At 37.1% G+C, this 130,000-nt stretch overlaps 2 protein-coding genes across 10 annotated transcripts in view; one reads left to right on the top strand and one right to left on the bottom strand.

The window, feature by feature from the left end:
- The window catches only part of LOC106871258 (uncharacterized), a 187,560-nt gene extending 182,560 nt beyond the window's left edge, over positions 1 to 5,000 (top strand). For all 4 annotated transcript variants that reach the window (XM_052976699.2, XM_089341108.1, XM_052976698.2 and 1 more), the window contains one exon: positions 3,286 to 5,000. In XM_052976699.2, coding sequence (XP_052832659.2) covers positions 3,286 to 4,904 — 1,619 coding nt within the window. In that variant the 3' untranslated portion in view covers positions 4,905 to 5,000. The remainder of the gene's footprint in view (positions 1 to 3,285) is intronic.
- A 17,046-nt stretch (positions 5,001 to 22,046) lies between these two features.
- On the bottom strand, positions 22,047 to 116,372 carry LOC106871259 (eukaryotic translation initiation factor 4 gamma 1). 6 transcript variants are annotated; one of them, XM_089341106.1, is made up of 21 exons: positions 114,058 to 114,561; positions 110,594 to 110,671; positions 71,449 to 71,550; positions 62,931 to 63,064; positions 59,119 to 59,259; positions 57,719 to 58,018; positions 51,997 to 52,056; positions 51,738 to 51,881; positions 50,462 to 50,541; positions 46,489 to 46,642; positions 44,716 to 45,102; positions 43,915 to 44,060; positions 43,542 to 43,781; positions 39,542 to 39,911; positions 36,990 to 37,162; positions 35,736 to 35,940; positions 34,437 to 34,532; positions 30,439 to 30,561; positions 28,908 to 28,986; positions 27,941 to 28,075; positions 22,047 to 23,468 (listed from the first exon to the last, which is right to left on the bottom strand). In XM_089341106.1, the coding sequence occupies exons 3-21, from the start codon at positions 71,474 to 71,476 to the stop codon at positions 23,302 to 23,304; spliced, it is 3,162 nt and encodes a 1,053-aa protein (XP_089197232.1). In that variant the 5' UTR covers positions 71,477 to 71,550; positions 110,594 to 110,671; positions 114,058 to 114,561; the 3' UTR covers positions 22,047 to 23,301. The 6 variants fall into 6 exon arrangements, with proteins under 6 accessions (XP_089197232.1, XP_052832680.1, XP_014773106.1 ...); XM_052976720.2 differs by lacking the exon at positions 114,058 to 114,561 and adding an exon at positions 111,374 to 112,214; XM_014917620.3 differs by lacking the exon at positions 71,449 to 71,550 and having other exon boundaries at positions 114,058 to 116,372.
- Positions 116,373 to 130,000: the final 13,628 nt, after the last annotated feature.

The raw sequence follows: 130,000 nt of genomic DNA, 5'->3' as shown, positions 1-130,000 counted from the left end.
CCTAAAAGGATACCACAAGAGAAGTGAAGATAAATATATGGATTAAATTAATGCATAATAAAAGGTAATGACCTTTTCTTCAGGAGAAAATTCTCACATTTTTGGCTGTCAAAACCAATATATATATATATATATATATATATATATATATATATATGACAGGATTCTTACCACACAGCCTTGCCTGCAAGGTTTGTATTCTAAGATACAAGGCTAGGAATCTTGGGAGAAGTGCGGAGTTGATCTGGTGGAATTTGAAGCCAGAGCATAAAGAGCTGGATGGAAAATGGCAATGCATATATTCCAATGCTCTAACGATTCTACCAGCTTTGCACCTTAGAAACGGCTTTCATTTACATTTTACTTGTTTCAGTCATTAGACTGTGGCTATGCATGGAGGCACATTGCTTAGTGGTTAAGGTGTTGGACTGGGCAATCTGTTGTGTTCTTGAGCAAAACACTTCTTGTAGCTCCAGTCCTCTCAGCTGTAGGAATGAGTTTATCTTGGAGACAGATGGGCTTCACCAGGCTTTCTCACCCTAGATACACTGCATGGCTGCAGCCCCCCAGCCCCCAAGGGGTTAAGGGACTTGTCAATCGCCAATGCTGGGGCATCGCCTTGATGAATTTTTAGTTGAATTAATTGATGCCAATATGTATTTTCATTTTTTAGGCCTCATACTTATTCTATCAGTTCTTTTGCTGAACTACTAAGTTATAGGGACATAAACACACCAACACTGGCTGTCAAGTGGTGGAAGGTGGACAGACACAAAGACACACACACACACACACATATATCGTCGTCATCATTTAACATCTGTTTTCCATGCTGGCATGGGTTGGATGATTTGACTGGAACTGGTAAGCCAGAGAGCTTGGAGCCAGGGTCTAGTCTGTTTTGGCATGATTTCTATGGCCGGATGCCCTTCCTAATGCCAACTACTCCAAGAGTGTAATGGGTGTCTTTTACATGTCATCAGCAAAGGTGCCTTTTATGTGTCACAGCCCTGCTCGCGTATCGCTGCTACTCCCACCACCCACACCCTATTTTTCTACCCAGGTTCTATACTCAGATCCTTGTTACTTGTGAGTATCCCCTAACCCTAACCATCTCTCTTCTGCTCTCTCTCTCTCTCTTCCACTTTTGCTGTTTCCTACTCTCTCTTTCCTTCTCTTGTTTTTCCTCTAACTTGGTAACCAAGTATCTCCTTTACATAAGCACACTTGTTTCTAGCCTCTTTCTTATACCTCTCTCTCCCTCTCTCTCACGGGGTAAACATGTACTTCCTCTATAACAAGACACCTATTTCTGCCTCTCTCTTTCTCTGTTACACTCTAACCTTTCATCATCTGATACTGGATCACCTCCTCTAATGCCCCTTCTGTTATAGCAAGACACCTATTTCTGTCTCTCTCTCCCTCCAGCTGTAAAAATCATGCCAAAATTAACCTTGCTTCTGCTGGTGCCATGTAAAAAGCACTGAGTCCACTCTGCTGAGTGGTTGGTATTAGGAAGGGCATCCAGCCGTAAAATCCCTGTCAACTGTCCTACGCAAGCATGCATGGAAGATGATGATACACACACACAGACATAATGAGTTTCTTTCAGTTTCTGTTTACCAAATCCACTCACAAAGCTTTGGTTGGCCTAAGGCTATAGTAGAAGACACTTGCCTAAGACTGAACCCAGAAATATGTGGTTGGGAAGCAAACTTTTTACCACACAGCCACACTATTTAAGATTTGAGGTTCATTTCTTTTCATTTGTGTATCACAAATTAAAATTTAGTCTCACAAAACTTGCCTCAAAAACTACAATCCTAAGGCAAAATATAAAAACTTTCTTGCCTTTTCAAATAGTTTTATACTGAAATGAGAAATGGATATTATTAGTGATACATCATAAAGACATTCCTTTGGGCTGACAAAAAGTGTCTGAAATGTCCTACAGTGGGCTTAGCCTAGAAAAGAATTCTGGGAATGGTGGGAAGTTGACTTAATAAGTCTAATGATCTCAGAGGTTAAAGTGATGCTAATTTCTTGGGAAAAATAACCCACAACACACTTGTTTGAGCTTGGGAAATTGTACAAATGTCACAACTCGTATTTTCTTCTATAACATTTCAAGTTTCAGCAGAATTCTGGTCTAAGCCTAACCCTTTATAACTTTTTTATTGTGGGAGATTTTCAGAAAATTTTTGCAAATTTCTGTTCTCTACATGGGAATTCATACAATTATATAAAAAAAAATTTTTTCAACCTTTAAAACCCCTCCTCCCCCCTTAGAAATCCTAAAAGTTCCACTCTTTTTCGACTTTTTTTTTTATACAGTCTGAATTTTTTTGCTTAAATCCCAGCAATGAAGCACTTTTGGGTATATCATCAATCCATTAAATGTGTTTATGGGGAGAAAAATATTGAAAAAGATCAATTCATGTCAGAGTAACAGCGAAATGAGATAAGTATCAGGTGTCATGAGATGTGCTAAAAACAACAGATTTTTTTTTCCATAATTGTATGAATTCCTGTGTTTAGGACAGAAATTCACAAAATTTTCCTGAAAATTTCAAAAAATGAAAAAGTTGTGAGGGGTTATATGGGATGCTTAAACCAGAATTCTGACTAAGTTTCACTCCTGTTAGAGGAAGACATTTACAAAATCATTCCAATTTACGAGGGGATGCTGAAAAGTTCCTGGTTTTAAGGGTATCATATGAGGCCTGGTTGGATGCCCAAACTTTCAAGTTTACAGGGCTTAGAAAAACTGAAGGACCACTGCAATAAGTGTGTGAATCTGAGAGGGGAATATGTTCAATAAAATCATAATTAAACTGATCCTCCTGTATTTTCTTTTACCCAAAGCCAGGAACTTTTCAGCATCGTCTCGTAGAATTTTAAAAACATTTGTCAATGTCATAGCACAGTCACTTTAGAACTTTCTGACATTGTCATAACATAGCTTCCCTATAACATTGACTATTTTAATACAACTTCCTTAGGACAATGTCTTGGTATGTCCTCCCTGGTACGCTGACAATGTCATGTGAAAACACATATCTGTGCATGAACTCTTGTTTTGAATAGATGTGATTACTGTAGCCTGGTTCATTGACTTTAATATTATCAGATATACATCTGGAGAAAGAAAGCCATGTATCTCCACTCTTATCTAGAGAATAAGGTTACAAAACTATAAATTATATCCTGGGTATATTATATTCTATTTTTAACACAACACAACACCCAGAAAATTTAAAATTCTTTTTTCTTTTTCTTTTCTAGACTTTGAGACTTTAGGCAAAGAAGATGATGACTTGCCATGCCAAGACAGGTTGCTGGTAGTTCCACAGAGAATAGACCAAACTGCAGATTCTCATGTAATTGGTACACAACAAGGAGTGACTGTTACAAATAGCAGTGTTCCATGCAGTGCCCCAGCTGTGAGAACTGAAACATTGAACTTGATAGGAAAGACTGCTTCAGTTGAAGACACTACTTACAATTCAGCCACCTCCTCAACTCCATCTGTCTCTGTAGCCCATTTGCAGTCCCTTTCTGGCAATAAAACTAAAGTGGAATCAGAGGAAGGCAAATCACCTTTATCTAAGCAGCATAAAGTATCTCCAAAAATTCTGATAAACAGAGAATCGCAAGAACTTCCAAAGAAACCGCAAACAAATGCCGAAAGTGTCGATACAGCATTACCTCATTCAACAAAAACCTCTTCACTTTTCACTGAATCCTTATCTAAATTTAGCAAAGAAACTGAGAAACAAACTGAGGAGCTTCAGCCCAAACACTCTGAAAATGATGCCTCTACTATTACAAGACAAGCTAGTTTTCCGTCCAGCAATTTGGATACCACACCTCTTCCCCAAACTTCGTCTGTAAAAACGCTAGCGACCGAACAACAGCAAATAAGTAGCAATGTTGCAGTATTTGCAAGAGAAGCTCAGCTGTCTGAAAACATCTGTACTTCAACATTAGATATTAATTTAACCATTCCGGAACGAACTGCTGAACTTGAAAAAAACCAGTTTTTAAAAACTAAAAGTTTAGACGAATCAACTTTATCCGATGTTACAGCAGACGGCTCAGGTAAAGGGAACAAGATCGTTCGTGATCTGATTGGGAAGTTTGATTCCAACTTAACCAGTGAACCTGCTGGTAGCACTGCTATACAGCATAAATCAGAAACAGATAAGGCTGCAGTGGAGCCTTTTGAGCCAGTAACAACAGCAATGAGTTCACATTGTACAGCTGGCAGAGGAAGTCAGTTCCAATCATCTCAAAGTGAAAGTGAATCCACTGTTAAATGTAACTCTTCAACACAGCCTGTAGGTCTTCCGTTGCCTCATAGTGCTACCGTTAGCACAAGGAACCAATTGCTTTCTTCTTCATCTTCTTCTGCTGCACCAACTGCCATTTCAGATTTATCTGCAGCTTCTGAGAAAAACTTGCCAATTGCCAATGTGCTAAGTGGTGCTAAGCCTGTTGATGCCAGCAGCTGTGGCAGTCAACCAAATCTGGGGGATCCTTCATCTTCATTAACACACATCGCTCCCTCTACATCACCATTGCAAACAACCATCACCACCACCACCACCACCACCACCACCACAGCAGCAGCAGCAGCGGCGGCAGCAACAATAACAACAACAACAGCAATATCATCACCTACATCCACTGTAACTTCCACTTCCTCCGTCTCTTGTGCATTTCCTTTGTCCTCCTCCTCCTCCTCTTCTTCCACTTCTGCTGGATGGAGAATTCCCACGTTGAGTCCGAGTGCCTTACAGGAAAGTCGTAAAGTCCGTAAGCTGCAAGGCAAGACACATCCATTATCTAAACTTGAAAGTCGTCAATATTCCCAAAATCCATCATTTTACAGCACCATGTAAAATGTGTCTGATGTAAAAGAGTTTTTGTATGAGGCTTTTGTCAATAAATAAATGTTGCTGTACATTATTGTCAGGGATGTCAGGCAGTTTTTAAAAGAATTTTTTAGTTTTTTTTTTAATCCATATATGTACATATTCACACACACACACACACACTCAGAGTACCATCATCATTATCAATTTTCGTCCTCTTTTCATTGCTGGTGTGGGCTGAATGAATAAAAACTGACCTGGGTCACAGTGACTCAAAGTTACTCCTTTCCTAGTCAGGTTGGCCATATCTCATTTATACATTCTATTTTTGCTGTGGTTTCTACAGCTTGATGCTCTTTTTAGCACCATCTGCTTTGCAGAATGTACTGGGTATGGAATGTACTAGAGGGGTTGTCTTCTACTGGGAAAGACTAGAAGCATGTGGTGAGGGTATTGGGCTTATGGTCATGAATTTGAATCCTGATGATGCATTGTTGTTCTTGATCAAGACACTTTATTTCATGTTGCTCCAGCTGGCAAACAATGAGTTGTACCTGTAATTCAAAGAGCCAGCCTTGTCACATTCAGTGTCACACTGAATCTGCCTGAGAACTACGTTAAGAGTATGTGTGTCTGTGGAGTGCTCAGCCACTTACATGTTAATTTCGCACGCAGGCTGTTTTATTGATCAGATCAACTGGAACTGTTGCTGTCATAGCTGATGGAGTTCCAGTTACGGCTAGAAAGTCCTCTCAATCTTATGATATTCCCATGCATTCATTCACTGCAATACAACTCAGGGTGAATGGAATGATAGAAGGAAGAGGGTGAGACAGTAGTATATAATGAGAGAAGTGGTGGTGGCAGCAGTAGTCATGGTGGATATAAAGCTACACGCCTGTTGTTGATGAGACTGAATTGAAGAGAAGATTAGCAGAGTGATGGAAGGAAAATGATGATAAACGAGTGATAAAAGAGGAAGTTGTGGTGAGAGAGAAGGAATGAGAATGTGATAGATAGCAATAACGAGAGAAAAGGATGGATGTTAATCACAATGTCTAATATGATTTTTGTCCTTGGGTAGCAACTGTTATTTCCTATTTGCTTAGCCCTAAGACAGTATGAAAAATGGCTAATATTTCCTTCAAACTTTGCATTTCTTACATTTATTCAAACCCCAAACAATTCCTCTTAACATATGGTTATGAAGCCGCCCCCCCCCCGATTAGTCCTGCTCATCATCAGAGATGCACATATTGTCAGCCACTAAGGGACATGCTCAAGTGGTTAAGATCCAACAACTGACAGGCAGATCTGTGGTATTGAGCAGAATATTTGTTATAATGATATTTCTGCTTCAGCAACTCAATGCTGAATCTGTCTGAAATGTAATGGAAAATTGGTCAGCTTCAAAACATTGATGTCCAGGACACAAAAGCAGAGTTTGAAGGGAATAGTAGTGATTTCCTTTCATTTCTAGACGGAAGCAAATAGGAAATAACACTTACTGAACAAAGATTTAAAAGATTTTTAATTTTGTTACACAGTGTAATGAGTGGCAGCAGTGGGGACAGAATGAGATGGATGGGTATGGCTGACTGGATAACTGTGTCCAATTGTTTTGTTGATGGTACTTTTTGGTGTTCGAGGCAATTGCACATACACAAACATGCACATACATACAGAAATAAACACATACAGATAGGAAGAGTGGGGGAGAGAGAAATTGCAATTTATTAACTGAACACAATTGACGTAAATGCTTTCTCCTGTCCTCATATACTTTGACAGAAATATGCTCACACACATAAAAAGAGAGGAAGGAGAAAGACCTAGAGAAACAAGAACATCTGACAGCTGAGCTGTTATAGTCCCCTAGACAAATCATTACTCTAGGTTCTATTGTATTTACTGACAGCAAACCACAAGATCCACAGATTGGGCAACTGCCCAGTGAGCCTGTGCCTTAAGATGGCACTGGTCAGCAGTATCAAAATGTCTCCTGCCCAGTGTTGATGGTGGGGTAATGGCAGAGAGAAAGACAGAGTAACTAGCAATAAAGAAGGGTGATGGCAGGGAGAATGTGAATACAGACAAATCTAATGCCATCCTCCCATCATTATAAAGGAGTTGTGATGGGAAAGAGACAAAACAATAATAACAGGAGAGAGGCTTATCACCTGCTGAGACACATCTGCGACTGTCAAATGCTCCTGAACCAGTTGTTAAGTGTCCCACCCATGAGGGATCAATGCTAGATGGATGTATCGAAACAGTTATTGTGATTAATAATAAATTCTTATATGCCATCTTTCATTTATCATATACATAACAAACACCATGAAAGTGACCGTGCTTTACCCGTAAGCTACCAAATGTAAACCATTCATTTTATTACATTTATATATGTACACACACACACACACACACACACACACACACACACACACAATAGACTTCCACACAGTTTCTGTCAACCAAATTCACTCACAAGACATTTGTTGGTCCACAGCTATAGTAGAAGGTACCATGCAGTGGGACTGAACTTGACACCACATGGTTGCAAAGTGAGCTTCTTAACCACACAGCCCATACCTGCTCCTATACTATTCATGCAATACTCACATAAGTGCATGTGGATGTACTTATGAACTTTTAGCTCGTTAGAGTGGTTAAGAGAGGTTGGTTCTGTTTGTAACAGAAAGAGCATCCAGCTTTCAGGTCCAAAAGCTTATTTTGTTTATTTCTATTTTTATATCCTTATTTGCTCATCGGTTTTGAATGCGCCAATCACCAATCCACTTAATGGGGATCAGTCCAACCAAGAGAGTGGCTAATCTGATATGCAGAACTAATATTACAAAGGCACTACATTTGTAAAGCACTGGTTTTCATGGTGATGTACATTATTTACATGTATATAGACATGCACATACACACAGTTCTGGAAGTTGATGCATATTTATACTTACACACACACACACACACATTCCATTCACCCCCTCAACACATGCATTGACATACATTTAGCGAATTACCCATATTTGGAAGTTGTATGTTAATTTCATCTTTCAATACCTCCTAGAATCTTGATGAATTCTTAAAAGATTTTATTTCTAAACAATAATTTCAAAAAGAAAAAAATATTTCCAACTGCAAAATTTTAAATAAAATGTAAATCAACCTCTAAAGAATGTAATTAACTATAGTTAATAATCAATTAATTAATTACATACAAAATAGTCATCTATGTATCATTGTATTGTATTGGACTGTCTTGGTTTGACAAATGAGTGTTTCACAGGACACAGCTGCTCAGTGTTCTTGGTTCAGTGTTTTGCCATGTTATATAATATAGGAATTCAGAATGATCTGTGGTTGCAGATATTGCAATGGTGGTCTCCATCATTCAGGGTTAGATTAGACCCTGCTCTATACTATGATGGACCAATTACTACAGTATTCATCCTAAGATAACACCCTTTAAGAATGTATCACATCCACAATGGATATTATCTCAGGACAAACACCGCAGTAACTGGCTTATCATTGGTGTATGTGCATTGAGTATGATACATAGATGGTTATTTTAATTTAATACTGCTTCTGGTGTCTATTGGATAATTAAATTATATTGTTTACATCAGTGAACACCAACTGGGGTTCATGTGGCTCATATAAGATTTTTGTGTTAAAATTGCTTATTCTACAATACACAAAATATGAAATTTTTTTTTATATATATAATTCCTAATAATAGCTACTTATAAAAATATAAAAGAATTTTGGGGATTTTTTAATCGTTCAATGGCTATGGGGGTTTGCCCAAGTGAAACAAATCAAAGGGGTTCTGTAGGCAAAAAAAAAGGTTGGGAATCACTGGTTTACATCAATCTGGTAATGAATTCAAAGAAATGACAAAAAAAAAAAAAGCAATTTCATAACCTTCCTTAACCCTTTAGCTCCTAGATTACTCTATCAAATGTAATGCTTATATATTTACATTATTTTGAATTAATCTTTTTGAATTAATCTCATAGCTTTCAGATTTCGTTGATGTGGTTGATTATTTTTAGAATGACATTGTAGAGTAGGTGTGAGAAGCCAGATCTGGCCACTATGCATTATCTCGTAGATTTGAAATGTCAATCATGTGATTGATTATTCTGAGAATGACATTGTAGGGTATGTGTGAGAAGCTGAATCTGGCCAGTTTAAATGCTAAAGGGTTAAAGACTCTCTAACTTATTTAACTTTTTTCCCCTAATTATATCTACAAGGATGGCAAAGGTGATACATGAAAATGTTTATATCTTTTCATATATGTTTTTAGGGAAGGTTAACGTGGGAAGGATCCTTCGGTTGAAGTTTCCCTTAATTATGCATTGTTACTTAACTATTTGTAGTTCTTTTCTGTTGAAGTTAGCATTGTATGAAAATGTTTTATTTTTTTAGCTGCTAAATCATTTTATTCCAGTTAAACCGGCTCTGAAGATACAACCATTACACTTCTCCACTATTACCACCATCTCCATTAAACTGACTTGAAAACAGTTCTAGATGACCAATTCAATTTTACTTTAATTTCACTAACACTAACTGATATGGTGACTATAAAATTATAAAAGAAGGTCTGATCTTATATTATAAAACGCAAGTTGATTTCCATCTGTCTGTCTTTCACAAGATATACATGAAGAAGAGGAGAAAAAGTTATTGTTGAGAGAGAAATACAGTGAGATAGTGTATGTGAAAGATAGATAAGTAGTGTTGTCACCCTAGTAACTAACAAATTTTGATTTAAAATGCAGGGATTTTTAAGTGCAAGTCTCTCAGCACAACACAACACACACTTCAAAACAACTTTTGCTATATAACAATATAGATATTCTTTTGGTTGCATGTGTGCATTTCTGTATGTCTTTCAACATAGAGACAATGCAACATTCTCTGTAATGACAGGTTGTTGTTGTTTAGAGAAACTCAGTGAGAGAGTGTGAAATATAAACTTAAAGTTTGTTTTAAAAAAAATAGGTTGCTGTTGTTGAGAAATGCAGTAAGAAAGAGAGAGAGAGAATGTGTGTGAAAGATAGGTAGAGTATTTACATTATTTACAATGGGTGGATAGGAGATTTCACCTTGTTTGTTGTTACCACGTTTCAGCTGATGTATTCTCCAGCCTTCATCAGGTGTTCTGGTAGAATTTCAAACCCACCCCATTATTTGACTAATAGGGTACTCTGTTCTCATTCCTAAGGTATTTTTTTCACTGATGTTATTTTTTGTTGATATTATTTCCCAAGTCCCTGCCTTGGATTGAACTCAGAATCCAAGGGTTAGTAGCCTATGCTCTTATCCACTATGCTATATGCCTGTAGACAATTATAGTGACTTTTTGGGCTTATAAACCTAATATTTTATCTTGTCTTAATAACAATTCCCCTATTACATTTGTATCTGCACTAAATCTGCTTAGGAGGTTGTGTCCTAGTATATGTGCTGCCTCTTAATTGTCATATTTTCCAGTGGTGTTCTGTCTATTTTAACTTCATCCCACAGGGGGAGCTGGTCTCCGTTTTTCCATACATGATCGGCTATACCCAATTTTTCAATATCCCCTCATGTCACAGCTTTACTGTGTTCCTCTACCCTTATTTTAAGGGGGCAGCATGTTTCGCCTTTGTATAACCTACCACAACTGCATGGGATGGAGTACATGCAGCTTTTGGTCATGTTCTCTTCTGTGGGTGGTTTTACTTGCGAAGTGTTGTATTACTTCTGAATACTGTCCTGATGTCATATGGACTGCATGTCTTTTCTATCTTTTTCAAAAGGCCTTTGACAAAGGGGAGACAGACTGCAGTCCGTTTATAAGTTTCATCCGCTCTCCTCTTCCGAATTGGAGTGAATAGTATGTTTTCTGGGTAGTTGTTGCATAGTAGATTGTTTCTTAGTCTGGTCATTTCTTTGTGATGTGTATCAGGATCGCTACTCATAGCCTTTGCTTGATGTTTTAGGCATGTTGGTGAGTGACTTGATGGCAGGGGAGTTGAAACATGTTGGTGAGTGACTTCATGCCATTAGTTAGGTGGCATTTCGGGGATTATGGTTCAAGGTGCCTTTACGTGTGACAAGCGTAATGTCCCAAACATAGGAGCAGTACTCCAAAGTGGATCTTACCTAGAGGCTTTCTAGAGGAATAGAAATTGTTGGGGTAGGCTAAAGTGCTTTCAGGCCCTCAAGATGTGCATATTTGATGACAGAGGACTGAGATATCTGGCATCTTGCTGTGCTCAAGAAGACCTGTCCTTCTTCACAGCAGAAGTGTTAACACTTTTCCCACTGCTGGAAAGGATCAGCTTGCAAGAGTCCTGTGCTAGTGCCACATAAACCCACTCATGCTGGCACTATGTAAAAAAAATACCCAGCACATTCTAAAGTGGCTGGTGTCAAGAAGGGCATCCAACAGTAGAAACCAAGCCAAATCAGACTGGAACCTGATGCAGCTCCCCTACTTGCTAGTTCCGGTCAAACCGTCCAACCCATACCAGCATGGAAAACAGACATTAAGCAATGATGATGAGAAGGAGAATATATGTGTGCATGTGAAATATAAACTTATATAATCATTTTCATATCTATTTTTCTATGCAAGGATCAAACAAGTCATCTCTAATACAACATTCCATTATTTCTTTGCCATCTTTCTTGTGAGGCTCAGCTTCCTGATATCGGCTTTCACCACTTCAGCTCTTCTCTCTTTCATTGGATCCTCATTCATAAATCTCCTGACATTTCTTAGTCTGTTGCCCTTCCATATGTTTTACATGTCCACACCAGCCATTGCTCTTCTTGCACATTACAAGTGATTCCTCTTTATCCAGTTTTTCTCTCACCTGAAGAACAGAACATCAACAATATTGCAATATCTTTGTTCTTATGTTCCTTTCAACACTGAATGTACTAATGTTTTTTTTTTAATGCAGTGTATATATGCATCATTTCATCAGGGAATGAGGTTTGTACAGAAATATGATGAATATATTAGTATCATCCCTATAAAGGAAAAAAAAAAGTGATGCAAGAAAAAAAAAAAAAAAACTGAGCCAAACAGCAGATGTTACATGAAGTTCTCATACTTTGTATATATATATATCAGGTTTCAGGGTTTTTTAACAGATTTTTAGAACATGTCAACCATATAGAAGAAAGCAGAAAAATAATAAAAAAAAAGGAAGATAAGACAGATGAAAGGTGAGATGATGATACTGGTAGGCTGTCACCCAATTGAAAGAAATAAGGAGATTATATATATATGTATGTATGTATATATACACACTTGTATACAAGTACAATAAAATATCAGATAAACAAATAGATGCACAGAGAAAAAGAATTTCATCATGCCTAAAAATGTACAGGGTGTGATGGGTAAATTGTTGCCATTTTATGTTTTTAATTTTGCTCATGCGCATTGTTTTTGTTGACTACACAGTATAGTAGGGTCAGTTGGGCACCGTCTGTTAGAAAAATCACACCATGATGCAATTCACTCTGCCAGAAATTTGGAAAAGACATGCTGTACTGCTTGGCATTCATACTGGATGTTCCAATATGAACATTTCAGAGTGTTTGGGAGTCAATCTGAGGACATGTAATGAGAGTGATAAAAATCAAACATCCAACCAACATCATGGTGTTTAGAGTGATCACTAGTGATGGCGACATGCCTCCATCTTTCCTCAGACTTAACATGAAGGCCTACATCAAGGAGGAGGTAATGCTGCCCTGGGTCAAGAGGGTGGCTGCTGGAAGACCCTATGTCTGTCTGGCAACAGGACTCTTCACCATGCCACACAAGCGGGAGAACCCAGTCATGACTGTCAGACAATTTCTGCAACCACATCACCCCTAACATCTGGCCACCTAACTCCCCAGATTATTATGTATGGGGTGCAGTTGAGCGAGACCAACAAAACTCCTTCTAACACCAAAGATGAACTGAAGGCAAGGATTATGGCAACATTCACCAACTTAAACAAGGAGACCATCCAGAAGAGTTGCAGAAGATTCTGAAGTTGCCTAGAGGCCGTGGTTGAAGCCAATGGCAATTTTATTGAATAAATTTACTCCTTAGTATTTCAAGATATATTTTTATGTAATTTTGATAAATATATTCACCATACCCTGTTAGGAATACATTATTCACTTCCATTGTAACTTCTGGACAAGGTGAAAAAATTTCAATATTACTATTGTTTCATCTGATTTGGCTCAACTTACCAATGCATCAGGCATTTTTTGTGTGTGTGTGTGTGAATTAAATCAGAATTTCCTCAGCTTACATGCTGGTGTAAACGAGGACTGTAGTCTTAACAGTAACAAATTATTCTACTTTTGATTTGGAAGCTCTTTGCAAGTCTCCATAAATTCTTCAAAACCTCTCGATCTTTTGGAAAGAATATTAAACTTATTGGATATTATACTTGACCTAAACTCAGGCTTGTATTACCAATTTCAAAAACTAAATTGAGAGCTTGCACTATATCCATAGGTTATCTAACCACCCCAAATCCATTGTCAACCAACTAATTAAAAACATGTTTCTTGGGATCTTTCAGAAAATGAGATTTTTGAGGATAATGTAACTTACTACAATGTGGCTCTGTGAAGATGTATGAACAAAATAAGGAAAATATCTAACAGCAGATTGACTTGTAATAGAGTGCCTGTTAATATGCATTAATTAGCTGCTTTTATGTAAACTAGAAAGGAGAAATACAATGAGGAAAGATACTTAGTATAATCGTCCATTTTCTATACAGGTGACAATATCTATGTCCAAGCTCTCTTTAAAAACAGAGGAAGAGAGATGTATACACATGCATGATATGATGCATTTTATAACTGACCCCAGGTATTTAATACCCTAGCATCAGCTCTGAGCATGGCTCTTATCTCTCACTACACAAAACTTATAAACCAACAAAAGAACCTCTCTCTCTCTCTCTATATATATATATATATATATATATAAATATATATGGTTACTAAATCTGCTAGAAATAAGTCAAATTCTTAATTAGACTACACATTACTAAAAGAATGTGTAGTCCGAAACCGGACGTGGTTCCTCCTGATGATGTCTTCAGCTAACTGGATCCTAATCCACCGAGGGAAGGTATGTCGGAAGAAAGTAATTCAACAACGCGGGTTGATGAACCGTAAGACGTGTGGCCAGAACCTCCTGGAAAATAACCATAGCGAGGGACATTCCACAGTTGAATTAGAACAGTCACAAACAGTGAAAGAAGACATGCACCCAACACCAGAGCTGAAGACACCTCCGAAATGAGGGTCCCCGCCACGTCAAAACGGTAGAGGAGTAGGGGCCGAAACCGGACGTGGTTCCTCCTGACGATGTCTTCAGCTAACTGGATCCTATAAAGGAGCTGTTGTGGTAGCAAACCACGAAACATGGTTGAAATTCCTCAGATGTAGTCTCAAAAACACTGTATAAAAATAAGACAAGATGGTCAAAGGTGGAACACTTTGATCAGAGCTGATCTTGGTGGTGGATGGCAAATAAATAGAAAACTTCGAATTACACTGTATAACACAACTTTTTGGGTAGCAACTATTATTTTCTATTTGCTTACCCCAAGAAAATATGGAAAATGACTATTTCCTTCAAACTTTGCTTTTGTTTCATTTATTCAAACCTCAAACAATCCCATTTAATACATGGCTATGATGCTCCCCAACTACTCATGCTCATCATCAGAGATGCACATATTGTCAATAAATTAAGGGCCATGCTCAAGTGATTAAGATCAAGCAACTGACAAGTAAATCTGTGGTATTGAGCAGAACATTTGCTATAAGGATATTTCTACTTCTACAACTCAGCACTGAATCTGTCTGAAATGTAATGGAAAACATTGATGGCCAAGTCAGAAAAGCAAAGTTTGAAGGAGGTTGTAGTCATTTCCTTTGATTTCTAGACAGAAGGACAAAAAAAAAAAAAAGAAGAATTACAAATTGTTACAGCTGTGAATATGTTTTGCTTGTTTCAGTCATACTGGAGCAGCATTTTGAAGGGTTTAATTAAACAAATCATCCCCAGTATTTGTTTTTTCTTAAGTCTTATACTTATTCTGTTTGGTCTTTTGCTGAACTATTTTATGGGGACATAGAAAAAAAACAATCCCAGTTGTCAAGCAGATGGGGACACAAAGATTTCAGTTTCCATCAACCACATTCACTTGCAAAGTATTGGTGAGGCCTAGGCTACAGAAGACAACACTTGCCCTAGGGTACTATGCATTGTGACTGAACCTGAAACCATGTAGTTGCAAAACAAGCTTCTTAACCACACAGCCATGTGTGCACCCTGTAAAGCTAGTTTCTGAAGTTAACCCACACACACAAACACAAAGGACTTCTTTCAGCTTTTGTTTACCAAATTCAGTCTTACGGCTTGGTTAGCCAAGGGCCATAGCAGAAGACACTTGCCCAAAGTGTCACATAATGGGATTAAACCCAAGATGACATGGTTACAAAGCAAATTCCTTAACCATACACCTATGCCAGTACCTATACATATGTGTATACATAAACACATTTTGAGCTTCTGTATATTAGAAATACAAAAAAAAAAAAAAAAGAAGCCCAGTGTGTGTACATACATATAAAAGAGAAGGAAAGAGAAAAAGAGACATATAGATCCATACGCATATATATGTGTATGTATAAGCATTGTTGTCATCATCATCATTTAATGTCTGTTGTCCATGCTGGCATGGGTTGGACAGTTTGAGCAGGGCTGGCCAGCTGCACCAGACTCCAGTCTGATTTGGCATGGTTTCTATGACTGGATGCCCTTCCTAATGCTAACCACTCCAATAGTGTAATGGGTGCTTTTATGTGCCATTTGTGTGACACCAGTATCTGCCATGACTGCTATTTTACTTGGCTTGATGGGTTTTCTTCTTAAGCATGACATAATGCCAAGGTTAATATTTGCTTCCATGAGGCCCAGCACTCAAAAGGAGTTTTTCCATGTGCCACCAGCATTGGCCACTTTGCCTGTGGTTGAAAAGTTCCTATATGCATGCACTTCTTTCTTACAAAGTCTTCACCTCAAAACAAGTTCAGTATATACATACATATATATATTTATATATATATGTAATTAAAAAATATGGCAAAAAATCATATATTAATTAATATCGATTAATTACCAAGACGCTAGCACATTTAAAGAATCAAAGAGATTCAGAAACAGTATCTGCAATCTCAGGGGATTAAAGTACATTTTTATATATGACGTTGACCACTAACGTGGACATTCAATGTGCTAGAAATAGATCACATCCTGTGTCTAATAAGACCTAAATTGTTCTCAACATGAAATATAGCGTGATACCAAAACGTAAGTGGGCAAGACATTTAAAATCACCGAAAAGGAACATTAAACAGGGACCGGTTTCAAAATTTAACAATCTTATCGACTGTTTATTTCTCTTCAGCCTGATTTGTAATGGAATCATAATCATCAGAACCTGTTTAATAATGTTCCTTTTCGGTGATTTTAAATGTCTTGCCCGCTTACGTTTTGGTATACTGCTATATTTCATGTTGAGAACAATTTAGGTCTTATTAGACACAAGATGTGATCTATTTCTAGCACACTGAATGTCCATGTTAGTGGTCAACGTCATATATAAAAATGTATTTATATATATATATATATATATATACTTACTCTCAGAGTGGTTGGTGTTAGGAAGGGCATCCAGCTGTAGAAACTTTGCCCGCCCTCAACCAAACCGTCCAACCCATGCCAGCATGGAAAGCAGATGTTAAACGATGATAATGATGATAGAGTAATAAATATTTTGTCTGTGGCAAACTGGAATTTGATATACCATTGCTTAACCTAAATGAAATAGAAAATCTTAACATTTCAGAATAATTTTGTGGGAAAGGTTAAATAATAGATTGTGAAAAATTGAAATTAACTGAAAATGTCAATCAAGTAAGCTGGGAAATCATTGCAAGTTGGTGTTTTGGTTGGAGCATCTAAACAATTGTTGGTATTGGAAATTAGAATTACTATCATTTTAACCTTTTAACATTTAAACCAGCTACGTTTAAACTGGCCAGATCTGGCCTCACACTTTCATGGTAAGGCCATTCAAAACAATCACATCATCAAAGTCTGAAATCTACAATATAATGCACAATTCAAAACAATGTGAATATATAAACATTGCCTTTGAGTCATCCAAGTGCTGGTAGCACTGTTGAGATTAATGTGAGGAAAGGCAACCAGTTAAAATATCCCCAACATAGAATGCCTTACTGTAGGAGAGAGAAACAAAAAGATTGCAATGCAAAGAACAAGAATGAAAAGACCCGATCTGTTACTTGCACTACTAAAAATACGTCTCCCACCCACACACACACACACAGTACTGTGCAAAAGTCTTCGGCCACTTTAAACTATTGTAAATTTCTACTAATTGCAAACTTATGAGTGAATGTTTTGCATTGCATTTTTTACAGATGAAATATTGGCCCCGCTGGAGTCATTTCCACGCCTTATTATATTTTGTAGTAGGGGTTGTGAATGAGGGGAAGATGTGACACAGCCACCAAAAATGGAACAGAAAAATGTCTATAATGAAAATTGATTACATAATGTTCATTTCAAGAAGTTTCTGTACATTGTTAATATTTTGTGTGGCTTCCCTTAGCTTGAATAATTGCTTCAATGTGCCTGGGATCCTTCACCATCTTAACATGTATGAGATGCCATTCTCTGGCTGAACTCCCACAACTCTTCAAGACTGCATGGATTCTTCTGAAAAAAACTCTCCTCCTTAGTTCTGTCCAATCTTTCAATACGGTAACACCTTCATCAGCCAATCTGTGGCATGGAGCTCTGTCATGCAGAAAAATCTCACTTCATCCAAGTCTGGTATCAAATTGTCCTGCAGCAACTGGATGTATTTGGCACTATTCAACTTACTGTCAATTTTAACCAACTTTCTTGAACCATCGACTTTTTATGGATCCCCAAAGCATCAGACTCTTAACTGCAAACTTCACTGTTTGCGTTGTGTAATGTGGGTTGTTTCACTTTCTAATAAGCAAGAATTTGACAGAGAGACTCCAGGAAAGTGAAACGACCCACATTACATGATGATAACAGTGAAATTTGGAGGTAAGAATCTGATGCTTTGGGGGATACATAAGTGATGGTTCAAGGAAGTTGGTTAAAAATTGACAGTAAGTTGAATAGTGCCAAATACATCCAGTTGCTGAAGGACAGTTTAACACCAGACTTGAATGAAGGTGAGGTTTTTCAGCATGATGGAACTCCATGCCACAGATTGCATGCAACACAACAGAGTCTGGCTGATAAAGGTGTTACTGTATTGAAAGATTGGCCAGCTCAGAGCCCCTATTTAAATATCATCAAGCAATGTGGACAGAACTAAGGGTTTTCTTCAGAAGAATCCATGCAATCTCATATGTGTTAAGATGGTGAAAGATTTGTACACATCTCTTCCCAGGTGCATTGAAGCAATTATTCAAGCTAAGGGAAACCACACAAAATATTAACAATGTACAGAAACGTCTTGACATATTTTTCATTTTAGATATTTTGTTTTAAAACATTTTATCTTGATTGGTTTATGTGAGATAGCCGAAAACTTTTGGGGGTTGTCTTGCTTCTTCCCCTCTCATTCAGAACCCCTACTACAAAATACGATTAGGTATGGAAAGGACTTCAACAGGGCCAATGTTTCATCTGTGAAAACTGCAATGTGAAACATCCACTTATAGTTGGTAGAAATTTACCATAAAGTGGCCAAAGACTTTTGCATGGTACTGTATACACACACACACACACACACAAAAGAAACTAATCTCAAGATAAATTGTGATAAAGAAAATGTCACATTCATTACAGCACCAAAAGATTAAATCAGTCAGACAACCTAGTTTCTCTCTTTCAACAGTCACTGAGATGCTGCAATAATGAAGTTTTATTGCTGCTCACACCCAACAACACATCCAGTTTGTGTGGCAATTCATTTATTGAAAACCCAAGAAGGGGTAAAAAAAAAAAAAAAAATGTTTTAGTTACTGGACCCTAAATACTTTGACACTACCAGTTCAAGATGGGAAGTTAATAGATATTGTTAAAACAACTAATTGAAAATTTGCAGATAAATCCTGTGGGCACAGCTTTGGAATGGGTCAACACTGCCTTTTCTAAGCCCTTAACCCATTAGCATTCAGGTTTCTTTGTGAAATGCATTGCTTATTTTATTCTTTTAGTTGTTTCAGTCATTTGAGTGCAGCCATGCTGGAGCACTGCCTTAAAGGCTTTTAGTCAAACAAATTGACCTCAGGACTTACTTTTTAAGCCTAGTACTTATTCTATCGGTTCTCTTTTGCTGAACCACTAAGTCACAGGGACCTAAATACACCAACACCAGTTGTCAAGCGGTGATGGGGGAAAGATATATACAACAGGCTTCTTTCAGTTTCCATCTACCAAATTCACTCAAGGCTTTGGCCAGCCCCAGGCTATAGGATGACATTGTAGGGTAGGTATGAGAGGTTTGGATCTGGTCAATTTCAACATAAAACAATGTTTGGGCAGGATATGGCCAGTTTAAATACTAAAAAGGTTAAGAGTTTTTGAACTCTGCCCCTATAAGCTAACAAAGCTTGTTGCTTTTTACAGTGATGAGTTTCACACATGATTATACATCTATTTGTTGCCTAGGTAGACTCAGCCAACAACAGGTGAAAAGAATCTACTACTATATGAAAGCAGGTATACTAACTGTAACTAACTTACAAGAGGAGTTGATAGAGATATCACAAGGTACCCTACTTCTAAAAGATTTGTAATTAAATATGTTTAGTCAGTAATCCACACAAAGTCATTAGAAGAAAAAATTAAGGATTATATGATTTTAATATGGATGTATTGTTCTTTCTCTTCCTACTAACTAGTATTCTACAGAAAACCAAACAGGACTGATAGAAATTTTTCAAAACTTTGGTCATTTTTATTTTTATTTTTCAATTAAAAATACAAAAATTATTTATATTAAAGTATTTAGAAATTTAAAATAAGTGAAGAAAAAAAAAAGAGGGAGAGGAAGGGCTAAAATAATTATAATTCAAACCATTGGACTCTTCTTTCTTTCTTTCTTTCTTCATCTCCAAGTTACAAAGCAACATGTTAGCTTGAAACTTGAAAGTATTCAAAGACAAAAGGGACATAAAGGAAAAATACAAAATTAAGAGGAGGCAAAGTGTGTTAAGAGTTGAATTAAAAGTGAATGCAAAACACAAGGAAAGGGAAAGAAATATTTTGCAAGCAACATTTGACTAGCTGTAGAAAAACACTTAAAAACACTGTACAGTAAAGACTGGGACAATTTTTTGAAAGGGCAATTTCAGTGCATTAAGAGAAATGTGTAATTACAATATATATATATATATATATACATATATATATAAACTAAAAAAAAAAATTAAAAAATTAAATATCTCCTTTTATTTCTTCACTAGTCTACATTCTATTGCCTCCTCTTCTAAATAATATTTTCTGTTGCTCGCTTTCCAAGTCTCAAATTTTATTTCAGATTATGTACACTGTGTGCTTGCATGTATGCACACACACACACACATATAGATATGTGCATATGCATGTGTGTACGTTTTCATGTGTGGACACAACAGAGATGTGACCATTAACTGAGAAGTATATCAGCAATATACACTGTAAAGTAATTGACTCTTTTATATACATACCAACACGCACAAACACGTGTGCATACATACATTCATATATATATATATATATATATATATATACACACACACACACACATATATATGTGTATATAAAACTGGAAAATAAAATTTAAACACTAAAGGATACAAGAATAGGAATTTCATGCACAATAGCTTTTGGTTTAAAAATTCCGTTTTAAAGCCATATTAACAAGAAGGGGTGGGGAATAAAGAATTAAGTCATGTGGAGTGAGGGAGGGGAAACACTCCAGAGAAAGACTTGTTGGGGTTAGTGTAATCTGATTGTTTGTTGACCGAAGTAAATTCTAATGATTGTATGTACGTATTGACAAGATAATTCATCTCTTGTAGTGGTGCTCCAGCATACCCCACAATCACAATGTCTTTTTTTTGTTTTCTTTTCCTTTTTTTTTTTTTTTGAAGAAAGGGGTGAAAAAACACTAAGTCTAGGAACTGGTTTAAACAAATATATAAAAATTAATAAAACAAAAATAAACCAGTCACCAGTGAGGAGGGAAGGGGAAGAAATAGTTTTCTTTTAAAATGTGTAAGTATGCATGTTATATGTGCTTATGTGTGCATGTGTGTGTGTGTGTGTGTGTGTAAATACATAGAGGTCATCATGAAAGTGCTTTAGCAAAATAAGTTAGATATACAGGGGGGGTTATTTATTGAAAATAATAATAAAAAAAAAAGAAGAAAGCTCCTGTGAAGTAGCCAAAATGTGGAATTTTTTTAAAGTGTAAATTGTGTTTGAACAACCAGATGTCTGCTGGCACAATTAATAATTTAAAACATTGGTCTATTTTTCAAACTTCCTATCAACAATTGAATAATTCCCGCTAATTAAACAAAAAACAAAAGGAAAAAAACACATTGTTTTTGTTGTTTCTTTTCTTCCAATCTCTAAAATTCAACTGTGCTTTTAAAAATGTTTTAGAATTGCCATTTAAAAATATAGCGATACATTTAATATCTAAATTTACAATACAAAATGTGCTCTGTCCACCAAAGGGTGTTTTACTTTAAACCTCCAAGTAGCTTTACATTGCAAGAGAACATGTTGGAGGGGGGGGGGACTAAGGTATCCGATTTCAACACTAAAAAATAGTATGAGAAAATACAAACAATAAAAATGTTAAACACTGTACAGTGAGTCAATTTATCACATTAAATATCTATTGGTGGGTTCGTGAACACCTGCATATTATATATATATATATATATATATATATATATATATATATATATATATATATATATTTAATGCAGTGGTTGCCATGTTTGCACACCTTAACACAAAACACATCACAAATATGAGCATGCATTTGTTTTTATTTTTCAATATTCTTTTGTCCCTTAACTTTCCAAATATTGGAAGAAAAGCCAAGTTTTAATTAATTTGACTATATATATATATATATTTCTTTTTTAAAAACTTTTGTTTTGTGTCCATCAGAAATAGCATGTGCAAATGTAATTTAGCACCAATAGATGCAGGAAGGTGCACATTTCAGATTCTTGAGAGAAAATACTAAAAATGTTATTCATTTACAGTCCTCGAAAAAAAAAAATTTTCAAATTGCATTTAATCTGAATAATACACAGGCTTCACAATCATTACTTTTTCTCAGTTTCAACTTAATTACTTTTACAATACAAGAAAGAAACAAATTAATTCCAATGTGTATGTGTGCATGTGTATGTCTGTGTTAAATCAACTTTTGTTTTCAGGAATAAAAATTAGAGACCACATTTAACTTTGGTTTTAATAATTTTTAAAAGGTGAAGAAATTTTGTAAATCCATGGCATACAAACTTTGATAATTTGCTTCAAAATTCAGATAGAATATCATTAGAGAAATCTATTTCATGAACACACACATACATATATATATATATATATACATACACACACAAACATATGTGTGTGAGGGTGTACATATATACATATAAAATGTGTGTGTATGTATCTGCAATGAAGGACTTCAATATCTGACATACTAAATTTCTGTTTCCATTTTTATATTTTGAAACTTTAGAAAACTGTTTTAATTGTCATAAAAAAAGGTAAATAAGAAAAATTCCATTAAAATTGGAGAGCAAATTTGATATTTCACGTGTATGCTTACATGTTTAAAAAGAACACACAAACACACACATGCACACATACACACACACACATACACTTGATGTGAAACAAGAGTCAAACACATTTCCCTTTTTTTTTCTTTTTCATTTTAATCCTTATTCTGTGACTGTTCTAAAATGGAAGGGTATAGGCTTGTAGTGATGCAATACAGCACAAATATTGAAGAAAAAAACCCCAAAAAAACCCTATTCCTGGAGAGTATAGCAGTAATAGCAGTATTAACAGTATTATCAGCAACTGGTAACAAAACAGGAACTGATCTGCTTGAAGAAATCAAAGAGGTATCAAGGTATGTGATCCAGTTTCAGCCTTATTCACTTCAGAAAAAGGCATAAGACTTTCCCTTTTTGTGTGTGTGTGCTGTTTTTCTTTGTTTATTTGTTTTCTGTTTGTTTTTTCTTTCTTTCTTTCTTTCATTTTTCAATCATCATCTTCTTCAGCTTCGTGCAACCATGTAAGGAACGCTGCAACCTGTTTCAAAGCAACACCTTTGCCAGGTGAATCTTCACTCTTCTCCCACTGGAAGTAGGCATCCTCCGCTATTACGTCTTCGTCATACAAGGTTTCAAACATCATTCTCAAAACACCTGCATTAGGAAAAATATTCAAGGAGAGAAAGAGAGAAAAAGGGAGAGATTAACAAAAACATCAACTTGAAATATATTTTAGTCTAATAAGGAGTTTAAAAAATTATTTAATTAATTTACAATCACCATCATCATTTAACGTCTGTTTTTGTTGCCGGCATAGGTTGGACGGTTTTATAGGAGCTGACCAGGCTCCATGTCTGTTGTGGGATGGTTTTTATGATGGGATGCCCTTCCTAACGCCAACCACTTTACAGAGGGTGATGGGTGCTGTGGCACCAGTACAGGTAAATAATATTCCCACTGTATTGATGTGGGAAATAGAAAAAGTTATTACAGCACCATTCATCAAGATGCCAGATGTAAATATCACATCCACAATGTCCACTTCTGGTTGTAGCATATAAAATATAAAATACCTTACATGCTTCCTCCCTGTTTTTTATGCAACTCATTCCAACATAGATGGTTCTCTAACACCCAGTTATGCACTGCTAAGCTAAGATTTTCTCTCGTTTTTCAATCTTTTCATTCACTCATTTGCTATTAATACTTTAATATGCATTATTTACTAATATCTCCTTTCATAAGCTAATTATTTAAATTGACTCTTCAATATATATCTTCCTAATCTCTCTCTCTCAGCCTTTATTTCTCCTTAATTCATGTAATTTTCTAAATGAAATCTCTGCTTCCCTCCTGCGTTCTCAAGTTAGCTACATATTTTTTGTACCATCTCTCTAAATTAACCCTTGCTTGTTTGCAGGACACCCACCCATTTCAACACCCAATACAGGATATCTCTCTTCTCCCACCACCAGTACCAGATCTCTCTCTTCTCTCACCCAGAAACCCCACCTAAATTTCCTCCTCCTCCTCTCAGGACAAATGCAACTAGTTTAGCTGCTCACCTACTTAATTGGCTGTCTTTCATTTTGACTCAAAATTTGTCAACAAATTACTCAGTAATTTCCATGGATGTATTGGAGTGGAAAGAGAAAGCTAATGGGCATGCTTGTTCCTGTGAGTCTGTGTGTGTGCGCGCGCTTGTTCTTGTCTGTATGCATGCTTGTCTTCTATGTGTGTGTCTGTGCACACATGCTTGTTGTTGTGTGTGGGAGCGTACTTGTTCCTCTCTTCTCTCACCAGAAACCCCCCTCCCTCACTGGTGGCATCCTCTATCATACGTGCAACTTCTCGCTCTCCACTTAATCTGACATTGGCATATTGATATTCATATTCTCCTTTATCTATCTTTACTTACTTATATCTGCAACACCAGTAATGCTTACATTTACAATTTTACTATGTCTATAATGCTTATACTTACAATGCCACTAACACCTACTCCTACCCCCCCCCCCCCAGTAGGGGCATCAATCTTAACATAATTGAATGTTTGAATGATGACCGGTGAAAAGTGAGAACAGGGGTAGCATGTCCATCAAACGAACATGAAACCTTCTTTTCAGGCACTGAATAACATCTCTCCTCCCACATTCCTTTCCCAGTTTTTAGAGTTGGCACTGTCAATGTAGGCACACTGAAAGGTAGGGCTAGTGAGATTGTAGAGATGCTTGAACGGAGACGTGTTGATGTATGCTGCATACAAGAGGTAAGGTGGAGAGGAGCTTCAGCCAGAGTCCTCACACGAAAGGCACATAGGTATAAAATCTTCTAGGAAGGTAACAGTGATGGAGTAGGGGGTGTAGGCATACTCCTTGTGGCGAAATGGGTGGATAAGATCATAGAGGTAGTCAGGGTATGCGATAGAGTGCTTAAGTTCAGGCTAGTCCAGCAGAATAGTATAGCAACAATTATCTCTGCCTACGCCCCACAAGCAGGCCTACCAAACGATCAGAAGGACCACTTTTATGATACCTTTCTACAGGCTACCTCAAAAATGAGTGGCAATGACCTCATTTTTGCAGCTAGAGATTTCAATGGGCATGTCGGACAGCAATCCGGTATCTTCCATGGTGTTCATGGGAACCATGGGATTGGCTCCCAAAACGAAGAGGGAACTAGGCTGGAGTTCCTATGATGCATGCAACCTATTAATCTGCAACACTAACTTCAGGAAGCCAGACAGCCACCTGATAACCTATCAATCAGGCAACTCTGCTAGCCAGATTGATTTCATCCTCACTAGACAGTGGGATGCAAGGTTGCTCTTAAAGAAGGATTTGGAAGTTAAAGAACCCTTCCCATGGTCAGAGATTTAGGGACATTCTCATTGAGAAATTTGATGAGAGGGAGGAGCTGGTGCAAAGTCCCTTCCAGACCTAGAGTAACATGGTGGTGGAATAATAGGGTAGAGCAAAGAAACAGGCCTGGAAAACCTGGAAGAGTGGAGGTAGCAGGGAACTGTACCAGATAGCCAGAAGGGAGGCTGGGCGGCAGGTGTATATAGCCAAGGGCGAAGCAGAAAAGAAGAAGTTTGCTAATGTCCAACAACATAAGGACCATAGAACTGAAGTATTTTGGATTGCAAGACAGTGTATGAGAGAAAATTGTGATGTCACAGGAGAGAAATGTGTCTGCATGGATGATGGAGCACTTGCTTTTAATGATTCGGAAAAAGAAAGAGGCTTGGAGAATGAATGAGAGGAGGAGAGCCTGCCAAATGTTGACCCAGTAGAGAGACCAGCTACCTGAATAGATAGCACCCTGGTAGATAAAGCAATTAAGGAGATGAAGCCAGGGAAAGCCCCTGACCCATCAGGAATCACTGCAGAGATGCTTGAAATATCTGGTGATGTGAGTTATGGTCTTGTCACCCGCATTGTAAATCAGGTAGTTCACAAAGGAGTCATACCCAATGACTTGTGTAGCAGCACCAACTGCTACAAAGGGAAAGGTGATGCTTTAGTTAGAAATAACTACAGGGGTATCAAACTGCTGCATCAGGTGATGAAGGTCATGGAGAGGGTCATAGCCCAACTAATTAGGGAGAGAGACTGTTCAGATGAGATGCAATTCGGTTTTGTGCCAGGTAGAAGTACCACTGATGCTATATTCCTGGTAAGGCGACTGCAGGAGAAATACCTAGTCAAAGATAAACCCCTATACTTGGCTTTTGTTGACTTGGAGAAAGCTTTTGACAGGGTCTCCTGATCCCTTATCTGGTAGGTGATGCGGAAACTGGAGATTGACAAGTGGTTAATAAGAGCTGTACAGGGATGCCGTTAGTAAGGTAAGGGCCAGCTATGAGTATAATGATGAATTCTGGGTAGAAGTAGGGGTTCACCAAGTATCATCCCTCAGCCCCCTCTTATTCATCATAGTCCTCCAGGCAATAACAGAGGAATTCAAGACAGGTTGCCCCTGGGAGCTCTTCTATGCTGATGACCTTGCTCTCATATCGGAATCACTACCAGAACTAGAGAAGAAATTTCAGATGTGGCAGCAAGGTTTGTATGATGCATGTGTGCAAACTGCCATGCTACACAGCAGTGAAACATGGGCCATGACTGCTGAAGACATGCATAGGCTTGAAAGAAATGAAGCTAGTATGATCCACTGGATGTGTAATGGCAGTGTGCACACGCAACAGAGTGTAGGTGCCCTGAGTGAAATGTTGGACATAAGAAGCAGCAGATGTGGGGTGCAAGAGAGACAACTACGTTGGTATGATCATGTGCTGCATATGGATGAGAAGAGCAGTGTGAAGAAGTGTCACTCCCTAACAGTGGAAGGAACCCATGGAAGAAGGAGACCCAGGTAGACATGGGATGAGGTGGTGAAGTATGACCTTCGAATGTTGGGCCTCACAGCGGAAATGACGAAAGACCAAGACCTCTGGAGATATGCTGTGATTGAGAAGACCTGGCAAGTAAAGTGAAATCACAGCCCTAGTCTATACCAGTGTCGCATAACCAGCCCATTTAAAAAGTACCTTTGAATCGCAAGGTGACACACCGTACTTGAGGAGACCTATTGAGTCAAGTAAAATCAAAAATCAAATCAAATGGAAATTGTAGTTGTGGCCGATGTCAGTGCTGCCTGACTGGCTCTCATGCTGGTGGCATGCAATAAGCACCATTCATGGGTGGGTTGTTGCCAGTGCCGCTTGACTGACTCCCCATGCCAGTGACACGTAAAAAACACTATCCAAACGTTTACTAGTTTCAGCTTGAGAACTATAGCCATGCCGGGGCACCACCATTAAGTCTTCCCTACACCTAAATTCGAAATCCAGACATACAGACCAACCAATAATCCAACTTGTCTTGGGAATTTTTTTTAAAAATTCAACACAGTCATAACTGACCAAAGTATTCTACTCGTTTAATGTTCAATCTAGCCAGATCTAGCCTCTCCCACCTACCCTACGTCATTCTAAAAATAATCACATCATCGAAATCTTGAAGCTACAGGATAATGCATGATTAATTCAAAACAATGTGAATAAATAAGCATTAGATTTGATAGAGTAGTCTGAATACCAGAGGGTTAAACATGAAACTTACTAGGTGGATGCACCAACTTGACGTCCAGAGCTTGCAATGAATAGAGAGCCTGTAACTGCAGGTTAGGCTTTTGGCAAAGATATTTCAGCAAGACTTCACATCTTGTTTTTATTTTACTCTTCGAAACTTTACTCTCTGAAAAATTGAAGAAAGATGAAAAAAAATCTTTAATTATTTTGCTAGTTAATAAGGAGCAAGTAGAGTAAGGTGTTAAGACTCAGACCCTAATGTCAAGGTTTCTACAGCTGGATGCCCTTCCTAATGTCAACCACTTTACAGTGTATATTAGTTTGTTTTCTCCAGTTCTAATATCCAAGATAAACACAGCAGCATGGTTGACAATTGTGAAAGTGACCAGCTTACAACCTCACAGAAGTTGCAGTGAAAAATGTTACCAAATGTAAAGAACAGAGGCAATAGAGATGAATGTTTGGTTGCACATCATGTTAGAAACCTCTCTTTTGCAAACCTGCTCAACCCATAACAATAAGAAAAGACATGTAGGTAACAAACAACTCAATATCCATACATATCACTGTCCTTATCATTTAGTGCCCACTTTTCCATTCTTGTATGGTGAGATGGAATTAATTTAAGCAAATTTTCTACAGCTCGATGCTTTGCCAGCTGATAATCTCACCTGTTTCCAAGTAAGATATTATTTACTTATACCTAGACATGTTTCTCATGAAAGACTGAAAACAAAAAACCTCACCTGCATTATGATGATATTCATTGATAACCATTACATGATGTCTAGGCAAGCATATACACAAACACAACACTTTTTCAGTTGTCAACTATTGAACCCACTAACAAGGCTTTGGTCGGCCCAGGGGCTATAATAGAAGACACTTGCCTGAAGTGCTGAGCCCAAGACCACACGGCTGGAGAGCAAAGTTCTTAACCTCACAGCCATACATATGCTCACAAATATTTCAGAAAATGGACATTAGTGTTTTCTTACCGACAATTGCACTTGAGCAAATTTCAGTCATAAGAATTCTGATGAATTCCTCCGTCTCTTTAAGAGGTTGCTGAAGTTCCTAGATACGAAATAAAATGCTAATTAGAGCTTTAAACAACAGAATCTAAATACAGTTGCATAAATCAGGCATTCTCAACCCTTTTTTATCTATAGACCTCTTTGAAATATTATTTTCTTCTGGTGACCCCCCACCCACCATAACCATTCACTATTTAAAAACAGGTTTTATAGAAACTTTAAAAATTCTTATTTTGCTTCTCCTACATTAACTTGTGTACACTGAACTATTTAATACATTAGAGAAAGAAATCTGCAATACATACCAATGGCATCCCATTGGCTACAACGACATTGAGGGCTCCAGCTGATCCAATCAACGGAACAGCCTGCTCATAAAACATGCAAGAAGTGGCTGAGCACTCCACAGACATGTGTACCTTTAATGTAGCTCACAGGGATATTCAACCTGACACAGAGTGTGACATGGCTGGCCCTTTGAAATACAGATACAACTCATTTTTCACAGCTCAGTGGACTGGAGCAACGTGAAATAAAGTGTCTTGCTGAAGGACACAATGCATTGCCGGCAATTGAACTTGCATCCTTTTGATTATGAGCTGAATACCCTAAAAACTAAGCCATGTGCCTTCACTATGCACACCAATGCATACATCTAAAGCAAGTTTTTTTAGGAGCCCTTAAAATACTATTGTGTATCTCCAATTCATTATTTTGTTGTACAGACCCTCAAAAGTCTTATATGGACCCTCAGGGGCTATATGGGCCAAGGTTGAGAACCACTACATTAAGTACTAAAATAAATAAACTATCAAATTCTAGAGTTTAAATAAACTGGACTAGCTTTCATTAATCTACACTACAATGTTACCACAGTTTGGTATTGTTACAAAGAATTTTTGTGGTTATTTTCATTTTTACCTACCATAAAAGCTGCACTCCAAGGGGACTTTTAAGTTAGCTCTTGCAGAGGGCTAATTGGGCCTGCAGCCCAAAACTAAAGAGTGCTAAATAGCATGACTCTATGCCCCAGTGGTGTTTGATCAGAAGTTGAGGATGGATGAGAATTAATTCTGTAATGCAATCATTCTATTGTTCCAGTGCCAATTTGAATTCCAACCGTTTGGCCAATTTGTCCCAGAGTTCTTATCTCAACATAAAATTAATGAAGTGAATGTCATTTATCTCCCCCCTTGATCTCTGACCGTCATCTGACAAATACCAACCAAGATGGCGTGAATCAGCCAAGTTTTGCCTGCTAAAAATAGCAACCGAAATGCATTTACATTAGATCCCAATGTTGGATATTCAAGGACCAAATGAAGGGCAGATTTTCAATCCCAGGATCATCCCGATTCCAAAAAGGTATAATATGTCTATGTAGAGCAAATGTAGGCTGAGAAACAGGGATCCCAGACAGACAGAATTTTGCGTTTATTATCATAAAGAGTGTAATTATTTTACTGGCATAAATATCTGCAAAAACACTTACCTCAATAAGATCAAAAATAGGTTTGTTATTTAAATCGCAGGTTTGAAGCAAATTATGTAACTTATTCTCAAAAGCATTTAACAAACAGTCAGGATTATCTTTGTCAAACATGAATTCCAATTTCTAAAAAGAGAAAGAAAAAAAAAAAATACAACATATCAGTACTGGGGTTGATTTGTTTGACTAAAATCCCGTCAAAGCAGTACCCCAGCAGTACCCACAATCCAATTGCAGAAACATGTAAAGGATAAAAGGTAACTATTTATGCCCTGATCACAATGTAACTCAAGACAAAATGTGATACAGGTACAGGCATGGTTGTGTGGTAAGTTGGCTTCCCAACCACATAATTCTGGGTTCAGTCCCACTGTGTGGAACTTTGAGCAAGTGTCTTCTTCTATACACTCAGTGTGTGTGTGTGTATGTGTGTGTGTTTGTCCCCCAACCATCACTTGACAACCAATGATGGTGTGTTTACATCCATGTAACATAGCGATTCAGCAAGAGACTAAACGAGTACTAGGCTTACAAAGTATAAGTTCTGGAGGTGATTTTTGTGACTAAGAATCCTTTAAGGTGGTGCTCCAGCATGGCCACAATCAAATGACTGAAACTAATAACAGAATATTGAGATTAATCCTAGTAAGAGGGCAATGCCAAGATGTAATGTGAATGTGTTGCTCCTATACAAGAAACTAGCAGTAAATGTTGGAGTTTAGCTCCAAAGAGGTTTCCGTTATATTTTGTATGATGCATTTTGCTCTTACTGACTATAGATTTATACAGTGTGTAAATTGTGGAGGGAATGTGAGGAAGGGATGGGTCCAGGAAGACATGGGACGATGTGGTGAAAAAGGATCTTCAGACATTGAGCGTCACAGAGGAGATAATTAGGGACTGAGACTTCAGACAGTTTGCTGTGTTTGGGAAGACACATCAAGCTAAGTGAGATCATGGTTGTCCATGCACACGGGCATATCTTCACTCAGCCAAATGACCCCACTCTTGTGGGGCCATCACTGCTGGTTGCCACATAAAAACACCTGTACCAGTGCCATGTAAAAGCACCCAGCACACTGTAAAGCAGTTGGCATTAGGAAGGGTGTTGAGTTGCAGAAACTAAGTTAAAGATATGTTCTTGCAGAATATTGGAAATGTATGGCACAGACACTCATTTACAACTATTTTGTTACAACACAAACTGGCTGCTTCCAACTTGTGTCTGCCAAATTCACTTGCAAGGCTTTGTTGACTCAGGACTACAAGTAAAAGACACTTGCCCAAGGTGCCAAGCAGTGGGACTGCTTTGATAACACCATACATTTACAAAAGCTAAGCACTCACAATCAACATCATTTAACATCCGTTGTCCATGGATTGGATGGTCTGACTGGGGCTGGCACGCTGGAAGGGTGCACAAGACTCCAGTCTCATTTGGCATGGATGCCCTTCCTAATGCCAACCACTCCAAGAGTGTAATGGGTGCTTCTACCTGTCACTGGTACAAGTGCCATTTGCATGACACCGGTATCTACCATGACTGCAATTTTGCTCGACTTGATGGATCTTCTTAAGTAAAACATAATGCCAAAGGTCTTGGTCATTGCTTCCAAGTCCAATGCTCGAAAGGAACTCAGCCACTTTGCCTCTGTGAGGCCCAGCGCACTTACATGCCACCAGCACAGGTGCCAATTACATGACACCAGCATCAGCCATGACTGATTTCACTTGGCTTGACAGGTCCTCTCAAACCTAGCATATTGCCAAAGGTCATTGCCTGTGCTTCACTACCTCATCCCATGTCTTCCTGGGTTACCTCTACCACAGGTTCCCTCCACAGAGAATAGCATTTCTTTACACAGCTGTCCTCGTCCATACATATCACATGATCATACCAGTGCAGTCATCTCTCTTGCACACCTCTTATGCCTAACTTGTCTCTCAAGATGCTTTACTGGCTTCATTACTTTCAAGCCTACGCATGTCCTTGGCTGTCACAGCCAAAGTTTCACTGCCATGTACTATTGCTGTTCGCACACAGACATCATACAATCTGCCTTTCACTCTGAGAGGAGGCTCTTTATTGCCAGCAGAAGTAGGAGCTCTCAGAACTTTGCCCAGCCTAATCTTATTCTCACAGTTGCATTCTCGGAGCATCCACTGCAACGACTAACTTGGTCACCTAGATAACAGAAGTTATTTACTACCTCTAGCGTGTTCCCCTGGCAGTTGATAGAGTCGATTTTCTGCACATTTTCAATGTTTATTGTACCTGTGCATCTTCTGCATACAAAAGCTAGTTTCCCTGTTAACCTTCCTCTGATATTGCTGTGTGTCCAAAGCTTACACCAGGTAATCTTATGGAGTTTCTACCTATGCCTTTTTTACAGATTGAGTAGGGCCATCAACCTGAAGGGATTTCTGATTTGTGTGCCTTCCTACTTACTAAGACTTCAGTTTTTGTTAGATTAACTCTAAGGTCCTTCAATTCTAAACCTTGCTTCCATACCTGGAACTTCTCTACTTCTGGTAGTGATTCGGTTATAAAACCAAGGAGCATAGAGGAGCTACCAGGGGCAGCCTGTATTGAATTACTCTGTTACTGGAGGACTATGATGAACAAGAGGTGGGGTGGGCACCGATCCTTGGTGAACCCCTACTTGTACCCTGAATTCTTCACTGTACTCATTACCAATCCTCACCTTACTGGTAGCATCCCTGTACATAGCTTGTACGGCTCTAACCAACCACTCATCTATCCCTAGTTTCCACATTGAACTCCAGATAAGGGATTGGGGGACCCTGTCAATGGTTTTTTCCAAATCAACAAAGGCCAAGTACAGAGGTTTATCTTTGGCTATGTATTTCTCCTGCAGCTGTCTTACCAGAAATATAGCATCAGTGGTGCTTCTCCCCGTCACAAAACCAAACTGCATCTCATCTAGACTAACTCTCTCCCTAATTAGTTGGCCAATGACCCTCTCAGTAATTTTCATCACCTGATCCAACAACTTGATACCTCTAGCTGGTCCTTCGATTGGGTCAACATTTAGCAAACTCTCCTCTTCCCATTCATTCTCCATGTTCAGCAGTCTTTCATAATGCCATTTCCAAGCCTCTTTCTTTGCAGAATCATCAAACGCAAGGCCACCATCATCCATGCGGACACATTTCCCTCCTATGACATCATGATTTCCTCTCACACACCGTCTTGTAATCTAAAACACTTCAGTTCAGTTCTTTGGTTTGCATGTTGCTGAACATAGGCAAACTTCTTTTCTGTTTCTCTCTTGGCTAGATTTACCTGTATCCTAGCTTACCTTCTGGTAATCTGATACAGTTCCCTGCTACCCCAACACTTCCAGGCCTGTTTCTTTGGTCTAATGGCCTTGTCTACAGCATCATTCCACCACCATATTACCCAAGGTCTGGAAGGGACTTTGCACCAGCCGCAGATTTGGTCTGTGGCACTCAGTAAGCTGTCCCACAATAATTCCCAGTTACTCTCTATGTCACAAGTTTGTAGCTCCTCCTCCCTCTCATAAAATTTCTCAGTTAGGATGTCCCTAAATCTGACCATATGAAGGATCTTTAAACTTCCAAATCCTTCTTTTCTAGATTGGTCTACTTCTTGGCATCCTTCTGGCCTGGAGTCTAAAGTCACTAATAACTAGTCTATGCTGGGGGGAACATTCTTCACCAGGGAGGGTCTTTGTATTTAAGAGCAACCATGCATCCCACTGTCTGGTGAGAGTGTAATCAATCTGGTTAGCACAGCCACCTGATTGGTTGGTTATCAGGTAGCTGGCTGCCTTCCTGAAGTTGGTGTTGCTGGCATTTCTAGCTGAGAAGATATTAATGATCTTAAGTATTTCCATTTCATCCCAGCTAAATCAAATATTAGTTATGTCGTATGGTCGAAACACTGAGATACACAGAAAGACAAAACAAAATATTAAAAATAAATACAACATGCAGGAAAATCATGTTTTACTTACATGGTCTGAAATAAACTTGGACATATCTTCAGCCTTGTAGAAATCAGAAAGTTTTAAATCAAATAATTTCCAGAGTTCTTGTACTTTTTGTTCACCCTAAACAGGAGGATACAAAATCATTATGTAGCAAGTAGTCAAATCTGAAAATACGGCAATATCATTTTGCAAGTAACTGACACTGGTCATTCAAGTTTGAACTCAAAATCTTGTTTCTAATTATTTTTCATGTATGCTTGTTATTAGTTGTTGGAATGCTGAGTCTCATACCTTTCACAGATCACAGGAGCTTGTGAATGATTCCTTAGGTAGATCAGTTAAACAACCACTACACTAGACATGCAAGTGGATATAGCATGCAAATGGAACACTAATTATACAGTACAGTTGTTACCTATGCTACCTATTTTCATCTTAGAGATCTTCACCATCCACTACTATCAACCTTTTAATATTCAGATTAATGTATCTAACGTAATGCTTATTTATCCACATTTAAAAAAAATTAATCATGTAATATCTTGTAGCTTCAAGATTTTGCAGATGTGATTGTTTTTATTTTTTGGGAATAATATTGTAAGGAGAGGCTGGATATGGTTGGTTTGTACATAAAACAAGAATATTTAGGCTGGATGCACCCAGTAACCCTGCCCAGCAACTTTTGCCACACACAATCAAAAGAAACTATGTTGATTTTAAAAATGTATTATTATTATTTTTATCTCAGCCCTCATCTATTTTCTTAAACGACCTAATGTTCAAGTCAATACTAACATTATTGTTTACTTGTAACCTAACCCTTGAAGCAATCTGATTTTTCTTAACAACATTATAGGGTAGGTGTGAGAGCCTGTATCTGGTCGGTTCAAACATAAAACAGATTGAATATAAAGGATTAATGATACAAAAAATAAAAAGACAAATTCCTAATGGTCAGTTCTGGCCTTTCGTACCAACTCTACAATAAATAAGGATTAATTTTGAATTCTAAAGGGTTCAACAGGACATAGACTTAAAAGCAAGCTAAGTACTTTGTTCATGGGTACAAACAAACAAGCAACTAGTCAGATTTCAACTTCTGATCAAGTGCCTGGCCCAATGGAAACAACAGAAATGTAAAAGAATTAGTAAACCTCAACAGGTCATTCAGTAAGACAATAGATTAAACATGTTTATTATAACATGAGAGTCTGTAATGATCAACAGCTGGGCAATGGAATGAAATCTTGACAGGGATTCTTGGTTCAAACCACACACGTGCGCTCTCACACACACACACACATAAATATGGTTGATGGTTACCATTCGAGTGACAAGTTCTTTGAGTATTTCAGCAATGAAAACGCCTCCTTTATTTGTAGTTTTTAAGGGCTCGACAATCTCTTTTAAAATTGTCCAAGGTAGTCTTCCCTCGCCCAGCAAGGAAGAAATTAATTGAGCAAAATATGTCCAAATTCTTGGTACATCAATCTCCAGATCTTCAGCATATTCCAAAACATTGTTCATGCTAAAATGAAAAAAAAAAACAACCACTGAAATATTGAGAGGTAGGCTTAACAACAACAAAAATAAAATTTAAAAAAAAAACCCATTTCAATATACTGGCAAGAGAAATCAAAGATGGCAGTCCTAGAAGTAGCATATTAGATAATATGTAGAAATTATTAATGATTCAAAACTTGTTGATTTTTGAGGTAGTAAGGACTCTGTTACGCTTCAAATTTTCTTTCCACTAGATACTTAGAAATTTTACAACTTCCTGTGCACCCGAAGGCTTCACTTACTTTTTCTAAAGCTGTAAAACCTTAATTGTCATATGCACAAAGGAGGGATCAGTCAAGATATTCTATCTAACACCAATTATTTTTTTTAAAGTCAACATCGTCAACATCATAGTTTTCATGTTCACTTTACCAAAGCTGCATGGGTCACATAGAATATGTTAAAGCAGATTTTCTATGCCCAGATACCCTTTCTGTTGCTGACCCGCACCCGTTTCCAAGCAAAGTAGTTTTCATTGTGGTTGAACAGGTTTCCAGGGAAAATTTTAAACAAACACTACCGTTTGAAGAGTGACACCCATTTACAATTAATACACGAGGTCAGGACAAGGAGAGACACACACACACACATACATAACAGACATCTTTCAGTTTCTCTCTATCAAATGTGCTCTCAAAGCTTTGGCCACCCACAGCTATAGTAGAAAACATTTGCCCATGTGGTTGGGAAACAAACTTGAACCACACAGTTGTACCAATGCCTATAGAAATATTCAATAATAGTGGTTATCTTATTTCTGATCTGATTTTATGTGACTGAGAACCACTATAACTACATCTCATGAAATTACTAGAATATAAACAAAACATACGGAATTGTATCCTCTATAGAGCCATTGTACCCTTAACCTATCAACCAGAAGGGAGGACAGGTGGTGATGAGGTTATGCTTAGTCTGTTAGAAGGACAGTTGGCGGTATGTATCTATACTTTAGCATAGGAATACAACAGTTACAAAATAATAAAAAAATAAATCAACACAACAGCTACTTACCCATTTAAGAAATCAGATTTAGAAATTGTTTTATTATCCATGAGGTGATAGATTAGGGAGCCAGTAAGTGTTCTAGCTGGTTGTGTTAAATCAAGCACATGACTGATAGCAGATGATATGAACACTTGGAGATTACTTGAGGATTTCAATTTAGAGAGAGATACCACCACTTCCTGGAATGGAAAAACCAAATAAATACAAGTCAATAGAATCAATAAAACAAGTATAAAAAAAGAACCAACACTCAATTCCTTAACCTTTTCACATTCAGATTACTCTATCAGATGTAATGCTTATTTATTCATTCACATTGTTTTCAACTAATTAATCATGTATTATTTAATTGCATTCAGATTTCAATGATGTGGTTGTTTATTTTTAGAATGACATCACAGGGTAGGTGCGAGAAGCTAGATCTGGCTGCTTTGAACAGGTTACATTAAACATTGCTATTTTCCTCCTATACTTGAGTCTCCAAATAACAAGTGCACACTAAAAACTTGATGATGATGATGATGATGATGACATTGTCAAAACATCATAACATCCACATTTCCGTGCATGCATGGGTCAGATGGAATCTGTTGAAACAGATTTATTATGTCCTTCATGTCACCAGCCCTCACCTGATTCCAAGCAAGGTTAATATTTTCCCCCTGACCATATATGGTTTTCACAGAATATTAGAAATGGATGACAGTGGCACACATTTACAACTACCACACAAAGTGAAGCCAGGGAGACACAAACAGGCTTCTCTCATCAGTTTCTGGCTATCAAATCCTCTCCAATCTGATTAATCTGGGCTACAATTGAAGATGCTTCCCCAAGGTGCCACACAGTGGAACTGAACTCAAAACCATGTAGTTGGGAAACAAACTTCTCAACAATGTAGCCTGCATCTATATTCAATTTTATTTTGGATACTGTTATTACAGTAAAAACCATCATACAGTTAATTAAAATTTGAAAACAATATAATCAGTTCTTTACCCTGTGTCGAAACCATGAAAACTCAGTACCCAGGTATTCAATAAATTTGAGTATAATTAACATTCTCTGATTAAAGTCATATACAAGTATCTTTATTCATGATGTAAATAAACTATTTATATCATGAAGCACTGGAACATAATATGTACTGTGAGACAAAATTTACTACATTAGTAGATTATCTAAAATTGTTTCCAATTTAGACATGAGGGCCAACAATTTTGAAGGGGGAGGTGGTTAGTTGATGACATCATCAATCCCAGAAGTTGATTGATACCTTATTTTATCAACTCCGATAGATGAAGAGCAAAGTTAACCACAACAGGATTTGGACTCAGAATGCAAAGAGCTGGAACAAATACAGCAAGGCATTTTCTTTGAGGCTCTAATGATTCCTCATCATCAGCATCTAACATCTATTTTCCCTGCTGGCATTGGCTGCACAATTTAACAGGAGCTGGCGAGCCAAAAGACTGCACTGAGCTCCAGTGTCTGCTTGAGCATGATTTCCATGGCTGGATGCCTTTTAACGTCAACCACTTGACAGAATGTATTTGGTGCTTTTAACAGGACACTGGCACCAATGAGATCAGGTGATGAGAAGTATAAACGGGAAATACATGCTTACTTTCTACAAAATAAAGCTTTGTAAATATAATCATCAGTTTTCACTATATTTATTGACAATAGAAAATAGTGTAACACTGGGGGATATAAAACCCACACCATCACCATCATCATCATTTAGCATCTGCTTCCCATGCTGGCATGGGTTATACAGTTGGCTGGAACAGGTAAGACAGAGGGCTGCACCAAGTTCCAGTCTGATTTGGTATGGTCTCTACAGCTGGATGCACTTCCTAACGCCAACCACTCCAAGAGTGTAATGGGCGCTTTTTACATGCCGCTGGCACTGGCACTTTTGCGTGTCACTGCCACAGGTGCCAGTCACGTGACACCAGCATTTACCATGACTACAATTTCACTTCGCTTGACAAGTCTCCTGAAGCACAGCATATCACCAAAGGCCTCAGTCACTTGTCATTGCCTCTGTGAGGGCCAATGTTTGAAGATCATACTTCACCAGCAAACCAATTTTTTTCCAATGTGGATTAATATGCCCCAATATTAGACTATTTTTTATAAGTTAATATCATCATCGTTTAACGTCCGCTTTCCATGCTAGCATGGGTTGGACGATTTGACTGAGGACTGGTGAAACCGGATGGCAACACCAGGCTCCAATTTAATTTGGCAGAGTTTCTACAGCTGGATGCCCTTCCTAAAGCCAACCACTCAGAGAGTGTAGTGGGTGCTTTTACGTGTCACCCGCACGAAATGGTGTCTTTTATGTGCCACCCGCACAAGCCAGTCCAGGGGCACTGGCAACGATCTCACTCGAAAATCCTACGGGAGCCAGTCAGGCGGTACTGGCAACGGCCATGCTCAAAATGGTGCATCTCATATATATGGTGAAAATTTATATGTACCAAATTTTCACTCAATGTTTCTTAAATTAGGTAGAACATACACATAAATGAAAGTTTATAACTACTTACCTCAAGATCTTTGTTATTTAAGTAACCATCAACAATAAATATGGTTTTCTTCTTCACCTCAGCTTCACTAATGGGTTTACTCTGTGCTGCTGCCAACTCTATTTTCTCATGCTTCGTCGGGTAGTCTGAAGTAGAATTGCTGGTATCATAATTTAATGGTTTGGTCTCTTGAAACATGCCATTTTCACAACTAGCCATTTTTGAATCCCGAGAGTTTTCTCTCGAATGAAGTACAGATTGCCGATTCTGACTGCTTTCTCGACTGCCAATTGGAGTGTGCATACTGCGATTTCTGCTATTTTCTCGACTGCGGATTTTCCGAGACCGACTATCCTCACGAGTCTGACCTCTTAAAGGAGTGAGATTATCACTATAAATATATAATAATGTTTCGTTTTTATTTTCTGTAACTGTATTATATATATATATATATATATATATATACACACACATAAGTAGCTGCCATCATAAACATTTATATTTTCCATGCAATATGCTAGCATAGATTGGACAGGGCACTACCATTCTCAAGCACTTTCAAACTATCACACAAGTTTTCACCTTACTAAAAGTAAGCTTTGAGAGGGGAACAGCACAGACTTAAAATGCCTCTAAGCATTTAATATTTTTTTTTCATAATGAAACCATACTGGTGTTAATCTCTTTTTTTGTTTTTTTTTACTGGCACTCCATTGGTTACAATGACAAGGGTTCCAGTTGATCCAGTCAACAGAAATAGCCTTTTTAAGAAATCAACCCCAGGACTTATTCTATTGGTCTCTTTTGCCAAACCACTAAGTTATGGGGATGTAAACACACCAACATCAGTTGTCAAGCAATGATGGTGGGAGGGAACAGAGACACACAAATATATCTATATATATATATATATATATATATATATATATATATATATATATGATGGGCTTCTTTCAGTTTCTACTCACAAAGCTTTGGTTGGCCCAAAGCCATAGAAGACACTTGCCCACGGTGCCATGCAATGGGACTGAACCCAGGGCCATGTGGTTAGGAAGCAAGTTTCTTACCACACAGTCATGCCAGCTTGTGAAATTAACATGCAAGTGGCTGAGCACCCCACAGACATGTGTACCCTTAACATAGTTCTGAGAGAGATTCAGCATGACACAGAATGTGATGGGGCTGGCCCTTTGAATTACAGGTATCACTCATGGAGCAACATGAATTAAAGTGTTTTGCTCGAAGACAATGCACTGCCAGGAATTGAATATACAACTGTATGCTAGTGAGCTGAATACCCTAACCCACTAAGTCACGTGCCTTCACAATCTTAGAAACTAATCAAAATGTTAATCAACCAAGCACATCCTCAACTTATCTTTATTCTTCAATAATTACTTTTATACATACACACACACAATCATATTTACCACACAACTTTATAGAACCAACCATCTTGCCAGGTATTACAAATTATCAATAGATTTTCAACTGTGTCAAAAGTTGGAAGAATTACAGTTTGAATAAATTAAGAGTATTTATATAAACAATGAAAGTTGTAAAAGGCTCAAAAAATTATCAGTAAATGAAATGCCAGTTTTGCCAAAAAATCTGTTGTTCTTTGATACAATCACACTGCTTCAAGTGCTTAGTTAACAGAGTTCAAAATCATTAAAAAAATTACTAAAACTATTTTTGTATCTTTGTACATGATTCAGTCCACTATGTTGTAGATAGATGTTACAGTTTGCTATAAGAGGAACATTCTGAAACTTAAAAATGCCAGCTGACAGCACTGATCTCTAATCCCATCATCAGCATCAACATCTGTTTTCCATGCTGGCATGGGACAGATGGCTTGACAGGAGCTGGTATGGCCAGGGGCTAAACCAGGTTCTATAGTCTGTTTTGTCTTGGTTTCTCCAGTTGGATGCCCTTCCTTCTACCAACCATTTTACAGACTACTGGATGCTTTTTACCTAGCACCAGCACCCACACCAATACTTTTTACATGGTACCTTGGTCTGAGGATCTCAATTCTGTTGTGGTGAGCAGGTCTTCTGGAGTACAGCTAATCCTACCATAATATCTAAGATCACCAGGAGTTGTATACCTATGCTGACAGCAATAAATGGATAAACTAAGCTAAAGATGAGCATTATATATTTATTTTCTTTAAGTATTTTCAATGCATTTTTAAAAAATAAATCTTTTAATCACTATTATTTGCAGAAAACAACAAAATACTGAGAGAGCATGAATAATTTATCATGAAAAAGTCACTGAACATGTTGGTCTTTCCCATTTCAAACTTTGATAAAATCTAATATAATACATTGTAAAATAAAATTCCTTCACCATAATTTAATGTTCATAAAAAAGAATATGAAGAACCGTATCATGTTGGACATATATATATGTATGTATGTATGTATGTATCATCATCGTCGTCGTTTAACGTCCGCTTTCCATGCTAGCATGGGTTGGACGATTTGACTGTGGACTGGTGAAACCGGATGGCAACACCAGGCTCCAATCCAATTTGGCAGAGTTTCTACAGCTGGATGCCCTTCCTAACGCCAACCACTCAGAGAGTGTAGTGGGTGCTTTTATGTGTCACCCGCACGAAATGGTGTCATTTATGTGCCACCCGTGTGTGTGTGTATATGTATATATATATATATATATATATATATATATATATATATATATATACATATATACATACATATATACATACACACACACACGCTAGCAATCCAAGCGTTGCCCGAGTGTTATGACCTACAGCCACATTGTATTATTTGTTCCTTTCTTATGGGCAGAATTGGGACAGCTGACAGTGAACTGGATTACTAGCCTAATGGAAGTTATTGTTTGTTTAAAAGCGAGAGGGGGGTGCGTGGGTTTGCAAGAAAGTGCTTTCTGATCACAAACAATATATGGCTACGATATTTCCCCACTCATCCTGCTCATGATCAGAGATGCACATATTGTGAACCCCACCAAAGGATATGCTCAACTGGTCACAGTCAAGCAAATCTGTAGTATGGAGCAGAATATTTTTTACACCAAGACAAAACATGTACATTTTAGCATGATGATTTAAATATCTTAAGAGGAGTCTTCCAGTAGTGCCTTTTGCCAAGTCAGTCCTTTATACATCTTACCAGCTCACTTCTATGTTTAAATGTGGAATGCCCTTATCTCAGATGCCTGGTTGCTGAATCCCATTCCACAAGCTGCTGATTGGCTAGAAGCCAATCAATGACCATCTAGCCAACTAGCCTCATTTATTCAGTATGCTGACTCAAATCTGGTAACCATCATCATCGTTATCATTTTAATGTCCACTGTTCCATGCTTGCACAGGTCTGACAGAATTTATCAAGGAGGCAGATTTCTTCAGCTGCATGCCTTTCCTGTCACAAACCCCCACCTCTTTCCAAGCAAGGTAATATTTCCCCCCGTGGTCAAACATGTCTCTCAGGGAAATTTCAAATTAACAACCTCGTCTGTATGACAGTGATGCTCATTTACAATCACCACGTGATGTCCACACAACAGTATGCCTGCACTCACACACAACAACAAAAGACTTTTTTCAATTTTCAAATCCACTTACAAGGCTTTGGTCAGTCCAGGGCTATAATAGAAAATACTTGCCCCGAGATGCTGTGCAGTGGAACTAAACCAGAGGAAACAATGGGAAAACAAGCTTCTTAACCACAAAGCCACGACTGCACCTATAAAATTTTTGCTACTTACATGCTCCATGTATTTGATTCTTCAACTGAGTAAGAATGTAGAACAGGGGGAGGTGGCTTTATACCAAATAAGATAGAGGGACAGCCACAGGTATGTCGCTACAGAAGAGATACATGACTACAATATATAAGGGGGCAGTGGTGGAAGTAGCTGGGAAGGAGACAACAGTTGTGGTATGGGAGAGTCATTTTAATATCAAGTTCATTAATACAAGACTGCCACCATAATAACAGGATGGCAGGCACATACTTACTTTGAGCCACGTCTCTGAACATTTCTGTCCTCTTGCGAAAATCTGCGAGGCAATGTCTTTCCACGAAAACCACTAAACTGATTGCGACCAGATTGACCAGGTGAAGGTCCTACACCAGAACGTGATCCACTTCGGCGATTACCCATGCCTCCACGAGAAAACATTTCTGGCCTGTTTTCTTGACCACCACTTCCAATCATATTAAATAAATCTTCATCATCACCGCACAAAGCCGAGAATCTGTAAATAAGTTATTTGAATAAATTATTCATTAATCTCAAATTTAATGGAAACAAAGGCAAAAATAGAACAATGAAAGGGTCAAAGTAATAGTTAATAAATAATAGTTAATAAATAGTTAATAAATAATCACCTGTTGGTTGGTGTTGTTGTGAGTCTGTCACTCTGTTGATTATTTGAACCACGGCTGCTGCCTCCCCCCGTACTACCACGGCCCCACATACCGAATTTGTTAGAACCAACACTTGGACACAACTGTATATTGTCATCATTCTTACTCTGGAAGACAGAAAAAAAACAAAAAAGAAACAGTAAATATAAAATAAAAAGGGAAAAGGGAAATAAACATTATATGATTATAAAATCTAGAGAGGTGCAGGCATGGCTGTGGTCAAGAAGCTAGCTTTGCAACCATATGGTTTTGGGTTCGGTCCTAATGCATGGCACTTTGGGCAACTGTCTTCTATTAATGCCTTGCGAGTGAATCTGGCAGACTGTGAAAATCCATCGTGTGTGTGTGTTCTCTCCAACACTGCTTGACAATCAGAGTTGGTTTAATCACCTCTTCATAACGTAATAGTATGGCAAAAGAAGTCAATAGAAGCACCAGATTTTAAAAAGAAGCACTGGGTCAATTTGTTCAACTAAACCCTTCAAGGCAGTCCCTCAATATGGCCATAGTTCATGCACAAGAATCAAGTTTATCTAAAACCAAGGAAAGAGTAGAGCATACTGATTGGTCAGTGTAATCTAAATTCTATAAAAAAGGTGCAAAGAACAAGAATTGTATTAATTCTTAACAATCAAAGAAGCTCAAAAAATAGTTCATAATTTAGCCCGAGGCAATCTATATAGCTAAACCTTTTAATTTGGAAGGAAGTGGTGGTTAAAAAGACAAATGCAGGAAGAATTTAATGATGTGCAAGATATTCACCTTAGGCAACCACATTTTGCTAGGGTCAATTGGTGCCCTAAGAGTTCGTCCTCCTCCAACTGTATTCCAGCCATCACTGTCGTTAGCCTGTGGTGGTGTGAGAGGTCCCATTGAGCCAGCACGCCCCCCTCGATTCCGTTGAGAGGAATATGATGACAGCTGAGTGGCAGCAGCAGCGTCCATCTTCAACCGGTGTTCAATCTCTTCGTTCTCTATGTCCTGGTGAAGTTCTTTCAAGGTCTTGGGACCTTTCTCTGCATGCCGGGGAACCCATTTGTTTTTGCGTAGATCAATAAGATCCAAAAGCATAAATCGAATACGAGAGGATGTTTCCCGGCCTCCAACAATTGCTCTTATGTCTTTGAAGTAACGATTCATTTCTTCATTCTAAAATTATAATCAGGAGACATAGGTAACAGATACAATGGAACAATGAAAACAACTTAAACTCAACATTGGCTGAAGGGAATTGAAACAAAACTTTTACTATCAAATATGGACAAAGTGAAAATTTAGCTAAAGAAAGAATCACACTAGATACTTTTACTTTTAGAGTTTTCATATCTCATAGTTCTTCAGAGTAATTAGAACAGGTAGCAGTAATTACCACAGTGAAAGGTTTCAGAGCAGAGAGCTTATTGAGAGATTTTGGCAAATAATACATTGCAGGCCTCATTTTCAGTGGTTCAAAGGAAGTTGTAAGGGAGAAGTTTAAAATACAACAATCACTCAAAACTTTGTTACTAAAATATCTTAGAGTCAGAACTGGGTCATATTTTGAGGAAGTAATTCTACAACTCAACCAAGTCTCAACATGTAATCTCAGAACTGGCACAATATATTTTGTCAGCTTTGTCTCCTGTAGACATATGTAAAAGATGAAGAATTGCAAGATATAGTGTTCCAACTGATTACCTTCTCCCTTACAGTGTCTATAGCTAACAAACTAGGACATTTCAGAATGAAAAGTCTTGGACAAAGGCACAGTAAAACAGCAGTGGCTTGAGCCAGCCATAACTAGTCTTGAGCTGTCTACAATTGTTTTTTAACACCAATTTTTTCTATGATGTGGTTTGGGCAAGTCTGCACTATAGCATCACTCCACAACAATTTTGTGTTATCCCACTTCACTATTTTCTATAACTAACCTCTACTATGGCAACCTCCTGTTGTTAATGGTACTTTAACAATGGAATGGATGAAGTGTGCCAACATTTCTACATCAATATAGATGTCTCCTTTATACATACATATCAGCCACTCATTTGAATAATCAGCATTTTTCTCAACTCAGTTGTCTTGGTGTACTCACCTTTTTCTATAGCACAACTATATTCACTGCCTATATTTCACTTACAGATACCAGAAAACCCCATGTTTCATATAGTTCTAACCTATTTGTACCTGGTTTCCATATGACTTTTAACAGGCACAAGCCGCATTATTACATCAAAAGTTAACCCCAATTATACAAAATACACTTGATTAAATCTATTCTCAGGGCATTTATTGGTACATATATTTATTGATCTTGCTAAGACCTAAAATCTGAATGCAGATCTTAGAAAAACTGAAAAACGGTCAGTATTTTAAATAAATCAAAACCACTAGTTATGTTAAATTATTACATTAAACGTTTTTAAATGCTTGTTAAAACATGATGGCATGAGAACAGATTCAATCTAGAATCAATGATAATTTGATACTGAAAGCTTCTCTACAAACAACCACGCAACAAAATCTATCTACAAAATTGAAATTCAAAATATTTACCTTCGCTTTACTCTCTATCACTTTTCCAACCGTAGATAACAATTTACACATACATTCTAGTTTCTCTTCGTCTGCAGATGATGACAACCTTTCCAGACAACCATGCATTATGTCTAATTTCACCATATTCATTTTAAACAATTCTCCAATAAACCTAAAAAGAGAAAATATTACCCACTGCACAAAACTATATAAGAGATAAAGTAATTTTCCTTCATATTTTCTCTCATCAATTTAACTCTTTAGCATTTAAACTGGCCCAAATACTCAACCTGTTTTATGTTCAAATCAGCGAGATAAGGCCTATCATAACCATCCAATGATGTCATTCTAAAAATAATTGATTCATCTTAAAATCTTTGAAGGTACGAGAATGCAAGACAAAACAATTTCCACCTAAATATGACTGTATTGTGAAATGTTCAACAAGTCCCCTGCCCCCTCAAACCCCAAAGTTTGAAGTGGAGATTGATTTTTGTAGATATTGATGTGGCTTCAGCAAGAATTCTGATTTTGAAGGATTTACACTTGAAAATTTAGGAAATGTAGAAAAAAAAAGAAAATAACAGTGATTTGCCTTTGGGTGAATCAGATGTGTTCCAGAATGTTCATCTGATGAGAAAGAGTATATCTTCTGAAAGCCCTTCAAAATGTATCAGTGACAAGGTCAAACAATACAACTCCAATACATATCCCTGTTTTGTTGCAGACTGTATGATGCATGTGTACAAACAGTCATGCTACATGGCAGTGAAACATGAGTTGTGGCTGCTGAGGACATGTGTAAGCTTGCAAGGAATGAAGCCAGTATGCTCTGATGGATGTGTAATATCAGTGTGCATACATGACAGAGTGTAAACACCCTGAGAGAAAAATTGGACTTAAGAAGCAACAGATGTGGTGTGCAAGAGAGACAACTGCACTGGTATGGTCATGTGTTGCGAATGGATGAGGACAGGTGTATGAAAAAGTGTCACACGCTAGCAGTAGAAGGAACCTCAGGAAAAGGTAGACCCAGGAAGACCGAGGATGGTGGTGAAGCATGACCTTCAAACACTGGGCCTCACCCAGGCAATGAGACCTTTGGAGATAAGCTGTGCTTAAGAAGACCCAGCAAGCCAAGTGAGACTATAACCATGGCCTATGCCAGTGCAGCATAACCAGCCTGTTTAAGAGTACCCTTCAATCATTGGGCAATAAACTGCGCTTGCGAAGACCTGTTGAGGCAAGTGAAGTCGTTGTCGTAGCTGATGATAGTACTGCCTGATTGGCACCTGTGCCAGTGGCATGTTAAAAGCACCATTTGAGCGTGATTGTTGTCACTTCATAAAGACTGGCTCCTGTGCCAGTGATATGTAAAAAGCACCATTTGAGTGTGGTTGATACCAGTACCGCCTGACTGGCCCTCGTGCCAGTGGTACATAAAAAGCATCCACTACACTCTCAGAGTGATTGGCATAAGGAAGGGCATCCAGCTGTAGAATCTTTGCCAGATCAGATTGGCTGTGCTCAACAGGTCTTCGCAAGCTCTCAGTCAAACTGTCCAACCCATGCCAGCATAGAAAACGGACGTTAAACAACAAGGGTGATGATGATATTGTGAATAATTGATATTTATACACCTGCTATCTTAACCCTTTAACTTTCAGATTACTCTGTTAAATGTAAACTTATTTATTCACATTGTTTTTAATCATGCAATTATCTCATACCTTTGAGATCTTGTTAATGTGATCGCTTAGTTTTAGAGTGACATAGTTGGGTTGGTGTAAGAGGCCCAATCAAGCCAGTTTGAACATAAAACAGGTAAAATATTTTGGCTGGATATGGCTGGTTTATACGCTAAAGGATTAAAAATTAACATTACACACAAACATTGATAACCTTCTTGAGCAAGATTAATTCAAAACAAAGTGAATAACTAGACATTACATTTGACAGAGTAGTTTAAATGCTGAAAAGTTAATTATGAACTCAAAATGCATTTGACTGATATCAAAATCAAAACTTTTTCACTGTCACCATGACCTCCAATTTTTTTCCAAAGGAAGACATGGGACAAAATGGTGATCTTTGGACTGGGCCTCACTGAGGAATGACAGGGGACCAGAAGTTGTAATTTGTTGTACTTGAGAGGATGTGCCAAGCTGAGTAAAATTGCTGTTGTCCACACAGGCTTGTCCTTTACAGGTGCCAGTGCTACATAAAATGCAATCATGCCAGCGCTGTTTGAATGCACCTGTGCCAGTGGCACATAAAATTCACCCAGCACACTCTGTAGAGTGGTTCGCTTTAGGAAAAGCATGCAGCCATAGAAACCATACCACAACAGACAATTGGAGTTTGGGTAGCTCTCTGGTTGGCCAGCTCCTGTCAAACTGTCCAACCCATGCCAGCATGGAAAATGGACATACGATGATGATGGATCATCATATTTCCAATGTAATACATTGTCTGAGACTTTTGATTCATTTCAAATATAAGTAAAAAAAAAATTGGATGGAATTAGTAGAACATTATTATTAGTAATATGGTGATGTAACTTAAAAGAAATCTTAAGTAAAATAATATTGAAAGGTATTAATTTAACCCTTTACTATTCACATAAGATGTACCATCCTGAGCGTGACCGTTGCCAGTACCACCTGACTGGCCTAGTAGGGTTTTCGAGCGAGATCGTTGCCAGTGCCCCTGGACTGGCTCTTGTACGGGTGGCACATAAAAGACACCATTTTGAGTGTGGCCGTTTTCGTGCGGGTGACACGTAAAAGCACCCACTACACTCTCTGAGTGGTTAGCGTTAGGAAGGGCATCCAGCTGTAGAAACTCTGCCAAATTAGATTGGAGCCTGGTGTAGCCATCCGGTTGCACCAGTCCTCAGTCAAATCGTCCAACCCATGCTAGCATGGAAAGCGGACGTTAAACGATGATGATGATGATGATTCTCTCAAAAGTAATTCTTATTTATGCTGTTTTGAATTGATTATGCATTATTTTGTAGCTTTGAGATTTTGATGAGCTAACTTAATTGTTAGAATGATATTGCAGGGCTGGCGTGGTCAGGTTTAGCATGAAAAAGGTACAATATTTTGGCTGGATATGACCAGTGTAAGTGCTAAACAAATCAAAAATGCTACATTTCCATTTAAAGAAATTTAAGGTTTCAAGCAGGTTGGTATAAAAAGGGCTGATTTAATAATTTCATTAGATTTTACTTCTCATAAGAATGTGATGTAGCAAAGATACAGTCACATCATGTAAACTGTAATTACCAATTGCACAGTGCATAATCCTTTCAGTAACTTAGTAACCTCAAATCTCTCTATAGAATAGGTTTCTGTAATGGAAATTCTGGCAAAAATAATGTTTTTCCGAAGATTTTTCTTTCTTTCATATTTTACTTTTCACTTTTCCTTCACCAGGAGATGTGGGAGTTCGAAAGATAGAAGTTCCCAAATACCTCCTACTTAACTGACTTACCCAAGATATATAGCCTTAAAATTATAAATTCTATATGAATTATATATAAATTATATACACATCTGCATGTGTATATACAAGACATGTGGCATGGCTGTGTGGTTAAGACGTTTACTTTGCAACTGCATGTTTTGAGGTTTCATCCCACTGCATGGTACTTTGGGCAAGTGTCTCTCACAACAGAGTTAGGTTGACCAATGCCTTGTTAGTCAATTTGGTAGATGAGAACTGTGCAGAAAAGACTGTTGTAGGTTTGTTTATGTCCTTGTAACAGCTTAGCAAAAAATAGGCTGATTGAGTAAGTACCAGACTTAAAATAAGCACCGTGGTCAATTTAGCTGACTAAAAAAACCCTTTGAAGCTATGGTGCCCAAGTGTGGCTGCAGTTTAATGACTGGAAATAAGCGAAAGACTAAAAGGAATCATCTCTATTGAAAATTTATTAATATTTTATACACATAAGTCATTTGATATCAATTCATGACAATCTTACCTAATGTTTCCAACTGATTTACGTCTAGATATATACATAACTGTATCAAGCTCCTCCAACAATATTTTCTTTTCCTCCTCCTGAAAAAGAAAGAAAAAAAAACCTCAATTTTAGAAAAAAAATGTTGATAAGAAAATAAAACAAATTCAGTCCATTACAGAACTTACGAATTTTGCAAACAGATATTACTAGGGTCCCTGATGTTGACTAAGAAAGAAGACCCAGTTAGGAGCCAAATTTGTTGTATGAAATTCCTGGTTAATTTTGCATAAAACATTATTCCAAACACAATTTTTGTATCATTTCTAACAGAAACATTTTTATTTCTTTTTTTTTCCTTTTAAAATTTTTACTTGAAAATAATCCATATGACTGTGATGAGAAGTTTGCTTCCCAACCACGCTGTTTTGGGTTCAGTCCCATTGTGTGGCACCTTTGGCAAGTGTCTTCTACAATAGCCCCAGGCCGTCCAAAGCATCAAGAGTGGATTTGGTAGATGGAAACTGGAATAAGCCCATCATATATATCTGTGTGCATGTGTGTGTGTCACCACTACCACTGCTTGACAATCGATGTTGGTGGTTTATGTCCTTATGACCTAGCAGTTCAGCAAAAGTCACTGATGGGATAAACACATGGCTTTAAAGGCGGGAGGGGGGTACTGGGCTCAATACATTTGACTAAAAATTCTTCAAGGCAGTGTCCCAGCATAGCCACAGTCTAATGACTGAAACAAGGTATAAAAAAGAAAATAACAGGTAACTCTTTTTACTTCAGTAAGGTGACCCTGCACTCCTTACACTGACTTCAGACTCTGCTGGAGCGGTTGCATCATGACGTTATGCCAAACACACAACTATTTACTTCAGTTTAACTTGGAAAACAGGTTCTACCCTATTTCACAAATTGAACCTAACTGAACCTAATTGAACTATATTTCCATCAGTCGGTTGTAACTCCTGATATGTGTTATTGTTTTTCAGTGACAAGATGGAGATTTAACGCAGAATACACAGACCTAGATACAAGACATCCCATCAACCCATCTGTCAATTTACTGCCTTAAATTGGTACTTTTTTTTTAAACAACCCTGAATGGATGAAAGACAAAATTGACCACAGTGAGGTCTGATCTTGAAATGTACTTCATCAAAAAAAATACTGCAAGGAATTTCTATCCAACACTCTTGTGGTTCTACTGATTCTTAATTATTTCACAAGTGGTTAGCAATAAATACAAGAGATTAAGCAAATAAAAGATTTGACTTCAACTCACATTTGCTGCTTCTATTTTTTCTTTCAAATCAAGAATTTTCTGTTCACTTTCATTATCCTTTTCAAATTGTTGCCGGCATTTTGTTAATAGCAAGCTATGGAAGTCAACATTCTTTTCAGGATTATTTTTGGAAGGCACTTTCAGCTGCAAGTCAAAGAGGAAAACAGTAACAGTCAGCTTCAATATCTAAATTGCAAGGAACAAGAATGATGTGTACATTTATACATTTTGATAATTAATTCTTAAGTAAAATACTCACCATCATTAAAAATGTACAGAATTTGGCATAAGCTGAACTGTAATTTGGCTCCAAAACAGCCTGCAATGAGAAATATTTTCAAGGGTTATGATCTTGTATCATATTTTCAAATAGATATACTTAGAAACCTGCTGCAAGAAAGGCTTGAAGAATGAAGTTTGCTTGAAGAATGAAGTTTCCATTCATTAATCACTCAAAAGTGTCAACATCTTTTTTTTTTTTTTTTTTTTTTTTTTTTTTGAAGTACAAATTATTACAGCAAAACTTTGGAAATGTACAACAGCCAATCAAATTACTGAGTTTGGTTTAGAATCTTTCAAGAGAGGTTCCAATACACACACACATACACAATTTGTTTCTAATAGCTGAATTCAAAATGGAAAAGCTATGAATTATCTTTTCTACTACAAGCACAAGGGCCTGAAATTTTGGGGGAGGAGACTAAACTGATTACATTGAAACCAGTACTCAACTTACACATATTTTACCAAACCCAGAAGGATGAAAGACACAGTAAACCATAGTGGCAAATGAAGTCAGAACTTAAAGTCAAACGAAATACTGCTAACCATTTTGCCTGGTATGCTAATGAGTCTGCCAGCTTTTGCCACTATAAATAATAATATGCAATAAAGAGCTGCTTTGGTTCAATGGTAGAACGGTCATCATGTTTACAGACCAGGACAAGTATTCTACATGGGTAAGTGACTTTTTACATGCTATTATTTACAGTTTTTGCACTTTGAGTTCAATCATTAAACAAGAATTATTTTACATTCTCCCTGAAAGTTTCTAAATTCTTGACATCAATCTCTCTCCCTATATATATATATATATATATATATATATATATATATATATATATATATATTTATATATATATATATATCTTATTAGCATATATATCTGTAACATAATATGTGACAATTATTCAGTTGCCATAATAAGACTGAGTGTCGGATGTCAGGGCGGAAACCTGCTCCGGCATCTCTTCAGTTATCGAGGTAATCAAAATATGCCTCGATAGCTGAAGAAATGCTGGAGAAGGTTCCCACCCCGACATCTGAAACTCGGAATCTGATTATGGCAATCGAATAGTTGTCACATTATATTACAGATAAATTCCTCTATTTACATATCAAGGTCACTTTCACTCTTTTGTTGTCTTACCATTTCTATTTATTTATGTGTGTGTGTGTGTGTGTGTGTGTGTGTTTGTGTGCGCACAAAGAATAAGTCCTGAAGTCGATTTGCTTGACTAAAGGCGGTGCTCCAGCATGCCACAGTCAAATGACTGCAACAAGTAAAAGAGTAAAGAGAGTATATATCATATGTATATGATATGTATATACATACATATATATATATATATATATATATATATATACATACACATACATCTATACTATATATAAAACAGAGATGTGTGTGTAATCGCTTTTCACGTGAAATCGACTTCACCAAATGCTTCCATACTTGTGATGCGTGAATAATTTGACCTCGGATAAATCTTAGGCTCTTCATTTGATTTTTTTAATTAAAAATAAATAATATTGCTTTATATTTAAGATTCACTTCTTTAAAAAGGTTCCTCAATGTCAACTTCCGGTAGCCATAGTTTTTTCTTCACTTTAACTTCAATCGTTACTGTTCGCACTAAAAGTTTACTCACATTTACTGATGTAAGTAATTTCATCATTTACTAACAGAAGTACGGTTTTGTGTTGCTGTTTCGTTCACTGAGTGACAAATTTTGATTCGACATCACTTTAACTTCAATCGTTACTGTTCTCAATAAAAGTTAACGTTTTCATTCGCTAACAAGTTCACATTTACTGAACTAAGTAATTTCATCATTTACTAACAGAAGTACGGTTTTGTGTTTCCCCGTTGCTGAGGTTTTTTTTTTTTTTTTTCTGGTACCTTCGATACTGCTTCCTGAAGACATTCTTCAAAGAATTCAATATCAGTGTGACGGTGATGTCACATTCAATGATGACATCTTCAATGAGACATTAGACGACAAGGTTCAATCACTGGGTGGAAACAAACTTGAAATCTATGGTCTTCCAGCTCCTCCTGTCAGAGATGTTCAACACAGATTAGCACAAGAGCTAATCAGGGAAACAACATACAACATGGAAAGTTTGCAAGCAGTTGTCAATGAAAAGGAACCAATTCTGGTACAGGATCAAAAGGAGATATACTGGCAAGTTCTTACATCTGTGGACAATAACACTGGTGGGGTTTTCTTCTTAGATGCTCCTGGAGGCACAGGAAAGACATTATTGATCAACCTGCTCCTTGCCAAAGTGAGACAGAAGAAGAAGATTGCTCTGGCTGTTGCATCCTCTGGAATTGCAGCCACACTCCTAACAGGTGGAAGAACAGCCCATTCAACATTCAAGCTGCCTCTGAACCTCATCCAAAATGAATCTCCTTTATGCAACATAACAAAGAATACAGCGTTAGCAAAACTCCTTACAGATGCCAAACTCATTGTCTGGGATGAGGCAACAATGTCCCATAAGGCAGCCTTTGAAGCGCTTGATAAAACACAAGACTTCAGAAACAATAAGAAGATCATGGGTGGTGTCACCCTCCTCATGGCTGGTGACTTCAGGCAAATGCTGCCTGTCGTTCCCAGAGGAACCAGGGCGGATGAGCTGAGAGCTTGCATCAAGTCCTCATATATCTGGCAACATGTCAAGCAGCTTACTCCGACAACCAGCATGAGGGTTCACATTCATGGTGACCCGTTAGCCGCACAGTTCTCCAACAAGTTACTTGACATTGGAAATGGAAAACTTCCACAAGATCCAGAAGATAATCTGCATCATTTCCCATCTGGCAATATGACTGCCTCCCTTGAAGAACTAAAGAGCAAGGTGTTTCCAAACATTGCCACAAACTACAAAAGTCACAAGTGGCTATGTGGAAGAACAATTCTGGCACCAAGGAATGATTCTGTAGACAAGCTGAATTTAAATTTGTTAACTCAGCTTCCAGGACCTGAATGTTCATACAGATCAATTAACTCTGTCCCTAATCAACAACAGGCAACGCATTACCCAGTGGAGTTCCTCAATTCACTTCAGCCACCAGGATTTCCACCACACATTCTGATCGTGAAAATAGGTGCTCCCATAATGCTATTAAGAAACCTTGATGCACCCAGACTCTGCAATGGAACAAGGTTGGTTGTTAAAACAGCCATGCCCCATGTGTTGGAAGCAACAATAATTACAGGCAACATGATGGGTGAGAATGACTTCATTCCAAGGATACCTCTCATTTCAAATGATCTCCCCTTTCAGTTCAAGAGACTGCAGTTTCCGGTCAAACTTAGCTTTGCAATGTCTATCAACAAAGCACATGGTCAATCTCTAAAGGTGGTGGGACTTAACCTCCTTCAACCTTGCTTCTCACATGGTCAGCTGTATGTTGGATGTTCTAGAGTTGGAGATGAAAAGAACCTCTACATTCTCAGTGATAAACATGGCAAGACAGAAAACATAGTATATGAAGAAGCACTTACATGAATAATATGTACATGTCATATACAAAAGTGTAAAACCATTGAGTGTTAAAGTAAGTATTACTATTACACTTTCACTTTTCAACTGACATGCGTCAAAGTATAACTGTGTATATAACAGTGAAACAATAACGTGGTATATTCGCTGTGTGAATTTTTTTCATTTAATCCCCATTTTAATTATCGTAAAAGTTTCCAAGTACCAATAAGCAACAATTTCATTAGGCAACGCCGGGTGGCTCTGCTAGTATAATATATACATGTATATATAATATATATACATATATATATGTATATGCCCACACACATGCGCACAAACAAACAGGTATGTAGATATCCTAAACAGCATAATCTTTCATAGGTATGCTTTTGAATATATTATTTCTTTCTGTTTCCTCACCTACTGTTATTTCTGTTATCTTGGTGCTTTAATGTAAGACTTTAGCTCTTATTTCTAGCAGGTTGATGCTTCTCTGCATCCTTATGCTTTGTGCTGATTTGTATATGTCTGTCTGTGTCTATATATATATATATTTGAAGGACATCCAGAAACTGGAGGAGCATGGAACTGACATTATTTCTGAGAGCCAGGCATTGTGTTGAAGGAGATAACCCAAATAATATCATTACATCTGCACTGAAGACCTATGGCTACTCAAGAACTTTAGCACAGAAAGAGCGAAAGAAGCAGGAGTTTATACGCTCCTACGCTCTCATAAGATCCCACATCAGGACTCTTGATGGCATCTTTGCTAATGAACAGAGCAAAGATGACAAGGATGGAGGCACGTATGTAGATGAAAGATGATCCCCCACTCGGTAGACACTCAAGGAAACAAAGAAGAAGGTATAAGTGAGAAACCCGCCAGGAAAAAAAAACCCAAGTAAGTGAAAGAGTCAAGAAAGGACAACCAAAAGAAGCAAAAATGAAAACAAAAGATGAAACAACCGAAGAAAGAAGCAAGTCTGACTACCCATACAACAAAAAGGGTAAAAAGAGACGGCATACACAAATATGTGAATTCTACATGAAAGGTGTCTGCCGTTTTGCCCACTAACATGAAACAGGGTGGAAACTACCTGCCAAAAGGAAAGGATCACGTACCACCTGCCCCAAAATAGAAATATGCAGATGTAATGCATGTTACAAACCAGTCCTATCAACATGTTGAAAGGGCAGCTGCTGAACAGTCTTTTTTGTGCTTGGCACAAAAGATTGTACAGCAAATGTCCTGGCTACATCAATCTCACAGATGGGACGATCCCCAATAGACAAATGTACCCAAGGTGGACACCACTGAACAACAACATTGATATCACATGGGTGCTCATACTGAACATCAGAAGACTTAACACTTAGTAACAGGACTAAAATTCCTTTCCTGAGAGACAAAGCAACACAAAGAATATGGTCTCTATGCCATAATATACATCTGGAAGATCCTAGAGGAACTTGTCCCAAACTTTAGCATTGAGAGTTACACTAATGCTAGAACAGGGCACCACTGCATAGTGCCAAAGACTCCAACTTTGCCATCAAGATATAAGACAAGATATTGCAACAGCCTGGGTTTTAAAGGCTCACAGCTCTTCAATATCCTCCTGAAGGAGCCAAGAGACCTACATGGGGTGGATGTGTCTCGAAAACAAAACTAGACCTCAATCTGTCAAGTGTCCCAGATGAACCAACTTCGCAGCAAGAAGTGCAGATGAGGGCAGCGGCATGAAACTCCCTCATGCATCAAACGTCAATTTCTAAAAAGAATTAGTGAAGTAAAATTATGTAGCCACACCTCATGAGCTGAAACTAGATCAAATCATATATATAAACAATTGCAGCGTGGAAGATGCTTATAAGGCATTAGATTCACCATTAGATTCACTTCAACATTTAAATTTAATTTGTGTCAAAATATTTTCGTTTTGAAACTGTGACCTGTTCACTGACAAAACTTCATGCAGTAAGAAGTGTGTGTGCGGGCGTGTGCACACGAATAGCTTCTTTTAGTTTCCACACACAAGGCTATGGTCACCTTGAGGCCACAGTAAGAGACACCCAAAGTGCTGTGCTGTTGGACTGAAGAAAACTCAACCACACCCACGGCTGCACATATATATATAAACATCTAAAGACAATATCATTTGTGGTAAGTTATTACCATCAAGACAATAATAGTACCATACCTTTTCAAAGACAAGGTCTGTTACAGCACCAAGTTTGTCTTCAGTATCAATAAGAATTAATTCCATCTGATCTACTAAGGTTTCAAAGTTCTGTGGAGTGAGTTTATTAAGTATACTTCGCACTCGCTTCACAACAGCATCAACACCACTATCATCGACTACAATTTGCGGTTTCTTTGATGATGGTAACCAAGCATTCTCACAGGTCTTTAACTTCACTTCTTTTGGAATTTGAATGATAATGTTTTTCACTTCTTTCTTCCCTTGTTGACTACCTCTTTTTGTAACACCACCAACAGACTGAAATTTGTAAAAAAAAAAAAAAAAAAAAAAAAACGAGTTAAATACAAACAACAATGAAGTAAGGAATATACGGCTAAAAATAGTTAGCTCCAGACTAAAACTCACACCAACTGTGATACTGGACGCAACTAGTGGTGAGACCAGAGTTTCTCAACCATTTTTTACCTCTGGACCCCTTTGATTCCTGTCTTACTTGTGGACACTCATAATCATTTGATGTTTAAAAAAAAATCATATAAAAATAATTATTAAAATGTCTTGTGTATTGAAGAAGTACAACTAACTTATTGGAGATACAAAATCTTATATGGACTCTCAAGGGCCATATTGAATCCAGTTGAGAAACAGAGCTAGAAAGAGGAAGGCTGAAATATTTGACATCAGTTGCTCCTCTTTTCCAGGTTTTGTAGCATGAAGAAATACAGTTCATTGTTGTAGACAAGTGTCATAATACAATTAATAAAGATTTTTATTGGCTTGTAGTGCTGAGAAAACCCATGCAACAGTAGGGCCAGCAACAAGATATACCAGGCCTTTGGGTAAAGCCTTTGCAACAAGCTAACAACAGTAGCATGATCAACAAGTTGAATCAGATTTCCAGCATTTTCAATAATCAGCAAATGGATTTATACTTTTATGTTCAGTTACGTAGTCACTCAGGTAGTGTTTCATTATGCCTTAGATATTACTACTGCAGCTATCAACATTGTTTGCAAAGTACTTGTAGCTGAAGACTAGTTTATGCCTAAGCATTCTGAAACCTTGCATTTCACAGGACATTCTAACACTGTCAAATCTTCAGCAGACTCAGAATTTTTACAGGTAGCCTTACAGTAATTTGACTAATACCATTTTTTAACTAATATTCTATATTTTAACAATCCTTGTTTGCAAATTTTAAACCAGAGCAATATCTTAATATTGCTAAACACCATTGCCTCGCCTATACTGAATTAATACGATTTCATGTCCCCACCCCACCAAAAAGACCTATGATTAGATTATAAGATATCATGATTAAATTATATATTTGAAATTTCCCAAAACTGATTGCAACATTTTAATATTATGCATGCAGAAAGTAAACTATTACATACCGATCGTGCAGACTTGACATAGAATGGAATAAACGGGTCATTGCCATTCCTCCAGTCTGTATTTATGCCTTTGTCTCCTCCCAAACCAATCGTCATACCACTGCTTTGTAATCCTACTCCAGAAGTAACAGTAGTTAAAGGCTATAAAAGAAAAATAAGTTCATGAAAAAAAAGGGGGGAAATAAACAACACTTTTTGAAAGTAAATCCAAACTTCATTAAATCATCATCATTTAACGTCTGTTTTTTTTTTCATACTAGCATGGGTTGGATAGTTTAACTGAAAACTGGTAAGCTGCACCAGGTTCCAGTTGTGGCTGATGCCAGTGTCGCCTAACTGGCACCTGCGCTAGTGGCATGTAAATAGAACCCTATGAATATTGGGCCTCACGGAGGCAATGACAAATGACCAACACCTATGGCAATATACTGTGCTTCAGAAGACCTGTTGAACCAAGTGAGATCGTAGTCATGGCTGATGCCAGAGTTACGTATCTGGCACATGAAAAGCACCCACTGCACTCTTGGAGTGGTTGGTTTTAGGAAGGGCATCCAGCCATAGAAACCATGCCAAATCAGAAACAAGAAACGAAATCATAACTCAAGCAATGAAGGTAGCTGAAACAGTAAACTTCACTGAATGGATTTCATTTTGTCCTGGAAGATTCTTGGTTACAATGCTATCACAGCAACATTACTTGAAACATCAAGCAATACTCTAAACACGAGTATATCATTAACAATCATTAAATAAAAAAAAAAAACAACAACACAGCTGTGTGATTAAGAAGCTTGCTTTGCAGCCACATGGTTTTGGTTTCAGTCTCACTGGGCAGCAGCCCTGGCCCAACCAATGCCTTACAAGTGAATTTGGTAGACAAACACTGTTTGGAGGCCTGTCATATTTGTGTGTATTTTTATCCCTCTCCGCCACCACTTGACAATTACTGTTGGTTTGTTTACATCCCCACAACTAAGACATTTAGCAAATGAGGGTGATAGACTTAATCCGTTGCAGACGGATTTAGTACTGACAGTCTGTGCTGTGTACCTGGTATTAGGCCGCTCAGTAACTACATAATTTTATAGTGTATTTACAGACTCTTCTCAGTGTGGTATATTTGAAATAATGGTGCCACACTGAGCGAGACATCACACTGCTCACACGAACACTGTTTCAGTGTGATCAGTACCGCTTCCCGTCTGCAAGGGGTTAAAAAATATGTAGTGGGGTTGGTTTATTTGACTAAACCCTTCAAAGCGATGCCCCAGCATAGCTGCAGTCCTGTGACTGAAACAAGTAAACAATGAAATATATATTTAAAAGGAAAGTATTTGATTAAGAAATAGTAAAACTCAAGTTGTGCTAATGTAGATCAACAGAGGATCAGAATTCAGTTTGAAAGCCGAAGAATTTTAGGATGGATGAGTACTCCTACTTTCCATAAAACAACACAACAAAAACAGGAAGCCAACACATATACAGCTCACCATCTAATACTAATGATAGTGTTAGATGTGTCAATTGTAGTTAATCCTGGGAAGCTAAGAACCCAATATTGAAAGTTCCCTAAATTAGTAATTACATAGAGGTGAAGGTGCATGGCTCAGTAGTTCGAGCACTGGGCTCACAATCAGGTATAATGAGTTTGATAGACCAGGCCGTGTGTTATGTTCTTGAGCAAGACACTTTATTTCATGTTTCTCCAGTTCACTAAGGTGTACAAATGAGTTGCAACATCACTTGTGCCAAGTTGTATTGGCCTTTGCCTTTCCCTTAGATAACACTGGTGGCATGGAGGGGGGAAGCTGGCATGCATGGGCGACAGCTGGTCTTCCATAAACAACCTTGCCCGGACTTGTGCCTTGGAGGGTAAGTTTCTAGGTGCAATTCCCATTGTCATCCATGACCAAAGGTGGTTTACTTCTTTTCAGATTATTAGACTGGCACTCCCAAAGTTAAGACAACAACAGTTCCAGTTGATCCAATCAACAGAACAGCTTGCTCGTGAAATTAATGTACAAGTGGCTGAGCACTCCACAGACAGGTATTCTTAATGTAGTTCTCAGGGAGATTCAGCAGGACACAGAATGTGACATGGCTGACCCTTTGAAATACAGGTACAACTCCAGTGGACTGGAGCTCAAGGACATTGCCGGAAATTGCACTTGACCATATGATCACGAGATGAATATCCTTAACCATCAAGCCACGGGCCTTCAGGCTGTTCTGTCTAATGCAATGCTTATTTGTTCACATTGTTTTGAATTACTCATGCGATTATCTTTCTGTGTTGAGATTTTGATGATGTGCTTGTTTATTTTTAGAATGACATGGTATGTTAAGTGTGAGAGGCTGGATATAGTCAATGTAGTCAGTCTGTACATAAAATAGCTATAATATTTAGGCTGGATGTGGCTGCTTTAAATGCTAATGGATTAAGCATTGAAGGGGGTACCCAGGAAGACTTGGCATGAAGTGGGATTCAAGAAGCAATAACAAGCGACTGAGGCCTTTGGAGATATGCTATGCTTGAGGAAACTTGGCAAGCCAAGTGAGACCTTAACTGTGGCCTATGCCAGTGCAGCATAACCAGCCCATTTAGGAGTAATCTTTAATCATTGGGTAATAAACTGCGCTTGCGAAGCCCTGTTGAGGCAAGTGAAGTCGTTGTCGTGGCCGATGATAGTACCACCTGACAGGTACCCTTGCCGGTGGCATGTAAAAAAGCACCATTCAAGCATTGTTGATGCCAGTGCTAGCTGACTAGTCCCATGCTGGTGGCACGTAAAAAGCACCATTCGAGTGTGATTGTTGTCAATGCTACCTGACTGGTTCCTGTGCTGGTGGCATGTAAAAAGCACCATTCGAGTGTGGTCGATGCCAGTACCACCTGACTGGCCCTCGTGCTGGTGGCATGTAAAAAGCACCCACTACACTCTTGGAGTGGTTGGCATAAGGAAGGGTATCCAGCTGTAGAAACTTTGCCAGATCAGATTGGAGCCTGGTGCAGCCTTCTGGCTTGCAAGTCCTCAGTCAAACCAGCCAACCCATGCCAGCATGGAAAGCAGACGTTAAACAATGACGATGATGATGAAAATTAAGTTGAGAAAAAAGCAACTTTGGCTTGAAAAGGATGTTATTTTATTAGTTTGATCTAATGCAGAAATCTGCTATCTGTTGGACTGTAGCTCTGGACAAATAACCCTTTTGATACTATATTTCTATTGAAATACAGTGCCTTAGTTTCAATCAATTTAGAAAATAATGATGAATTTAGTAAAATAAGTTATCATTGGCTGAGTGGGTAGAGAGTCAGAACAACAAGTGATGGGGGTGGGAGCTACAAATAGTTGTTGGTAAAGAGACTCAATACAAACAGCAAAAATGAATGAGATTTGGAAATAAAACAAACATTTTCAACAAATGTCTAAGAATTGTTGATGCACATGGAGAAAGATTTGGATGAAAATATGCAGTCTTTATATCCTTAAGCATATTATTTCCCATTGCTTTCAACTCCTCTAAAGTCATTGAAATCTCTAATATTTACAGCCACTATTACCTTTATTTCAAACATTCCCCTCACCCTTTTTTCATTAGTTAGTCTTAAGCATGATACTATCACGATGTATATGAAGCAAGGTTAAACACAGATGGTTTCTCCTTACCTTCAGCAACCCATAAGTGGGAATGGATGCAATTAGAAATTGAAATGAAGTTGTAGGCTCCAAACTTAAGCAACACACTGTTATCATACCAGCAACATTGGGATAAAGGTTAATGTTCGAAAGAAAAAAGTAATTACTTACTGCAGACAAAATAACATCAGGTAGATCTGGAAGATTTTCAGGCCTGCTCAAGGAGGCAGAAGCATTCTGCAAGCCCAAGAGCGTGTCTCTGTCATATTGCTTTAAGTCTGTAGGGTTTGTGTCGTTCCATTGATCTGTTGAATATACCAAACTCCATTTTAATATCTCAAAAAAGAAAGTGTATTAAACATTAGGTACAGATATATAATGGTGGTCCTATTTAAGATAAGATGTTAAAATAACTGGTTTTCTGATACAATTCAGTCTCAAAGTAGAAAAAATTTCGCTCAATTCATTAATAAACATTTAAAAAATTCAATGTAATATATAAAATATATTAACCAGGTAAAAGAATAGACATAGCTTAATTATGTATATTATGGTAAATAGATTGAGAACAAATTATTTTTTTAGTTTTCTTTACTTCCACTGCCACAATAAAAAACAAAAGCAAAACCCGAAGAGATATGCCAAAGAATATCTTTTCAGGATTTAAACCCATCAACATTCAGGTTACACTGTCAAATGTAATGCTTATTTATTCACATTGTTTTGAATTAATCCTGCATTATCTCACAGCTTTGAGTTTTCAATCAAATGATTGCTTATCTTTAGAATGACACCACAGAGTAGGTGTAAGAGGCTGGATCAGGCCAGTTAGAGCATAAAACACGTTTTGCTAGATATGGCTGATTTAAATGCTAAAGGATTAAACATTTAAGAGAAATCACTTCTGAAATGAGAGGATTTCAGGTTCAAAAAGCAAATGAAAGTGTCACTGATAACAGCTAGGTAGATTGTGTTTTGGATGTTGAACGTCTTTGCTGGGGACGTTACACAGTGCATTTGTAGAGTAAACTAACTTGCTAAATACACATTCTCAAGAACAAATTCTGCTAAATATCAATGCTTCTAATACAATTTAAGGTGTATAAATAACATGCACAACTAATGTCTAAGGAAGAAAAAATTGCAGCTGGTTTTAAATCTCTGAGCCTTTACTGAAGAAGAAATTATAAAATAGAAATAAGTGAACAAAAAACATCTACAGTAGATTAACATGTGTCAAAACAGAAAAAAAAAAAAAATCTAACATCACCACTTCCAATTTTCAAGCATGACTGACCAATGTAATTTATGAACAAAGCATTTTCATAAAACTAATATTCAAAACTGGAACAAAAGGAAGATATGTAGGCCAATCTTAAAAAAACAACAACTAGAAACAGCTAAAATGTAAGCCATTCTAACAGCACCTATAAATTGGGTTAATCTAAAAGCCAGTTTAGATTAACCTAGTTTATTAGTGCTTGTCTGCCTTCACAGGACCAATTTCTATCTCGTACATGTTAAATCAAAACAACAAAATAAGACTCAATGAACTATTCTTGATTCCAGGGGAAAATATGCTGTTTGTTCTTATTCTTAATAACTGGTTTTGATTCTCATTTGTGTTGTAGACAAGCTTGGCTTAATTAGATTAAAAAATTAAGTTCTTTGAACAAATCCTTAAAATATTTTTGCATTGAAAACCAATTTTAAAATGTACAGCTGTTCACAAATAGCAAAATGAAAGCCAATTATACAATTAAAATAACTATAAACCAGAGGTAGTTCAATGTATTAGACAGTTATTATATAGACAAACATAATTATTACATGAATAAAAAAAAAGATCCTACTCTATAACTAGCACCTCAATGTATGAAATGTTACAGCAATTAAGTTTTTCGGTTGCTGAGAAGTTGAAGAAAAAAGTAATTAGAAGCAATCAGTTTAAAATGTAGCTTCAGTCACCTTTTTGATAAATAAAGAGGATAGGAAAATTTCAAAACATTGGTGTCAGTCTTAAAAGATTTACAGTTGATAGGAGTGGTCAATAACAATATTTTGTTATTATGAGCAGGCAGAATTGTTAGTACAATGGACAAAATGTTTAGCGGCATTTTGTCTCTCTTTACAATCTGAGATCAAATTCCACCATGGTCGACTTTGCCTTTCATCATTTCCAGGTCAATAAGTACCAGTTAAGTGCTGAGGTCATTATGATCAACTTAACCCCTCCCTTGAACTTGCTAGCCTTGTGCCAAAATTTGAAACTTATTATTATTTAAGGTGAACTGGCAGAACCATTAGCATACCGGACAAAATACTTAGCAGCATTTCGCCTGTCTTCACGTTCTGAGTTCAAATTCTGCTGAGGTTGACCTTGCCTTTCATCCCTCCTTTCGGGGTCAATAAAATAAGTAGCAGTTGCACAATGGGCTTAATGTAATTGACTTACAGCCTACCACAGAATTGCTGGCCTTGTGCCAAAATTTAAAACCAATATTTAACAAGTTTAGACAGCAAGCTAGCAAAACCATTACTGCACCAGATGAAGTGCTTGGCAGCATTTCTTCCAGCTCGTTATGTTCTGAGTTCAAATGCTGCCACAGTCAACTTTGCTTCTCATCCTTTTGGGGTTGATAAAATATCAGCAGAAGATAGGAGGTGGGGGGTCTGTCAGTGTAATTGACTTCCTTATCCCTTAAAATTGCTGGCCTTGTGTCAAAATTTGAAAAGATTATTTATAAAAATAAGTTTAAGGAAGAAAAATTGTCAGAAGCATTAGAGTACCAAACAAAATGCCTGTGGTCAGAAGCATTAGAGTACCAAACAAAATGCCTGGTCAGAAGCATTAGAGTACCAAACAAAACGTCTGTGGTCAGAAGCATTAGAGTACCAAACAAAATGCCTGTGATCAGAAGCATTAGAGTACCAAACAAAATGCCTGTGATCAGAAGCATTAGAGTACCAAACAAAATGCCTGTGATCAGAAGCATTAGAGTACCAAACAAAATGCTTGTGGTCAGAAGCATTAGAGTACCAAACAAAATGCCTGTGGTCAGAAGCATTAGAGTACCAAACAAAATGCTTGTGGTCAGAAGCATTGGAGTACCAAACAAAATGCTTGTGGTCAGAAGCATTAGAGTACCAAACAAAATGCTTGTGGTCAGAAGCATTAGAGTACCAAACAAAATGCCTGTGGTCAGAGTTCATGGTTGACTTTGATCCTTCTACAGTCAATAAACAAAGTACCAGTGAGGTACTGGAATTGATTTAGTTGACTAATCCCCACCCCTAAATTTCTGGATTTGGTTAAATTGGAAACAATTATGCAAAGACTTAATAAAGGAAGAAAAATAATGTTGAATATTAAAATAATTTTATTTAAATTCATCAAGAGTAAAACTCACTTGATTTTGAAATAAATTGTACAGTCTTATCACACACCATGTCTGTGTGGTAAGAAGCTTGCTTCCCAACCACATGGTTCCAGGTCCAGTCCCACTAGCACATGGCACCTTAGGCAAGTCACTTCTACTAGTCTCAGGCTGACCAAAGCCTTGAGAATGGATTTGGTAGACAGAAACTGAAATGAGACTGTGTGTGTGTGTGTGTGTGTGTGTGCATGTGCGCGTGTGTGTTCCCCCCCTCATCATTTGACATACTGGTGTTGGTGTGTTTACATCCCCATAGCTTAGTGGTTCGGCAAAAGAGACAGAATAAGTACTAAGCTTGAAAACACAAGTCTTGTGGTAGATTTGTTTGACTAAAACCCTTCAAGGCAATGCCCCAGCATGACCGCAGTCAAATGATTGAAACAAGGAAAAGATAAAAGATTTTTTAAAAAGTCTATCAAAACAATGATTTCTAATAAACTAATTAATGAAACCTTTCAATGAATAACACAATATTACTAACAAAAGGAACAGCAAAAGATATAAAACAACAAATTACTAAATAACATCACTAGTAAGCACAGGTAAAAATAACTGCCAAGTAAGTTTGCCTAAAACTATAGACAAGAGATATGCAGCATTCTATCCTCAAAAGAATTTGTAGAGCCACGGAGCAGACTAGTCACAAACATCTAAGCAGCCTTGACTTAGGAGAAGCTGACAAAAATTATTATTATTATTATTATTATTATTATTTGGAACACAGTTAAGCTGTTTAGCAGCAATTCTCTAACAAAGCACTGGAGTGGAAGTTTGCCAACAAGTGGTTTACAAATTGTCAGGCAGCTGTTGCGATCTAGCTAAAGAACATTAACACCATATTTCACCGCTCAGGAAATGTAAAATATTGGTATGTAAGAAGAGAAATGTATGGAGATATGCAAGCCAATGATAATGCACATAAAAAAAAAAGAAAAGAAAATTATAAAGAGTACACACTGACAATTAGATAGTTCTTTTTCAGTCCTAATTTAACAGAGCTCAGATAGAAAGTCTTCTATTGCATATTTACAAATCGTCAAGTTGAACATGAATAAAAAACCATTTTGAACTTCTATTAAATCCGAGTTAATTAAAGCTTAGCATCCAAACTGGCTATAATATGGCTGTCATACAGACAAAGCAATTGAGTTCAAAGTACTCTTACATAGCTATGTTGATATAGACATACTGGTGGAATTCTGCTTTAAGCATACCATTTAACTCCTCAAAACCATTTTGCTTTTCATAAAATTTTCATGAAGTTGTATTCTACACATAAGAATTTGTATGATTATGCAAAAACCAAAAGCAAAAAATAATTTTGTGGTTGATTTAAGGGCTATTTAGCTATTTTTAGCACATCACATGACCACCTCATACCCTACTCAATCGTTTGTCAGTCTGATGTATAGATGATTTTTCAATAATTTTCTCCCCATAAACACATTTAGTGGTCTATTGTTGGGATTTAAGCTGAAAATTCAGACTGTCCATATTTTAAACTTTGATTTAAAAAATTTTGAAAAACTTTTCATAGTTGTGTCAATTCCTGTGAGTAAAATACAAATTCATAAAAATTTTCTGAAAATTCCAAAAAGATATGAGGAGTTATATGTATTTAAATTATGTAGGAACAAATGCTTCGTTTAATATTCCATTTACAATGATTATGAATAAAATACACAAACAAGTCCAAGGAAATTATCAGTAATTGAGAGTAAAAGTACCCCACCCCAGCATCCAAATTACTCCATCAGATGTAATGCTTATTTATTATTCACATTGTTTTGAATTAATCCTGCATTATCTCATAGCTTCAGGATTTCAATATGTTTGTTTTTAGAATGATATTGTAGGGTAGATGGGCGAGGCCAGATCTGGCTGTTTTAAACACAAAAAAAGTAGAATATTTGGGCCAGATAAGGTCAGTTTAAATGCTAAAGGGTTAAAAAAAGAAGTCTTGTACTTAAAAATAAAAACTAGAGAGCAGAATTAAATTATTCATTTATTCCTATTACTACAAAGTGTATGGTCCAACCAACCTCTAAGAAAAACTATACCTATAGAAAACACAGACTGACAAAGTACTAGGATGTATGCAAAACAAACAAAATAGTCAAACAAAGAACAGGAACTATCTTATTTCAACAGTTGGCTCTTCTAAGTTCTCTGATATGAAGGCACTATGTATTTTCATTTTTATATGACAGCCTTTCATTAACTCCTTTCTGTATTATCTCAAACATACTACTCATAGAGGTGTCAGAAAATTATCCTGAATGTACTTGTCCTATGTGTTATCCAAATATCATACAACCTGAAATAACTTGTGCTGCAGTTAGGGCTGCTATTTTCTCAATTGCTCTTCTTTCGGCAGCATGTGGTTGCATTGTGCCTGACTGCTTCTTTATTATGACCAGATTGTAAAGCATGTAGCCTGCGCTGAGCACTTTCTCTTGCTTGCATTCAGCAAACAAAACAACAACTGCTACAATCTAGCTTACGATATTTTGTACATGAATATCTTTGTATATTTGTGAAGGCACGTGGTTCAGTGGTTAGAGCGTTGGGCTCACAATCATGAGGTAGAGAGTTTGATTCCCAGATTGGGTTGTGTATTGTGTTCTTGAGTAAGACACTTATTTCAAATTGCTCCAGTTTACTCAGCTGAAGAAATGAGTTGCAACTGGTGCCAAGTTGTATTGGCCTTGGTATGCATGGACAATTGCTAGACTTCCATAAACAACCTTGCTCAGACCTGTGCCTCAGAGAGTAAGTTTTTAGGTGCAATCCTATGGTCATTCATGACTGAAGGGGGTCTTTACCCATACCCTATCTTTGTATATACAAATAGAAACTTGACCAAGAAAACAGGTTTTTTTAAAATTATTTATTATTATTATTATTATTATTATTAAATCCATTCAGATATGGTTAAGAAGAGGATTAATGATTATTTAATATACAGTTCAAACTTTTGCAGGCACTTAGTCCAAGTTATTTTTAAATAAAATTTTCAAATAATCAACACCGAGATAATAGGAAGGTAACCCCCCCCCCCCCCAAAAAAAAACCTTCATGCTTTAATGAAGAGTATTGTATCTACTTTTTCCATGTTGATTAAGCTAGTACATTATCAATTATCACATATGACAAGAAAGGATGATGCAATATGTCCCAGAGGAATAAGTCCAGAAACATTGCATTGAGAATGCACTAACTTTACAGACAGCATATCAAGGCAACAAATTATCATGAAAAAAATAGAACCCGATACAGTAGAGAAAACAGTTGGCACTGTGTTATCAATTGCCAAAAGGAAAACTAACACCACTGACAGATTTTATCCAATTATCAATTTCTTTTATTTATTTTTTTTTTTTCCTGCTACATTCATTGTGAATGAAACCTTAGAAGAGTAGAGGGAGGCTAAAGCGTTGGCTTTACCTCCAAAAATGTTACAGATTTTTCCACCACACCCTTTACAGCTGACAACAATGGTTCATGCTTTAACAGTTTCAATGTTGAGACAGAATCATTGAGAATAGCTGTTTGGTGGAAGTTGAGTTAAAAGACATTTCAACAATGTAAACAAATAGCAAATACTGCTGTTGCTGCTTCTGATTTCACTTAATCCAAACTTGTCTTCCTCTTAAGTGACCTTCCCAATAACATGGAAACATGCAACTATGTGTCTTGTAAAGAGAGGTGTTAAAGCAGTAATCACTTCCAATACAATTCTCAGATCAATAATACTTTTCTCAGAGTGGCAGAAACAACCAGAGTGATTCTTTCCTGGAAAATGCAGTGGAAGTTAATTCAACAATCAATTAAGACTTTTGTGCTACAAACGACAATAATTCATGAAGAGGCTCGTGGCATCAGAAAATTTTTGCCAGAAATTTACTCGTCTTTAGTCCTTTAGAATTATCAATGCTTTGTATATACATTTATGCAACATTCATAAATATTTCGCTTCTAATATGTCACAATATGGAAATACTGAGTAAATCCTCCACAAAACTCAAGTTTGAAACTGAAGAAAACAATCTCCCACCCAACTTCTAAGCATCTTAATTCTAGTCAATTAATTCTATAGCATAATTACTATGACTGATTGGATGAGAGCCGAGATATAAGAAACAAAATAAAGAGCTTATAAATGGAACTTGCAAGAAACCAACCAGTCAATCTAAATATATTCAGTCGCAATTGCATTGAGAGTTTAAATTTGCTATTTGTGCTTCAAGACATTTAACTCTAGCATTCAGATTACTATCATATGTAATGCTTATTTATTCATATTGTTTTGAATTAATCATACATTATTTCATAGCTCCGAGATTTTGATCATTTGATAATTTTTAGAATGACAGTGTCTAGGGTCGGTGTGAAAGGCCAGATCTGGCCACTTTGAGCATAAAACAGGTAGAATATTCAGGCTGGATATGACTGGGATAATTCTACACTGCTTTAATTCATCTAACCAAAATTAGACAGCTACAAAGACTAAGCTGGGAAAGTTAGATGTGATAAACTACAATCGCATCCAGGAGTCAGTTTCTCAAACTAAAACTCTGTAAAAAGTGAAATCAAGAGGCAGCACATGTAAGGATTAAACTTTAATTAATGTCGAGGCAATGAAAATGTTTATAAAGTATGTGGTTGGTGTTGCATTCTATTGCTGTGATATAAATGTAAAAGTATACCAGAAGCAAAATTAAATAAGAGAAAAATATATTCTATTGTAAAAACAAAAAAATATTGCTTGGAATCTTATTTTCTTTACAACTTATAAACTACATCTATAAAAGATCAAGTTACCTCAGAGACATCAGATATGCCAATTTATCAAATATTTAGAGGCACACAAAAACAAAGCAAAAGAAGAAAAAAAAAGCTCTGGCTGCAAAACAACCCTTCACTCACCTCCTTTCTCTCTCTCTCTCTCTCTCTCTCTACACACACATACACACAGCTAATAAAATTCCTCTATTCCAAGAAAAGCTTGTCATTAATATCTTATTAAATACATTACAAATTAATATTTTGCAGAGTCAGAATCCATTCTACCAACATTAACATAAATATTACAGTAAAAATTTTAAAAGAAAGTTACAATAATCAAGCAATTGATTGTCTCTTCTATTTCTATCTTTATGGCCATCTCCATTGTAAATGGGAGAGATGGGCAAGTTATTTATATCCAAACTATTTATATATTAATTAAAATTAGATACAGAGAAATTTACCTGATGAAACAAATTTTCTGGAATGCATCTTAATATTTTCTTAGATTCTCATCGTTGGCAACATAAATATTTCCATCCCTTACACTGAATATCAAGAGAAACCTACACAACATAAATACAAATAATATAGAAAATAAGGGTTTTCTTTTTGGTGTTTAAAGGCATTATTATCTGTTATGGTTCATGGAGGGGAGGGGATTAAATGTGTATACTTTCTGTGGTGTTCAGTGAATAAGACAAAAACCAAGAGTATTGGGAATGTAGTAAAAACAATTCTAGTACACAACTGCAAATGGATTCTTTAACTGTTTGCTTACAAGAGCAAAGTATTCAGAGCACCTGTCCTAATAGAAAGCTAGCATAGCAATATTACTATCAGCTACTACAATGGACAAGGAGGTGATGCATTAGAGTATAATATTACCGGGAGAGAGCTGGGTGAAAATTTCTGAGGCAAATTTGACTTAGATAAAACAATTATCTTGCATTTTCAACATTGATATATGTTCTGATTAAGTCTTTTCAATGGTACAACAAGCAATGAAGAAACTTATCAGCTGACCATGTTGTGTGTGAGTGTGCTACAAGCTGAATGGATCAACAGTGGAGCCAATGAAGAATTTAGTGCACTGTTATTAAATTAAACCTAAACTAAAATGTATCAGAAGAAGTAGAAAGTTGGCAGCATTAATAGGTCTCTAATTTTCAAGAAGCTTCATTGCTGAAGGGCCACTGATCAGTGTTGCAAGATTCAAGAAAGGTAGGGCCAGAAAAGTGCTGCCTTTGTTGGGAACAAAAATGCTCTCTAGTCAAACAGGTAGACCATATGAAGTAATGCTTAATGTATAAAACTGTGGTAATGAAACAGTGAATGCAGAGAGTGTCTGCAGCAACTAAAGAGAAATTATTACCACTAATTGAATGGTTAATTTATGAGAATGGCTTGGTACAAGATACTACTGTAAGTTTTTGAGTATCAAAAGCACAAGCCCATAGATACAGGAGAAATGACTACACCTGTAGATGCCAGCTGACTGAAACAATATCTGGAGTTGATGTTGGGAAAATACCACCAGCAAATGCAGAACAAAAGAATGACTTGAGGAAAAATATTCAAGTCAGATTTTAAGAATATTGGGCCTCATAAAAATATTAGAGACAGTAATATGTATTAAAAACCCATTGTCCATACTAAAAAAAAAGTGCTGAAAGAAACAAAAAAAAATTTTTTAAAGACAATTCAAATTGGGTAAATTAACTTCTACAACAAAGATAAATAAATCAGATCCAGTCTTTCCAGAATAGCAGAAGTTAGATATAGAAGCAGAAATGGAAGAATATTTTTGAAGAAGCAATATCCTAGCTTAGCTTAAGATGAGGAACATTACATAAAAATTATTCTAGAAACACAAAGCCCAATTACATATGATGAAAGGCTCAATTGAAAACTTAACATTTCTGATGTGAAAAAATAATTTAAAGTTAAGCAGCCAATAATATACTGAACTGATATTTAATGTTACAAAATCTGTCAATTTAACAATTTGGATGTTGGGCTTTTACAGATTAAGATGCATGAAAAAAATATACCTCATTGCAGACCTGGTCAACCTATGTCAACAAGGGAAATTTTATTTTAAACAATAGCTAATAGTTTTACAGATATATAAATAATATCTTGATAAAGATATTTGAAGCAAACTAGAAACAAGATACACACATCCAATGGTTAGAATTTAGATAGTTGTGTAAATGATAGAAGGAAAATAAAATCTAAATAAACCAGACAGCAGCAAAAGCAAAGAAAATTGTTTTAGAATTTTCATTCAATCAGAGAAGAAATCCTTTGCATTAATCATTCTTTTAGTCAGTACAGCAAATCTTTCTTTTTTTTAAATTTAAAGCAATTTTTTTCTTTCTTATTACATGCACAAACAAGTGTTAGTTGAAATGGTTGACTCCACCTAATCAGAATATCTTCAGATGGAGAAGAAGAAAAAAATCTTATAGTGTAATTGCATTTAAAAGCCTGGAAGGATGTAACTAAATTTGCAAACTATTTTTACTTTTGTTCCTATGTACAGTAAATTAAAGCAGAGAGGTGTGTGTGTGTGTGTGTGTGTGTGTGTGTGTGTGTGTGTGTGTGTGTGTGTGTGTGTGTGTGTGTGTGTGTGTGTGTGTGTGTGTGTGTGTGTGTACTGTATTTCTTTTCTATCCACAGTCAAATACCTTTTAAGGATTAATCTTAAGGTAAAGGAACCATTGTCAACAGAAACAGTCTATCAACTAACATACTGATTAGATTTTGAAATAGCTTAGATTAGCAAAAAAATACACCATTTTGATAAAAAGGCAGTCAATAAAGTTAGAATACTTCACTGAAAAAAAATGTTGAAGCTAAAATTAAGAGTGACTAGCGGAACACTGTCTACAAAATAGTAGGCACTGACCTACCCACAATCCTAATTTAAAAATAAATATTTCCAAGTCACAGAGTAACCTAATAGCTATAATACACAGCAAAGAAGACATCAAATTTTGACTGCTTTTCTGCTTTGTGAGAGACAAATGTGCCCAGTAAACGATTCTGATCATATTTCTCTAAATTGAATTTAGCAGTTGCAGTTGAAACTGAAATGTCTTATAAATGGAATTGAGGTGTATTGATTTAATTCATACATCAAAAACCATCCTGCATTTTTTTTTTAATACCTAAAAGCAGAATTCTTCAGAAGTGCTGGTATTAATAATACAAGACAGATGATATCTAGAGTTTGCTATATAATATTCATGTGGCTTGTGTGAGTCAAAGCATGCTAGATTATCTAATAGTTAAATATTACTATTAGATATCTAAAACATTACTCACTCATGATTTTAGAAGGCAGCATTTACGTAAGAAAACATTTAGAAATACATCTTCCAGAACATGACCTATGAGAGAATAATATACATACATACAGCAGCAAAAATCATACAAGCATAGGAAGGGAAGATAAAATAGTAATTGTAGGTAAAGTGATATCTACTCTAATAATAAAGTGATAGAATTATTATTAAATGTCTCTAATACCAAGGATTAAAAAAAAAAATAACAAACAGGAAAAAAAAAAGCAAGTCTAGAAATAATTGGCAGCAAGCATGCACAATTCAGAATATAGATAGAAATAAAGTAAGTTTATTCTGTAAAAACTTCACTAATCGACACAAATTCTAATCGAAATTTAATTACGTCACATAACATGAAAAGATTTAAAAAATGCAAAGATAAAAAAATATTATTTACACTGAATACAACTTTTTTTCTTGTTTTTCCTTGTTAAATGTTTGGGTTGATATATTTAGTGAAAAATAATTTTTTACAAAGCAGACTTACCCGTCTGACTGCCAGAACTGTGTGAGATATAAACGGAGCTCTTATACCTACTTCAATAGAGATCAAGGGCAGTGTCTACAGACTGGTCAATGAGACGTCTGAACTAAAGACAAAAATGTACCAGGCGACTTAAACAATTAGGTAGCAGACACCTTACTAATCAGATAGTTGCACACCATATATAACAATCTCCAGAGTGTCAACTAGATGTCTTTAAACATTTTATCATCCACCACTACCACCACAACTGGACAGCAACTATCTAAGCACACCTTGCAACACCAAAACTTGCTAACTGCCAACCTTAACACATAACAGAAGACCAATAACTGGACAACTAAAATCAAATTTTAAAACAATTATAGACTAAACAGAGTTTACACAAAAGCGATTTCAAGTAGTGGCTGGGTGGTAACAAGTTTGCTTCCAAACTACGTAGTTTGGGGTTCAGTCCCATTGTATGGCACCTTGGTTAAGTATCTTCTACTATAGCCCTGGGTTAACCAAAGCGTTGTGTGTGTGTGTGTGTGTGTGTCATAAATGAGTGTCACTTTCATGAAAGCTGTGTCCTTTGTTTCCCAAAATCTTCCATGAAAACATGTCTAGCAATGGGAAAATATTATCTCAATTGCAAACATTTGATGGTTAGCAACAGGAAGGGCATCCAGCTGTAAAAGAATCTGCCTCAAAAATTTCCACCCAACCCAAGCAAAGTGGAAAAGTGGACATTGAAATAATGATCAAATGGGCGTAGTAGGCATGGTTGCTTAGCTAAGCTTACTTCACAGTGTTGTAGTTCTGAGTTTGATCCTAAAGAATGGCAACTTGGATAAGTATTCCGAGTATTTTATTGCCATTGTTTCAGGTCAGCCAAACCTTGTGAAACTGGACAAATGGAAACTGTAATAGACTTTATCCCACATCTTGTTGCATCACTGCCACCATCTAATCATCAGACATATCCACATGCATGTACACTTCCATCCCCTGTGTGGCTGCTGAGGTGTGAGCAATCAGAATGACAACAAAATTTATCTTTAAAAAAACCCTTAGGAAACAGTTGGAAAAAGAAGAAGAAAAAAAAAACCATTTCTTTCTAAATCTTTACTTGAACATGGAATATTCAGATTTATAAAACTAAATCACAAAGACCAATCAAGAGTGATCAAGCCTCACAAAGGCAACCAGCAAGTCACAAGTCCCATAATTATCAGGTTATAGAAGCAGCACGTTCATACGATGTATCTAGAGAAAATTGTTATAAGGGAAGCTCTCCAGCATAAAGTGACATTCACAGCAGAATTTGAACTCATTAGTGCAATTATAGATAGCTCCCATTGTTATCACTGCCCACAGTACGTATTTACAATGAGGAGAACTGGGCCAGTTGAGAACAATGTCTCTTAGTCATATGCAACAATGTATAAGTAATGGAATACAGAATGGAGAGCTTTTGATTGGTAAAGAAAACACAGCCAAGCTTACACAAAAAGATATAGAATAATTTCTTTTGCCTGGATACAAGGTTAATTTTTCATTCATTTTGTAAGTGAAGAGTATGGTTTATTGGCTTAACACAATGTTACTGATATTTCTCTTTATAAAACCCTACCCTAACTCAAATGAATGAAAGCTAAATGAACTAATTTGATTAGATGTTTCAAGAACACTGAAATCAAAACTCACTGAGTGTTTGACAAGCGTATATTTCTGAGTAGACAACTGTCAAATTTGGAGTAAGGTTTGATCTCAATGTTCTTGAATCCTCTAATCAGATGAATTGATTTTTGTGCTTTGTTCATTTTGGAAGTTTATAAAGTAACACTGTGTCAATTCAATAAAGTATAAGATTATCTGCAAATGTTAAGTAAGACTCTATATCTGCCTAGAGAAAGCCACTCTTTTCTAAAAGTCATGTGACCTCTCTCAGACATTTTTATTGTATTAGATAGCTTGCAAGGTGCATAGTGACCTCATTAATGTTGGCACTCCCTTATTCTCCTAGCATAAAATCCCCCCTCCCCACTGGGCACTCATGGCAACCTCACTAGTGCTGATGACACTAAAAAAAAAAAACACCCAGTACAAACTGTAAAGTAGTTGGTATCAAGGAGGACATCTAGCTGTGGAAGCCAAGCCAAAAAATCACTAGAGTGCAATGCAGTCCTTGGGTTCATTGGATCCTGTTAAACTGATGCCAAAATGGAACACATGCATTAAATGATATGATCATAATCTTACCTCAGTTTATCTCACTGAAGATACAATACTGTCAGGTTCTATTGGGATCAAGTTAATATGAAATAGAATCTAGTTCTCATTTGTGGAGTTAATAGCAATAAACTATTATTCTAACTTGCAAGATTTCTAGCCAACTTGAATTCTACAAAAGCCAGGATCAACCACCCCATATATTTTGTCAGTTTATAGAAAACAGGAACAAAAAACTCTAGATACTGTGCTTATCTTTTACTTCTAATTGCCAAAACAGATTTAAAGATATACAAATAATAAAATACTTGAAATTAAAGTTTTATTTGTGTATTTGTGAGAAGCTGAAGACCTTTCAGCAAGGAATTTGAATGACAAAACTAAAAAAGACACATTTAATTACAATTGTATATATATATATAACTTCAGCCAAAGGAATGTCGGCAAGATTATTTATTTAGTTATGATTGACAGGAAATTGAGCACCAAAGTAGAATTCAAGCATACTTAGCCCCAGTTTATAATAAAAAAGGCTTAATTTAATCTTTTAATAAGTATATCTAAAGACATTTTTGCATAGAGCATAAGGAAGAGAATATCACATGCTAAGGTTATCTCCACAGATTTTTTATAGAAACTATAGCCAGCACATCTAATGTGAACAACAATGCGATTGAAGATGGAAAAATAGGTAATGAGTGCATATGCAGGTTTCAATAGTTTTAACTAAATATGGTGTCCCTACAATATGGTGTAATCAACATGTACATACAAGCTTCCAGGTTTGTGATTAATATGTAAAATTGGTATATCCAATAATGTGACACTGCTATATTTAGTGGATATTTAAGCAATGAGTTCATGGATGGTTAATGGGTTGGATGGGTGCTGAAGAAAGAGTAAGAACTCCTGAAATATGGTATATACACCCATTACCTATTTTTCCATCTTCAATCAATTACATTAGACATATTCAAATATGAAACATCGTAACAAATTAATTGTTGGTTATAATTTCTATAGAATAATTTGCAGAGATAACTTTAAACATGTGATTTAATAACACTGCTAACACAGTAGGACACAGTATTGACTTATAAAGCATTTAACATATTCTGTCATATATTATGATTGCATTACAAAATATAAGTGTTCCTATGAGTAATTAATAGGAAGAGAATGTGTCAAGTAGTGTCAAAACTTCAACCCCCACTAAACATACACACACACAAAATGGTGCTAAATTTTGATTCAATGTAATGAAGTGTGATGTCTTCTAATGCTGTTAAAATTGTATCCACCACCACTAAACTTGCTGACTGTATTCCATATTTATCAATAAAACTCACTCCTCCTCCACCTGTTATCTATATTATGCATCAAACTTACATTCCCCTCAAATTCTTCCTCACTACAGTTTCATTCCGATCAGCAAACATGTTCAAAATGAATATGCACTTCAAGCAGTTATCCACTCAAAAAAGTTTATTAGTCAATATTACACCTGTCTCAAATCTACCTTGTATTGTTCTGTGGCATAGATCAATCTCAGATCAACCCCTACCTCCTTTGTTCTACTGCTACTACAAACAACTTACTGCCAATCTAGCATGACTAGTACATTTCTTTTTATGGTTTAATTAGGAGGGACTGTACCCATCACTTCAGCGGACCCTCCCATATATTAAGGTCTATGTGTCTTTTTACTCAGTTTCATATCTGAAGGAAACCACAGGCAGGAAGGGAATTCAAGACGATATTCTGATATGGGGCCAAGGCCAAGGTAGAAGTGACATTTCAGGTGGGTTGAGATGGATATAGTATGTAATCAGTTAAGAACAACGATGGTATGCACTAACTAGGAACAATAGACTAAACACTTGCAAATATTCTCAATTGCAATCAATGTCTGTTTAAAGAAAAACTTGATTCTAATCTTTCTTGCTTTCTGTCAGTTGTTTTTGTCTTTTCCTTTGATAGACTATTTTTTTTGCATTAAAATGGAAAAAAAAAAAAAGGAAAAGAAAGAAAGAAAGAAATTCGCCACCATATGTCCATGGGAAATAACAACACCTGTCAATGAAAAGAGTAGGTCATGCCATTCATACACTCAGAGATAAAAATTACTTCTGAAACAACCTCATAGAAATCCTATTGACGCAAACGTATATAAATAAACGATCAATATGTCAAATATTTAATAATAGTCAATTTTGCAGCTATTCACATGAAGCTTCAACAGAAATAAATAAGCTCGCCCACACCAACAGAATACAAGTACTTTAACAGCAAAAAGAATTTATTGGGCAAAAATGATTCAAGTATGGTTTACTATGCCAGCTAAGTCATGGCAGAAGCCTTCACTTGCAACATTTCATAAATTCTGTAGTATGAGAGTTAAATAAACTAGGATTAGATTCCCCAAAATTATATACCAATACCCACAACTTATTGGAAATGTATAAAAAGTATCTAATAATTCAAGAGGTGCACAAACAGTGAGAATCCAAACAATAATGTCTGTTCATTCTTTCTTAATGTTTTACCAGATACAAATGTGAATATCTGATCACTGTTGTTTCGTGCCATTAGAGAATACCTTTTCCTTTTAGACTATACAAGGGGGTGCTGAAAAGTTCCTGGCTTTGGGTAAAAGAAAACACAAGAGGATTGGTTAATTATGGTTTTATTCAACATATTCCCCTCTCAGATTCACACACTTATTGCAGCAGTCCTTCAGTTTTTCTAAGCCCTGTAAAAAAAAAATTGGAAAGTTGGGCCTCCAACCAGGCCTTTCATGAGACCCCTTAAAGCCAGGAGCTTTTCAGCACTCCCTCATGTGTCCATAACACATTAGGATTCTTGCTGTTCTGCACGCACCCCATGAATTATTATCTGCTTGGCAGACACCAGCACACATGAACAAATGATTTTGTTTGCTGATTCCAAATAAACATGAGCTCATGCACTTGTCAAACTTATCAGTCTGGTGGTGTAGCTTTGACTGAGGAGACACAATGCGGTTGAAACACTGTGGGGTATCAAAACTCTCTTATACTGATGAATTACATGTTATGAACTCACACAGTCTAAAGAGAGAAGTTCTCTAATGACAAAAAACAACAGAGATCAGATATTGTTGAATCTGCCAGAGTGTATTAAGAATGAATAGATACATTATTAGAAGCATCTATGTTTCTATAATGCATTTTATGACCAACAGTTGTTTACAAGTTTCCAATGGAATCAATAGCTCAAACACCACTATGTGTTTCTGTTATATTTATTACTATTTCATACAGAAAGGGTTCCCAAGGTTTTCATATACCAAATTCCATTCATAATGCATATGATCAACTTAAGACCATGGTGCCTATAGCAGATGTGAACTGAAAGCTCAATACTTTGATTATGTAGCTGGGTGATGTTAGAGCATAAAACAGATGACCCTTAAATTGGAGTGAGATGTCAAGCACAACAAGAATCTGGAAGGGAATTTTGAGTAAGCAATAATATATAGTAGCAAGGGGAAAGAAATGGTTCTGGAATGAATCTTTGAGAGAGCATTTGTAACTCAAGCTTTTGTGTTCCAAAAAAAAGAATATATGGTTTAATGATTCAGCAAAATGCCTTTAGATTTAGAGTGCAACACATAGGCAAAAGGCTTGGGCATGCAATCCCCTGGTGCACTATCCTTAAGCAATAAAAGACAATAATGTCAAAGACATTAGGGTCTGGAGTACCTTTACCTCTTTTTCCTTTATGCATTTTTACTCCAAAACAAACTGTCTCACCTACATTATGTATTTGCACTAGCAAATAATCTACATCTTTCAACATGCTTTACCTTGCACTATGAATGGTGCAAATTTTATCCCTCTCTTTAAAAATTAACAGAGCAGTCCCTACTTGCAAACAATTCTTCCCAGCAATTATCTTTACTTGCTACACATGCAGCTTTTTGAAAAGACATCAAGCCTTTTGTTGCACTAACTCAAGACTTATACACTGATTCTGAATCTCTAATCAAATTACCAAGCCTGTTTCAGTAATTAAACCACTGCATTAGTAACAATTGTAGCTTTTACTGAGATTAAAACCTTTTACGTGCACTATCATTCACACTTTGTCATTTTAAATTGTTCTGGCCACTGACAGCTTGCAGCCTTACATTTCTTCAATGTTTATTGGTGCCCCCCCACCTATTCAATCAAATTCACATTTTGGAGGAATGTTAAGAGAATAAGCACAAGAAAAAATTTTTAACCAAATAAAACCTTATGTGGTCCAATTTAAAATAGAGCAGTGTTACATTATCCTTCCTTGAGCAAACAAACTGCTAAAAACAAGCAATTTTTTTCCAGGAGTTTCAAAGTAGACCACCAGTTCAATAACTTGAATTTTAATATAATAGGCATTACAGGGATCAGTTTATAACTTTGGATATTCCTAGCTCAGATGTTCAAAACCTGGAAACTGTCTGCGTAACTAATTTTGGCTCCTTCTTCAAATCAATATTCAAATTAAACCATCCAATAAATAAATACAATATTTATGAACAAGCACTAATATGTTTTAAGTAGAGAGATATGTGCACAGTAACTTTACAGATTCTTAGAAAAGTAAAATTAACAGAATCTCATGCCAATATTCTCATTGATCTGGGGGTTAATTATTCAGCAAATTCTAAGAGAAGAGGCTAAACTGAAACACCACCCACCAAAAAAGACAGAAGTTGTAACTAAACAATGCTTATAAAGCTCACAAGCATAAGGAATCAACCTGCTGCAAATCAGCTGTTTACAAGAAGGTTTTTGAAAATGTACCACAGCTGAGAATGAAACGCATAGTTGGCTTCCTTCTGTTTATTACAATTTCCTTTTTTATAATGGTAGGTATGTATGTATATATATATATATATATATATATATATATGACGACTCTACGATACTCTAAAGAATTCAAGTAAATATTAAAATTAAATCATCCAATAAATAAATACAATATTTATGAACAAGTTAAAAATTTTATATAAAAGAATTTAGTAAACCGAAAATTGTAACTAAAATCTCACACAATTCTGAAAAAATCCAATCTGGAATCTCTATTTTGAAAACTCTTGTTCCATTTAAGATGTCTGCTCTTTAATTCTCTAAATATAAGTGGCTGAATTATCAGCCACAATGTTTTGAAGTGCTCGCAATATGAGCAGCAGATCTAACAACTGCTAACTGTCCTTGTTTATAAACAAATCGCCTAGCAACCTTCTGACCAATCAAAGACCTTGATTCATATGACCTATGGCTCTTATAAGGGGAAGTAAGCTTGTGGATTTGGGTGAAATTTTCCCCCCCATGTTTCGCAGATTTAAATCACCAAAAAATGGCCTGGAGAAAACTATCAACTGATCAGGCAATAGATCGAATATTAGACTTCAATAAGGAGCGATCCGTTAGTAAGAGAGCAATTTGGAAAGCGAAAATAGTTCTGCACCAATTGATAATAAATAAGAGTTTGCATAGCATTGCAGTCACTATTGGTTTAGAAGATGATGCACAAGATGTCACTATAACAGCACCGGACCTAGTCATTCACTTCTGTTACCAAGTCACAAAACAAAAATCTACAGGTACAAACATTTTTGTGAAAACATTTTTTGAGCATGTATGAGGAGAGGGAATTTCTTGAACAAATATCTAGATCAGCAGCCAAAAGGTTAAGAATTAGCTGAACTGAACTTCTTCGTCGGTGACCTATTTTTGATAAGCTTATTCTCTAGGACAAAATATTGATTACCTTCAAAAACACATAAGATTATGGAACCTCATTCCTTTCTCAAGAGCATTAGCTATATGAGTGAAATAAACTAGATTCACACAATTTATAAAATAATGAAATTTAAAATGACAACAAATATACAGGCATGAGCAAGTAGATTGCTTACAGTTTATACTCAAAGAAAATGAATTAGCTAATAATGTACACACACCACTTACTCTCTGAAACACCATATTGAAATTCAAATTATTTGCAGTGATAATTTAAGATGCTTAAAGTGCAAGATCTGTGCCTTTGGAAAAGGTAACTGAAAAGTTTCCTAACCACTTGTCTGTGTATCTATATATCAACTATAATACAATCACAAAAAGAAAAAAATTTCTAAAAATAATGAGCATAAGACCAAATAAAAAAAAATAATTGCTGTACAAAAACAATTTATATTCTCTTTAAATAGAATGTTATCCAAAGTGACAGAAATTTGGCTTTTCATAATCAAATTAACATGTTTTTGATTTAGACACTAGACTAATTCCAGAGAGTGAGATGTAAGGTCAACAATTGAACTGATACAATTACTGGTACTTATGGACTGCTCAGAAAGAGATATAAAGTGTCAACCTTTAACTTCAAGCAGGGCTTCATCATTCCTGAAGGAGGAACCCCTTCTTGGACTCCTTCTACTGCTGTGTCTCTCTGACCAGTCATGGCCATGTAGGCCCTAAGTAGTGGGTGAGATCATCTCGCCATCTTGTCTTTGGTCAGCCTCTTGATTTTGTCCATTGTCTTGGTGTCCATTCGAGCACCTTGTCCATCTGCTGTCCTTCAGTCGCATGATGTAGCCAGTCCATCTATATTTGTTCTCCTTGACGGTTCTCATGTCATTGACTTTCTTGTCCTGCAATGTGATGTCAAGCATGATTTGTTCCATTTTCTGTTGGGCTACAGCAAGAGCATTCATGATTGGTAGCGTTGAGAGCCCATGTTCCTTTGCTGTAAATCATCACTGGCAGTTATGTACTCATTAAGTTCTTCCTTTTAATTTTCATGGAAGCAGTATTAAAAGCAAAAATAATTTACAGTACTAGCCTCATTCTAGATGTATAGCATACCAAAGTTCACCCTAAATTTCTACCAATTCCACATATTTACCCAATATTCATTTTATCATAAAATGTTTTGGGTTTTATTCTTTTACTTGTTTCAGTCATTTGACAGTGGCCATGCTGGAGCACTGCCTTAAAGGGTTTTTAGCTGAAGTAATCAACTCCAGGACTTATTCTTTGTAAGCCTAGTACTTATTCTATCGGTCTTTTGCCAAACCACTAAATTATGGGGGCATAAACACATCAGCATCAGTTGTCAAGTGATAGCCATTGGGGGGGGGGGGGGGAGACACATACAAATACATATTACACACAGGACAGGCTTCTTTCGGTTTCCATCTACCAAATCCACTCACAAGGCTCTGGTTGGTCCGAAGCTATAGTAGAAGACATGAAAGTCTATGGGCTGATTGTTATATTTTATAAGTATATTCTGATTCAAAATAGCCAGCCACCCTTAACCTTTTCTCAACTAGAATACATGACTTATTAGGTTTAAATAATGGGTAAATGCATATGCCACGCCTAGTAAACTGACGTCAATATATAATACCAAACAGAAAGGAATTCCCAAATATGTGGCTACTGATAGAACATTTCTTAATGATAAAGACTCTTTTGTCTCAAAACATTCTTCTTAAATAAATACTACATAGATATAATAAATGTTCCTATATTAATGGAAAGAGAGAGAAAGTATCATGTTTAAGTAAACATTTGCGTAAGAAAGATTGTTGTAATACCACACAATGGTTAAGATATGTGGATTATTATATCATACATGAGAATATGCATCTATAATTTACTAATTCCAGAGAGCTGCCTCCTACAACAAATTTAACAGGTTATTGACCTATCAACCAAAGAATCAATGGTTCACAGCTCCCATTAATGGCATTCTGAATTTTGAGAACAGCTGAGTTAGTGGTTCAATCAAATTTTTGGTAGTGTGACATGTGTCTGGTCAAGGATACTGAATATATGCATGGGACAATTTACTGTTATATAGATATAGTAAAGGAGAAATAGGTCACATTATTTAGTATATATGAATTCATAAGCTTCTTTTTCCATTGATTTGAACTAAAAGATTCCCTAAGATACACTGAATTGACTTCATCAGAACTGGGATTAAACACAACTCTTGTCAGGCTACAATCCTAAATGCACCCCTGGCAACATACACATTGCACAATGTTTTAAAATTTTTAAACTAATTTTTTCTTCCCACCAGACAGCGGGGGTGGGGCTAGACTAAACATTGCTGAGAGATGTATATTTGACACTCCTAGCAATATAGTATTTTATCAAGCACACACAAGATGGCTTTCCTAAAATTTTATCTCCATATTGTTGAAGAAAGGTTTTACATCTGGATATAATTTCTACAGTTAACCATTTTAGCAAAGTGAAATCGACACCCTGAACAAAGTAGATGTACTCAGAATATATCAGACATATAAATAACTTCATAATAAATGTATACAGAGATTTGTTGAACCATTTTGATTGAAAACAAATATAGACATCAACTAAATATAAACTTCATATTTCAAACTATTTTGTGAAATTATCTACATTGATAAAACTGCAACTGTGTATCAAATACAAGAAACTTATATATTTCATTAGTCTTTAACACATTAACTGTGAAATTAAATTTCATGGTTATTCCAGTAATGGTGTTAAATATCTACCAAAAAATAGAATCAGTATTTTCTGGTAGTCACACTGCCTCAATAAACTCAACATGTCTCAACAGAAAATAGTTTAATCCATGATATTCCTCAACAAAAGATAGATTGGTACATAAAACTGCTTTCTACAGTAAAAGAGTTGCAGACCAAGCTATTATTGATTCAAGTGAAGAATCGGGAGCAGTAAAAGGACTTATGGTATTTAGCTATGTCCTTTACATTTTGATTTCAGATCCCACCAAGGCTGAATGTGCATCAGCCAGAAACTGGAGGCCAATCTTAATGGACTGTATCCTTCCCCAAAATTCAACATCTCGTGCCCATGTTAAAAACCTTCAGAGATTAAGTAAAAATAAATAAAACTATAATAAACAAATTAATCAACAAAACAGTTCACACTAAGAAAATCAACTCCTTATCAGGAAACTTATCGGCATTTGAGAATTTCTCAAACTCAAACAGGATGTATTAAAAGATTTCAGAATGAAGACTGCAACAAAAAGATCCTAAAATAAATTGTTAATTAAATATATTTCAAGATTACTGACACCTATGTGATAAATTTATTTCCCAGTGATCAATAAACTTTATCACATGACTCTGTAAAACTCCATGAAACAAACATACAATGCAAACAACACTGGCTATTCACATATTCACATACTGACATGCAATCCTGCAGGAAGGAAAGGAATGCCTAAGAAATCCAATATAGAGTGAGCAGATGTTTATCGGCACTTTAAAATAACAACACTGACTAACGTTGTTGATATTACAGAAGGAGTTGCAATGGATCCTAATGATTGCATGGTGATGGGTGAAATACTGAAGAGCAGACTGAAGTACAGCATGTTCTGTGGGTTGCATTGATGTTTTCAAAGAAATACTTGTGCGGTACAGTTTCATGCACACTACTTTATATCATTAGCATGTCTATAGAGGTGTCACTGCGTCTAAAAGCTAACCTAAGATAGTAGCTAAAACCATCATAAAGATTGCTTAAGTAAACATACAATGGTAGCAAACTGACCTCAAACACAGGATAGCTGAATACTTCAATAAATCCACTTTGATGTCAGATGTTATAATCATTATGCATTCAACAGAACAGTAATTAATTGTTAACTACGAAATCTACCATTTCCAATTAATTTTACTAAACACAAAGTGGGTTGAGATGTTGGACTATTAATACAGAAATGAAAGATTCAAACTCTTCACCACACAAACTCAGACAAAAAGCAAAATTCCAATTGTCTCATTCAATTAGCCTGTCTGCAAAATGACATTACATTCACTTACAAAGTTATCATTTAACAGCCACATTCTGTGCTGGCACAGATTGGACAGTTTAACAGGAGCCAAGTATCTAGAGAGCTCCAAAGCATACTTTGGAAGGGTTTCTATGGCTGAGTGCCTTCCTAATGCCAACCACTTAACAGGGTGTACTGGATACTTTTCCCTTGTGGTACCTGGTACCAGGTCATGTTAAATAATAATCATCATTAGAAGACCAAGTAAGATAAGATTCCACAAACATGATCCTTGATGCTACCCTAGAGAGCCATCCAACATATTCCAGCATGGAAAAACAGATTTAAGCAATAAAGTTGATACTAATTTGTTAAAAAAAGGTAAAACATGAGAATCAGATTGCAATAATCATCTTTGCTATTTTTCATGCGCATCAATTCCTTAGGTTCTTTCATTCACAATTTCAAAAATGCTAAAATTATATTTCCTGGACGATAACAACCATGAATTCAAACATTTCCTAACCAGTAGTATGCACTCGTTAAGCAAAACATGTAATTGCCTTCCTCAACTTACCTGGCTACACTCCTATTTCAATGCTGAACAGTAAGTGGTGGAAAAAAAACATACAAAATAATAAATAAATAAACAAAGACTGATGACTGCGAAGTTATGCACAATTTCAGAATCTTACTGCAGTCATTAATAGTACTCTTGAGAAGCAAGATATTACTTCTGCTTCCTTCTAGTCTCTTGGCTGGCTGGCTTCATGCTCTTGCTTGATTTGGCTGGTGTCATTCCAAGTTAGTGATCCCAGAGACATCATCATGCATAGAGCCAACCAGATCCACCAGTGCTCTCATGCCAGCCCTTCTGCATCTTTCAAGGTGATGTCGAGACTGATCTACTCCCTCATAGGTAAACAACATTTATCTTTTGGCTTTATTCAGACAGCCATTCCTGATATCATTGCCAATCACACATTGACCCAATGTTCTATTAACCCTTTAGTATTTAAACTGGCCATATCCAGCCCAAATATTCTTGTTTTATGTTCAAACCAGCCAGAAAACTGATTTCTCACATCTACCCTACAATGTCGTTCCAAAAAATAATCACACCATCAAAATCTTGAAGCTACAAGATAATGCTTGATTAATTTAAAACAATGTAAATGAATAAGTATTACACTTGACAGAAAAATTCTAAAGGCTAAAGGGTTAAATGCTGCTATAACTACAGTAAAGTACAGTTGACTAAAGCAATCACAAACACATGTATATGTACATACGCGAGTGTATATATGATGTATATATGCATACATACATTCTTCCTTGAAATTCTGCAGAGGGATTCCATGCTTCTTACGAACACAAGAGGAGAATAACTATATATAGGAGTCTCAGTGTTATTTATGGCAACAATAGGTTATAATCAAGAAGAATAAAGTTGGGGATTGAACAACAACTACTACTACTACTACTATCCAAAGGAGAGACAATCATTAATAAAGAAAAGGATCTAGTTTACCAACAGTATGCAAATAGTCAAATTTGCTCATCTGCATTACTGGTAGAAATAGATATAAAACAGCAACTAATACTTTTAACATAGTTAAAGGGTCTGAAATTTTAGGAGGGGAGGTATTAGCTAATTAAATCAACCCCATATTTTGACTGGTGTTTTTATGTTGACTCCCCAGGGGGATGAACCACCACAAGATCCAGTCCTTGTGGTAGCTTGTTTGCCTCACTGATCCTGAGAGTTATTCCAGTGGAGCACAAGCTCCTAGTGAGGCCTCCCACAATGGACAGGTCAAAAGACAGAGGCCCAACGAATATGGACCACCTCTTCCCAGAAGCAAAAATACATCTGTGTAGAGCAAACACTCCTAATTAGAAAGAAACAATGTTACAAAAGCATCAATAACATTTCAAAACCAACATGAACTGGGAGAAGAAGGCCTCCTTTCCTCAGGGAAACATGACATGGTGCAGCAAAATCTGAAAGGAGACTACACTAAGGAAACCAACATTTTGGATAACACATCAGGCCATAACCTGAAACCCAAAAGGGAGGTAGAAGAGAGGATGGCTTAACCCTTTTGTGTTCAAATTATTCTGCCAAATGTCATCATCATCATTGTTGTTTAAAGTCCACTTTCCATGCTGGCATGGAGATGTCCAGACTCCAGTTGTTGGTTGTGAATTAATCATATATTGTCTAACAGCTTTGAGATTTTAATGTAGTTGCCTATTTTTAGAATGACATTGTAGGGTGGGTGTGAGGGGCTAGATCTGACCAGTTTGAACATAAAACAGGAGACATATTTGGGCCGGATATGGCTGGTTTAAATGCTAAAAGGTTAAGCTTTTAACATTCAGATTATTCTCTCAACTGTAATGCTTATTTATTCATATTGTCTTGAATCATTCTGCTTGCCATTGTGTTACTTAGCCTGTTGGTAATGCTTCCATGTGATTAGAGAAAACAAGGGAGAAACAAAAGCAGAGAAAAGAGGGAGAGAGAAGCGTCCACGGCATGAGGTAGAGGGAATGTAATTGTAATGCTTTCATGTGATTAATTGAAGGGAAACAGAAGAGAAAGAAAAAGAGGATAAGGTGGAGAGTGAGACAAAAAGAGGGAGAGAGAAGCGTCCATATGGGGTAGGGGGAATGTAATATTTATTACATGGTTAAGAAAGTTAGTTGAAGAAAGAGGAGGAAAGAAAACTGACCCTGAAAGGATGGAAAGTGAAGTCAATCTTGGCAGAACTTGAACTCAGAATGTACCATTAAGCATTTTGCCCAATGTGACAAAGCAATTACATTGACCCCTGTACACAACTGGTATTTATTTTAGCAACCCAAAAAGGATGAAAACGTCACCTCAGCAGAATTTAAACTCAGAATGTAGAGATGGATGAAATGCCACTAAGCATTTTGCTCTGTGTACTAACAGTTCTGCCAGCTTGACACCTTAATAATAATAATAATGTTTTCTACTATAGGCACAAGGCCTGGAATTTTGAGGGAGGGGTTTGTCAATTACATCAACCCAGAGTTACACTTATTTCATAGACCCCAAAAGGATGAAAGGCAAAGTTGATCTCGGTGGAATTTGAACTCTGAATGTAAAGATAGATGAAACGCCGCCAAGCATTTTGCCCAGCGTGCTAATGATTCTGCCAGGTTGCCGCCTTAATAATAATAAACTTGTGTATCAAAAGAAGCTTAAAATAAAATGGATGGAGCACATAACATTACCTTAAATACTAATTTAAAAAGCACACATGCTTTTTATTCAACAGTAATTTCTATACAGTTGTAATTAGCAACTAATTAAAATGAAGAAATGTTGATATGAACTATATTGTACAACAAATGAACACATACAATCACATAAAAATTAAATAGTTTGTCTTTTCATTAACAAATAGTAGCTTGAGAATGATACTATCTCATCCTCAAACTGATTTTTGTATAGTTTTATTCCTTTTTTTCTTTTGTATTTTTATCCTAATTCTGAAAGGTATCCAACTGTAAAACATTTCTGTCATTAAGTCATGCAAAGAAAGTCAAAATATAAAAAAAAAACATCGACCTTAATATCAGCTGGATATCTAAACATTTGCAATATCCTCATTTATCATAATTCTCTTCCTCAGCTCATTCGTAAGGTTCGGTGTTTTGATGTTTAGTCTAACCACAAACACATGCCTTCAATTGTCCACCTCTTATTACATAGTTACCTTCATCATCATCATCCTTACTTAACATCCTCCTTCCATGCTGGCATGGGTTGGATGGTTCGACAGGAGCTGGCAAGTCAGAAGAATGCACCAACCTCCTACTATTAATTCATAAAGCACAACACCAGTAATATAGTCAGCTCTGGTTTGACACCTAATCAAATCACATGTTCCTAATTTTTCTGATTTACCCCTGCACATGCAGACTACACACAATTCTCTTTATTCCATTTCATATGCTCAAGAATTCTTTATATCCCATGTATAGCAGAGTGGTTAAAAAACCTGCTTTCCCAACCATGATTTCAGATTCAACCCCACTGCATGGCACCATGGTCAAGTGTCTTCTACTATAGCCCCAAGCCAACCATAGCCATAGGAGTGGAATCAGTACACAGAAACCGAAAGACTATCATATATATAGTTCAACCTTTCAACTATCCGAGCGCATCTAACATACATAAAATTGTGTAGTGTTGTTGAAGCTCCTGCGGGGAACTGTATGTAAACAGATTTAATTCCATCCACCAAACAAGACCACACTTTGTTACTATCAAATACATTACTCCTAGGTTTGGTATTTTTAACCCTTAGGCATTCAGATTACTTTGTCAGAGGTAATATTTATTCACATTGTTTTGAATTAGCCCTTTAGGACTTCTAAAACTGGCCAGATTCAGCCCATCACACTCACATTAATGACATCTTAAAGTTACAAAATAATGCAGGATCAATTCAAAACAATGTGAACAATTAAGCATTATATTTGACAGAGTAATCTGAATGCTAAAGGGTGGGTTAAATATGCATTATCGCACAGCTTCAAGAATTCAACAATGTTATTGTTTATATTTAGAATGAGACTGAAGATAAGTGTAAAAGGTTGAATCTGGTCAGTTGGAGTATGAGACACATGGAATATTTGGGCTGGATATGGCCACTTTAAATGCCTTTTAACTTGAAAACACATTTTCATGATTGAAACACTTTAATCCTTTAACTTTCAGATTACTGTCAAATGTAAAAAGGGTAAAGATCCCCTTTGGTCATGAATGACCATGGGATTGCACCTAGAAAGTTACCCTCCGAAGCACAAGTCCAGGCAAAATTGTTTATGGAAGATCAGCAGTCACTCATGCATACCAGCCTTTCCTCTCCACGCTGCCAGTGTTATCCAAGGGAAAGGCAAAGGCCGATTCAGCTTGGCACCAATGACATCACAACTCATTTCTACAGCTGAGCGAACTGGAGCAACGTGAAATAAAGTGTTTTGCTCAAGGACACAACACACAACCCGGTCCAGGAATCAAACCCACTACTTTGTAATTGTAAGCCTGTCCCCCTCTAACCACTGAGTCATGCACCTTTTACTGTCAAATAATGCTTACTTATTCACACTGTTTCGAATTAATTATGCCTTATATTGTAGCTTTGAGATTTCAATGATGGGATTGCATATTTTCAGTATGACATAGTAAAGTGAGTGTAAGAGACTGTATTTGGTTAGTTTGAACATAAAATAGAACATTTTGACCAAATATGACCAGCTTAAATCTACCTATGATTACTATATATTCCTAGCCAGCATTTAACCTAGTGATTCCTAACATGGGGCACACACCCCATGGTGGGGCCAGCAAAAACCTGTGGTGGAAAGTAAGATCCTTTTTTTTTTAGTGGGGCATGGAATTGTGAATATCTTTTTTTTTACAGCAAACATACTACACCTATACTTTTTTGCAATCACTGGTGGGGTATACATTTTTCTGGAAAGTTATAGTGGGGCCTGGGGGAAAATAAGTTGGGAAACACTGGTTTAATCATTCTTTTCAACCTTCACAAAATATGGAATTACAACCTCTGAGGGTAACTTCTAGCCACCAAGGGGTTCAAGAAACACAACCAAATCTTCCTTGAGGGATGTGTTATATAATGCAGTCCCTGATATATATATATATGAGAGTGCAGGGGGGAAAAAAGACCATGGAGTGAAATGCCCTTTTCTCATAGTTTTCCCTGGAAACTAAAACACCTAACCACCTTAGCTTCTGCAACTTTTGAAGTACACTACTATAAAGATCCATTTTCAGTTGATTTGAGAAAGACAAAGAGCAAACCTGAAAGTAAAGCGTTTTTGAATTTGTTCCAGATTACACACACTCTTTACCTGCCATTGGATATGATTAAGTTACATGAGAAATGAAGAGGCGAGAGAGGCATGTGTAGAGTGTGCAACCTGACTTTATTTCTCGGCTAGCAATTTCACTTATGTTTGAAGTGCATGAGCATCACAAAACCACACTTCTGTCCACAAGAAGTAGAAACCAGTTATGTTGTGTTCAAGCAGATTTTTAAGCTGTTACATGAAAGTGGATCATCATCAAAAAAAAAAAAATGATCACTGCTGTCAGTTTAAAATTCACTTTCCCATGCTTGCATGGGTTGGATGAGTTTACTGAGACAGATTTTCTATGGCCAGATCCCCTTTCCTATTACCGACCCTCACTTGTTTCCAAGCAAGGTGATATTTTCTAGGACATGTCCTTGCAGAATATTGGAACTCAATTTACAGCTACGATGTAAAACCAAAACATGAACACACACACACACACACACACACAGGATTTTTTCAGTCATACAATGGGACTGAACCCAGAACTGCGTGGATGGGATGCAACATTCTTAATATAACCTTGCTAGCACTTCAAAACAGGGGAAGATAAAATATGGGATAGGAAAAACTATTGAGGTTTTACCTGACAGCTTTACAGAGTGTCAAAACTAATGTGAATTTTAATTATTTTATTATCATATTTCTAATAACATACATTGCACATCTGTTTCAATAAAGCTTAAAAATAATGATAGTGGAAGTGGTTTGCAATACAACAGTTATTATTAACTCGGTTGTTTAGAACATAAAAGGTTCTAAAAATTATAATTTAAATAAAGATTTTAACCCTTTAGCATTTAAACTAGCCATATCTGGCCTAAATAGTCTATCTGTTTTATGGTCAACCAGCCAGATCCAGCCCCTTGTATCTATCCCATAATGTCATTCTAAAAATAAAGAAATCATAGTGTCAAAACTTTGAAGCTATGAGATAATGCATGATTAACTGAAAACAAGGTAAATAAACATACATTAGATTTGATAGAGTAATTTGAATGCCAAAGGGTTATAAAGGTGGTCTAGTATTATAAAAAGGGCAATCTCAGACAGGTTGATATCTAAAAGATTAACTTTGTTTTTGATTTGAAAGGCCATATTTATTAGTCTCAAATTTTGGCACAAGGCCTGCCTTTTCAAGAAAGGGGTTCATCAATTATACCAACCCTGTAAGGATGAAAGGCAAATTCCACAAAATTTGAACTCAGAACATAAGGACAGACGAAATGTCACTAAGCATTATGTTTGGCATGCTAATGGTTTTGCCAGTTCACCACCTTAAAGACCATAATTATTGAATTAACATAAATATATCAGCAACTTCATTAAATTTTCTTTTTCAATTAGTAAAAACTAATGGTTAAGAAGGAATCTAAGAACATTCTTTTAACCCTTTGGTATTCAAACCAGCCATATCCAGCCTAAATATTCTACTGGTTTTATGTTCAAATCAACCAGATCCAGCCTCTCCCACCTACCCTACAATGTCATTCTAAAAATAAACAATCATATCAAAATCTCAAAGCTATGAGAAAATGCATGATTAATTCAAAACAAAGTGAATAAATAAGAATCGCATTTGACAGAGTTAATAATTAACTGTCAAGACAAATATTACAGCTATAGACACAAAAAAAAAAAAAAAAAAAAAAAAAAATCACAAATGTTATAAAGATAGATGGCTGAAAAGAAATTCCATCAAAAACAAAAGAATTTTCACTTAAGAAATAATATCATCTGTGTGTCAACACATACAATCTTGCCAAAACTAAATTTTTATTTTATATGGATGTTGGTGAACCTTGCAGCAGCATTACAGACAGTTTCCTGGCAATATATCTAAGAAAAGTGTAAGCCAGCCTTGCAGAAACCTTCCAAGAAAGGACTTTCTTTCAAACTGGAACTGCTTCGTTTGCTAACATAAATTGTATGCATGTATACATACAAATCATCAGCATCATTTTAACATTTACTTTTCAATGTTTACAAAGTTTACTGAGAGATTTTTTAATGATCAAATGCTCTTCCTGTCATCAATCCTCATTTACACACATTCACACAAAGTACATATATCTTAACTTTTTTCACAAAAAGTTTCATGTTACAGCAATCTCCAGGTGGGGACAGTTACAACCCAGATTTACTTGTATATTTGTAGTTCTTGATGTGGATGTATTTCTATACTTGTGTTTAGTGATTGCTGCTATTTTTTCTTAATTTTTAACTGAGTATTTGACAAGGTAAGGTGTCATTAATTTGCTTATTCTGGATTTATCTGTTAATCTAATTAAGCCCAATCTTTTATACACACACATATAGTCTTTGTTTTCTTTTGTGAGGTTATTTTTCTTTTCCAGGTTATTTTGCATGGTCTCAACGAATGTGACATCGGAATCACATGTAAGCAGCTCCTTTCCCCAGAAAAGGAAAGATTTGGCTGCTATTTCTTGCATGCCCTGCTACCACGTAACAGGTATTTTGGGTCCTTTACCACAGATAGCAGTTACGTGGTATCAGGGTGTGTTAGAAATAGCAGCCTATTCTTTGAAAGTGAGATATGTTGAATGCACTTGAAAAAAACCTACGGAAAAAAATTATTTCACACCAAGGTTACGAATGGGTCTTTTATGCCAAAAAGAATTTTTGTAATGGTATTCACTTGAAAATAATTTTTTAAAAACCATTAAAATATTGTCTGTTTGACGAAAGCTCAAATATAAATACTTCTTATACAAACAACATTCATTTTTGAAATCACATTCACTTAAAAATATTTCTAAATGATTAAAATATTGTGTTTAACAAAAGCAAAAATAGAAACATTTTTTGTTAAGTCACTATATAATCGAAAGGTAAGAGTTACTTCCCTTTCAGGATCAAGTTAATTTCGGAGACTTTTCCCATTATGCACCGTTTTGGGTATTTATACCCCGGAAACCCTTAATATCTTCACAACGACTTATCCAATTTATGCGAAATTTATTTCATTCCGCATGTATTTACATTTCAGGGGAGACTTAATTCATAGTATTTACCCATTATGCACTAGTTTGCCTGAGTAACATTGCAAGCAAGCAAGATTCAATTTGACACATATATATATATGTATGTATGTATATGGCTGAATGGTTAAGAAAGTTACTTTGCAACAACGTGGATTTCAGCTTAGTTCCATAGTGTTGAATTTTAATCAAGTGTTGTCTGCTATAGCCCCAAATCAACAAATGTTTAACATTCGCTTTCCATGCTAGCATGGGTTGGACGATTTGATTGAGGACTGGCGAACCAGATGGCTGCACCAGGCTCCAATCTAATCTGGCAGACTTTCTACAGCTGGATGTCCTTCCTAACACCAACCACTCTGAGAGTGTAGTGGGTGCTTTTACATGCCACTGGCACGAGGGCCAGTCTGGCGGTACTGGCAACGGCCACACTCAAATGTTTTTTACGTACCACCTACACAGGAGTCAGTCCAGCGGTGCTGGCAACGACCTTGCTCGAATGTTTTGTTCACATGCCACCGACACAAGTGCCAGTAAGGCGACGCTGGTAACAATCATGCTTTTTACGTGCCACCGGCACGAAAACCAGACAGCTGCTCTGGCAGTGAACCCACTCTGATGGTGCTGTTAGCGCTCCACTGGCATGGGTGCCAGTCATCGAATTTGGTTCAGTTTCGATTTCACTTGCCCCAACAGGTCTTCGCAAGCTGAGTTTAGTGTCCAATGAAGGAAGGTTGGCATGGGTGCCAGTCATCGAATTTGGTTCAGTTTCGATTTCACTTGCCCCAACAGGTCTTCGCAAGCTGAGTTTAGTGTCCAATGAAGGAAGGTTGGCATGGGTGCCAGTCATCGAATTTGGTTCGATTTCGACTTCACTTGCCTCAACAGGCCTTCGCAAGCAGGGTTCTGTGTCCAAAGAAGGAAAGGTACGCATAAGCAGGCTGGCTAGACCCCTGGTAAAGGCCACGGGTTATGGTCTCACTTGGCTTGCCGGGTCTTCTCACGCACAGCATATTTCCAAAGGTCTCAGTCACTAGTCCATTGCCTTGGTGATGCCTAATGTTTGGAGATTGTGCTTCACCACCTCATCCCAGGTCTTCCTGGGCCTATCTCTTCCACAGGTTCCCTCCACTGCTAGGGTGTGGCACTTTTTCACACAGCTATCCTCATCCATTCTTGCTACATGACCATACCAGCACAATCGTCTCTCTTGCACACCACAACTGATGCTTCTCAGGTCCAACTTTTCTCTCAAGGTATTTACACTCTGTCGAGTATGCAGACATTACACATCCATCGGAGCATACTGGCTTCATTCCTTGCGAGCCCATGCATGTCCTCAGCAGTCACGGCCCATGTTTCACTGCCATGCAGCATGGCTGTTCGTACACATGCGTCATACAGTCTGCCTCTTACGCTGAGCGAGAGGCCCTTTGTCACCAGTAGAGGTAAGAGCTCTCTGAACTTTGCCCAGGCTATTCTTATTCTAGCAGCTACACTTTCAGAGCACCCATCCCCACTACTGACGTGGTCACCTAGGTAACGGAAGCTATCAACTACTAGTTTTTCTCCCTGGAATGTGGCAGAAGTTGTTCTATGCACATTTTCAGTGTTTATTGCTCCTGAGCATCTGCCACATACAAAAACTATCTTTGTAGGTACATATTTATATACATAATTTTACATATAGAGACATATACATACATATGCATTATTGTGGCTGGTAATTTCAATGTCCATAACCAACATGTTGAAGGCTTCTGTAACATAGGTAGAGGCTATGGTTTTGGTTTAAGAATTTAGGAGTGTGTAAGGCTCCTAGAGTTCTGTGATGCAACTGATCTGACTATTTACAAAATGTACTTTAGGAAATCAGCCAACCACCTCATCACCTACCAATCTGGCAAGCACACAAGTCAGATAGATTACATTCTCATCAGGAAACAAGATACTGAAACATTTCCTGGTGAAAAATTCACAACTTAGATTTGTAGTTAGTGACTTCAGAGTCAAAGCTAGGCAGACTCAGAAATGAAAGAAGACTTTAAAAGGAAAATATGGAAACTAAAATAGATTTAAAGAAATTCTAAGACAGTAGGGATTAAGACTAAAATTCCTGTAGCATAGATGACAACTAATAACATGTTTAGGGCTACAGATTAGCCATGTGGACGGAGCAAGGAGCAAAGCCCTAGGGAAACCAAAAAGTAACATGCTGGTGGAATGATATGGTTGATAGGACAGTAAAGGCTAAAAGAAAGGTGGAGAAAAGTGGTAGTAAGAAGCTTTTAATGGCTAGAAAGGTAGCTAATATATATACTTGGCTAAAGGTGAAGCAGAAAGGAAGAGATATGCACTTGCCTTGCAACATGAGGATCAGAGGTGTGAGGTAGTCAGGAATGAGAGATGTGAGAGATAGAACTAAGATGTCACTGGTGACACAAGTATTCAGAATGATGAATGTTGGTTCACCATTGATATGGAAGACAAGAAAGTGGCAGGGAAGTGCAATTATAAAAGGCTGCTGAATGTAGAGAATGCATGAAATAAAGAGGAATTATCTTGCGTTCACCCAACAGAGGGACCAGCAATTCAAGTTCAAAGAAGCATACTAGATAAATCAAAGACATGAAGAGAAGGAGAACAGCAGGTCAATCAAGGATAGTTAGAGATGCTCAAAATATCTGGTAAGGTAGAATATGCAATTACCATCTGGATACATAAGTTATAAAAGGCATCATACCCAATGACCAATGTGGCAGTATCATCATAAACTGGTACAAAGGCAAAGGAGATACCTTAAAGAGACACAACCAAAGAGCGCTCAAACTACTAGTTCAAGCTATAAATGTCATGGAGAGAGCCATAGTACAACTGATAGTTTGAATTTAGAGGCACCATGGATACAATCTACCTAGTGAGGCAACTGCAGGAGAAATACCTGGCTAAGAGTAAACCACTATCCCTGGGTTTTGTTAATCTGGAGAAAGCATTTGACAGTAAGCCACACTAAGTAATTTGGTGGCCATCAAGGAAACTAGGTGTAGATGAATGGTTTACAAGGGCTGTACAAGCTACGTACAAAGATGCAGTGAGTAAAGTGAAAGTTGACAATGATTTCAGTGATGAATTCAGCATGAAAGTAGCAGTTCTATCACCGTTCAGTTCTCTTCTATTCATCATAGTCCTACAGGCCATCATGAGTTTAAGATTGGCTGTCCATAAAAACTACAATAGGATGATGATCTGGTTCTCATACCTAAATTTGTAGGGGAATTAAGAAATGTCAGGCAAGGAAGCTAAACTTAGAATTGAGGTCTTGAAATAAACCTAGTGAAGACAAAGGATTTAGTAAGAAAGAAAACTAGGCCTGAGTTCATTCAGGGGAAAAGGATTTGATCAATATACAGAAAAGGTATAAACTCCATAAAATAAATCCAGTGTAAATCCAGGGACACACAAGAGATTTAGTGGAATTACAGGCAGACTATCAGAGAACATAAGCTTATTATGTAATACATTACTAGAGCTGTACATACCATGAGCTCACCAAAAATATATTCTCTTAAATGCCTGGATAGCTTACGAGAAGTGGCTGATAACTTGTATTACTTAAGAGATGTAATTAGCAAGGAGGTGGCTGCCCTGAAAGTATACTAGTAAATATAAAGTTCATACCATTGCACACTAGTATACTAGTTGGAAAAGCTCTTTTCCCTCTGAGTTAAGAGGTAGATTGTAAAGGCTTGTCTAAGAACTGCAATGCTGCATGGTAGTGAGACATGGGCCTTGAATGCAGATGACAGTAGAGGATTTGAGAAGACTAAACAAAAGAAGTGATCATATCCTCTTGAATGTGCACAAAACGCATCATACAAATGTGCTGAGAGAAAAACTGGGTGTAAGAGGTATCAGATGTAGTGTGCAAGAAAGAAGAATGTGCTGGTATAGACATGTGATGTGTATGGATGAGGAGAGCTGTATAAAGAAGTATCAACTGCTTAATGTGGATGGAGCTTATGGAAGACGGAGACCCAAGAAGACATGGGATGAAGTGGTGAAGGTTGATCACAGGAGGTTGAGCCCCATGGACAAAGAGCCAAAATGATTGACAATATGCAGTTCACAAGAAGACCCTCCTACCTCAGTGAAAGTAAATTTTGATCAAGCTGTGGATGTATACAAACAGGGCTCTTCTCCTAATTTCCTTTCTTCTCAATATACCCCATTAGCTTTCTAACTGCAGATTTTCCTTGATACTACTTTTCTTATTACTCAGAACCATTTCACTTATCCACTCTTCATCCATTAATACTGATCATCCCATCCAGTCAACAAGTAACCTTCTCCACCACCATGCATCACTCACCCTCCTCATTCTTCTGTCTACTATTTCATCATTGTCATTCTGCTGTTCAGCACCACCAGTCTTCTACCTTCCAGTTTTTTGGCTCAATTCAATCACTCTCATTTCTATATGTGAGTAATCATGTAGCTCCATGATACAAATTACCTTTCTCACAACCTAAAACCATTACACTTATTACCCATCCTTCATTCTTAATACTGTCCTCTTCACCTACGTTTTACAATTACCACCTTCCTGAGCCACCAAATTATCTCACCTTTATCACCTTACATTTCTCACTCTCCCCATTCACTACACCTGCCTCTTATAACCTACCTGACTACATGTCCCTCTCTCTCATCCTTCCCCTGTCTACTGCATCATTATTACTCTTTTGTTGTCTTCACTCCATCTTTTTCTGCACAGTCAGTCATCTCACACTCTCCCCTACATGCCTGAAATCATGTATCATTGGTCACCACCCACTCCTTATGCACCAGACACATCCACTCTACTGAACTGATACAGTTGTCACCTACTCTTTCCTACAAACCCAACTTATCCCACAAAACTTGTTGCTTATATTTATCCCTCACCCATTCTCCATCTTCTTTAACTATCTTTCACTCATACACTCTTACAACTACAACCTACCCACATTCAAAGTTCTCCAGCTTCCACTGCTACTTATCTCCTACCTTTAGAGTCCATTCTTAACAAACCATCACAACTAGACCCCAATTATTTCCAGTCTTCTATAATGTGAGTGTAACTATGAAAATCCCTACAATAAGAAACCTGCTTTAACCCCTATATCTTCTAGCATAAAATCACTTTGCCACCTATTGTAGACCCACCCAGGGAAAGGGGATCATAAGTTATGCAGGCTACATGGTGATCTCATTAATGCTGGCACAAAAAGCATTCGCTACTTGTTGTAAAGTGGTTAGCATTAGGAAAGGCATCCAGCATAGATACCATGTCAAAGCAGATGCCAGAGCATGTTGCAGCCCAGACTCATTGCATTCTCTGAAGATGTCCAAACCATGCCAACATAGAACATAAATGTTAATAATGATAAATATACACACACAAATGTACATGTATGCATATATACACGTACGAACACACATACATCCAAATGCATACAGGTAAACCTTAACTTACATTGGTAATTGGCTGAAAGACATGCAACTTAATTTGAAAAATGACATATGTAAAAACATTTTAAAAAACAAATTATCAACTCATATCTGCTTTAATAAATGGACTCTAAACATGTAATTTATTTGATTTTCCACTTAAGTATTGGTTTGTATGTTTAATTTATATGCTCTTAAATATGTTTGCTGAGACAAGCTGGCTAGATTGACTAAAGGTGATGTTTATTTTCCCATTAATTTTTTATAGGGAACAAAATGTAAAGTCAAAAAAGACCCAACTAGAAATGTAGTATTAAGTTGAGGTATGCATACACACACACTAATGTGAAAGAATGTGGCCTAGTGGTTAGGCTGTTGCACTCACAATCGCTAGATCATAGGTTAGATTTGCTGACTGGCCAGCATGCTGTGTTCTTGAGCAAAACACTTCATTTCATGTTGCTCTAGCCCCCCTTCAATCAATGGGGATTGTTGGCCTGCTCACTTAGCCAGCGGTGTGGTGTCATTTGAAGGCTAAAACAATGCAAAAGTGCATTGTGATCAGTGACATGTAACATCTGATAGTTTGGTAGGTCACATGGTTTTATATATATATATATATATATATATATATATATATATATATATATACACACACACAGAAGTTGAGAAGCCCACTTTGCAACCTTGTGGCTCCAGGTTCAGTCCCACTGTGTTGCACCTTGGGCAAGTGTCTTCTACTATAGCCTCTGGCCAACCAGTCTTGTGAGTGGATTTGGTAGACGGAAGCTGAAAAAAGCCCATCCTGCGTGCGTGTGTGTATGTATGTATATATATGCATGTCTGTGCCCATATTTGCCCCCCCACCACCGCTTAACAACTGATGTTGGTGTGTTTACATCCCCCATAACTTAGCGGACCAGCAAAGAGACTGGTAGAATAAGTACTAGGCTTTAAAAGAAGTCCTAGGGGTCGATGTTTGACTAAGACCCTTCAAAGCGGTGCTCCAGCATGGCTGCAGACAAATGACTGAAACAAGTAAAACCCATAAGTTAGCTATTCGACAGAAAATAGTAAACATACTGTGGTCGATTTTTATGATTAAACTATACATGTACACATACATCTACATCATCATTCAGCATCTGTTTTCCATGCTGGCATGGGAAAGACAGTTTAACTGATTCAGTTTGGTGTCCATAGCTGGATGCCCTTCCTAATGCCAACCACTCCACAGAATGTATTGGGTGCCTTTCACGTGTCATTGGCATGGGCGCCTTTCACATGTCATCAGCAATGGCCACAACTGATTTCACTAAGCTTGACATGTCTTCTCAAGCACAGCAAATTGCCAGAAGTTTCAGTCACTTGTCATCGCCTCCGAGAGGTTCAACATCCAAAGATCATATTTCACCACCTTATCTTATGTCTTCTTGGGTCTACCTCTTCAATAGGTTTCCTCCACATCCACAATACAGATAGAAACACATGTATGTATGTATGCATGTGTATATATGTACATGTACATATTCCCAGGTTTTCCCCACATACACTACCATCTTGTATAACCAGATTCTTCTGCATTCCAGTCCTTGATGTCAATTGCTGTCTTTTTTCCTACATGTCCATTTTCCATGCACTCAGCCGCTCAGAATAGCAAGTACAAAAATTCTGGCTCTGGATATTATGGTAGAAAAAATTTGCAGAATTTGCCACTGACCAGTGTCTTCAGATTTTAGTCTATTGCCAAAGAGCACAGACTGGTTCAGTACAAAACTATTCTATGGGCTGCCAGACTCATCTACAACACTTATAGCAGTCATTCCATACGCACCCAGCTTCCCAGTCTCAACAATCCTTAGGGTCTTTGCCAGACTAGGATTTTTAGAAGTCTCAGCTTGAAGGTACAAATCGCTACATATGTTGAGTGACCTTAAGAGCTGATCTCCCTACATCTACTCTTAATCTGATTTTCTAACTGCAATCCACTATCCAGTCCAACAACAGAGATCAGGGGGTTGAACCTTTCAACCTGGGCCAGCACATGGTATGTTAAACTACTCTGGTTCCCTGGTGGCCATTATGCTCTTTATCATTTTAGTGAATTCCCAGTTAAAACTTATTAATCAGTCTCTACAGTGCAGTGAGTAGCAATTAGTACAATATCATTAGTATAACAAATGTTACTTCGCCATTAGCCACTGATGCATATACAAAGATAGCCAAGATCACCTAACTTCTGCATTGCCAGAAACACCTGTTAAACACCTTTCCTGAAGCAAAACCAGTCCATAAACTCACATTCCATAACAGCTGTCTCTAGTGACCCTTGTACAATCTCTGCAATAAGTTGGTTGCTAAGCCCTCAATCCCCATTATCTGAAACACCTTACACATGGAATGCTACAACAAGCCAAAGGCTTTGTCACAATCAATGGACATGTAGAGAGGAACAATGTCCTCACAAGAATGCCGATACTAAAGATCTGGTCCCTCGTGCCCACTGCTTTATGAAACTTCATCTGCATTTCCACAAGCTGTTTTTAGACAACTTGTTCCATGCCCTGCTGGTGAGGCTAATCAGGTACAGCACTCTGAGCAATTAGCAGTGCAACAAAGACTATTCACATTCAGTCTACAGACTAATTGCCTGTCTCACGGGTCTTGTCACACAGCTTGGTGGGAACCTTTATTATTTTCAATAATTTCATGGGAAGGTTGTCAACACTTCCTGCTTTGTTTCGGGGTAGGTGCTGAATTGTTTCCTTCACTTCAACATGCACAATTTCTAGCATGCATTGTAGTTTGTTACTGGGACCATTTAAGTCACTGACATCCTGCTAAGGTTTCTCTCCATACTCGTTACACATCCTCAGGATGTCCATGTCTGTCATGACTCAACTCCAATGTTGTACTATTTTGGTTGGAATTTTTTTTTTTAATACCATAGACCATTCTGGAATTATGACAAAGGACTTCCTCTAGCTCTCTGCAGCGTTACTCTAACCATGAAGTCTTGTCCTCCCTTTCTGGCTTAGCATTGTACAGTCCTGTATCAACTTATTCTCCTCTGAATGAGTGCCTCCAATACATCAGCTGTAGAATTGGGATCCATGGCTGACTCATCTTCACCAACTTAACATCCTCTAACAGCTCCTTGATGGGGCAAAATTCATCTTCAGACACATTCAGGGATTTGGATTTGTGGTTAACTTCTATGTTGTAGGTTTCTCTAGTTGTCACTGACTTGTGGGCATCAAGACTGAGCCTTGTCATTCTGATTCCAGTACTTACTCTCCTAACCCATTATCTGATATTGGCTCCCATCATGTTATGCTTAGAGTTCAGTCAGGTCCCAGATATGCCCTGGAGTTGGTGTAAACTTCAACCAGTGCCTCTTCACCAGAATTAGTCAAACTGGTTAGTGTTCCTCTTGAAAGAAGACAGCCAAATGTTGTGTGACTGCTTAGGCTGGTGAAAGGTAGTTATTGTGACATGGCGGTTTTTATGACATACGGGATTTTGTTGTGAAAGAAGTTGCTCCCCAAAACTGTTCTGAGTTGCTAAGCTCTAATGCCTGCAGGTTTAACTATCTAGGGAGTCCTATCTTGGTGCTAAAGTGTCCAGCAACCATCACAATCTTCTAGCTTGGACAGCCTTGGAAGGTGCCTCACACATTGTTATAGAACGCTTTTAATCTCTTCATGTGCATAAACTTGGATCAGAGAGAGACTGACAATCATCGGTTGACCTTCAGGAGAAAAAGTACTTTAAAACATCTTTAGAAAAGATTACTCTCACACTGGCTCCAGTATAGACAAGTGGCTTGCCTTCTGTAGTAGTGAAGGGCCCAACTCCAATCCAATGTCTCTCAGCCACATCATCTCATTTCCTAGGTGATACTGTGCAGCTTCCCAACTTAATGAATGCCTGGACACTTCATATGCATATATGTATTTATACCTTAGTTTGATCTTGCTGAAGGCAATCTGATCAGATATAGAATTTAGGTCAGTGACTTGGTAAGTCACTGGCCACAGCAGTCCCCATAGTTGACTTACCTCCTGTAGTGCACAGGATAGTGAGCCCTCTGGAGGGACAAGAGTCATCAGCCATTCATGGTCTTCAATCTATCTTCAACATGAAAAGTCTATGGGCTTCAAGTTCTCTTCCATCATAATTTCCTATCGGGGTTGATTCCTTTAGCCTTTGTACAGAGGGTTTAAGCTCAGAATTGTCCTTGTCTAGTTGTCTTTCAAGGTAGCCCACCCAGTTATAGCCTTGGTGTAGTTGTTACCACTGTAGTGCTTTCTCCTAGTGATATGCTTTAACAACAGCTAAGGGGTACCTCACCAATGTCCAACCATGCAAAAAGTTAGACTAAGTGGATCATTTTCATTTTCTTCCAACCACAAATCTTAATCTGAAAATTATCAAAAACATGTACTTCAGCTATAGTTTTGCATGCTGTTGATATCGGTTATTATTTTGGAAAATTTATAATAAAGAAGTTAGAAGCATTTAACTATGTATTTTTAGCAAATTTCAAGCCAATGTCCTTACAGTGAAAGCTGAAATTGTTTGTTGTTATGTAACTCTTGTGTATTGTCATTTACTCATACTGCTGTGGGTGCAAGAATTGACAGCTACTAGGTTTTGTAAGGAGGAATTAGGGATTAGTGTAATTATTGCAGTAGACTATAAAATTTATTTAAAGGAGACCTGTGTGGAAGATTTGCTCCACAATCCGATGAAGATCGAGGGTGGTCCTAGTAGAATTGTTGAAATAGATGCAACTATATTTTTGAAGAGAAAATACAGCTGGGGTTTGAAAGCAACCCAAACAGCTTTTGGCAGTTTTTTTTCCTTTCTTTTTGCTGTAGTCCCTTGAGATCATGATACACTCACAGATTGCACTTGACAATTAATTCTGCCAAGAACAACTATTTACAGTGACCTGTGATGCACCTACTTGCATATTTCTGAGATACCAGGGTACCAATTTTGCCATTGAATTTGTAAATTCACTAGACAGAACCCATACTCAACAAGTAGAAAGCACTTGGGCCTATCTCAAGCGAGGGAATAACCAGTGCTCTGGTACTCATAGTTCCACAGGTACAAACATTTTATTTTATTTCATTATTTTCTTTTATTGACAGTCCATGTGTTTTCGTCTCATTTTGGCTGTTAGCGAGTCCAAAGCAAGACCTGTGACTATGGCAATAATATCATTCTAATTGTATATAACTCTTCAAGTGCTTGGAAAGAAACAAAAATCCGATTTTCATCACCAGCATGCAAAATTACAAAATTTGTAAAAAGTGGTTCGAAGAAAATAAAAAAGATCCGACCAAACATGTTACCAATAACACTCATGAGCAACTTGACCTATATAAAAGAACACAAATGGGGTTTAAAATTTACAGCAGCTGTTTCAATAGAACTTCATTGATGCATTCATAGATTACATCATAACATCAATCCACCATCTTCCAATAAAGTATTAAACAGTTATCTCACCTGTTTAAAATTTTACCTGAAGATGGTGGATTATATGCTATGATGTACTCTATGAAATAGCTGTCGTAAATTTTAAACCCCATTTGTGCTCTTTTCAACTCCTATGCTGAACCTAGAACCAACCCTAAGTTGGATCTATGGTTTAATTGGATTTGATATTTCCATTATTACAGTACCCTACAAACACAATACTTTCACGGTTGTTTTACCTCACTGTGAACCCTATGTTATTGTACCCAGCCATTTCTGGTGTCCTACATGTTGAGGTGTCTAGATTCTATTGAATCCTATAACTGGTGGCTGATGTCAGTGTCACATAAAAAGCTCCATTTGAGTGTTGGACCTCATGGAGGCAATGTGGCCGATGCCAGTATCATGTAACTGCCATCCGTACTGGTGGCACATAAAAGCATCCATTATACTCTCAGAGAGGTTGGCATTAGGAAGGGCATCCAGCCATAGAAATCATGATGCCAACACATGCAAAACAAACTGGAATCTGGTGCAGCCTCTCAGCTTACCAGCCCTGAACAAACCATCCAACTCATGCAAGCATGGACAACAGACATTAAATGATGATATATATACATACATACACACACAGCTGTGTGGTTAAGAAGCTTGCTCCCTAACCTTGTCTCATATTCAGTCCCACTGCACAGTACCTTGGGTAAGTGTCTTCTATAACCCCAGGCTGGCCAAATCTTTTGGGGTGGATTTTGGATAGTGAAAGAAGCCCTTAATATTTAATGTGTGTGTGTATACCCTTGTCTTAACACCACATGATTATTGTAAGCAAGCATCACCGTCATACAAACTAAGTTGTTTATTTCCAATCTTCCATATCTGGGCATAAGAAATATTATCTTGCTTGGGAACAGGTGAACGTTGACGATAGGAAGGGTATCCCACCACAGTAAATCAACTAATACTGTCTGACCAATGCAAGCATGGAAATGTGGATGTTAAATAGCAATGGTTATATATAAATATATACACATACAGAGATCCTAAAACCAAGGTGCCACGTAAAAAACACTCAGTAAAATGGTTGGTGTTAGGAAAGGCATCCAGCCATAGAAACCAAGCTAAAACAGACCGTGCAGCTTGGTGCAACTCCTGGCCTTGCCAGTTCTTGTCAAACCATCCAACTCATGCTAGCATGGAAAACAGAGGTTAAGCGATGATGATGATGATGATGATGATACACAGTGACTCAAATGAAACCTCATTTAGTCAAAATTGACCATGCCTCTGCACATGCATGCACAGGTTAGAGTAAGATTTTTTTTTAGGAAGATAGATTGTTGCCAACACATGCAAATCTCACTTCTCCATGCTACCTATGTTTATCGAAAGGAAAGGCTATCAACTTGGACGGACACGGATTGGCACCAAAGTCATTGCAGGCACCACTATCAGAACAAGAGAGTAGGAATTGATACTGCAAGGCATCTTCCCTAGTCCTATATCAGTTCTGCCAAGCAACCTCCCTGAATCAGTACTTTTTTTTTTTTTTGACCCTGAAAGAATGAAAAGGGAAAAATGATTGCAACGAGATTTGAACTCGGTGCTTAGACTTGAGGCAAATGCCATGAGGAATTTTATCAAATACCGTCTATATATAGACATGCACACACACACATTTATTTATATATATATATATATATAACAAAAATTTTATAATCTTCATGGATGGGTTCTAAATTTGTAGTATCGCGGTATTTCTAAGATATTTCGGATAGAATTTTGCCTTCAGTAAGACAAATGGTAGCTTTGAAGATATCCATACATTCTCAACGCCATTTGTATAGTTTTAAGTTAACAGAATGGCTTACTGTTCATGAAATGCACTAAACACACAAAACACCCTACCATCTCGTTTCTCAATTTTCCAATACTTCTGTCTTTCTTTTCTTGAAATATCTCTAGTTGTAAATTCAGTGGTACATATAATTTTAATCTTTCATTATTTAATGAGGTAATACATATATATCTCCAGTTGGAGTTGAATAATAAGTTGATTTCTAATTAGAAGAAATTGGATTCAGTGTATGGATATATATGTAGAAGCCGGCATTTTAGAAAAATATTATATATAGGTAGAATATGGTTACGGTCAGAAAATTCAGTCCAATATATAAACGCGTAAAGTAATACTGCTAATGATTATATGAACAGCTAAAAAAAAATCATCTAAAGAGGGATTGTAATAAAATATTTACAGAGAGCAGTTAAAAAATGTCGGCAATCATCATTTAATGTAACTCGAAACCAAATATTAAAAAAAGCCAAGTTACCTTTGAAGAGCGTTATGAAAACTAAACTACATCTCTACCGAGTCGAATCTCTAATTCAAAACTTCAAGACGGAGTTTATATTATAAATGGAAATATTTATTGCATAAAATATCTGTTTCGGGTTAAATGAACGGTTAATACCTCCATGAATTACAAAATATAACAAGGTCAAAGAATAATTAACAGAATTTTGCTCAAATCTAATTTTTTTCTTCAAAATGTTAATTTCTCTTTTCTGGACTTTCGTGTTCTTGTTAGCATTATTAACGACAGAGAGAATAAGAAGGAAAAAACTAAAGGCGATTCGAAACCGTAAGAGTTACTTGCAACTCTTGAATTCATGATGCCTAGGAGACACAGAACTTGTACAAATATTAATGTTACGGAGCTTGAAAACTGATTAATTGGATTCATAGGAAATCGATCATTTTAATTCAAAATCATTAATAGTAAAAAATAAAAATCGATATGGTCAATGTCAATACTAGGATGGCAGAAACTAAAAGACTTTCAACCATAGATATTTTTCAAGTCCATGCTTAAGAAAAGCCACGAGAAAGTTTGAGCTTTGACTTTCAGAGATGTAATTTGGAAGTTGTGTGCAAAGAAAACACGGAATACAGTTGTTCGTATGTCTGATCGAGAGGGAGCAAATCTCTAAAGATGACTTAAAAACCAAATAACAATTGAAAGGCGAGCTCAAACAAGGATAATGGAAAAGGTTATATAAGGTGTGCGTATGTATGAATACAACTTTATAGATATACATACACATTCACACATCTTATAAGATAATCCCACCCACTGAATCTTTTTCAATTAATGGACGCAAGAAAGTGATTCTTTTGTAAGTATGAAAGTACGCGTGCAACGAGTATAAGTGTACTCATTCACATGTACTTCAGACTGAACGAGAGAGAGAGTTTATAGGTTGTTAGTAGTCTTTTCTGCCACAAATCCACAAAATAAGTCCTCCACGTGATTCAAAAACAGAAAAAAAAATATTTGATAAAACGAAAATTAGAAAGAAATTAAGAAACAAATAACAAACAAAAAAACAAAACAAGAGATAAAAGTTGTTAACGAGTTTGCAGAGGAGTGGGTGTCTTCTAGTTTTCTTTTAAACTAATGTGATAAGGACAATCAGCGAGACATAGGCAACAGCAGTAATAACAGAGAGAGAGAAAGAAAGAAAGCAGGAGGGAAGGAGAGAGAGAAAGAAAGAAAGCAGGAGGGAAGGAGAGAGAGAGAGAGAGTGAAAAAGAGTAAGAAAGCAACATCTTCCATAATCGGCCAAAACCAAAGATACTAAAAACTGACATTGACACGCTTGGCACACGTGATCACATTTAGGCTTCGGCATCTCACAAAACACCAACTTGAATCATCAACGAAAACTATTAATAAAAATTCAATCCAATTAATTTGGTTACAACTCCGTGTTAAATTGCCAAAAGAAAAAAAAAAGAAAAGAAAAAAAATCTCACCTTTATTACATCGAATAAACTTCATTTTGGGGGGGTTTGGTTGAGGAATTCCAGAATCAAATTCACAAATTCAGCAATCTTGAACGTGAAAGAGGGAATAGACAGAATATATATAGACAGAGATAGATGAAGACTGTTGGTTTGTGTACACGTGTGTACAACTAGATTAATTCTTATCTAACCGTATGCATATATAAATGCATGTGCTTTATGTGTATTTAAAACAAGGGTTGTTCTTTAAAAAAAAAAGAAACTATGTTAAAAGTTAATTAGCTAAAATAGAAGAGGAGGGTCCCCGCCGCCACCAATTTCTACATCGATTCCCTAGAGATAATACTAAAATAGAAAAGACGATGACTTATTTCTTCTGAGAAGAGTGGGAAAAAAAAGTTAATAGGTCATGGAACCAGTTGTGCAAGCTTACTGAAAACCATGGGGGTAAAAAAAATATATATCTTGTGGGTTTTATAGCTAGTGAGGTATTAAAAAAATACATAGGAACTCGTCAAGGTCTTCTTGCTTATAATACGAGGGAGATGAAAGACATTGCAATTGATAAAACTTAAATCTGATTTTCAGAAAAATGCAGCAGAGAGAATTGTAATAAAATTAACTCTTCAAAGTAAATAACACAAATTAAATACTAAAATCTAACCATTCTATCTCCCTATTAATGCGAACAGAGGCTTGACATTTAAATTCATCGCCATACTAAGTATTAATTTTTTTTTTTGGTAATTTTTCTTTTTTAGAAATATAAATAAAAGAAATCATTTTTACCAGAGCAGCACTTCGCTAAAAGATTTTTGTCCGTTTGAATTCAAGGATCACTGATGAGGGGGAAAAAAATATGCAATTGTGTTTGTTATATCGCAGAAAAGCTATGGAGATGTATGATGCTGTTTGTCTGTGTAAAAAGAAGTGTTATGGAATTCGGGTTTTGTAGAGCCAAGCTTGAGGTGAAAATTCCAAAAAGAAATTTAGTATTGAAAAGAAATAATAAACGATCAATATAAAGTGAAATTAGTGAAGAAAAATTTGTTTCCAGTGCTTGTAAAAATCCAGTTTTAGGTAGGGAAAAAAATAGATGTCCACAGCTTTAAATAAGGGTAAATGAAAACCCCCCAAAATTCACATGGTCTGTATTCATACTGGGGAAAAAAATGAATCTAATCGTCCTAGGATGCAGACAGCAAGAAATTACGAGACCAAGAAGATGCGAGGAGGTGGTGTCTTCCTCTACAAACTACCATGTTGGTGGAGATATGCCTTCTTCAACACGTTCGACCAAGATTGATTGAATTGGAAGTTGACTTTAGCGGCAAGAAACATACGAACTTCTTGATCGGTGAAGGGGATAGAAAAACAGTTTGTACGGCTTACTACAGCAATCTTGTCATTTAAAGAGCTAACACAACTCGTTTAAAAAAAAAAAAGTTGTTGGTCACAGGTATGTTATTTATATATATATACATATATATATGTATGCTCCGGTATTTATCTCTCTCTTTCTCTTTCTTTCCCCTATTTTTCCCCTTTAAGAATGTGTTATGTGTGTGTCTGGGAAAGAAGCTCAAGTCTTTACTACAGGTCTCTAATGGACGACACTGCCCACGCGAGTAGAAGTGGGAGGAGGAGGAACAGGAGCAGGAGGAGGAGGAGTCTCGTTTTAGAATTCAGCAAAAAAAAAAAAAAAGTAATAAAATTACAAAAGCAACAAAAAAGCTGCTGAGTTAGTCTGATTAACGGATAAAAATATGTAATTTAAAAATATAAATAAAACTAAACGATTATATATAAAAAAAAATTTTTTCTCGAAATATGTAAATTACAGTTTTTTAATATTTATTTTAAAAAATTTACAGTTATTTATTTCAGTGTTTGTTTCTTCAAAGAAATAGTTTTCTCATATAGTTAGCAGCCTTATTTGCGTATAAATGTGGCTTGTTTTGCTCCCAATTTCAGGTAGTTTTAAAGAGTTTTGTTGTGGTTCTGCCGCCGTAACAAATTTTATAGGCTGCCTTCTTTCTTTCACTATTAACGGAACCAGAATTTTATGACTCTTTTACTCGCTGATAAATATTACAAGAATCTTACATTGCTAACATACATTAAGAAATTGTTCCTCAGTTCGTTTTCTGTTAGAATTAATCATCAGTTAACTATTACAAAAAAAGAAAACCAAAACTACAGTTTACGAAGTTGTAACTTGCCAGGCAAGTATTTTTATCTGAGACCGTGGGGTTGAAACTAAAAACGATTGTGGCGTGGAAGACACATGTTAGCCATTCAAACATGCAAAGATTTAACTTTATTTCAACATTTATTGTTTGTAATATATTATCAAAGATTTCGTAGCTCGAAACTGCGACCTAGTCACTGACAACGTTAAGCAGTATGAAACCTGTTGATGAGTCGTCCACTAAAATTATTGCCAGACTTCTTACCTGTAAAACTTAATCCTTCCCTTTAATTTTTGCATCGTTACCTATAACGAATTTATGACCTTCAACTCCACATGTGTTTAGAGATTAGTTTACTTGACTTTTATACACTTTCGTACACTAATGAAATAATCTTTTTTTGTTTTTGTTATATACATGTACCTATATATACTTATTCATATCTGGATTTTCATTCAATTTGTGCATTTATATTTTTCTTTTCATTTTAATAGTAACATATTATGATTGCTCTTGGATTAATTAGTAAATTTGTTTTTTCTAAAACTTCATTATTTGATTTCTCATTGGATCTGTTAGCGTCTAAAACCTAGATTCATCTTCCAACCATCAGATTAGAAATAGCATTGTACCCAAATATTGTTGAATATACGTAACGGACTGCCTATTTTTTAAAATGCATACATATCTATTTTTCATGTACCTTTTAATAAAGAAAAAAATGGAATTCGTTCAAAATAATAAAACTCTTTCCAATATACAGTAATAGATGTCTCAACATTGTTTTAAACAAAACATTTAATTTTTTTCCCTGACATAGAAATAGATATAATAGAGGCACAAGGGCTCGCTTTTTTGTGGGTGGAGAAATGTGAAGTTGCGACAGTTATGCTTTTTCAAAGAACGTTCATCGATAGTTATAACTGCGAATCAAAATTTTGAGTCGTAACGCATTTTGTCCAGCACACTTTTCCGTTACTTATCCCTTCGTGATTTCTCATAACAACACAAGGTTAAATAAACTTTGGAAGCGGGTACTGAATATTATGGGTCTGAAGTTTATCAAACAAACTGCAAGGGGTAGTTGACACCGACGGGATTTGAACTCAGAATGAAATGAAACGTAACGTAAATACCGCAAGATATTTTGACCCGCGTTCTGCCATTTAACATCTAAACAATTAATAACAACGATTCTATAAAAGACTGGAATGTAAATGAATACCTTCTAGATACCGGTAATATTACAATACAATTTTTTCAAAATTCCGTCTTGCATACCTTTGAGGTGAAATTGAAGTGTTCGTATTTTCTTTCACCATCCCTCTCTGGTCTCGTGCCTGTCCATCATTGAGGTTGAAATGGTTTAGGTAACTGGATGAGATAAATTCCAATTCAAGTCGTAATCCAGCTATTACAAAGGTGCTGTTATTGTGAGAGCGCATTTAAAAGTTTATATGTAGATATATACACCTAAATTTCTTATGCCCTGGATTAATTTCTTTTTAAAACTTTTGCTGGTTTATTTTTGTTTTATCAATATTCCAAGCCTATCAGAAGCATGAAAATGAATAAAACTACAGCTCACCAAACTAAATGTATTAAAGTATTGAGCTTTGTTTTCCTCACCACCACCAGAGAATTAAAAACATATTTCCTCACATTTTGGCCTTCAAGAAAAGATCCCATATCAAAGGCGAACTGGTTGAATGGACATAAGTATCGATATACCAACTCCCAGTTTGTAATTTCCACTGCACTGCAGGCATTTTGTTGAGTATCTGGATAAAAGACTTTACTGCATGCTGCAATTAATTTACTTACATGAGAACTAAATGGTAGCAACTTAGGTGACTTAGAAAAATTGGTGCTACTTTAGCATGTGATCTACTGCAGTATCCATAGTCTATGCTGTGAAATTACCTAATAAGGATCAGTGTTATGGTTAGAATTAATGTTCAGGTTTAAGATAGAGGTTAGAGTTAGCATGTTAAAGTGTAAATGGTCAAGTCGACCGCATGTAAAGTGACACTAAAGAATTGTTATGAACATTACACTGAAAATAAATTTCAGTAATGAAATTCTTTTGAAAATTAGAAAGGAGTGTGACCTTGTGATAGGGTCAAGTAATAAATCAATATTTCTACCTTCTTCACTGTTATTTCTTTGAATGTCCCCAAAGACATTTTCCAGTTTGATCACCAGTACCCCACCTTCAAGAACATCCAAATAAAGGAACAAAAACTCTTAAAGAAAACAAAACATAACTCTTTATAAAATTCATAGAAAGACCAACCAATTTTGGAATTGATAAAGGCCAAACTGCACTCTGGAGAAATTCAGGAAAAATTTTCCAAAACAAGCATAAACTCAACAACAATTAAAAAGAATGGTTTTTGTGACATAAAAACTTCATGATATTTGGGGAAACATTTTCAGAATATTCAGGATCCTATTATCTTCACCAGCTTCTTTTCTTATTGCTTAGGCTCTAGGAAGGGCTGTGCCTATGGTCTTACACAGGGCCTTCAAAACCAGTGAAAGGGAGAGAGGAAGGTATGCCCTTAAACTGGAGACCTAGTCTGAATGCAGAAAAAACCCTGCAAGATATCTTGTCCAATGATCTAATGATTCTACCAATTCATTGCTTTAGACTGGTACTTTATTGACTTGTGAAGGATGGAAAGAAAGGTTGATCTCAGCTAACAAAATATAAACCCCTTCTCCCTGAAGAAGTAAGCTTTACCTTCATGTTCGTCTGCTAGACCATCTAGACATCCTTGAGGATGACTAATGACTTGCTCAGTGACTTTGAAGGAAAGACGTGTTACCATCAACCTCACTTTCCCATCTGTGACCATCTTTAACCCAGTGGCAACACTAGGTCAAGACAAGTGAAGATGGAGATGGATGCAGACCATGTCTTGCCTCATCTTATTCTCTGCTCACCACAATATATTGTTGCAGCTACCGTCCCCTCCATTGCAACATGAAGGCTTCTGTGAAGTCTGCTGGATCTAGTCTTCACATGCATTGGTGGGCAAGCCCTGATATGCTAATTAACTCATTGTTGGGACCCTGATAGGTGCTACTACTCCAGGTCAGATTAGATCCAGGAACTGGAGGTGGTTCTACACTCCTCAAACCCTTGGAACTTCCAAGCCAGGACCCCACAACTGAATGCAGTTTAAAGCTGTGCCCAATACTAAGCTTTACTGTACTGACTTGACTGCATGACAGCTTAAGCAGACTGGTCGAATGAAAGTTAAATGACTTGGCCAAGGACATTAAGCTGTGTTAGTGATAAGACATCAATTATTGATATTTTTGACTAGTTGTCTAAAAACTTGTGGCGGATGATGGAATAAATCCATCATTTCCCAACATACATCACAAAACACTTCATCAAATATAATCATACAATCATCAAACAACATCTCCCAACCATCAAAATAAAATACTTTCAAATATCATACAACATGGCCCAACATACTTCATACAAAATTTCTGAGTATAAAACTTTAAAATCTTCACAGCAAAGATCATACACAAAAAAAAAAACTCACTCTACGCATCACGAATCCTCAACTGTTTCTAAGAAAGGTGATATTTTACCCTCGTTTTGACATTTCATGGAGATTGCAAATAAATGATAGTGTGTGCATCATGGTGATATCTGTTTACAATTAGTATGTGATGTCAAGACAAGGCAGGAGACACACATTCATATATAAATATGCCCTTACACACACATACGTGTGTTTATACATATATGTATTGAGGAGGGGGGCATGACAGGTTTCTTTTCAATTTACATTAACTGAATTCACTCATAAGGTATTTTGGTCAGCCTGGGGTTATATAGACTTTTGCCCCAAAGTGCCTTGCAGTTGGATTGAACTTGAAACCACATGGCTGCAAAGCAAATTTCTTACCCTCACAGCCATACCAGCACTATTTACTCAACATAGTAAACACAAAGACAATTGGATCTCAGATATGTAAAGTGAGAAAACTTTGATGACCTGGGATTATCTGTGCAATCAGCTAATCATGATCCACTTCTCAAGATATTTAATAAAATCAACCAACTGAAAAAGTTTGAAAATAAGTGATGATACAGATCAGAAGGGATCGTGTCTTTGAAACCAACTGGTTACAGCAACAGACATGTTTCTGACTTACCAGACCTCCTTAAGAAAACATTCTTTTCAGTTGGCAAAAGTTAGAGAGAGACAGCCCTTTGGTCATGAATAACCATGAGATTGCATCTGGAGAGTTCCCTTCCAAGGCACAAGTCCAGGCAAGGCTGTTTATGGAAGACCTGCATACCAGCCTCCCCTCTCCACACCACTGATGTTATCCAAGGGAAAGGCAAAGGCTAATACAGCTTGGCACCAGTACCAGTAATGTCACAACTCATTTCTGCAGCTGAGTCAACTGGAGCAACATGAAACAAGGTGTCTTGCTCAAGAACACAACACAGCCTGGTCCAGGAATTGAACTCACAACCTCACCATTGAGTGATGTGCCTTCACCAAGAATTTGGAAGTAATCAATATATACAGTACCAGACCAAATATCCATCAAAATCGGAACTAGAAGTGGCCTAGTTTTCTGGAGACAGCTTAGATATATATTTAAGATATAGAATAAACTTTGAAAAGTAAAGAACTGAAGGGTGTTTAATAAATTCAAATTAATACATTTCTGAAGCAGGGGCTGTTTAATATTTATTAATCCACTTAAAATATTGAAAGGACATCAGGAGAGTTGTTGGCACTCCGTCGCTTACGACATCGAGGGTTCCAGTTGATCCAATTAACGGAACAGCCTGCTTGTGAAACTAACCTGCAAGTGAACCAACGTTCAAAGTTCAAGGGAAAGTCTATCAGCTCATTGCTTCCCTGTTACGACTACATTTCCTCCAAATTTACTTCTTGAGTGATGTAGGACAACAAACCTGAAGGAGGTGTTAAAACTTCAGACAATGGGCCAGCTGCTGCAAAGGAAAGTATATCCACTGACAGCTATTCAGTGCATTCAAAAATTACATAACCCACAATTTCAATGACCGGTTAGGGCCTGGAACACTTCAAACAGAGGCATGACATGTCGCTTAGTCGAATTAGCCCATTATTTACTCCACAAATGTTTTGTCATCAATGCTGCACTTTCCCGTATCACCTGTTTCAATCGTGATGGCACCTGTGCCCAGCGTCGCCTTCCTGGCACTTGTGCCGGTGTCACATGTAAAGACATTCGAGCGAGACCGTTGCCAGTGCCACTGGACTGGCTCCTGTGCAGGTGGCACATAAAATACACCATTTTGAGCATGGCCATTGCCAGTACTGCCTTACTGGCCTTTGTGCCGGTGGCACGTAAAAGCACCCACTACACTCTCGGAGTGGTTGGTGTTAGGAAGGGCATCCAGCTGTAGAAACTGCCAAATCAGATTGGAGCCTGGTGTAGCCATCTGGTTCACCAGTCCTCAGTCAAATCGTTCAACCCATGCTAGCATGGAAAACGGACATTAAGCAATGATGATAATGATGATGAATATAAATGATATATAGATATATGCATATATCCATACATATATGTACATACCTACATCTATATGTATGCATATATGGGTACAGGACATCAAAAAAAACCTTAAACACGACGAGAAAGGAAAACAGAAAATGAACTTTTTTTGAACAATGAAAAAAAGACAAACAGAAACGAGACATGCCACATAAAGAGTATGACCCTTCGTCAGTTGTCCCTGTTCCATCTACTCCGCATTTTGAAGGCAAGGACAATATACGACTTCGTTGGAACAGTCCTTCCCACAAAGCAAATTAAATAAAATTTGGAATTTTTTGCGGATGGTGAAAGTGTTAACAAGTACAGGACAGTGAATATACACAAACTATGCCATTTTAATTCCAAGAAAAGCCAGGTATCTCTGCTAATATATATATATATATACATACAGCAGGCTTCTTCAGTTTCTGTCTACCAAATTCACTCACAAGGGTTTGGTCGGCCTGATGCTATAGTAGAAGACATTTGCCCAAGGTGTCATGCAGTGGGACCGAACCTGGAACCATACCATATGGTTGGGAAGAAAGCTTCTTCCCTCACAGACACACCTGCATGTATATTTCTTTCAAATAGTCTACTCTTTAAGCAGTTCAATAAATGGAAAAATAAATACAAAACTAAAAACAGGAAGGAAAATACAAAATGAGTATTCACTCACACATACACATGCATGCATATTTTACTACACATACATATACACACATGGACACATATGTACAAATATATCCATACAGGCACACATAATTATACACATTCATAATATGCATGCATTGAGAAGTCACAGCTCTAATACTATGAACATGTAATTAGAATGTTGCGAGAAAGAATTGCAAGATGGATTCGTCAAGCTGAGCCGACTGGTAGGAGATCTGGGAGTAGAACAAGAACAAGATTCTGAATAATATTCATAGTCTTGATTGGTCACAATTGTGAATCCATCTGGAAAGTGTAATGACTGTTGCTTCTGATAACTAACTGGTACTCCATTCATAACAGTGATGAGTGTTCTGGTTGGTCCAATCAAAGCAACAGCCTAATTGTGAAATTAACTTGCAAGTGGCTATGCACTCTACCAACATGCATACCCTTAATGTAATTCTCAAGGAGAGTCAGCATCATACAGAATGTGATAAAATTGGCCCTTTGAAATTTAGGTAGTACTCATTTTTGCCAGCTGAGTGAACAGGAGCAACATGAAATAAAGTGTCTTGCTCAAGGTCACAACATGCCCCTGGCAATCGAACTCATGACCTTACAATCATGAGCTGAATACCCTAACCACTAAGCCATGCACCTTCACATTGCTTCTAATAGGACCCTATAGAGAAGTACTTGAAGACTCTCCTCCCATGACCGTCCCAAGAATGGTGGGTGGGGAGGTTAGATGGATAGATAGATACACACACACTTTGTAACCTTTGATGATTAAAAAATATATACAGATACATACAGTGGTGTTTTGAGTTCTATTTATCATGTTAGTAAAACCCTCTATCATCTTTCACCTCCTTTAATATTACACCAACTCTCGGTTGGGGAGATCTTGTCTTGTGAGTATTTGCTGACATCATTAGTGTCAGCGCCATGTAAAAAAGAAAAATATCTAGCACACTTCGTGAAGTTGTTGGCATTAGGGAGGGCATCCACTATAGAAACTATACCAAAGCAGATACTGGAGCTCAGTGTAGTCCTTTTTCTTGTCAGTTCCTGTTGAACCATCCAACATATGCTAACATAGAAAACAGATGTTAAATGATGATTTGACTAACGTACTTACATACATATATACATATGAGGGGGTGCTGAAAAGTTCCTGACTTTAAGGGTATCCTGAAAGGCCTGGGTGGAGGCCCAATCTTCTGAGTTTTACAGGGCTTAGGAAAACTGAAGGACCACTGTAATTAGTGTGTAAATCTGAGAGGGGACTATGTTGGATAAAATCATAATTAACTGATCCTTCTGTATTTTCTTTTACCCAAAGCCAGGAACTTTTCAGCACCCCATCATATGCACATACATATATTTATTTGGAATGTACTGGTGCTGATTAAGTGCATCAACAATTTGCTTCTGTGCACAGCAAGCTGGTCAAATGTCTTCTATTATGGCTCTGGATCAACCAATTCCTTGTGAGTGAATTTGGTTGAGGAAACTGTGTGGAAGTCTATCAAGTGTGTGTGTTTGTCTCCCAGTGCTTCACAACTGATGCTGGTATGTTTACATCCTTGTAACTTAGTGCTTCAGCAAGCACACACCTGACAATAAGTTAGTAAGTTCTTTCCATGATATGAGGCACACAAGATTGTAACATGATCTCTCCAGCCAGTTCTGTTTTCTGCCATTGTTCTGGTCTCATTCCAACTCTTCCACCCTTCTTGATTCCTTTCCTTGTGAATGGTCCTTTGCCATGTGGTTTTAGTGTGCCCTATAGCTCTGTTTCCCCTCAGGCTGCCACTTTAGTGCCACCATACAATTGCTTTCTTGATATTGTCCGAGGACTCATCCAACCTAGTTCCACCATCTGCATTTTATTTCATCACTGATCCTGTTGATGCCCTTTGCCATCTCAACTGTATCATTTCAGACTCTTTGTTGAGTATTCCCCTTAAGAATGTGAATGGGAAACTGTCCATTGTTTTTTCTTCCATTTTTGTCAATCTCCAGTTATATCAGGCTTCCTGTTTCTCATTGTGACAGACTGGATCATGTGAAAAACAACAAAAAAGGCATGGGAATGACATTATATGGAACCTTACAAGGCATTATATGGAACCTCATAAACACATCCAGAACAAAACACAGACTGGCAGAGAATGTTGACAGAATTGACTTTAAACTCAACCTAAAAAAATGTAAAACACTAAGGAATAATTCCAGACAAGAAGTTTATGTGAGAATTGGCAACAATAAGGTGGAAGACATCAAAGAATTTGTTTACCTCAGAGCAACAGTCAAGAAAGACAGGTGAGGAATTGACAATATAGAGAACAGAATATCCAAAGCCCAGAGAACATTCTACAATCTAACAAAGGTATGGGGAATCAAAAATATAGGCCACAAAAGGAAGCTGAAGCAGTTCAGACATTGGTCTGACCAGTATTACTCTATGGATAGAATAGGTGCCAGACTTAAAATAAATACTGGGGCTGATTTGTTCTACAAAACTCTTCTAAATGGTGCCCCAGCGTGGCCACAATCCACTGACTAGGACAAAAAAGAATAATAAAAGATGACAAGGTCTCACATAAATAACATGGTGAGTTTTAAAAACTTGGGTTAACTGAAATTATCCATGCAATGAGTAGATAAAATCTCCTTCAAGCGTTTACAATTCAACATGAATTAGCAAGGGGGATAACTCCAATATCAACCAACCCAGGTCCTGAGTATTTCTTTTTACAACAGTTCTTTCTAATTTTAGTATAAGGCCAGTAATTTTTAGGGGATGGGGCACGTTGATTACACTGACCCCTGTACTTGGCTGCAACTTATTTTATCAGCCTCCAAAGGACAAAAGACAAAGTTCACTTTGGAAGCAGTTGAACATAAGACATAAAGCTTTTTGTCTGGCATGCTAACTATTCCGTCAGTCTGCTACCTTTCTTTTAGCAATAAAGTGGTGATAAAGGATCTTCAGATACTGGACCTCACAGAGAAGATTACAAGGGACTGGGACTTGTGGCGATTTGCTGTACTTGAGAAAATATGTCAAGCTAAGTAAAATCAAAGCTATCCATACATACTGGCATGCCCCTTATTTCTGTGGCCCCACTCCCTCTCCCAGCCAAGAAGTCTTTGTCTTGCAGGTGCTGGTGCCATGTAAAATGCACTCCTGCCAGTGCCACATGAAGTGCACCCATGTCAGTGTTCCATAAAATGCACTTGTGCTGGGGCCATGCACCCAGTACACTCTTGAAGTGGTTGGCATTAGGAAGGGCATCCAGCCATAGAAACGATGCCAAAGCAGACAATTGGAGCCTGGCCAGTGCTCCAGCTGGCCAGGCTCCAATTGTCAAACCATCCAACCCATGCCAACATGGAAAGCAGATGTTAAAAGATAATGATGATGATGATGATGAATGATTTCTGGCAGTTGGTACAAGGCAACCTATATTTTAAGAGAAACCACAGTAAATTACATCCACCTAAGTACTTGACTGGTACATTATTTTGCTGACCCTGGAGGAACGAAAGGCAAAGTTCACCTCAATGGGATTTGATCTCTTTCAGCAATAATAATCATTTCAAATTATGGCATAAGGCCTGAAATTTTTTTTGTGGGGGAGTCGATTATATTGACTCTAGTGCTCAACCAATACTTGTTTTATTGACCTTGAGAGGATAAAAGGCAAAGTCAGCCTCAGCAGAATTTGAACTCAGAACCTGAATCAGAAGAAATACTACAAAGCATTTTTTTTACCAACACTCTAATGATTCTGCCAGCTTGCCATCTTGCTGTTAGTAATAGAAATTATTTCTGGCAGTTGATACAAAGCAATATAAATTTTGAGAGAGAGAGAAATCACAGTTAATAACATACATCTCAGTATTTGATTGGTACTTTTTGTCAACTCTGGAGGGATAAAAAGTGAAGTTGACCTAAGTGGGATTTGATCTCTTTTAGCAATAATAATACTTTCTGTCATAGGCACAAGGCCTGAAATTTGGGGGGAAGGGATACATCGACCCCAGTTCTCAACTGGTACTTATTTCATTGACCCCAAAAGGATGAAAAGCAAAGTCATTTTCAGCAGAATTTGAACTCAGAATGTAGACTGATGAAACGTTACTAAGCATTTGGCCCAGCATGCTAACGACTCTGCCAGTTCACTGCTCTCTTTTAGCAATAATAGCGATTTCAAATTTTGGCACAAGGCCATCAGTTTCAGGGCAAGGGATACTAGTCCTTATTTCATTGACCATGAAAGGATGAAAGGCAAAGTTGACCACAGCAGAATTTGAACTCAGAACACAAAGACGGATAAAATACCACTAATATTTTGCTTAGTGTGCTAACGATTCTACCAGTCCACCACCAATAATGTATTCTGGATGTTGATTCAAGAGAATATATATTTCGAGGGAAATAGTGATACATTGTCCATCCTTATGTTCTGAGATCAAATTTCATCAAGGTCAACTTTGCCTTTCATCCTTTTGGGGTTGATAAAATATGTACCAGTTGAACACTGGCATCAATGTAATCAACTTACCTCCTCCCCCAAAATTGCTGGCCTTGTGCCAAAATTTGAAAATAATATATATTTTGAGAGAGCGACCACTGTTAATAACATCCATCTTAGTATTTGATTAATACTTTATTTTGTTGACCCTGGAGGGATGAAAGGCAAAGTTGACCTCAGTGGAATTTGCTCACTTTTAGCAACTAGAAAAGTACTCGGAGAGCGCAGACCTTCATCAAGCAGCTCATTTCCACCCATATACATGCAGGCTGAAAAATCGCCCAATTTCCTAAACCAACGCCGGCAAAAACATAACCTCCTTGGCAGGGTTAAAAAAAAAATAACACAGCCATATGATTTTTTTTTTTTTTAAACTTTAAAAACAGGAATCATCTGAAGGAGTTATAATACATCAATGACAACAGTAAACTAGTTTCACCATACAACCAAAAAGAAACAACAATTACCTAAAACTTGAGTGATACGCACACAACGTCAGTAAAATTACTAATAGAGAAATGAAAATAAACTTTGGAAACAGCAACGCCACCATAGGTTACATTGAAACGATGAATGTGTTTTCAAGGGAAATAATCAAAGAACGTAACATTGTAATACTTCATGTAAAGTAAATATAAGAAATGAAAAATCCTTCAAGAATCCATAGAAATTCCCGGATCACTACCGAAATTTCGTCATCTGTTCCTTGTGTCATTACCAACTTTTCCTGCAAGTTTCATCAAATACTGTTTTACAACCTTTTGAGTTATTTTGCACACAGATGGACAAACCAATGCTGATGAAAAAAACATAACCTCCTTCCTTGGAAGAGGTAATAATAATGGCTTCTAGTTGTTGGCTCAAAGTAATATATATTTTGAGGGAGGTCACAGATAATCACAGCTGTCTTAGTACTTGATTGGTACTTTATTTTCTTAATTCTGGAGGGATCATCATCATCATTTAACATCCGTTTTCCATGCTGCCATGGGTTGGATTGTTTCACAGGAGCTGGCCAGCTGGGGAGCTGTCCAGACACCTATTTTCTGCTGTGACATGGTTTCTATGTATGGATGTCCTTCCTAGTGCCAACCATTTTACAGAGTGTGTTGGGTGCTTTTTACGTGTCACCGGCACAGATTTTTTTACACTGCACTGGTATAAGTGCATTATATGTGGTACCAGCATCTGTAAAGGACAAGCCTGTATGCATGGATGACAGCGATTTTACTTAGCTTGACATATTTTCTTAAGTACAGCAAATCACGACAACTTCTGGTCCTTTGTCATATCCTCAATGAGGCCCAGCATCCAAAGTTCTTTTCTCACCACTTTGTCCCACATCTTCCTGGGTCTACTCCTTCCACAGGTTCCCTCTACAATTAGAGCTTGGCACTTCTTTATGCAGCTGTCCTCAAAGCAAAACCAGCCTCAGTGGCTTATGATCTTATGTATGTCTGTATATTTCTATCTTTATATATATATGTATATCTATGTGGATGTGGAGGGAACCTATGGAAGAGGCAGATCCAGGAAGACATGGGACAAGAGGTAGACTCAGAAGAATGTTAGGCCTCACAGAGGCAATGACCAGTGACCAAGACCTTGGCAATACACTGTGTTTGAGAAGACATGTCAAGTCAAGTGTAACTGTAGTTGTGGCCGTTGCCAGTCTAATGTAAATGACACCCATGTTGGGAGCATGTAAAAAGCACCCATTACACTCTCAGAGTGGTTGACATTATGATGGGCATCCAGCCATAGAGAAACCATGCCAAATCAGACTGGAACCTGATGCAGTTCTCCAGCTCAAACTGTCTAACCCATGCCAGCATGGAAAGTGGACGTTAAATAATGATGAGATGACGACAATGATGATGGTACAAGGTAAGGAATATTTTGAGAGAAACCCTCTGTTAATAACATTGTCACCTGTAGTTGACGTTAACTTATTTCATGACCCATTTTATTATAGTAAAACATATTTCATTGAAAGCTACATAAATGGTTCCAAGGTCTAATGATAAGAATTTCACCTCATCCTATCATCTTCAGTCTGTGTAGTGACTGAGCCAATCAAAGCTGTTTCAAACAGAGAAAGAATAACAATCAAAAACTATTCATTTTTTAGTTTCTTTGTTTATTTTGTTTTCCTCACGTTTGGTCTTCCATTGGACTTTGACTTCAGCAATGTTTTAATGGATAATGGAAAGTTTTATTTAATCACCCTGTTTTACACTCTTTCTTTATACCCCCTTCTTTCTCTCTCTCTCTCTCTCTTTTTTTTTTCTCTATCTTAGATAATTTTCTATCTTTAGAGCAGATTGTGAAAAATGAATGAAAATTATCAAACTCCATCCACCCACTCCCCCCCAGCCCCATATTTTTACACACACACATACAAGCATGCTCATACACACAGGCATACACACATATACGCACACACACACACTCAAACCACCTTGTGGCAGTCCAAGTGAAGTGGTGCAAAGTATAGTGAGCAATAGTATTCTTCACCTTATTTTTCAGATTGGAGCCAAGAATATTATACTATGAACAAGTAAAACGAAAAAAAAAGCTACATATGGGCGCAGGCATGGCTGAGTGGTAAGGAGCTTGTTTCCCAATCACATGGTTCTGGGTTCACTCCCACTGGATGGCACCTTGGCCAAGTATCTTCTATAGCTTTGGGCTGACCAAACTTTTGTGAGTGGATTTGGTAGATAGAAACTGAAAGGCATCCAGTGTGTGTGTGTGTGTATGTGTCTGTGTTTGTCCCCCTCCACCGCTTGACAACCGGTGTTGGTGTGTTTGCACCCTTGTAACCTAATGGTTCAGTAAAAGAGACCAATAAAAGTACTGGGGTTGATTCATTGATTGAAGAAATTCTTCAAGCTGGTGCCCAGGATGGCCACAGTCCAATGACTGAAAGAAAAAGAAGATAAAAGGAAAAAGATACATTGCAAGTTCAGCATAGAGCTATACAAGCCCTGCTGTATAGCAGTGCTGTCAGTAGGGTGGGATTTGGCCATTAGTACAAGAATGAATTTAGTGTACAAGTATGGGTTCACTGAGGCTCAGTTCTTAGTTCCCTCTTGTTCATCATAATCCTCCAGGCTATAACAAAAGAATTTAAAACTGGTTACTCAAGGGGACTACTATATATTCATGACCTTGTTCTTTATGCAGAATTGGAGAAAAACCTCCAGGTATAGAAGCACAACCTGGAATCAAAGGGCCATAGGGATTCTCTGAGGCTGAGTTCTTAGTTTCCTTTTGTTCATCATAGTCCTCCAGGCCATAACAGAGGAATTTGAAACTGGCTGCTCAAAGGAACTACTATACATTCATAACCTTGATCTTTATTCAGAATTGGAGAAAAGCTTCCAGGTATGGAAGCAAAACCTGGAATCAAATTGCCTTAAAATTAATCTAGCAAAGACCAAAGTTGATGTTAGCAAGAAAACAGATAAGAGATAAGTTTCTCTTCCCATCAGGTGCTGGAAGAAATTCCATTTGTTAGATCAGTGCAATATATGAGCACAAAAGAGGTGCAGTGGAATCACAGGTGGGTTAATAGAGAAAGTTATTTTTGTATGTAGCAGCTGCAGGAACAGTAAGAACTAAGAACACAAGGAAATTAGACTCTCTCAAATGCCCAGAAAGCCTTGAGGTTGTAGATAGTTTCTGTTACCTAGGTGACTAAACTAGCAATGGTGGAAGATGTTCTGAGAGTATTGTTGCTAGAATAAGAATTGTATGGGAGAAGTCCAGATAGCTATTACCTCTGTTTGCAACAAAAGAACTCTTTCTCTCAGAATGAAAGGTAGATTGTACAATGCTTCTGTATAAATGGCTATGCTCCATGGTAGTGAGACATGGGCCCTGAATGAGGAAGGCATGTAGATTAGAGAGGTATGAAGCTAGTATGCTGTGATGGATGTGAAACATCAGTGAGCATGTACAACTAAGTGCAAGTGAGCTGAGAGAAAAGTTGGACACAAGAGGAATCAGATGCAGCATGCAAGAGAGAAGACTTTGTTGGGTTGGACATGTGATGCGTTTGAATGAAGACAGCTGTATTACTTAATGTTGATTGCACATGTCAGAGAGAGAGTGACCCAAGAAAACATGGGATGAAATAGTGAGGGCCTATCTCAAGATGTTGGCCCTCATGGAGGAGATGACAATGTACTGAGATATTTCACAATATGAGGGTCTTGAGAAAGCCTACTCACCTCAGCAAATCCGGGTTCTGGTAGTACTGTGTCTTCCACCCAGATATATCATTAATTCATAGACCCTACCCCCTATGAACCCAACTATATGTCCTCTTCCTCTCCTCACCTCCTTTTCTTCATGCATTCTCTCTCTCTCTCTCCTTCTCTACAGCTCAATCTTGTGCTCCCCTTTGCCAACTGTATCATTGCTTTCCTATTGTTCCCCCTTATACCTGTGTTTCACCACTCACTACATTCCCCTCTCTCCCCTCTTTGTGCACTTTTGTGAACTTCCTGGGCAATCCTCTACCATTCTATTTATATTCACATTCTTGTAGCATGAGAGTATGCCTTGGCACATTGTCACCACTTCTCTTGTCTTCTCTTACTCTTGCTCTCTCTCACTCCCTCTCTCTCCTTCTCTCTTTCTCTTCTTCACTCTCTCTATCTCTCTCTTTCACTCTCTCTCACTGGTGGTGGTGGTGTTGACGATGATGACAATGATGATGATGTTGATCATCATCATTTATTGTCCTTCTTCCATGCTAGCATGGATTGGATGGGTTGACAGGGGCTGGCAAGTCAGAAGACTGCGCCAAACCCTACTGTCTGCTTTGGCATGGTTTTTATGACTGGATGCCCTTCCTAACACCAACCCTTTACAGAGTGTACAGGGTTCTTTTTTAATGTAACACTAGCATTAGTGAGGTCACCAAGTAACCTGCAAGACAAAACCCCTCCTCAACTGAGTGGAGAGTAGTATTGAAGGAGGTGGCTTTGTGCCAGATGATGAGAGGTTAGAGTGTAAATAGATGAACAGAAATAGGTGTCTTTCCCCACTGTTATCTGCTCCTCTGTTACGTTACTTCCTTTCCTTCTCCTCTTTAGGTCCCACACAGTTACTATAAGTAACCACACTTTCTGCCCCATACAACCAGCCTGATTGTCTTCCTCTCTGCTCTTACAATGATTTAAAACTCTGGGATAGTCTTGTGGTCTACAAGGCTTATTAGCATCTGCCTGTCCATACAGACCTTACCTAGCCATGTGTTGTTTCATGCCACCTCTACACTTACTGGCTGCCAAAAAGGTGACAACAAACTAAGGAACAGTGTTCATACCAATATCTTATGCCAAGACTTAAGGCAGTGAGCCAGCAGAATTGTTGGCACACTCAGCAAAATGCTTAGTGACATTTCATCTGTCTTTATGTTCTGACTTCAAATGCTGTCGGACCAGCTTTGCCTTTCATCCTTTTGGGGTTGATAAATTAGGCACCAGTTAAAAACTGGAATCGATGCAATTTACTTAGCCCCTCCCTCGAAATTGCTGGCATTGTGCCAGAATTTGAAACCAATGTCTTATGCCAAAACCCACTGTTTTGTTTCACCATATATTATGGTATCAACTTGTGAGCAATTGTGTGGTGCACTAGATTCTTATTAGACAATAAATGTACTCAGGAATTGATAGTTAAGTTCAGCTGCCAAGAACTGGAATGGGTATTTTAAGGTAATTAGTTTTAGATACGTATTTTCAGGTGATTAATTTTAAATATGCACTTTTGTATGATTAGACTTAAATAGGTACTTTAATGTGAGTAAGTAAGATAAATACCTTTGATCATTAGTTATGTACAACTGTAATATCTTTGATTATTCAGCATAGATAAGTAATTTTTAATATCTTAAATAATTCCCTTTATTTGGGCAAACACTGAGATAACATTATTAACTGTAAATTGAAACTTTAGTAACTGATTTCATGGAACACAATGGTTTCACAATGTTAAATGTCAGAAGAGAGGTGTTTAAGTATCAGAAAGGACTTATGCAATTGCTTTATATTTACATGTGTGTGTGTGTGTGTGTGTATACACACACACACACACATGCATATATGGGTATAGGACGTCACCAACAGTGAACGACATGAATTATGAAAACAAATGAGTTCAATACACAAACAATGGGAGAAACAAATGGAAAACAGGACAAGTAACACAAACAACAACCCTGTCTATCTACTCCTCATTTAACGCATTGAACGACATTATGAGTCTTCAAAGACAGTTGCTCCCATAAATACCAGAATAAAATTTTGAATTAATGGAGGGTCAAAGTTTGGAACAAAAACAGGACTTTGGAGACATTCAAGGAAACCAAACAAAAACAAACATGGAGGGTTGTTATACCAGAACAAGGATAGAATAGCAAACGCTGGAGAAAT

The sequence above is a fragment of the Octopus bimaculoides genome, chromosome 24 (genome assembly GCF_046866305.1).
Source record: "Octopus bimaculoides isolate indiv1 chromosome 24, ASM4686630v1, whole genome shotgun sequence".
Taxonomy (NCBI): Eukaryota; Metazoa; Mollusca; class Cephalopoda; order Octopoda; family Octopodidae; genus Octopus; species Octopus bimaculoides.
The sequence above is the reverse complement of the archived record's forward strand: the minus strand, read 5'-3'. Positions and strand labels throughout refer to the sequence as shown.

What these genes read in the sequence shown, in the direction of transcription:
- LOC106871259 (XM_089341106.1), bottom strand. Translation starts at nt 71,476, where the DNA reads ATGCATTCCAGAAAATTTGTTTCATCAG. An exon ending in CAGAAAATTTGTTTCATCAG is followed by an intron (nt 63,065 to 71,448) that starts GTAAATTTCTCT and finishes TATATTCAACAG; the next exon opens with ATCAATGGAACGACACAAAC. An exon ending in ATGTCAAGTCTGCACGATCG is followed by an intron (nt 58,019 to 59,118) that starts GTATGTAATAGT and finishes TACAAATTTCAG; the next exon opens with TCTGTTGGTGGTGTTACAAA.